The sequence below is a fragment of the Ruditapes philippinarum genome, unplaced genomic scaffold (assembly GCF_026571515.1).
Source record: "Ruditapes philippinarum isolate M1 unplaced genomic scaffold, ASM2657151v2 ctg5005_1_1_1_1, whole genome shotgun sequence".
In the NCBI taxonomy this organism is placed as follows: domain Eukaryota; kingdom Metazoa; phylum Mollusca; class Bivalvia; order Venerida; family Veneridae; genus Ruditapes; species Ruditapes philippinarum.
The window spans coordinates 1-123032 of NW_026853183.1; the positions used below are offsets into that span (position 1 = coordinate 1).

General features: G+C 32.8%; 6 protein-coding genes and 1 non-coding gene across 9 annotated transcripts; 2 read left to right on the forward strand and 5 right to left on the reverse strand.

Annotated features, from left to right (window-relative positions):
- Positions 1–13596: 13596 nt before the first annotated feature.
- LOC132736015 (uncharacterized) lies at positions 13597–39405 on the forward strand. The gene is made up of 9 exons (XM_060723058.1): positions 13597–13914; positions 17164–17478; positions 30177–30264; positions 32670–32833; positions 33153–33462; positions 34057–34143; positions 34621–34748; positions 35657–36642; positions 38752–39405. Exons 2-9 carry the CDS (start codon positions 17349–17351, stop codon positions 38968–38970), a joined length of 2112 nt encoding a protein of 703 aa, XP_060579041.1. The 5' UTR covers positions 13597–13914; positions 17164–17348; the 3' UTR covers positions 38971–39405.
- Positions 25858–25950, reverse strand: Trnam-cau (transfer RNA methionine (anticodon CAU)). The gene is made up of 2 exons: positions 25914–25950; positions 25858–25893 (listed from the first exon to the last, which is right to left on the reverse strand). It is a non-coding gene; the product is annotated as a tRNA-Met (tRNA).
- Positions 39406–46328: 6923 nt separating the features above from the next.
- Positions 46329–55450, reverse strand: LOC132736016 (nucleoside hydrolase-like). Of its 3 annotated transcripts, XM_060723060.1 has the most exons (6): positions 55313–55450; positions 51967–52157; positions 50287–50461; positions 49297–49413; positions 48675–48811; positions 47130–47689 (listed from the first exon to the last, which is right to left on the reverse strand). In XM_060723060.1, exons 2-6 carry the CDS (start codon positions 52153–52155, stop codon positions 47348–47350), a joined length of 960 nt encoding a protein of 319 aa, XP_060579043.1. In that variant the 5' UTR covers positions 52156–52157; positions 55313–55450; the 3' UTR covers positions 47130–47347. The 3 variants fall into 3 exon arrangements, with proteins under 3 accessions (XP_060579044.1, XP_060579043.1, XP_060579042.1); XM_060723061.1 differs by lacking the exon at positions 55313–55450 and having other exon boundaries at positions 46329–47271; positions 51967–52211; XM_060723059.1 differs by lacking the exon at positions 55313–55450 and having other exon boundaries at positions 51967–52212.
- A 7188-nt stretch (positions 55451–62638) lies between these two features.
- On the reverse strand, positions 62639–65289 carry LOC132736012 (uncharacterized). Its single transcript, XM_060723054.1, has 2 exons — positions 64865–65289; positions 62639–64025 (listed from the first exon to the last, which is right to left on the reverse strand). The coding sequence occupies exons 1-2, from the start codon at positions 65287–65289 to the stop codon at positions 62639–62641; spliced, it is 1812 nt and encodes a 603-aa protein (XP_060579037.1).
- Positions 65290–85593: 20304 nt separating this feature from the next.
- Positions 85594–93995, reverse strand: LOC132736017 (L-proline trans-4-hydroxylase-like). The gene is made up of 8 exons (XM_060723062.1): positions 93921–93995; positions 90535–90616; positions 89742–89820; positions 88989–89191; positions 88549–88639; positions 87567–87696; positions 87123–87274; positions 85594–86012 (listed from the first exon to the last, which is right to left on the reverse strand). Exons 1-8 carry the CDS (start codon positions 93928–93930, stop codon positions 85902–85904), a joined length of 858 nt encoding a protein of 285 aa, XP_060579045.1. The 5' UTR covers positions 93931–93995; the 3' UTR covers positions 85594–85901.
- Positions 93996–114781: 20786 nt separating this feature from the next.
- On the reverse strand, positions 114782–117866 carry LOC132736013 (complement C1q subcomponent subunit A-like). The gene is made up of 4 exons (XM_060723056.1): positions 117863–117866; positions 116434–116538; positions 115228–115430; positions 114782–114991 (listed from the first exon to the last, which is right to left on the reverse strand). Exons 1-4 carry the CDS (start codon positions 117864–117866, stop codon positions 114782–114784), a joined length of 522 nt encoding a protein of 173 aa, XP_060579039.1.
- Positions 117867–122372: 4506 nt separating this feature from the next.
- On the forward strand, positions 122373–123032 carry LOC132736014 (putative nuclease HARBI1; the record flags this gene model as incomplete). Its single annotated transcript, XM_060723057.1, is given in 1 exon segment — positions 122373–123032. A coding segment is annotated over 1 exon segment (476 nt), but the record flags the coding sequence as incomplete, so codon positions are not given.

Genomic DNA, 123032 nt, shown 5'->3' on the forward strand with positions numbered 1-123032 from the left:
ACTATAAGGGTCGATCGCATATCCAACAAAATAATAAATTAAGAAAACAACAAACAAACAAACAAACAATGACTACCCGGAATTAGTCCGTTCTCTCATTTTACATAATTAAATACATCATTTCAAAAAAAATATACATGTAACACTGCAACTTAACCTTGCAAAACGAAAAAAAATACAGTCCTTTGCAAAAAACAAAAACAAAAGGATAACCCGTGTCTTATTGTTTATTTACTCTCACATGTTATAGCGTATTTATAATGTTAGAGTATTGGTATCGTTAAATTGTTTAGTGGATTTTAAGCCGGGTTTTTAAGGACATAATTAAGCTATAAGTTTAAAGACAGTTAAAAATGTTAATGTTCCCTAAGTCACGAACTAACTAAAAAATTTTACGCTAGATAATTTTATCTTGGAAGATCTAAATTACGTCGGCTAATCAATGTATAAATATATGATATTATGATATAAAAAACACGAACCAACTACATACCTTGTATTTTAGTTCCTATTATGAAAAAATTACAGATAGCAACGTGCGTCTAAACGCATGCGCGATGTAATCGATAGAGTAACGATTTTAAAAATACTTTTAATCGTCAGGTATAATGTAAGCAGGTTGTTTTATATATGTAATCACTACCGTTCATTCGCGTGGACGGACATGTTTGGACAAATTATTATAGTTAATAGTGCGTGAATATATTTACACAATAAATCGCTTTTAAGCTTTTAAAAAGGGCTTTTATAAATATTTGACGGATAAATCGGTCAGACTTATATATTAATTAGACTTTATTGTACATTTATACATATCATACAATAGCAGTGATAAATAAACACAGCTTTTAATTAAAAATTCGATAAAAAAAAAATCCGATTTCTCTGTTAAAGATAAAAGGCAGACATGTTATTGTTGTTGTTGTTTTTGTTATAGTTTAAATGGACTATATACCCATCTTTCACAAAAAAACCGATTTCATCATGTATATCTCATAAATTTTGTTTAAAACACTAAAATAATTTTATAATCTGCACGTTGGGTAACGTCGTTTATCATTGGATATCGTGACGTATTATATTTTTTAGTTAAGGTTTTTGACAGATTATATTAACCATATTTAAACGTTTTTGTATGGGGAATATAACCCGAGTTGTTATAAGATTCCCTCTGAAAAGGGTAATATGAACTACATAAACGATAATTCACAAATAACCGTTTATATATGGGCTATATTAACCTGCCCATAATAAATAAAACCACCAATGGTAACAAACTGTGGGGGTAACAATCTTTTTAAACAAAAGTGCAAAAAAGTTTCAATCATATTTTTGTCTCTTTCGTAACTATAAAGTAGTTAATATAAAATACAAACTTGTAAAGATAAAAATAAATGAGCCGCGTCATGAACAAAAAAACATAGTGGGTTTGCGACATCATTGGATCCAGACAGCCGCGCATCCGCCCCAGTCTGATCAGGATCCATGCTGTTCGCTATCAGTTTTCTCTTACTTGTAATCGGGGTTGTAAGCGAACAAGCATGGATCTTGATCAGACTGCGGCGGATGCGCAGGCTGGTCTGGATTCATGCTGGTCGCAAAACGCATAAAACGTGGGTTTTGTCGTGACGCGGGTCAAATGTTTAATGACATAAAGAAAACGTTTCTATTAACAACTCCGTGAATATAAACGGCACGTGTATACAATATATATGATACCTAGGCACGTGCTATAATATAATTAAATTAATAAAATTAATATATATTTTGATAAAAGCTAAACCCCGGTACTATCATGACAACGTTTCTTAGAGGGGTGTGGACCTAACTTTTTTTTTCTTAAATTCTGATATGAAATTGATATTGTAGTGTGGCCCCACTTTTAATAAACAAACACCATTATGTACAAAACAATGTCTAAGTCACTTCTGATTTATTTATAGAAATTTGTTTCATTTAACGTCACCAACATGGGGTCACTAAACATACCTGATCCCTATAAATTTAAATATTACAGCATTAAACTTCAGAAAGTGCCGTTTTAAAGCTGCACGCCTCCAGATGAGTATCAAATATTTCAAGAAAATCAAACATTGAGAAAAATGTACGAAGCATTTTTAAGAAAAGTAAAAGTATTTTATAATACCATGTTTGTATGCAATTTTTTATTACTTGGAATTTAATGGTAGTGTTTATCACGTTTTATTTTTTATTGCGGTGACTTTACTCAAAGAAGAACTATTTTTTCCATATTCTGATCTATTTTGGGGTAGTTTTTTTAATAGATTAAAAAAAAAAAAAAATCATGAATCTGGAGGCGTATGCTGTAAGTACTGTTTTCAAAAAGGAAAAGATGCAGTATAACACATCAATAGACTTTCTTTATAGCTGTATCTAGCAACTGATATTGCAATTTTACGTGTAAGATAGCGACTTTCTACCTAAAAGTTGTGGAGGAAGACCACAGTTGCCGCTCTCCGTGCAATATTTCTGGCACCGAGAAGGCACCTTTAGCTAGGTGGATAGCTTTCTTACATGAAATAATAAGGAGTTTCTGTCGGGGATTTGAACCCCCAGCGGCGAAAATGGATTTTTATTAAAAGATCTTCTCCAAATCCTCCGAGGCATGCTGGCACGTGGAAAAGGCGCTCGGGCAGGTCATAGTCATATGATCTGAAAGACCAGGGGATGATTGGTTGACATGTCGGTAGGGTATATTAACAAGGGTCTTATAAAATGGAACAATCACTTAACAGACAGTCATCTCTGTCATTTCAAACATGAAAGATGCCCTCAGAATAATGCACAGGCACCGTACCAGCAAGTGCCCATATGGGTTCATCCCGCCGTCCCGATTAGTTAAACTGTACGAAAAAACTGTATCAAAATGACACATGTATTCTACGTGTCCTCAGTGATGAGGGAAACATCACATTGAGCAAAAAATGGGTCAACTGAAATTATTTTCAGTTCATATATAACTTTTAAAGCACAATTTTGAGTAAGACGTATCGAAGTTACAAAAGACATTGGGATATACAATGTAACTGTTGTTTTTCATAACATAAAAACATAATATAAACGACACTTTATCAATCACATACAATTTATAGCTAATAGTTGCAAGGATAACCAGTTCTACAGTTAGATCGAAGATTTTATTTGTTATGTATAGCATACTTGTACGAAATCCAACAAACAGAATATTTACTTAGTAACTCGTGGGCCACGAAATAGTAAACTCGTCCACGAGTTTTGCTAAACCAAAGGCCACGACTAAGCTATCTCGTGGCCCCCCTTAAATAACTCCCCCTGGCCCCCCCGGGGCAAAAAGGGACCTCGTGACCAAGAAATTTGCTATATCTAGGCCCTGATTTTTTAAAAACTCGGGGGTCCCCGGGCAAAAGTATTCCCTGGCCCGGGGATAAATATAAACACACGCGTGCACCTTTACCCCCGGGAAAATTTTAACCCCATTTTTTTTTTACGAAACCCTTTCCCTTTTTTACTATTATAGGGTTATATATAGCTTATAGGGGATTTTCCCCTTAAACACAATTTGAATTGTTTTTTTTTGGGGGCGGGGCTGTTCGTAAATGGGAATGTCCGGACTGTCTCTCAGTTTCTAAAACGGGGGATTTTCAACACGCACCATGTTTTAAAAGGAACTCCTTTAATACATAAAATCGGAATGTCTTAAATAAATCAATTTTTTGAACCTAAACAGACAAATAAAATACTTAAAATGGAATTCTAAAAGTGCAATGTATTTTATGGTATTCTTGGTCAGATTTGAGCCATTTTTCATGAATAAAAATAACCAGGTACGTATATTAAATATATATATACATGGTGTACATTTTTGTTGATACATGCTTATTAATTTTGTACCACGTAACGAAGTCTTTTAGTTTGCATTCAACTTGTCTCTAAAGATGCTATAAGAAATGAAATTAGCAACTGCGAAAACGAATGACTCTCTCTGCGAAAAACGTGGAAATGAAATGTCCTTCAGTACGATAGATTGATCTCCACGTGAGAGCCAATGTTAGTATTTTTTACGATTGATTATTTTAATAGTAGAAATAGATTTCAAATCGTTTTTGACAAAAAATATTCATTTTTACAAAAAGAGTTGCAACTGTTATCGTCAGCATGTGCCCGTTCAGTTATAAACAGTGGACTTCTGGTCCCTATTTACGCATAACCACTGGTGGCTCAAACAAATGGGCCCATGCTCGTCCAGTCTTGGGCTTACCCTACCTATCCCTTTAAAAGTGAAAACCTTTTTTTTTTCGAGAAAAAACTTTTATAAACCCTTTATGATATACAAATACCGTAATTAGATTTTTTTTTCTTAAAAACGTGTATGTATTTTTCAACATTGTCATATGTACAGTATCAGGCAATGATTTCAATAATCTTGTCTGAAATAAATATATTGGATTAAGTTATGCTAATTAACTGGTTTAATTTTTATCTTTTGTTTAAATGAATTACTTATCGTTAATCAAGAATTTTAGCTTATGTTTTCACCAATAAATGTTTATCACCATTAATGCTACATCTGTGATCTCAGGCGTGTTGTTTAGCTCTGAAATAAAACTGCTGGGCAATAATTCAATGACTATATAACTAAATCAAAGTGCTGCAGCACTGAATGCGACGGACATGCAACCGGAGAGACATTTAGGCTTTTTTTTTAGAAAAAAAAAAAAAAAAAAAAAAAAAAAAACACACACAAAATATATAACAGAGAAAATTTGTTCCATACAAGTTCGAGATTTGTAGAGCAATATATTTTGTGTCCCAATCTGATATAATTCAGATTTTCTACTTTCAAGCATTTAAATACAGAATGAAATTTATGCCTAAAAACTCTGGTCAAACTTGTAAATCAGTGTCCTTATCGATTTTATTCCAAGAAATGATATGTAAATAGGAAAAAAACTGTCAACGAAATATTTCTAAAATAAAACCATGCAAATAAACTTCAAGCATAATACGTTATACATGTGAGAATGTTATTTAGAATTGCTTCGTGTTATATCATAGTGTGCATATAGACAATAAAATATAAGTCATTTGTATTTTCTATTTCACTTGGATATGTCTCATTAAAAATATTTTTGGTTAAAATAATCAGCAATTAATAGTGTATTTTTTAGATTTTTTTTTTATTTAACAAGGGCCAGAGCACATCGTTTTTTTATTTTAATTTAAATGTCACTTAAGCACTACAGTGTTTAAGCACTATCAGCACGGTGAAGCAGAATCTTATTTTTAGAATAGCGAAGGGTTAACTCATATCGTGACCTAGAAAAATATGTAAACAAACCACAAGAATCGGAAGTAGAACTGATATTATAACTTCCTTCAATAAAGATTACCATGAAAGACTACATGGTGGTAAAGTGTTCAAAAACTCTCTTGTTACGTGCATTTTCAAAAATAGATTATTTATACTAACCATGGTATATACTGTATCTAATTTATTAATAACTGCTGAAATATTCTGCTAAACCCGCGGTATGAGTTACGAAAATAGTTCTTCTTTTATTAATGCGCGATTTATTCTAGAGTAACGAAAAACTTTTGATTTGTTAATAATAATGTTTTGTATAATTTAAAATATTTAGCTAGCTACTCGAGCTTACACCTTTATTATAGTATAATTTGCTGTCCTACTTTTTCGACAGCGGTAAATTGTTTCGGCAGTAATTTGCATATTGCGCAATAATATTACGGGACTACAACGTTTTTATCAATCGTATACGTTCATATTTTAACTTGGATAACTTAATTTGAAATTGAAAAGGCTAAATATGGAAGATTTTAAGATATCCCGACAAAGTATGGGAGTTTTCAAGGATCAAATTAATGTACTATTTTCTTGGGTTGTTAATTCGGTTGAGGACACTTGCGCGATTGTAAGCAGACGAATCCCATGTGTAGAATGACTTAGCTCTGAAACGCGCCTGAGGGGCGTCCATCGCAATAAAGCCGCTAATTAACATTTTTGCTTTTTCATCTAATTGTCATGTCATAGTATATAAACGGGTACGCTGAAGACCTGAAGCTAAATGCTATGGTACTTTTTTGCCCTCGAAGGTAAATGTTGAAGGGTTTGGGTAATATTACACCGGATTCGGTCTTAATCAATGCGTGTAGCATCAAATTTGATTATCAACAAGTTGCCCATGTTCAGCGATGTTTCATTGTTTATCCAGCAGAACCAATACAAGTATACAATTTAAAAAAGACAGCCATTTAAAGCAGCATACCTCCAGACAAGCCAAAGTAATTTTTTTAAATATCAAACTTGAGAAAGATGACTAAGATTTTTGAAAAAGTAAAAGGGAATTCAATATATAATTAACATGTTAAGTGGAATTAATATTTGATATTCAATGTCCGAGCAATCGTTCTGTTTTATGTCTCAATATCACATTTCGGCGATAATTTTCACTTCATTAATTTAATTTAAAGTCTTGTGTAATATAAAACATTTACAGTCTAAATACGGCAACGGTTATTATGCCTTTCCTTAAAAAAAGGCTGCACTATTTCTGGCAGAAACGGGCATCGGAGTAGAACCACCGACGTTCCGTAAGCTAGGTGATGGATAGCCTCCTGAATGAATCCATAGTCCCAGTCGGGATTCGAACACGCAACTGTGAGGAGCTAGCAAGTAAGAACCCAAGAAGTCAACGAACTAGTCACTCGGCCACGGACGCCACTCTAAAAATAGAGGGAAATTAACAACTGTTACATTTCATTAAAAAAAAGTATGATCGGAGACAAATTGAATTTTTTATATATTTTCATTCAAATAAGCAAGGAAATAGAGAGACTTCGTGAGGCATTTTTATAGAACTTAAGAAGCATAAAAAAATGAAACGCAAACATAGAAAAAAAACCTTTAATAAGGTAATACAAATGTTTATATCACAAACACTTAATACGTGATATAATAATTAAACAACGTCAGTTATAAAATTGTAATACATGTGAAATTCAAGTTATAATTCAAGTAAAAGTCAATCAATACATTGTATATAATATATAAATACAATTTTCAAATAGGAATAAATGAAATGTATGCCAGAAATATAAAAAAAAATCTTATTAACAATGCATTGCATATAGAAATGACATACATTCATTGAACATGAGCATATTTTCCGCTTTTACATGTATTTTTAACTGCCGGGCATCAAATGAATTAAATACTGACAAAGACATACACCTTAACACAACTGTTTACTTGTACATTACAGTCACGTAAATTGAAACCGCATTCTACAAGTAGCAGCAAACTCCAAATAATGTTTATCAAATACCTCATTATGTGCCACTGTTAAACAATTTTTCCAATCGCCAACTTTTCCTGTAATATTAAAACTATTAAAGTGATATTATGCTCATTTGTTCTTTGTAAAGATGAGCTGAACTGACTACATATTTATTAGAAAATGATGAAAAATAAAATATAAATAATTTGAACGTAACATGTAATAATCCTGATGAATATTTGTAGAAATTTCCTTGGGTCATGCGAGTTATTTTCGTCCATGCAAATTACATTATAGAATTAAAAGGAATTATGTCGAAATGTAAACTTTGTTTGATACTTACCTTTTCACTCACAATACATGTAATATTTCTCTTGGATGGGCATAATGTCACATTAAGCAAATCATTGCGAATATAACGAAAAGAAATAAATAGTATCCAAAGATATAAATGTATTTGAAGGAAATCTCTATAAACTTCCTTGTTACATATTCTTGTTTTTCGAACAGAAAGCTATACTTATTTCAAATCTTCAAATATATTCCAATAAAAAAAATGCAAATTCATGCAAATGAATGCCATTAGGCATTAGTAAATATATTTTATTCTTTAATAACAATAAATACCTTTTCGGTACAATGTGTAATCCACGTTGTATATCTCTCTACGAACGCTGTCCGGGTGCATTTTATCTTTATACATATTATGAAACTGACATTTGTCAGAATAAGCCTGCACGTTCTTCACTTGGGTCAAGTCCTTAAAATTTCGCTTTATTTCTTCTACGTTGTTCTGCAAAATAGTTAATAAATGATATCTGTCTGTCCGGGATATCAAAATGAAAATTACAGAGAGTGTAGGCTTGCGTGGTCTATACTGGTGGAAAAATGCTACTCAATTGGCTCATACTGCTGGCAAATGCTACTCACTTAGCTTATACTGCTGGCAAATGCTACTCACCTGGCTTATACTGCTGGCAGATGCTACTCACTTAGCTTATACTGTTTGTAAATGCTACTCACTTGGCTTATACTGCTGGCAAATGCTACTCACTTGGCTTATACTGTTGGCAAATGCTACTCACTTGGCTTATACTGCTGGCAAATGCTACTCACTTGGCTTATACTGCTGGCAAATGCTACTCACTTGGCTTATACTGCTGGCAAATGCTACTCACTTAGCTTATACTGCTGGCAAATGCTACTCACTTGGCTTATACTGCTGGCAAATGCTACTCACTTGGCTTATACTGTTGGCAAATGCTACTCACTTTGCTTATAATCATAGAATAATCCACGTTTAACTTGTTACAAAGGTGATCATGATAACTTTAGGGTATCTTCAGAGTTATCACAAAAACTCCAGGACATTTGAAAAATTGGGCGTAGATTAATTGACAAATTTGCATTATAATTAGGTAATTACGTATGGCAAGGATGAAGACATGAAATAAACAGGTCAATACGTGCGAATAGGCAAATAAGCACATGATTTGGAAATTTTACTCAAAACTACTAGATTTTTAACAAGAGGCGATGAAAAATGGACTATATTCTACTTACAGACGTGGTGATATGGTTGTTGACAACAGTCAAGTAACTGTATGCCATGGCATCGAAAGTGATTGGCCTTTGCCACCAGTATAAGCCAAGTCATTGGCATTTGCCACTAGTATAAGCCAAGTGATAAGCCTTTTGATAACATTATAAGCCAAGTGATTAGCTTTTGCCACCAGTATAAGCCACGTGATAAGCATTTTGCCACCAGTATAAGCAAGGTGGTTAGTCTTCGCCACCAGTATAAGCCAAGTAATGAGTATTTTGCTATTAATCGACAGTACAGTCATGGACATATTGAAAAAAGTGAATCTGCGAAGCGGTCCGGTGGTTAAGGCCAAGGTCGCTAACATGCCCCAATCATTCTTTGCTATGGAGAACAAGAGACATTTATTTCATTTAACGATCGACCAGCATTTTTACGTGAACTTCCTGTATGGATGGAGTACTTGGAAATTAATCTTCTTTCATCAACAAAGTTGGAAATGCCCCCAAATGTCATAGTCTTGGTTTCTGGATAAAAAAACCCTTATGACTCAAATTTGATTGATTGTAATATTTGCACAAAAACAACCATATTTTGGTAATTTAATTGCCTGTGTTAATGAAATAAATGAAAAAAAATATTATAACGCAGACGGCAATGCATGCGATTGCAACGCAGTGCGGTGGGCCCGATACCATTTATGTATATTTTTAGGTTTTAACTTGATGTAACGCAACAACCCTTTTCTTACTTTGACATCTGAAACGTGTTTATTTGATGTTTTAAACAATATTATTATATATACGCTCGTACAAATAGATGTCCGAGTTCCGCTTCCATTTCCCTCCTTTGAAAATTCCTTTGGCGTTATAATCATAGAATAATCCACGTTCAACTTGTTACAAAGGTGATCATGATAACTTTAGGACATCTTCAGAGTTATCACAAGAACTCCAGGACATTTGAAAAAATTGGGCTTAGATTTGTTGACAAATTTGCATGAATATTTACCTTGCATTCCGGACAGGTGCAGTTCTCTACGTGCTTACCACGTTAACATATTTATATCTTTTCTTCAATATTCTACCTACAGACGTGGTGATATGGTTGTTGACAACAATCTAGTAACTGTATGCCACAACTGTTGACAATATGCCATGTCACGATGTGTAATTTGTTGTTGTATGTATGCAATTCAACAAGGATGGTAGTCATGTCCAAGTCTTTTAATCCTCACCTCTTCCTCATTTTCACACTGTTCTATAACAAAAAAGCTATTATATTCCCTGGCACGATTGTTTAGCCAGTTTAATTAATATTTCATAAGGGACGCAACTCGCACGATCATATTGTATTTTTCTTCTGTATGATTTACAAGGAGTTATCATTATGGTTCTGTCTAATTTAACTGATATTCATTTATTATTTAATGCACATTATTTAGGAAAGGGCAAACATGAGTTTAATTATTAACATTTGAATAATGGTTTTAGCATAATGCTAGGTGATTATCACCTGAAGAAATTAGCCCTGATTGTGAAATAAGCATTAAAGTTAAAAAAAAATGTAAATAAAGTATTATTTTTACTTAAATACAAAATGTTAAATCACTAAAATAGTAATAATTGTCAAAGCAACAGAAGAAAAATATGGTTCAGGTAATGAGCCATTGGCTCACTTTTTGGAAATTTATAATATTACACCAAAAACAAAAAGCTGATGAAAAAAATGAAAATGGAACCATTTTAGGGTATAATGGGCCTTTAAGAAACAAAGTATGTTTACCAGTCGTGCACCATTTGCAGGTACTTTCAGTATTCATTTAAATACCATGAATTTGTGTAATATACAAGCAAAACAATAAAGTAAAACAAGTCTCACAGAACTGGTGTTTGTTAATAAAAAAAATCCAATATCCGACCAAAATGTTGGTATGTGGTAATTGAGGCTTCCTTTAGTGCTAATTATAGTTCTTTAGATGTAAATTGTACCTTTCCAGAACATATCTCATGGTCGTGTATGTTCAGAGCGAATGGTGCTTTACCGGGGCATATCTCATGGTCGTGTATGTTCAGAGCAAATGGTGCTTTACCGGGGCATATCTCATGATCGTGTATGTTCAGAGCAAATTGTGCTTTACAAGAGCATATCTCATGATCGTGTATGTTCAGAGCAAATTGTGCTTTCCCAGGCATATCTCACGGTCGTGTATGTTCAGAGCAAATTGTGCTTTCCCGGGCATATCTCACGGTCGTGTATGTTCAAAACAAATTGTACTTTACCGGGGCATATCTCACGGTCCTGTATGTTCAAAACAAATTGTACTTTACCGGGGCATATCTCACGGTCTTGTATGTCCAAAACAAATTGTACTTTACCGGGGAATATCGCACGGTCTTGTATGTCCAAAACAAACTGTACTTTACCGGGGCATATCTCACGGTCTTGTATGTTCAAAACAAATTGTACTTTACCGGGGCATATCTTATGGTCGTGTATGTTCAGAGCAAATTGTACTTTACCAGAGCACATATCTCACGGTCGTGTATGTTCAGAGCAAATTGTGCTTTACCAGAGCACATATCACGGTCGTGTTTGTTCAAAGCGAATTGTGCTTTACCAACGCACATATCACAGTCGTGTGTATTCAAAGCGAATAGTGCTTTACCAGAGCATATCTCATGGTCGTGTATGTTCAGAGCAAATTGTGCTTTACCAGAGCACATATCACAGTCGTGTATGTTCAAAGCGAATAGTGCCGTACCAACGCACATATCTCACAGTCGTGTATGTTCAAAGCAAATCGTGCTTTACCAGAGCATATCTCATGGTCGTGTATGTTTAGAGCAAATTGTGCTTTACCAGAGCACATATCACAGTCGTGTATGTTCAGAAAGAATTGTGCTTTACCGGGGCATATCTCACGGTATTGTATGTTCAAAACAAATTGTACTTTACCGGGGCATATCTCAAGGTCGTATATGTTCAAAACAAATTGTGCTTTACCGGGGCATATCTCACGGTCTTGTATGTTCAAAACAAATTGTGCTTTACCAGAGCATATCTCACGGTATTGTATGTTCAAAACAAATTGTACTCTACCGGGCATATCTCACGGTCGTGTATGTTCAAAACAAATTGCACTTTACCGGGACATATCTCACGGTCTTGTATGTTCAAAACAAATTGTGCTTTACCAGGGCATATCTCACGGTCCTGTATGTTCAAAACAAATTGTACTTTACCGGGGCATATCTCACGGTCGTGTATGTAAAAAACAAATTGTACTTTACCGGGGAATATCTCACGGTCTTGTATGTCCAAAACAAATTGTACTTTACCGGGGCATATCTCACGTTCTTGTATGTTCAAAACAAATTGTACTTTACCGGGGCATATCTTATGGTCGTGTATGTTCAGAGCAAATTGTACTTTACCAGAGCACATATCACGGTCTTGTATGTTCAGAGCAAGCTGTGCTTTACCAACGCACATATCTCATGGTCGTGTATGTTCAGAGAAAATTGTGCTTTACCAGAGCACATATCACAGTCGTGTATGTTCAAAGCGAATAGTGCTTTACCAGAGCATATCTCATGATCTTGTATGTTCAGAGCAAATTGTGTTTACCAGAGCACATATCACAGTGTTGTGTATTCAAAGCGAAATGTGCTTTACCAGAGCATATCTCATGATCTTGTATGTTCAGAGCAAATTGTGCTTTACCAGAGCACATATCACAGTCGTGTATGTTCAAAGCGAATTGTGCTTTACCAGAGCATATCTCACGGTCGTGTATGTTCAGAGCAAATTGTGCTTTACCGGAGCATATCTCACAGTCGTGTATGTTCAAAGCGAATAGTGCTTTACCAGAGCATATCTCATGATCTTGTATGTTCAGAGCAAATTGTGCTTTACCAGAGCACATATCACAGTCGTGTATGTTTAAAGCGAATTGTGCTTTACCAGAGCATATCTCACAGTCGTGTATGTTCAAAGCGAATAGTGCTTTACCAGATCATATCTCATGGTCGTGTATGTTCAGAGCAAATTGTGCTTTACCAACGCACATCTCACGGTCGTGTATATTCAAAGCGAATAGTGCTTTACCAGGCCATATCTCATGGTCGTGTATGTTCAGAGCAAATTGTGCTTTACCGGGGCACATCTCATAGTCATGTGTGTTCAAAGAGAATACTTAACCACGGCACATCTCACAGGAGTGTGTTTACGCAAATTGCACCTTTCAAGAGCACAAAGCATAAGACGTGTTATTCAAAGATCATACCTCATTATTATGTCTGTTCAAAGCAAGCTGTTATAATTCACCATTCGTTTCTACTTTATTAAACAATATCGTAGACACTGTAGTTTTACCCTTCCATTTAAATAAAGCGCCTCATAACTTTAATCTTGTTACCGTTGCTGTTAAATATGTAGTCGAGGCAAATTATTTAAGTTCTAGAATATGTCCTCTTGTTAGCAACGATCTTGTCCACAGTGCTTTTGTACCAAATTTCACATGTTGGTTTCTTATTCGGAACCTTAAAAGTCAGTTGTTTGCAAATTAATTCGCGCAAAGGAACTATCATAATTGTATTCTGTGTTAATCTGACTTTACAAGTTTCGTTCAGATAGCCATTTCATGAATCATTTCTACAATAACAACAAGTGTGTACTGTTTCACTTGAATCTTTGACAAGGACCGTAGCGATAGCTGATACGATATTTTATGACCACTCAAGTCTTGTCGCGGGCATAAAATGAGGGTTGGAACAAATAAACAAGATTTAACAGGCAAACAGTCATACGTCAGAGCTGTGCTTGTGAATAAGTGATGCAACAATACAGTTTTATCTTCGATTGAACTTATTCGTGACATTGGTTATATATAAATCAAGCGGATCACTGTTCACAGCAGATATATTAATAGGCGGACTTGATTCTTTTTATCAGTTTTTAAAAAACTTTAATTGAATGGATTTTAAATAGATCGCTTAGAGCACGTGCAAGTGAATTTAAAGACATCACATTTATTATTAAAAGATATTGAAGAATTCGTTACACTGAAAGAATGTAAGTATACTTATGTAAATTTAATATTATGCACCTGTGAGTGATAAGGAGAATGTATCGTTATCAAAATTTTGAAGAAATTTGTGACATAGCAAGTATTGAAAACGAGAACTCAAATTCATGTATTATGTTGTTTTTTGTTGTCTTATAAAGGTTCATTATGCCGCAGAAATGCTTTTGTGTTTTCATTTCTCAAAACCTTTTTATTAGTTCATTTGGCCAATTAGCTGAACCATCTTTTGTTTCTGTTGTCTTTAAGTTTTAATGGACGTCAGAATAATACTAAGTTTACATTTTGCTACTTTTATGACTACGCGCTACTTTCTTCATGTAATAAACATCCTGAGTGTACTCTCTAAAACCTTTATGTTAACGTGATAGAATTCATGTTTCCCCTTTCTTAAGAAGTATAAATTTATTCATTTTCTGAGGCATAATGTGCCTTAAAATTTTGTTATGTTCCATTGCAAAACTATCATTATACAGTCATTTCTAACAGGAAGCATAAAATATTCAAAACGGATGTTTTACAATAGACTACCATGACATAATGTTCAGTACATAGTCTAGATTTTACTTGTTTGAACTCGGATATCGATTATGAAATAATGTTGTAACATATTTGAACAATTCTGTGGTTCGTTTCCTGGAATTAATCAGTCCTGGTATAATCTGATAAATCATCCTCGTGACCCCAGTAGAGATCGGACCCACGAGATCCCTAGGTTTAGAGGCAAACACCTTAACCTCCACAACACATCTTCTCTTATATTACATTACATGGTTGCATACCATTAGACTTAGGCAAGGTTCGGGCAATAACTATTGTTTGCCTGAAATCAATACACTGCGCATGTCCAGTTTAGGAGATGGCCAAAACTTTGGAACCAGACAAACTGTGAATATGGTGAGGGTTCGACAAATATAGGTCGTTGTAAGTGTCCGCTGAAGTAATTCAGTACATTAAAATGAAGCGCATGTCAGTCAACTGATTCAGATTTAAATACAATGTTTTAAGTTATCAAAACCGAATTATCTTTTTCTGTCATATTCCAATTAATCAAGATGGACTCTGTGCGGATCACCGACAGTTCTATTACTGAAAAAAAGTGAAACGTGATATTTTTCAATCATAGAAATCACTCTAATTAACAAAACCCATTAATCACGAAAATTTATACCATCGGTGAATTTATTGTCATCCAGTACCACGTTGCCGCTGTCAACCGCGTACAGAAATAAGCGAACAAAGCATATCGTAATCGACAGATAACGGAACGTTTGTTTGTTATAAAATATTTGTCAAAGAATGATTCTATTTGGAGCCAAAATATTTGAACAACTCCATTAAAATAACGAGTTGCGTACTGGGACAGCGTATTTAATATGAAACCGAGCTGATTGCATTTGTAAGAGGGATACAACAACTTGTTATTCGTTTTATTGTTAAACTTTATGATGCGATTAGATGACGTATTGATTTTGTTGACAAATAGATGCCACAAATACGATAATGTAAAGTTTTAATAAAACTGGAGTAATGGCCTGTGAATAAAATGAATTCGGTTTGTTCAAACCGTAAATAAAATGCAAGAATTAATATCAATTTTATTTTCACTTTTTGTATTATTTTAAAGTGGCTGTTTTCAATTAAGAAACTTTAGATACGGAAATCGTATAAAATACTTTTCGGCTGAGTCGGTTCATTTTAATAATGTTCCTGCATTTTTACATATTTATTAAAATGCAATCATGGTTTGAATGTATTTGAATGTTAGGTTATTTCCACTATTTTGATAAATGAATAACATTTATTGTCTAATAATATTATAGTTAAGTTCATTTCCTATCTGCCCATGAATTTTTGTAATACTCTTTAATCCTTATATATAAGAAAATAACAAATGTACACATTAATAACCTAGTAGGCAATTTTCATTAAACATTTTTTAAAAGTTTTTTGTTAATCAAATGCTTTACGTGCAAATTAATCTCAGAATGAAAGTTGTTAGATAAAAGTATTAATAATTGCAATGCGTGTTCTTTTTCCCTTTTTTTGCTATATTTTTTTATTATCTTCTTGTTCTATAGAACACAAACTACACTTGAATAATATTGACACCTTTTATTCCTTGAAAAACTATATTAAAAATGCTACATTGCTAAAGGTTTGAGTTGTCAAACTTTAAACTGCTAAATCTAAAGAAAAAATGATAATAAAATTGTGTACTTTATCACTATCCTTTTATAGATGAAAACACAAGGTTTTGCATATCATTTTTAATGATCTAAAATGTAAATCACTCTAATAGAGTAAAATTGATTTTTATGACGACCCCAGGTAGTCCGTCCGTCCGGATGTCATGTTCTTTAATTAAGATTCCACTTAGACCTTTCCATTCTGTATATTTACAGACAATGTAACTAACCAACATTTCTCCTGAAATAAAATAACAACCCAACTAATTCTAATATATTATTCATGAAGGATAGTTCAGCTTTTCAAAATTGATTTCATTGTCTGCGGTCTTGTGTAATTTAAACGAGCGGTCGTTTTTGCAATTTTAATGCTTTCCTTTTGTGGGCATCGTTTCAATACAAATTTGGCTTTTATCGCCTCGTCATTTTATATTAGAGTTAAACATCGAAAACCAAATAGCGACAATATAAATTTCCATTGTAATTGGTCTGTACAAAGGCTGGGATAGAGCAGGGTCTTAAATTGTTTAGTATTCCGTCAAATCAAAATATTGACAAATCAGGGACGATCAAATAGCCTGCTTCAAATCATGTCCACCGATGTAATACATCCAAATACATGATATGTCAACAACAAAGTAAATTAGGACTGACATATTTGTACTTTATATTAAACTTTCTAATGGGGATACTTGTATAAATAAGAAAATCATAAAATTCTGGTACATTCTTTAGACTGCAGTTTTAACGCGAAATTCCTTTACAATATAGCTAAATATACATGCACTTTTTTGATGTGGTTACTTAGTTGTTGTTTTTTCGCGAGAATGTTATTATTTATTTGTGTTCAATGATTATTAGATTAAATGGAAAAAAAATCTTGAAAACTTGGTTACGTTCATCTATGCATAAATATTGCCAAGCAACATATAAGTGATTAAATGCGTTAACTCGGCCATCTTTTTGTGTATTATTGAAGTGTAATCAGCGTACTGTTTGATGTCAAAGTCGGTGAAATACAATTTTGATTTATTTTGATTTCCTTTTCAGAGGAAACGATGGATATTGGATAAAATATGGTTTGTAGCATCGGTATAAAATGATGTTATACGGACACTAAAGAGTTGCGCAATATACATGCACGCCTATGGAAAATTAATTCGCTATAGTGATTTGAAAACATTGTGGACAAGTTTCGTGTTGTGTACGAATTCTTCAAAGAAATTCCGTAAAAGATGGCAAATACTTTTGAAAAGGTGCTTAACGTTATATCAAAGAAACCGGATCAAAGACAGGATTTTGAGATACAGGGTCTTCTTCCATGGTTGAGGAAAAAGTCTAAGATATTTTCAACTTTAAAGACAGGTATGTTTGGCAGTGTATCATATATAATATTCACATATACTTAATCTAGATTTACTACAATATATAAAGTTAAATACTACACACAATAGTTGTACTATTACTGAAAGTTTTGTTTGCTAAGGGTGTACGGCCAAATTTGATTTATTTTTAGTCAATGGAGATAGATCGGAAATCAAACATAGTAAAAGTAAAGTTACATTAAAAATAACGTTTTCATAAAATTGCAGGAAACTGTCAAATTATATTATTATTATGGAAATGTATGCTTGGTGGATCACATTCAAAACTGAATCTTATTGTAATGACTTGTGACTCTGTTTGTTGGACAACAACAAAAATATGAAATACAAATGTACAGTATAATGATGATGATAATAATGATGATGATAAACAGTAAAGTCATTTTAGAAAGAAAAACGTTTTCATGGCATCAAAAAGCTAGTACTACTGTCATAACCTAACATGGAAGTGCATGTCTTGGAAAAAAGAAAAAACAACGAAAAACACAACCCACATTTTTTTCTTTAAGAACATTTAAGGCTCAGTATAAGAACTGTAATCATTGCATTTTATACGGGTAAACAAATGTAAAGTGACATAATATAATAGCATGTAATACGGGTAAACAAATGTAAAGTGACATAATATAATAGCATGTAATACGGGTAAACAAATGTAAAGTGACATAATATAATAGCATGTAATACGGGTAAACAAATGTAAAGTGACATAATATAATAGCATGTAATACGGGTAAATAAATGTAAAGTGACATAATATAATAGCATGTAATACGGGTAAACAAATGTAAAGTGACATAATATAATAGCATGTAATACGGGTAAACAAATGTAAAGTGACATAATATAATAGCATGTAATACGGGTAAATAAATGTAAAGTGACATAATATAATAGCATGTAATACGGGTAAACAAATGTAAAGTGACATAATATAATAGCATGTAATACGGGTAAACAAATGTAAAGTGACATAATATAATAGCATGTAATACGGGTAAACAAATGTAAAGTGACATAATATAATAGCATGTAATATGGTTAAATAAATGTAAAGTGACATAATATAATAACATGTAACATGGGTAAATAAATGTAAGGTGACATAATGTATAGCATGTTATATGGGTAAATAAATGTTAGGTGACACAATGTAATAGCATGTTATTTGGGTATATTATTAGTTATAAAGATTGTTGACATGTTATATGGCCCTATATAAACGGCTGTTTGTAAATATAACCCGAGCCGCTAGGCGATGGTTATATTGCAAACAGCCGTTTATATACGGCCATATAACCTATCAACAATCTTTATAACGAATTTATAATACAGCAAACATCATTTTTTAGAGAAAAAAGTAAGATTTCTTCATGAATCGACAACAGCCGTGTATATAAAACTATACAAACGTCACGATTATGCAATGAAAAGCGACGTTACAAACGTGCAGTATTATAAATGTTAAGTGACACAACGTAATAGCATGTTATATGGGTAAATAAATGTAAGGTGACATAATGTAATAGCATGTTATATGGGTAAATAAATGTAAGGTGATATAATGTAAAAGCATGTAATATCGCTAAATAAATGTAAGGTGACATAATGTAATAGCATGTTATATGGGTAAATAAATGTAAGGTGATATAATATAAAAGCATGTAATATCGCTAAATAAATGTAAAGTGACATAATATAATAGCATGTAATATTGCTAAATAATGTCATAAGGTGACATAATATGATAGCATGTTATATGGGTAAATAAATGTAAGGTGACACAATGTAATAGCATGTTATATGGATAAATAAATGTAAGCTGACATAATATTATAGCATGTTATATGGGTAAATAATGTAAGGTGACATAATGTAATAGCATGTTAGTAGTACTCATGTTATATGGGTAATACTAGTAAACGTAATGTGAAATAATGTAATACTAGTAGCATGTAATATGGGTAAATAAATGTAAGGTGACATAATATATTAGCATGTAATACTGGTAAATAAATGAAAGGTGACATAATGTAAAAGCAAGTAAGTAGTACTCATGTAATATGAGTATTAACACATATATTAATTCACAAAGTTATTATCTACTACCAAAAATGGAATAAAATAAAACTTATTTGTCATTAAGAATACGTGTTTCATTTGAAATGTCTTTTAATATGTTACACACAAACAAAAAACTACAACAAAACGTAAGATGGCAGCCCGGAAGCCGTAAAATAGACACTTATAACCTACTATCAGTTGTTAAAGTTCACTTGTTCCGTTCCCCCCTCCCCCTCACCCCTTTCCCTTTACCGTCTGGTTAGTTTTCCTTTTTTAGTAACATTTAACTATTGTTTAGCCATATGTATAAGATCGAAAACAAAACGTCCATTTCATTAAATCAGCAAGACTAAGGTCAACGAATGGTAAAATAACTTTGTTTCATTATTATATCTATTCGACGATCAAAATATACATTCCAAAGTTTAAAGAGATGAAAAGTATTGAAAGAATTGTAAAATTACAATTTAATAGCATGTTATTAAAGTTTAAATGTCAATTTTCAAACATGTTTAATAGAGAAAAATCGGATGTATTTACTTTGAGCTTTCGTGTATAATGCACAGAATCTGTGTGGATTATTTGTTAAAGATATACCAGTTAATTTATGACTTTTACATAGATCAGACGTAACATTGCGTTTGTTTTATGATTACAGAAAAATGTTTGTGAAAACAAAACTTTGGGTTCCTTAACCGAAAAAGTCATCGAACCTATTTGTAGAGATCAGCGTCAAATTATTGTGTTGTAAACATATACATGTAGCAATATTTGGTGACGTGTTTGTAAGTTTTATCTGACAACTGTACAAAGTACTGTCAAATAACTTCTGCTGCAGGGTTAAAATAATCATAAAATTATCATAGAATTATCATAAAATGATCTTAAATTTATCATAGAATTATCATAAAATTATCATAGCATTATCATAGAATTATCAATCATAATACTTTACAGAAGCACAAAGCCGTACGATCTTAGAAAACAAGAAAAACTGCCTCATTATTCTGGTCAGTTTTAATTGTCTATCTTAAACGAAAAAAAGGTCATTTAAGTGACAGGGGCAGGGTCTTTCAAATAGTTTAAAAGATCTTGAGGAAGGGTAATTTCATTTTTCATGTCTTTATCCCCAGCCCGACGACCATATCCTCATTTAATAATATCCCAGGATATTCTCTTACAAAAACCCAACACATGGAGAGAAAAAGTAAAAGAAAATACATATTTGTAATAAATATTCTGGCGGTTTGAGTTAGTTGTCGGGTTTCCAAATTTTTCAAATGATGATAAGTTAATATTTAATGTAAATAAGGTGATACGTGCACCTACATTCCAATTAGGTAAAACTAACATTTGATTTTATACCCACTCACATAAAACGCACAAAGACAAAGCCTTTCTTTTAACTTTTTTTTAAAAAAGAAAGGATAAGCTTAAAACAAAATTCATGTTATACTTAAGGACACATTGATTTTCTTCTCGCAATGAATAAACAAGAATGGGAAGTGAAAAATGGAGAACCAGCAAAAATTTATCATATTGTCAACAGCTAATAAACTACTTTTATTTCTGTTTATTTACATAATAAATTAACTTTATCAAATAAGAGGCTTTTGAGGGTATTAGAATACAGGACTGGATGTACTTCATGTAATTGGTTTGAGGGCCCTCAATGGACGGTCATAAATAATGGAAGTTCTTTTTATTCTTAAAATGTCTGCGCTACCACGTTCAAGTTCACATCAAATACTTTTCTCATAAAACATGTAAAAAAAATAGGCCGGAGCATAAAACGGACGTGACAAGGGATATAAACATGGTCGCAACATAAATGACGTGCTAGGGGAGATAAACATGATAATTTTATAATGTATATTCCTTCCTTCCTTCCTTTCCATTCTGTTTGTTCGATTATTTGTTTTTTCTTCTTCTATCATTTTGTGTCTTTGTTTCTTGCTTATCGTCAAGTTGTGTTGAATAAAGTTTTCTTAAAAAGAAAAGTTACGATTTTAAAAACAACAACGTTAAAATGTAACATTTCGTTCTCCTATACCAACAAACAGTTCAATTTGCAGAATATTGATCATTATAAATTGGTTCATGCAGTTGTCCCTATCAACACAACAGCACACTGGACACAATTCATAAAACTCTGACATAAATCTTTCATTTGATTAATTCTTTAAGTGAAGATAATTCTGTTAAATTAAGTTATAGTGTAACACAAACAAATAAAATGCTTGCGTTTAAGTGTTATATTTGTAATGAATTGAAGACACGTCATCAGCACGAAAATAATAAAGGACTGGAGTAGAATAATATTTAACGGACTTTTTTTCTCATAGAAATTCATCATTGACCACCATTGACTGCTTTTGCGAATTACATTTTGAATTCATTTGCCCGCTTCGCAAAATCAGCGGTCATAACTATTCTTTTTTCCCTAATCCCCCACCTCTTTCCCCAACTTCAAACTATTCTTGGTTTAAATCTCTGAAAATTGCTATTTCAAAATTAGCGACCCCAACTACTTCTTAAGTTTAAAGAACTTTTTAAAGTTAGTTTATAGAACTTTTGAAGTTTCAAATTCATTTCGTTAATTTTAATTCATTTAACACTGTGAGTTGGAGGGTGCAAGGGTATGTTTAATGCATGTCTATCTTTCCCTTACATTTTTAATACGTTTTTTTTTCTATCAAATTAAAGTGAAGTATTTTCTTTAATATCATATTGCTTTTATCTATTTGATAAAAGCTTGTTAAATGTGGGTGTTTTTATTTAATTTAAGACAAAATTATAGAAACTTATATCTATCGGTACAAAACACTCTAAATTGGTGGTTTAAAAATCAAATTAATTTGTAAGTACGCTGTAAAACATCCGACCATGTTAAGCAAATATTTATTTTACAAAAAAGAGGTACCACTTGAAAAAGTATAAATCATTTCATTAAACGAAGAAAGAATTTCATTATGAGATAATTGATTGCTGATAAAATGACATTTTTTTAAATTTATTATTAAATAGGTTAAAGGGTGAAATTTAACAATTATTTGTTTAAGCCCTTTACATGTAAAAAAGGCAATAATGACTACCATAGTCATTCCACAGTATAGAGTAAGACCAGTACGATCGCCTCGAGGGGTTAGAGTCGATGCCTTCTAATCCAGTTACCTCTCTGGCGTGGGTTCGATCCCCGGGAGATGCTTTGGTAGTTTAGCACGGAGGAAGGTAGTCTAGTACTGGTGTAACTCTCCAGGAACGATGGTTAGGAAACTTCCCGCCTATATGACTGAAATACTGTTGGAAAAAGGCGTAAAATGAAAAACAAACGAACTATATAGTCAGGCCAAACTGAGCATAAAAGTAACACTAGGCCAGTTTAAACAATATAGAGCCATGTAACAGGCAAGGCTGAACAGTATATGCCAGGGTAGTATTAAGTTATTATAGTTAAGCCATATGGAATATAATAAGAGGCCAGCCTGAGTCGTAAAGTATAGAGAAGGACTAGTCTGAAAAGTATATAGTTTGACAAATTAGAGTAGTATATTAAGGCTGTGTAATTCATACTTAAGTCAGCCTAAGCTGTATAAAGTTAGGCCAGTTTAATGCCAGTTTAAGCGGTATAGTATTAGTCTAGTGTTAAAATCTATTAAGTTTAACAAGGCTCTATTCTGTTGACTATTCATTTTTATAATAGTAATATTGACATCCCAACACCGTAGAACAGCTTAACATTCAATGCTTCACAATTAAAGCAAGAAAGGGTAACATGAAATGCATTTTCCTACTTCTAAGAAAGAAAGAAAGAAAGAAAGAAAGGGCCTCATATTTTATAAGATATAATAAAGAATAATTATGAACTTCAAGATAACTTCAGATAAATTATAAGTACACCATTAAAAACTTAAAGCACACGTATTAAGAGCGCTAATAAAAAGTTAATAACAAAGTTAAACAATGAACGCGTCAAGTAGTATAAACATAATTGAGCCGTGTCATGACAAAACCAACATAATGGGTTTGCGACCAGCATGGATCCAGACCAGCCTGCGCATCCGCGCAGTCTGATCAGGATCCATGCTGTTCGCCTTCCAACTCTATTACAAGTGGAGAAACTGATAGCGAACAGCACGGATGCGCAGGCTGGTCTGGATCCATGTTGGTCGCAAACGCACTATGTTGGTTTTGTCGTGACACGGCTCAATTTAATGTGAAAATTAACGCGGCATTGGTGTTGTTCTGTTCTTAAAAAAGAAAAAAAAGTATATGTGTCGGGGCTAAAAGACAAAAATGGGAGTTTATCAGAATGTCAACAGCTAATAAACATATTTTTATATTTTTGTTTATTTACATAAGGAATTAACGTCATTTACTAAAGCGTATTTGTGGGAATTAAAGTGCTGTGTACAGTATTTTTGTAGGACTTTTTAATGTATGGTCATAATTCACATTTTTTTTTTTATTTTAGCAATAAAACTATGGCCTCAATTAATGGAAATCATGAGATTATAAGGACACTTCAGTCCGCGGTAAAAATTGGGCTGTGTCGTAAAACATAATCAAATGTCAGTAACATAAAAACTTTATGGACAAGTTAGCCAGTTCAAGGGTCATTTATTTCAGGATACAGAACAGGACGCTCGCTTTGTTGTTCTGCAATTAAAGGCACATAATACCTCAGAAATGAAAAAAATCTGGCCTTAAACAGAAAGAGAAAACCTAGGTTTTATAAAGTTTAAACAATTCTTTTAGAGCATGCAAGATTCCACAACATGTAGATTATTTGCCCTAAAAAGAGGTAAAATGTAAACAAAGTACATAGGATTGTTAATCATATTTACTTGACTCTCACACACAGTACTGGTATATAAACTGAAGTAACCGCCTCCTTGGTCGATGGGTTAGAGTCGATGACTTCTAATCCAGTTACCTTTCTGGCGTAGGTTCGATCCCCGGGAGATACATTGGTAGTTTAGCGCGGAGGAAGGTAGTCTAGTACTGGTGTAACTCTCCAGGAACGATGGTTAGGAAACTACCCGCCTATATGACTGAAATGCTGTTGGGAAAAGGCGTAAAATGAAACAAACAAACAAACAAAGTATATAAACTGATTGAACTGTGTACAGAAAACACTAACTATACTAGTATAAAATTATAGTGTATTGCTTATCAGTATCGCCTTTTTAAAAACGATAATATTTAAATTCTGATATAATTTTCATTACTTTAATTCTTTACTTTCACACGAATACCCAATTATTAAATGTGGAATTCTGAAGAATGAATATATAAATGTACATGTATATGATTTTTATGGCTATATTCTGACCAATCTCAGAGTACACATTACGTCTATATTAAATTATTAACCATTTATTATATAATTATTCCAAACTCATTCACACACCTTAACTAGCAAATGTTTAGGATGTTAATAAATCAATTAACTGAAGCCTGTTTGTAACCGTAATTTCCAATATATTACGTAAATATTAGTTAACGTCAAAAGCACTTCAAATTGACAGAAGACCTTGTATTCTCGCGGATAAGTTTTTAATAACGTGTGGTCAAGTGGTCAACAGGCACTTCAAAGACTGTACTATTGACCACTGTACTTGAAGATCATTGAAAATAAAAGCCGGAAACCAGATTTGTCGTACTGCCTTGGTGATCTTTGATAAAATGGGAGCAATTAATACTCCACGGTTTCTAGATTATGTAAACTACATCGCCCGCAATATTTGATCAAGCAAGGCAAAATAGCGTCCGTACAGCGTTATAATAACGAACTCATATAATGCTATTAAAAGAATATTTCCTGCATATATAACAAAATACCAGAAATAGAATATATTAGCATTAGTAATATAGAAAATTGTTCAGTTATAATGTATGGTACAATGCAATAAGAAATTGCAATAAGAAATTATTTTATCTTGATCTTTGTAGAAAGCAGAATTTCTAGAATAAATTGTGAATGCATTTCGTCTAATCTTTAAAATGTTCGTGGTAAATAAAAAAGATAGAATGAACAGGTTAACCCATTTATATCATTAATTGGCATTTGTTTTATCTTCGGTAAGTATTGATATCATCTTATTTGAGGTTTGTATTCAGTTCCCGCTACACGCCAGTGTGAAAAGATAACATGTTTCAATTAAGTTATTAATAAAATAATTATTATATAATATAATTATGATATACATGTATATGAAAATATATTTAAAAAAAATATTGCAATCATAGCCAGTAAGTGTAAAATTCAGTTTAAAAAGAAAAAAAGTGTATGTGCCCCGGGTGAGGATCGAACTCACGACCTTCAGATAACTCTGTGGTTTTTATGATTATGAGACTGACGCGCTGCCTACTGCGCTACCGAGGCACTTGTACGTCACCGTGTTTGTAATTAAAGTGGTAGACGGCCGCTTTAATAAGACCGAAACCACGCCTACTATGTTATTTAACGTATATTCTATTTACAGTCCGAATTATAAAGAGCAAAGTCAGCTGATTCGGGCATGTTTTTCGTTTTTCAAATTGTAGTACATGTAAATATTTGCACTTTATAATCTAACCTTCGTCAATATACTATAGGTTTTTTTTATAATACTTTTCTAAATTTTGTTAATTTAGATCAATATTGAAATTTAAAACACGCACTGATCATTTAAAGTGAAATGATAAAGACGAAACTCCATCATGGAAAGTAATTAATATAAATGTTATGCTTTTTTCCCAATCCATATATATTGTGATGTAAAATGATACATGCTAAGTAAAATATGTTTAACGATATATGGCGATTTACCGATACTGAATCGTCGTACCGCGATTATTTTGTCTCTGTTTGATCAAAATATACATTTACATGCGCTCGTATTTCGACATTTTCCAGCCTTTTAAGTGTGTTAAAACTTTCATGAATTGCGGTCCATGTCATTTAATCAAGAACAGACTGTACCAACGAAGTTCTTTTTTTTTTTAAACTTATGATTGCATTTGTTTTTTATTCAGCTTACGCGCGTGGTCCACGAGATATCAGCAGTTGCTATTTTAATTTTGAGCATAAAATATTAAAAATGTATTTATACAACTATTGACAGTGTCCTTTAAAATAGCAAAATATAGAAACATCGACCTATTAAAGGGACTCCACTGATGTATTTTGACATGATGGGACTGAAAATATTTTTTCCAGATAAATGTACCATTTGATGTAGGTTTAGACCACTTATCTTTGTGCTAAATTTTAGATCATTCGCGCACTTCGTTTTCCAGAATAATTATTCAAATTGTGAAAAATGACCCAAAATGAAAAGCGTTTAACGCTTTTCTGAGTCGGGTTAAGAAAATCATTAAAATACGATTTTCAATTTATTTCATAGTATATTTCTTAACTATCTTTGCATATATTTCTGTTTAAAGTGCCCCAGCTCATTTATGTAAGAAATTCAAATGTTATGTTTTTAGGCTTTTAAACCTCAGTGGAGTCCCTTTAAAATTATTGCAATTTATTGACCTACTATTGGCCTAACGACTAATTTAAAAGTTTTACTAGCAGACATTCCTCGTTAATAATTGAAAATGTGGCCTTATTAAGTGTAAGTGCCCTGTATAAACATGTGTAGAAAGAGGACTTAGTACAAACAGGTCGATGTTATTGAGTGACATTAGATGATCATTTGATGCAAACTAATCAATGGTTTCTATTGTCTCAAACGTAACAGTTAAAATGTTGATCCCCAGTAATGATCAGTTTAAAATTGATCGTAATGCTTGCTAGATTTATAATGAGCAGTTTTATGATCGATATGAAAACTGAGCCCGAGTTAACAAAAATAATAAATAAATAATATGGTTATTATAAATTGTTGTTTTTACGATCTCTATACGTGATGAACCCGCTGGATTCTTCCAGTGCATGGAACTGTCAATCACCAATATTTTGGGGGATTGTCAATCAGCATTTTTTTTTTGGGGGGGGGGGGTTTAGTTGGTCAGTAAAAGGTATTGAATTTGGTCAGATTGCACAGATGTGTCATAGGCTTATCAGCAAACAGCTCGTTACAAGATTCATGATAAATAAATATAAAAAATTGTAAGCATATTGTTAATGGAGCAAGCGACGTGACTCGGCCTTAGCCTACTTAGGTTGAGGCACTTATCAACCATTGGAACTACATAAACATTAGCCATGCGGCCAGTGCAGACTATTATCAACTGGAACTTATCTGTCATCTGCTCATGGTCTGCACTATTTAATGTTTAATCTTTCGCGGGAGCTATGGAATAGAAATGCATTTAAAAAAATGTTGGCAACACAGTACGAAACTGTGAAGAAACAAGTTAGATGCCACGATTCGTTTGATCTATATGGCAAACAAGATTTTTTTTCCAGCTAACTAAATGGTTATTTATTGTAATTATTGTAATCCCACTGATATATCACGATTTTGTTAAAAGTAATTTAAAATATCAAGCACGACAAACTTCATTTATTGGTGTTATTTGTGTTTAAAGATAACTTTCACATTTAAAACAAATAAAATGCAAATGTATCACTGGATTTAATCATCATTTTCATGCCGGCTATCTCATCATGTGAATAATTTCTCCATTTACGTACACGTGTCGCAAATTTGAAATGTTATAACATTAATAAGCGTTCTTTGATCTTTCGTATGAATTATTCATAAATGACGTCACGCATTTAATTTGAATTAAGCGCTTGTATTCATCGCTAGGTGTTGGTATGCCAGTGGTAAAGAATCTGTTATTTATTTGTTATAAAAAACATGCTGAAGCATATTTAGTGTAAATGAGCCGCTTTGCTGCATTAAGCAATTTTATTGTCAAGTTAAAAAAAAAATATTTCACGGGAATTTAACAAACTTGAAAACATCTTATACCACCTGAAATCGTGAAGTAAAAACAAAATGTTCACGTTTATTACGTAATCGGACATAAACATTCTTCTTGCGCGGTTTCAAAGGCAGAATGCATGTACAAGAATAAAAGAAGCTCTATCCCTTACTGTTATACTGATTCATCAAAGCTGAATGGATTAAAAAAAATTGTCTTTAATTATTTATTTTTATTATTTCTGAAATTATGAATTTATCATGACCTTTAAACTCCCCCACCCCCTGGGGTCACTATCTTGTATCGTGTTTACCACATTTTCATGTTTTATAATATTTTATCATGTTTTGGTTAAATCAACATATAAAAGTACAATGCCTCATATATATATGTATATATATACTGACCTACTACAAAGTTTAGACCGATAAATTATTCACTTTTCAAATCCTAACACTTTCGCCAGTGCCTTTTCAGGCATATATTTAATCATGTATTTAGCTAGACTATAGATCAGTGTTTAACCATATTTGTTTAACAAATCCTTTAAGACATGGCAAATTGATGTCACAAAGAAACATAGGAAAAATAGAGTACATAAATAAACACTACAAAAACCCTTAACCCTTTTCTAAAGTACTTTCAATTTATGTAAATACATGGTATGAAAAAAAAGACAGGCGGACTTTTGTAAACATCATTGTGCGTAATGAATTTATTGAAGATATCTATTTCAATTTCTTGATATATAATGTCTATAGACACACGAGTTTATAAATGTTATAAGTTATAAGACTAAACTTATAAAATCAACGACATTTTGCTAGGCAGATATTAAAAGTACGGTTTATTTTGTCCAACGTTAAATAGAATAAAAATATGACTTTCTTTAAATTACTTCTAAGACTATGATGAATAAATATAGAAGATCTGTTGATTGAATTATTGTGTTTTTCACTTGAACAATATTCATATTTTTTAACTTGTCAGGTTTAATTTACACTGTTTTCAGTTGTTCTTTTTAGATCACGAACATAAAACCTTGATCAGCGCGGTGCATTGATTCATAAAACTATATTACTTTTTAGAAAACACCTAGAGTTACCTTTTTTTTTTACATACTTAAAAGAAGTTTTTTTCTCTCAAAAATTAGCTTACATGAGTTTACAATGTGAAAAAAATCATTTTCTTAATCATTTCAAAGATGTAGGCACAATGATGTCGAACTAATTTACATATATTATATTGAACATATATTTATATACGAATATACATGTATAGTACCATTACTGCATGCATTGCTTGAAAGGGTAACATATTGATCTCAGACGTGTCGAAGGGTGGCTGTAGAGGGGTGGGGGAGTGTGGGGTTAGTTTTCTTTCTTTCGGCGAACTTCACCTTTTATCCATCATAGCCAAAGCTCCACAAGACAGACATGCAAGAATTAAGTCTTATTCTTGCTAGCGTCTGACCAGACTTGCGATCGGGAATATATTCCATTCTCCTGAGGATTAAAGTTAAACAAGCGACAAATTACCAACGCAAAATACCGCTAGTGCTTCCTCGAGAGAATATCAATCTCGCTAAATCTCGCGTCTTTAATTAAAAAAAAAACAACAAACAAACAAACCGGACGACTGAAGTGATTTAGTCAAATGTATGCATTGCATGAAAACAGGTGGCACAAATTATCTTCCTAACTAAGTCTTGAAGGAATGTAAATATTTGACTCTTTATATTTTCAGATTACCTGAAGGATATTGTACGGAACTGCAGTGTAGGAAAGTACTGTAAAGATGATATCATCATAAAACAAGGTGAAATTGGCGACTGGTAAGTGAGGACTTTCTTTCTCAGAATATCATTAAGTACACGTTATGCTCCATAAACGAATTAAATATTGACTTTTTTTAGAATAGAGTAACATGAATTTAAAAAGGGCATGTTAGATGACTGTTACCTGAAAAAGTAGCGGCAAATGGGAAATCATAATTATGCTGTAAAAGAAGCAAAATGTAAATTAGTATTTTGACTTCCATACAAAATACTACAAACTGTAAATCACTAAAACTGTACTAATAACCAACTAGGGCGAAAATAGTTTGTATTCATACGCATGCAATGTTTTTCTTACATTTACACTTATGAAGCATTATAAGCTTTAAAGTTACCTAATCTGAAAACTGTATAACATTACTTTCTAAATTTTTGAGTTCTTTGACACTTAATTAACTTATGACTACATGTAATTTGTACTATATTTACTTTGGCCGCTGATGTAGTTATTTTCAAATCGCGTAAAGCAATAATATGCATACAATTTTAAAAGACGATTGCAAAATTTAGTAATTAATTGGCCAGTCAATTTTAAAATAGATAGGGAACTATGATTTTGGGAGTAACTGCGAATATCTATTTCACGCGTTTCGTTAGTAAAGCGTGAAATATTTGTCTATTCGTAACGTGTATAGTTTATAATGTAAAGTATTGGTCAGTACTTGTGCACGAGTTTTACGTGCTTGATAGTGTAGTATTTAAAGGTTTATGTGTATGAAATATTCATTCTACCAGACGATTCAGTACAAGCAACATTTTCTAGTAAAGATAATAGGGTGGAAATATATGCAATATGCACATAATGTTTTTTAATTGTCGTAAAACATTAGCTGAAAATGTAAAAGTAAAAATCAGACTTTATACATACATGTACATCAATCGTTATTGTATAAGTTAAAATCAGATTTTATGCATGTATCAATTGTAATTATATAATCATTAAGAAACATCTTTTTTCTTTTTTGAAAATTTGTAGTAGGGTTTTTAATGATATGTTATTTAAAGACAAAAATAAAAATACTTTTTTCTTTTATATGTAATATAAATTACAAGCACTTGTGTGATGGTATAAGGTTGTTTAAATCAACTGTTTTATATTATTCATACGTAAAGATGTTAACAATAATAATTAGATACATCTATTTATGGTTTTCAATGGCAAGATTTGTCATAATGAATTAAATTTGCGATGTTCATAACTTTATATCCACAAGGAATGAGGCCGACATTCAAGCAAACTGACATTTGACAAACGGGCACAGGTTTTTCAGAGAAATTTCATTTATTTTAAATGTTTTTGATCTCTGTTGTTTTCCTGGGCGAGTCGGTTCGCATACTTAATATTTTTGTCTTTCCTTTCCGGCGTAATTAATTTTCAAAACAGTTATACACAGGCTAGTCTTTGTGTTTTTCTCTTTTATTTTTAAGAAAAGGAACGTATACATTTACTTGAGATCTCGTGGATATTTGGTTATATCATTTTTTGCAATATCAAAGCTGCTTAGCTTCATTAACTGCTGTTGAATTTGTTCCTCTCTGCAAAATAAATCGCACGTCTGGTATTGCATTCATGTTTTTGTTATTTCTTTAAACGAATGATAGTGAAGAAAAGACGTCTTGGAACTATTTTGCTTAGCGTAGATAGCTTACAAATGTGTTCAAACTATAGTAAAGCTGACTGGGGGCGCATTGCGCATGCCCCCAAAAAGAAATAGAATGAAAAGATGATTCAGGTATTTGGTCAATGAGCATCTTTTTGGAAACTATAAAAATACAGAAGAAATAAAAAAGCTTTTGAGAAACAAAAATAAAGCATTTCTGGGACATACTAGTAATGGACCTTTAAGTACAACCGCATGAATGTACAATGTTTTAGAAAATACAAACAAACGTAGTACATTCGATTCGAGTGTCAGGTCGGCGTCGTAGTCTAATAAACAGTTGGAGATTATTTTTTTTTTCAAAATTGACTTATTTCATTATTGTTTTTCTGACAGAAATTCGCGGATAAAAGTAGATTTTAGCGATCATTGTGATAATAAAAAGAATTGCATAACTTTTTAAAAAAAAACAGACAGAACTGAATTTTTTAATTAAAACTGTTATGTACATGGCTCCAACGACACATTATTACTCCTGGTACCCATTTCAAAGATACGTTCAGTTAGTTATTAAGTTGGCGGGCGTCTTTACCGCTTCTTTGAGTTTATGCATTGCGAACAATAAGATATTTTCGAAATATCTGAAAGGATAACTGTCTTGACACTTGATTATTAAATCTTGTATAAGGGATGTAACCATTTACAAACTCCGATTATAAGAGTTCACCCCCTTGGCAAAACATGTCTACTTTAAGAGGATATCTTATACCCTATTAATTTTTATCGTTTTCTCCTTTTTAGTTTTTACATTATTTTGGCGGGCAAAATTTCTATATTCATCATAAACAAGGATAAAGATGCGGGTTCAAATGACTCCGACGAGATGTCGGCATTTTCCGCCATTGGTTCGACAAAAGACGGCGTTCTTGATCGATCAAAGTTGGGAAACTTTGTGACAAGTTTAGGTATGAATTTATTTGTTATAGGGAGCTTGCATTTTTTTATTTAAAAAAAATGAAATAAAAATAGATGCTTATGAATAAGCCTGTTTTTTTCAATATCAATTCACTAAAATATATATCTTATCTTGCAAATAAAGTTTAACTATCTTTTAAACAATAATAAATCAAAACCTTAAAACAATACGATATTTCGTATTGTAAAATAAAGTAGATGACTTGCCATGTACGTATTGCCGTTTTTACAAATGTTAATTGTTTTTGTACCATGTATGATGCACTGAGAGAAATAAAGAATTTGAATTTGCAATTTAATTTCTTTCAGGTTCCGGTTTTCCGTTTGGCGAAGTGGCTCTTGTTTCTGACGATGCAGTCCGGACAGCTACGATTATTGCCGAAGAAGAAACGGACCTTCTCGTGGTAGACCGGGCCTTGTATAATCGAGCAGTAAGAGATGTTTTGGCGGAGGAATTTGAAGAAAAGCAACACTTTATTAAAACAAATGACCTGTTCAAGTCTTGGATACCAAAATATAAAAAGCAGCTGACCATGGCTATGTATAAAGAAACTTTCCCTTATGATTCAGTGCTTGTGAAACAAGGGGATGCTGTTGGGAATATATATTTTATAGTTAGGTTTGTAAATTTACAAAATACGTAAAATCTTCCTTATTGTATATTCTAGATAGTGATCATTGTTTTTCATTCTTTCGTCATTAAACATTAACTACATAAATTATGGTGACTAGTGTACGCCATGTCACGTGATAGGACAAACTCAAAATTTATCCTGCTAAGGTTTTCGCATACGACATAATCGGGCAAAGCTACGACACATAAAAGTTGTCGTGTTTTGCTTTATATCTGCTTTTCGCGGAGAAATGCAACAATGCGATCCGCGAAATGCAACAATGCGAAAAACACAAAGAAAGGAGTTGACCTTTGTCGAAATGCACCCCCCCCCCCACACACACAAAGGTATGCCACTTTCTTCGTCTTTTCGCATTTTTTGGCAAAGTAGCGATAGGACATGGCGTAAATCAATCACCATTAATAATGGATCAAACCTTCAAACGCCGTCAATATTAAATGAAGTCGTACAAAACCTATGCTATTCCATGATTTGATATTCTAAAAGAGAACCTATGGAAATAAAATAATGCCAACAATGTTTCTACGGAAATAATCACATAAACAAGTATTCGTATAATTTGTGTTTATAATTTTTAGCGGACAAGTGGAGATTCGATGTGACACCTCACAGCACGTGCAACAATATCCGAAACTTTATAAATTACTGGAGGATGAGCGGGAAAAGTAAGATTTAATTCTCCAATTATATTTTATCGTCCTTCGGGATTTATTCATACATATATCTAATTTTGTTGAAGTGTGAATACTGCTTTAACTAGTGCTATAGGGCGTCAGTGATGTTGCGTTTTCCATTATCTTTCATGAACAGCCTCGAACAAAGCGAGTCTGCTATGTTCACTTTTCAACTTTGATTTCCTTTTCCATTTTCTGGATTTACCAATCTTATGTAGAGTAAAAGTATGCAAACACATATAATATAATGATATGTAAATTAATTTGCCTTGCCTATATAAGCATTGTCCAAAATACATAAGTGACGGTTGAATTGAATAAATTAAACGACCTTTCTTTCTAAAAGGCTGATTATATAACAAGACAACATTTTGAGAATTGAAAATAAAAGAGTACCATCTAGTAAATAGCCTTTGAACTTTATTAATTACCATATCATTATATATAAGCTGTGCCGTATCGTTCCAGACTTATAAAAGAAAAGAAACAAAAACGCCAACAAGATGTCGTGGAAAATCTCCCTCCTTCACTGAAGAAAAAGGATTCTCTTCCGAAATTTCTAAAAATGTGCTACCTCGGTAAAAATGAATCACTTGGTAAGTGGGCTGTCTTCCTTTACTCTCTGATTAAATGTCGAATAAATCGTAAAGTTTTGAAAGAAACTTGTGCAGTACAAATGCCTCGTTGGTTGATCATTTTTGTGGTTTTAACGCTAATTTTAACACGTGTTTATCATATCCCGGCGGTTGATAACCTAACCAGTTTTCCTGGATATTCTATCAGTAACCATCATTTTCTCCGCAAGTACAGGGTGATCCAAAATCAGAAATTTTGGAGATCAGTTATCACGAAGAAATTACTCAAATTATGCCCCGCCCGAAGATCCACCCTCTAGCTTACAAATCCCATGTTCTCCATAATAAGGACAATGTTCGGACTAGATGCTTTATGAACAATTTCAAGGTTAACCTATGTAAAAATTAAACTGTTACATAACTGTATAAAATAATGTTTCACACTATACAGTCATATAGCGGACTGAAACAGTTATTACACTTTGAAAGCACTGTAAGGCTCAAAATGAATATTATGTCTTTTGTGTATTGTGTATATACATGTAAATGTATGTAGAAATTATAATGTTGTTAAATTGGATTTAGAACATTTTAGATGTTCATAACATGAAGAAGTGAAATAATTTGTCACTAATGTAACACATTGTAAGCAAGTGGTATTTTGACTTCTATTCACTATTGCATTGTACCTAATGCCAAAGTGCAAAACAAAAAAAGGAATGGCTTAATTATTTGGCTAGTGAGTAACATTTTGTAATCTGTAATAGGACACAAAAAAACATAAAAAGCTTTTGATTTTTTTTAGTTAAATGTGACACAAATTGTGACGTAAGAAAATATATAATAAACTGTGATAATTTTAAGTTCTGGACGTGTGACTTTCAAAATTTTAATGAACACTGTCTACCATATTTTTATTTGACTTTAAGGTGAGATTGAGGTGTTGATGGACATGGATACGTACATGACCACAGCTATCTGCACGGAGAAAACGGAAGTACTCGTTCTAGAAATGAAACATTATGAAAGACTTTTCGTGAAAAAACACCAGCGAACAATTGATACCATGAGGCGGAATTTAGAGAAGAAACTTGCAACAAGAACGTCGGTGCTAAAAGAATATGACGCGGTGCCATTGTTAAAATTGTTACAAACCAAATTGAACTTGCTTCATAACCCGCCCGCTTCACAGGAAGACGATATGAAAAAGAAACCCGAAACGTCTGTTCAAATCGCGGAAAAGTTATTCTTTAATCACCAGGGTCCATTGTTAGATATAGAAGGACCCGGTAGTGTGTTTTACATGATTAGAGCACGAGAGAGGTCAAAGTTGAGACGCCAGGCGCACCAACAAGAGAGAAATAATGCTCGAAAAGGTCAGACGAACGGACATATTCATTCAATAAGGCTTCCACAGACGCTTGTAATGGCTGCCAACATGGCGGGTGCCTCGGATACTGGCACGTTTTCCCCACGTGATGAGGAATATAACCCAGTTGTTTCCTTTTCTTCTCCGAGGGACGATCATTTTGAAATTGAAAAAGTGGCACAGCAAAATGTTCCAAACGGTGTTCAGGAAAGACTAGACGCTGTAAAAATTGCAAACGGTGAACCGGAAAATACTGAACAAGACGCTAATGATTACTCAGTGTCACTTCCGGATTCTTTGCCAAGAACCTTCCGGAGAATTCAAAGTGCAGTTAAAGAAAATGTCAGTCGGTCATTTGACGGTGATCGATCAGAAAGTCTCGATGCAATAAATATAAAAACGTTATCTCGTCCTGTAACGAGATTTGAAAAATACAGGACCGAAGTAAATCTGAGACAGCTCGAGACAAAGGTTGCCGAATGGCTTCGTAAGGACAACCCTAAAACAACTCCGAATGTCTCTAAATTGAGACGATTGCAAATCGAGGTAAATAGTTTTCTGAAGAAAAAAAATCCAGCAAACTTCTTGACAATTTAGCTGTTTTTTAAATGCAACATTACGATTTCAAGAAGTCATTTAAATAAAATCAAACCGCTTTTTATTAATTAAGATTGGAATATCATTAAAACTTTTTTTTATAATGCATGCACCGTATTATTCTTTCTTCTGCTTTTTAAATGTGTTTATTTGTAAAAAAAATACTTAAAATTATAAGGAAGTGTCTGAAGAAGCTAAAATTATACAAATGTAAAACATTATTCCTGTTCAGTAAGACAATCTCCAAATGCAAATGTAAGTATGTATGGTGTGAAACAAGAAGACAGCAAATAATTGTGTAGCTAATTATTTGAATTGATTAGAATAGATGTTGTTTATGTTAGCGTGTGTACAGGAAAAACATCATAGGGGTAGATATGAAATGATCGTTAAGGATCACAATACATGTACATTTTGTATGCCATAATATAACACATCATGATGTAACATAATGTTGTTTTTCACTGAACGCTGGTTATCGGCAATAACGGCGTACCTAAATCACAAGAATATATAGGGCTAGAGTCCAGTCAAAACTATACCGCCTCGAAAATGTTGTTTATTCTATTTTAATCATGAACTTTTGTAAAGAACTTCCGTTTCGTTTTTTCAAAAACAAAAATAAACACCAATAACATTGTTAATATTACAACGAGTGATTGATTAATAAGTAAATACACTAAAATGACGCGTATTTTATAAATTACAAAAGGACACATCTTTTTTTAGATGCAATGTTATCATTGTTCATTATTTCTATGCCGTTTTTTTGCTATGTTTAACTATTTGCAATGATTTCTGTCAATTCACTTTAATGGTCTAGAAAACTACAATTGTTTACAGCAATGATCATCAAGTTAAAACATAACCTTGATATAAACATATATCAATAACAAATACTTCTTGATCACTCACGTTTTCTTAAATGCATGTTTATTGTTTGTTACTATAGTCTGCCCCATTTCAAAATGGAAATGAACTTTTGACTTGTATGAATTAACAAAACGAGGTTGAATAAGCAGAAAACATTTTTGTAAACTAAAAAGTCATCCTCGAGATTGTCAGGATTTTTCTCTAGAGTCTACTTTTCTTGTTAAAGGCTGCGTATTGCTAGTGTGTGTACGTTCGTGTGTGTGTTTGTGTTTTATACCAGATATTTACTGACCTTGTCTTTGATGTCACAGCATTTTGAAGGCCCCGTTTTTTTTTGCTAATGCTTCATTATACTAGTAAATCAGTATGAATAACGTGTTGGCCAGTGAGTCACAGAAACCCTTTTTACAATGTAAAGATAGTTCAAAATTGTTTTATCAATAAGTTTTGAAATCTTGCCAAATACCTCACAATGTGAAAAAAGGCGAAAACTATATTCGGTCAAACTATTATTTTTCCCGTTAGATAAAAATATTTTCATTTCCTTTTAGTCGTAAGAAGAATATAGTTGTGTTACGTCTGTAACTGTGATCATTGCATTTAAAAACAATTTTCAAAGTCATGCAATTAAAGTGTATGTTTCGCCGCATGAAACGTTGAATATAGACATAGCATGGTATCTAGTACATAATTCTAAACTTGTAATGCTGTATTTCCTTTTATTTTTCATTAAAGAATTTCGAAAATACTAAGTTAATGAATACTGTTACACTATCTTAACTAAGTAAACGTTTCATACGTTGCCGTGTCATTAATTAACACAAATGATCACAAACTTTATATGATATTTTCTAAGAACTATTGCAAACATATCTAGGTACCCGTACCTTAAACTGTGTTATTTTCTTAGTGATATTTATGATTCTATAGCCCAAGTTATATTACCTGGGACCAACCCACGTAGTTGGTCTTACCGATCATCTTGATCGTGAACAGGACCAAAGGAGGATTTATTTTTTCATTTTGAATGTCTCAAACAAACTTTGTTGACAGATCTGGCCGACTATATTCAAGTTTATGATTTACATTCATTCACTGTTTATCAATTCATGTTAATTAAGTTGATATAAAATGTTCCAATTAGACCGTTTCCTTAGATATGAATCTTCTATTCTTTATCTGCAGCAAATGGAGCCCCCTCCAAAGCCGGGCAACAAAATCATTATACGAAGAAGACCGAGGGGTGTCCGATGCGATTCGTCCACCGGTACCGGAAGTTTTCTACATGCTGGGGACTCTGTTACAACAATAAAAAGGCCGGAACATAAAGCAACAGTTGTTAAAGTATCAAAGAGCGAGAACATTACAGAAAGATATAAAATACTACTGGCAAACCAGACCTGAGATTGTTTCTTCTTCTTCACAGATTTACATAATGTTCTCTAGTGTAGTGAAACAAACCTGTGTTAGATAATATATAAGTTGAAATGTATACAAATTCAATCCTATATTTTTTGTACCTATTCCATCTACGTATAGCGAGTATATCAACATGGATTTTAACCTGACTTCCGACCATTTCATTATAGTCATACGTATTTTTATTTGAAATACCATTATTTTAATACATACATAATTCTGCTTTCTTTTCCCTAGCGAAGTTTTATTCGCAAAGTGTCATATTGTTGCATTAAAATTTATCACTTCCGATCCGTTTCATAAATCATTTTGCAAATTGACTACAATTGCTTTTAATGTACATATGTATCTTATTTATTTGCTATACCAACATTAATCTGCATGTATATCATAAAATATTAAATAAAACATAAAAATGTATCTTTCTCGCATTATATGTTTGCTAATTTTGAAATACATTATGATAATTAGCGATTGAATATTCAAAGTTATTATGCCAATGTCGGTTAATGAGTGACTCAACCAGTGACTCAGTCAGAACTAAGTTATAAAATATGGTAAACAAGATCAACAAGGAAAATCCGCAATCAATGAAGCAACCTCCACACGACCCGGCAACAAGAACCAGTGGCCAGGAGCACCCAAAACAAAAACAGGATAGGTCGCAAGGCAAAGCACGGACAGGCTAATCACTTTAATGATACTTAAAAAGAAATTATGTTTACAATTCCAATGTTGTCTGAACAGTTTCTTTTTAGCAGCACCTTAACATACTTTTTGTATTTTCTGATCATAGATCAGGAAATACAATGCTGACATTCAATCTCAGGAACAGCGCTTCCCGACAAACCTAACAACAAGTAGTTCTCATAACAGCTTAAAACTAGCGATGTAAAAGAAAGAAATATTTTTATTTTGTTACAAGTATCCAACGCATTCAAAGTTTAATTCTGGGAAGGGTTTTTATCTAGAACTTGTTGCCCAATCCATTTGCTTTTTGTGATATGCTCCTCATTTGTATAATGTTTGACATGTATTTAATGCAATAAAGTATGTTTAAACTAAACCTTTGCATATTTCAACAGCAGCAACAACAACAACAACAACATCATTTATTAATTAAGCATTGTCTTTTCAGCAAATGACTGTGCTTTTGTCCCTCAAAAATGACATTCCAAATTAAAGATATTTTTTTTCTTTTCCAAATGAATGATATTTTGTTTGTTCCAGTAATTACATAATTAAAAAAATACAAATATATTTTGTCTTTTCCAAATACCTTATGTTTTTGTCATGACTCCAAATTACTAATTTATTTTGTCTTTACGTTACAATAACTAACGCTTTTGTCTCTCCAAAATGATATTATAATTTTTCCTTTCCAAATGACTGATATTTTGTCATAATTCCAAATATATTATATATTTTCCAAATGATTCACATTTAATCTCTTTCAATAACATTAGTCCTAATTACTCATATGTTTAAGTGTTTCCAAAAGACAAATAATTTGTCAGCTCCAAATGACATTGTGAAAATTATAAACGTATTTTCTTTTCCTAAATGACCACAACTCGTGTTTTATTATACATTACAGACTTACATGTTAACAAATACAAAATGTTCAGCATTTACCAGGTGACGAACAGACATTATATTTCTACAACATTGCTGACGTGTCATTAGACGCCGCTTGCTAGACGCCGCTTGCAATGCAATTTTCCATACAGCAATGGGGAAAATTTTAGCAAAATTTTAACAAAATCACGCTGATTTTAAATTTTCTAATAAAAATAGCTTTTATGATGTACAATATGTCACAGAGCTTTAAAGGATTAGAATAAACGTTTAACTGAAGTGATAGTGCCATGTTTGAATATCATATTCTTTTTATCATTATCTAATTTTATCTACATAATAAATAACGTGCCAATGAGCCAGTCTATAATCTCGATCGTTCTAAAACTTAACCGTTGAGAGAGGTGACAACTGAGGCAGTGTCAAGTACTTCATTTGCTTCGCCTCTGTTGAAGTTCGGCTCCTCCTAAAAGTGTCATATTAAATTTGATATTATGCTCTATATGCTTATGGAGGGCGATCGTTGCCAAAATTCCAGACATGTAATGTGTTCCTTTTGAAAACTACTTTTGAAAATGCGTACATGTATGTCTAGCATTTTTGATTGCATTCGTGCACAGCAAATGATATGCCTCTTAATCCAATCTTTTAATTGAAGGCACCGCTTTTAAATAACAAGTTTACATGTAAATCTTAACAACTGACCTAACACACATTTACAAGTTCGTATCTACCATTGCATATAATACATAAGCATGTTTACACACTTGTAGATATATATATGAAATGTAAAACTCGAATGCAGAAAATATAATTTAATAAAACGTGTTTCCAGTCGTAGAACTACAACAGTACATTTACACAGTTACATGTTTAAAATGACAAAAGTAGATTCACAAAGTTAAACGATTTTAAGTCATGCATGACGCCCCGCCCCTCTCTGAGTACTTACGATCTTCTATCACGGAAATGAACGGACAGGTATAATACCCGTCGCCTCTCTCCTATTTCTCAATAAAGTGAAGGAAAACACGGCGTCCATTCTAACTTTTTTTATTTCTATAAAAAGTCCAATATAATTTGTATCAAATGAAAGATTACTCCATAAGCTTTCTATGAGTGCCTCGGAAATAAAAATGAATTAAATAGATGTATTGATTTTTTTGTTGTTTTTTTTTAGTCTGAAAATAACACTCTCGAATTGGTAAGAAAAACACGGCGTTCCCTCCAAACTTTTTTTTTATTTCGTGATATATTTTGATAATTTTGGATTGAAATAAAAGTTTGATTAATACGATTTATGATATATAATTATAAAATGCCTCAAAATAAAAAGGAATTAAATCAAAATGAATTAACTTTTCGTTAAAAAGTTTATCATGTTATTTTCTGTAAAATAGAGAAAAATAAGAATCCCTAAAGAACGCTCAAAACGACAAAATTGAGAATGTTGCAGGCCGGTTTGATTGAGCCTGCTCATGGACGGTAATGGAAAGAGCAAGTTATCGTCCACGCCCCCTAGCACCGGCTTAAGCAAAATTCAACATGAACTGGTACAATTTTGAAACATCCGCAGATGTGTTAATATGGTGATTATCATGGAACCTTCAATGTGACACGTAAGTGCCATACCATGAAAAACGGCATATGATCCCCAAGTAAAAAAAAACAAAACACACTCTGAAATTCAGTAAGAGAAACATGGCGCCCCCTACTTACTTTTTTTATTTCTTGGTCAATTTTGATAATTTTAGAATATGATAAACAAGATCATCAAGGAAAGGCGGCGTTGATAATTTTAGACTCAAGTAAAAAATTCTGGAAACAAAGTGATCCCTCGGAAGCATTAATCACAACAAAATTACATAAGAATTGCAGACTCGGTTTGATTGAGTCTGTACATTAGAGATAATGAATAAGTGCAACATCCCTCACGCCCCCTAGCACCGGATTGAGCGGTACTCAATTCTCAACACTTAATAGTGCTTAAGAATCCTTAATGAACTTTCTAGTGATGCCTTAAAAATGAAAATTAATTACGTAAAAGTATTAAAAATTTTGTTTCTAACTTATCGTTGTTTTTTTTTCCTCTTAAAGACCATAAGTTTTGAACAAGTATATTAAAAATCTGGAAACAAGGTGATCCCTCGGAAGCATTAATCACAACAAAATTACATAAGAATTGCAGATTCGGTTTGATTGAGTCTGCACATGAGGGATAATGAACAAGTGCAAAAAGTTTTTATTCATACTGAAAATACCCCCCCCCCTAGCACCGGCTTGAACGGTACTCAATTCTTAACACTTAATAGCGCTGGCATCAATGATCCCGAAAGACCAGAAAAATATAACAACACTGAAGTGAAGTACGGGGCAACTTTTTACAGCTGCCTCACGGCACTTGAAACCTGCTGTTGTGAAGTATAAAAATCTGGAAACAAAGTGATCCCTCGGAAGCATTAATCACTACAAAATTACATAAGAATTGCAGACTCGGTTTGATTGAGTCTGTACATGAGGGATAATGAACAAGTGCAAACAGTTTTTATTCATACTGAAAATACCTTATTAAAGATTGTACATATGTGCTACGGATAAGTATTTTCTTGATTTCGGAAAGGAAATCTCGGTGGCCGCTTTAAAATATACTTGCATAGTTTTTGTTGAAAATGAAATTTGTGCTAATACATTTTTCAATGATACCAATAAGAATATTGGGTGGTTTTTTACATTATTAATAAAATTAATCCCTTGAAGTTGGTCATTGTTTCCCATCGCCGATGTTTCTCAGGAATATATGATAAACAAGATCAACAAGGAAAGGCGGCGCTCAATGAACGCAACCCCACATGACCCAGCAACAAGAACAAGTGGCAAGAAGCCAAAGCGGACCCAAAACAAAACACAGGACAGGGCACTAGGCAGAGCACGGACAGGCTACTCACTAAAATGATAAATAATTTGTAACTGATAAAAACACGATGTTAAAAATAAGGTAATGCATAAGTTATCTTCATCATAAATGGTAAAATCAGCAATTTTCAAGTGATGTTGCTACTGACAAAACTTTTGTAACAAATGTAACATATATATTTTATGAAAAATGCCGTATGTTGTCCTTCAGTTTTATTTAAAAATATGGGAGAGGCGCCGTTTTATACCTGTCCGCAATAGAAGTTCGTAAATACTCCGAGAGGGGCGGGGCGTTATGCTTGACTTAAAATCGTTTAACTTTGTGAATCTACTTTTGTCATTTTAAACATGTTACTGTGTTAACGTACTCTTGTAGTTCTGCAACTGGTAACACGTTTTCTTAAACTCTATTTTCCGTATTCGAGTTTTACGTTTCATTTTTATATTTCAGATCTATAAGTGTGCAAACATGCATATGTATTGCATGCAATGGAAGATACGAACTTGTAAATTTGTTGTCGTTTTAGATGTTAGGTCAGTTGTTAAGATATATATGTAAACTTGTTATATAAAGGCGGTAACCTTCAAATAAAAGATTGAATTAAGAGGTTTACAATAAAAGTGGTAGGCATACAAGTTCGCATTTTCAAAAATCATTTTAAAAAGGAACACTTTACATGTCTGGAATTTTGGCAACGAACGCCCTCCATATATGCTAGCATTTAGTCTTCGTTGATGGGGTAGAAAGGAACCAGGACAACTTTGATCAATATCACTTGTCAAATCATTAAATTACAAGTTACAAAGCCTAAACCACGCCCACTATAACAACGAGCACATACCAAGAACATGGAGAAAAAAAATTGATTTGTGCTTCGGATATTCAACTGTTTCAATGTTGATTGACTGTTCACATCATTTGGCGGCGTCTTTGATGTGCAGCATCAACATATAACTTGTACACATTTGTATTCAAAGTTAATGATTTACATAGAATCAATGTTTTTTCACGTTTAAACAACACAGACATACATTATCTCATGTCATCTAATAAAATCTTAGCATTGTTCTCCCTCTTGAGGGTATATGTACTTAACTTAACCCGAACCTTTTTCAGCATATTATCCTTAAAACATATTATTTTTAACCATTTTCCAGTCAGAACATTTATTAATCATAGTGTATTTGAAGGGGAATTTTTCAGAAGTGTGTCATATAAGTTGAAGGAAAAATCAGTCAGTCAGTAACTAGTATGGTTTGTAAAATATTACAGACCCAGTGTAAGGTTAAAAGCCTTAACAAAACAGCAGATTTTAGGACATTAATTCCAATGTATGGATAAAATATTGCAATAAATATTACTTTTCAGTTTCAATGAATAATCAAAGCACAGAAGGCGCTGAATTTGTTTGGGTCTCAGAATGTAAGAAAGGTGCAGGTTGTGAGATTATATGTATAGTGCCACCAATGCTTTCCAGCGTTTTAATTGTAGTAAATTGGCTATAAGACTAATTGCAACACTGATATTCAATCCAATGTTTATTTGACTTTAACAATTTGAAAAAAAATGAGTTACCTTTACTGGGATTTGAACTCCAGACCTCTCGCTTCCTAAGCGAGCCCGAAAACCCTTCAGCCACGGTGAATTTATATGTGAACGGCCTGAAGAAAACCATATTATTCTAAATTAGGGCTTGTAACGACTTTAACTGTTGTTTAACACAGATGTAAATAATCCTGGAGCTTACTATAAGCATGTATATTTATAAAGAATCAAAGGGCTGCAAGTTCTGTGGTATTTTCTGATCTTTGCAATCTAAATCGTACTGTATATCTGTATGCATTTTCCTGTATAAGTTTATTTTTATGTATTATAATTCATTTTGCAAGGCACCAGAGTTTGATACATACGGAATTCTGCATAACTAGAGTTGCATCAAAAAATCATTTATGTTCATTTTTTACGACAGCCACACTTTATCCTTGCATATCATGGCTACTTTCTTAACAAAGACACTTAAAAAAGAATTTAACAACAAAAAAAGTTTCCTCGACTGGGATTTGAACTCGAGACCTCTCACTCACTAAGCGAGCGCGTTACCACTGTACCACGGAGAAGTTATAAAAGTCTGATTAACATCAAGTCATTCTAAATTTAGAACTTCCATTGCATTTCGGGTTTGTAATCCTTATTAATTTCGAGGTATTTTGTTCAGGATAAACCTGTTGTTTAAAATTGAAGTAAATATTTTAGCGAAAATCTTCTCGCCCAAACAGTCCGACATGTAGAATCTATATATTCCACTACTCGGTTTGTGTAGTATTCGGTAATCGACATCGCTAAAAATAGTATTTTCATTGATAAAATCATATTCATCCGCGTAATTTGTGATTGTGCATTTATTGACAATTCTATAAGCCAACGCTATTGTTTAACTTTGAATGCGTTGTAATTTGTTGGATACTTGTAACAAAATAAAATATTTGTTTCTTTTAAGTCGCTCGTTTTAAGCTGTTTTGAGAACTACTTGTTGTTAGGTTTGTCGTAAACTTCTGTGTCAGAGATTGAATGTCCGCTTGGTATATACTTATTTTCGATCAGAAAATACAATAAAACAATATTAGAAATCTTCGACCATTCGGGAATTACTTTGCTTAAAAATTAATGCGCCTGTCTTTGACCATCTTTACGCAGTGATCTCCCCTGAATTTTTCGGCGTTACTGTACATACGAAAGGGAAGTAACCGCTTCAAAAAAGTGGACTACTTTCGGCATTTGCAATTAACAACATTAGACTCTGAAATTTCGCTACCATTATTTGTTTGGTCTGACGACCCAAACAAATAAAAATGACACAAACTAATTTTTTTTAATATTTCAGTTTACAGAGAGTTTATTTGAATGACTTAATGTAATTACATGCAATCATGTTTCAAGTGATACACACACATAATTTAAGCGTAAATATGACTTCCCAGAATAATAAGTGGGTATAGCTATATGTACAATTTTGTCCGCATATACGTGAAACTATGGTGGCTGATTTGTTCTCCTTTACGTGTTGCGTTGTCGCTAGAGACACAACACCAAATATCGTTATCGCTTTTTAGTCTTGTCGCTGTGAAGCGCGCCAAATTGCATGTTATAGTGCGGCGCGTTGTCGCCCTGTTGCTTGGCTTATATCGAAGGCTTGGCTTCTTATCGTGCTGTCGCATGGCTCATTGTCGCGAGCATCAAAGCGCCAATAAGCCAGTTTTTCCATTTCAGCCAAGCATCAATGTGTCATCGCGTCAACATACCGCGAGACAACGCACCATTTGGCGTGTTTCACGACGACAAGGCGATAAAAAAGGAGCCACCATATGAAATTGTTTAAATTTTACCAACCTATTGAATGTAACATGGATAGTTTCTCTGTGCCAATCGTGCGTGGTCCCAGTATGTCAATGTGTATTTATTTAATTTTTGTTTGACACTAGTTTTATCAGAATATTTTCATAAACAGTTTGGTCAATATTTGTGACAATTTTCACATTTTTATTCTTTTTAAGAACAGAATTCCAATCAACAACCATTTGACCCCAAGTGTATTGACCTTTAACTTCCACTGTTGCGTAAACGTCAGCACTTGATTTGATTACGTCATGATTAAGAAAGCAAGCAACAAGAACCTCGTCACATGGTATGAACGTGTCCCACTTGTGTTCAATAGCATATTTCTCTGAAAGTTTTTCTATCTTTCGTAGGAAGTTCGTAATCGCATTGTCATTCCTCCGTATCTTGTGATAAAATTCCTGCGAAATAAAACGAGAAAAATACCTCTCTAAAATGGATTGAACAAAACAAGATTAACTATATTACATCATATGATTAAGAAACAATCTTCTTCAAAATTTCTAGAATGAGATCCATGTTTATGACCTTGACAATACGCACATTACACGCATTTCCGGTTACATTTGACCAATCAACAACCATCTGACCACGTGTTAAGTCTGATCTGAGTTCGACAGACGCATATACTGCAGCTTCGTCGAGAATGACATCATCAAATATTGCGCAAGCTACAGCATATTGATCAACGACCTCATATTGTTTATCTATTCCTTGATTAAAAAATGGCTGGTAAAAATTAGAGACGACGTTTTTCTCAATTTTTGACAGGAAAATACCACAAGGAGTTTGTGAACTTTGAAACTCTTTGAACCAGTCCTGTAAAAAGAATATTTGCGATGTACTAAAACATCTATATAGTTCATTAAAGATGTACTTTAAAATGTTATTAAAATGATATTCTCAAATTGCATGCAAATTGACTGCAGGTACATTTAAACTTAAGAACCAGTGTATCAAATATACTGGTTCAATGTACTTTTAGAATGAAAGTCTTCAGAAATTACTTCGTATTTCTAACTGGGAAGGGCCAACTCTCTAATGTTGTTAAAACTTGTGGTCCGACCCTTTCGTTTTTTATAAACAACTACAGCATCAAAATTTATTCGTTAATGTATTGTCTTATGCTTGCATGTGACACTGTATCTATTTTATACACGTTTAGAAAGAAAAAAAGAGTTACTTATTATATTATTGGATTCCGAAAAAGTACAGAGCTCATTTTCATTGGTATTTACTTACAATGCTGCATGAAATAGCATTGAAAGTACAGAGAAAAATGACATATTACACTATCTTCACCTAATTGCCTGGATAGAATGTTTCTAGCCAAGGATTTGAACACGCAAGTTCCCCTCAGATTGGCAACATTACGTAACAGGCCAAATATTAAAAAAACGAAGAAACTACCGTCGAATTTTGTTCGCTCGAACTCGGGGGCCTGTGCAAATTTGTTCGAGAGATCGGTAGTTCGAGCCAACCGAGGTTGAACTATTATTACGTTGAACACAGGCCTAAAGGACAAGAGATCAGGTTCGAGAGTTCGAGCCATCGGTGTCCGAGAGATCCAAGGTAGAACAACATATATTATATAGGAATTTTGCTGGGACTGGGCGATGAGTTTGAGCGAAGGGAGGTATTCGAGCAATGCGAGTTCGAGCGAACGAAGTTTAACTGTAACTACTCGGGTAAAATTTCATTATGGACAAAACTAAACTTCCTTGAAGGCAATCGTCCGAGACGGCAGAACAGAAAATATTGCAGATTCTACTCATGAACAAAACGATAACAGAGCAATATTTACCCAAGGCAGTGAATGTTTTTCACATGTTTCCCATGTGACAATGGTAATAGGAGTTTTTAATTGGTTGAGAACTACATAAGCGGCCTCTGGATCACTGTAAAAATTAAACTCTGCCGAAGTTGTCATGTTGCCTTTTCCTGAAAGTTGAAGATTATCGTTTTTTTTTTGTAAATGGAAACACAAACCTTTCACACTAAATATAGCGATTTGATAAACGTTAGGATCAGTGGTTTGAAACGTTTCATGTTAATTAAAAGATAATAATTAAAGGAAAGAGCAAAAATTGTTAGTTTATCAAATTTGATAATAAAGCTGGAAAAATGAAATAAAATGTAAACGATATATTGGTATAGTTAACGCTTCTAACATCAAATAATGACTGTACAATTGCAGGACGGTACTAAATACAGTTTGTCTAAAAGAACTAAATACTTTATACAAATGAATAAGGCACCAGAGGCCTTCCTCCAGTAAAGCTCTGACTTAAAAACACACCAAAAGAATAAAAGTCATGCGAATCATTTATAATGCATCAGGGTACTATACGTTCCTGTTTGAATGCTATATTTGTATTGCACTATTTGGTTGAGAAATTCAATTTTATTGCAATTTTGAAACCTACCTTCATGGTTTCCGCCCATTATATAACAGCCTTTAAACCGAGAACCAAATTTGCTGTCCATACGTATTGCCATGGCAACGTTTGTTAATGGTCCGATACAGGCAAGAGTAACTTCCCCTGGTAAAATGTAAAAGCAACATAATACGTACATGTTGGTGTTGAAAAAAGAATGGTATTACTTTGTCACATTAAGTATAACTTGTAAATTATAGTAGATCTTTACATGCTACTATAAAGGTAAACCTATCATATTGAAACCTTTTTCTTTTCACTGCGATAGTGATATTTGACAGAACCTTCTCAAATCACATTGTATCAATTCAATCAAAATATGTAACAGACAAATTTAGCTGAAATGGTGACATATACATGTAACAAACCGAGATAATGCTTGTCAATTTTCGTTAAATTTAAATTTAAAGTTCGTAATAATCAAAAGCATTGTGACATGTCCGCCAAAAGAGGACTACCATGAGCTATTGCAGCTCTCGGTCCAATTCCTTTCTTCTTAACGGTCCAATTCCTTTCTGCTTAAATATGTATATTATCAACATATGTATATATCTTGAATAAAAATATGTTTAAACCATGTCCGCCATTTTCCCTACTGTAAACCCATTGTCCTAATCTTTCTCAGGTTTTCTTTTGAAGTTTTTCTTTTACAACGTTTCTGTTGACCTGCATGCAAGTCTTACATACACTTATTTTCGTTTTGTTTTGTGATTTACTTCCTTATTAATAGGATGGTATCTGTCCTTAGTATTAATTTACCAGTATATGAATTGAGACATGTTGATAGTATATTCTATTTATAGTTAACGTTTCCTGATTGCTAAAAATACTGTGAAACTTAATGATATATGTTTTATTAAGTTGTGACATTGACCATTTGATTGTATTGTATGCTTTGTTATATGTACCGTGTATGCATGGGCATATTGCCCAAATGTACTGTGAAATAAACTCTTAAAACTCTCTTGTAAAGTTTACCTTCATGTTCCTTTGCAATCCGGACTAAAGCCATGACGGCATGTTCCGACTGAAGATGACTTTTATCCGGAGCATCTTCATCCGGAGCATCACCAAAACCATCCAAGCCATGATAGTCACTAGTTGGCTTCTTGTCGCCTAGCAACGGTTCATTACAGCCGATAAATACTGGAATCTTTTTACAAAAATTACTCGTTAACACTTAGAAATCTATTGTTTATCTCAAAGTTTGGAACTTTTCATTTGTTCTTACTAACCCATATACTCAGTATACTTCAATAAGCATTTGAAAACTGTATTGATATATAGCAGTGCAGTTTTTTCATTGTTTCATATAGGAAAAAAAACTCGACTGCTATATAGCGGTTGAGTTTTTTTCGCACCTTGTATATATCAATGTAGTTTTTTTCATAGAGGCTCCGATGGGGCAGTGGTAACGAACATTCCCAGTAGCAAAAAAAGAAAAAAAATGGAATCAATAAAATTAAAAAAAAATAAATAAATACAATGAAAAATATAAACAAAATTAAGGTAATTAATGAAATAAAATTTACTCTCATTTAATCAAAAGGTACATTCGCTGAATGAATTATTTCCACTTAAAAAGCCCTTTAGTCTTAAATCAATATTGGTAACAGTTTACAATCCGCCTCTAACATTGAATGTCTTTAATTTTGTAATTTTTTAGCGGCAGCGAAAACAACTTGAAAAAAAAAACTGCCTTATCATAAATAACTGTAATGTAGCTAACGATTTATTTATTTATTTCTATTACAAAAAAGAAAACATTATGCCATTGCGATAAAACAGTTAAAGTATATGAAACTCGTAAGTTACGAGGAAATAACACTGCTGGGCGACATCTCGAGATGTTTCTGCAAAAAATTGTCTCGGCCTAACGGCATCGTGATTTTTTAGCAGAAACATCCCTATATGTCGCCCCAGTCAGTGTTATATCATCGTAATTAATTCGTTTCATGTACTATTACTATTACATATTTCAGAGTAAAATGATACTAAAACTGGATTAATTACAACGTTGTCGTATAAATATCATGAAATGGAACACCACGTGCTTTCATGCTCGGGATGACAATAACAGTTTAAGTACAATAAATGCTACGGTGGCACAGGGGAGACATGCGTAATTCTTTATTTTTTGAAATTCTATTGAAATAATTATCTTGTTCCCTCGAGATAATTACCTTGTTCATATAACATAATTATCTTGTTAAACAAGGAAATGTATATGTAAATATACAGGATATTCAAGTGTTTTTTTTTCTATAAATACAGGACTTATTTTCATCGATTGGTATGAATATAATATGATAATTTTCATACCACAAGATGAAAATAAATCCTGTATTTATAGAAGAAAAATATATAAAAAATCTATTTATTATATACATTTTTCTCTTTTTTTGAAAGACTGTCCTTTAAAGTTTGTTTATTTGCTGATGAAAGTAGTCCGGCAAGATATCAGTGAAAATACAGAAAATATGTTTCACTGTTAATCTTTACATAACAGTGAAAATACGGATAATGAAAAAGTAAGTGGAGACATTCCATTAAATTTAGTGGTGTGTATGCTGAAAGTAAAATAAGCAAACCCTTTTATTATTTCTAAAGGACTATTGTCATACAAGTTAATGTAAATCATTAAAATATTGAACTTACATCTAGTCTATCTACGACTTTTAGGATTCGAAGAACATTCAAACCAACTTGTTCCACGTCCGCATTTCCCATAACACATGTAATTCCAATGACGTCAACATCCGGGGCTTGGAGAGCCATCAAGATCGCCTGAGCGTCGTCAACTCCGGCATCTGTATCAATCAACAGCTTTCTCCTCGTAGCAGACATACCTATACAGTGGACGGAACATATAAATATATCTGAATGATTTAGTCAACTAATTAATTTTGATTAATCTAGCATATTTCTCCGTGTATGTGAATATTTTAGATTAGCCTAATATTGGAAGTATCGCCATTAAAAATTCAAAAGCATGTAAAAGATTATAAAAAAGTCAAACTTCATTATTATTCGCTCACACATTTCTTTTAATTATAATAAAAAACTCTGTCAAGCAATTCCAAGGTCAAGGTCACACTTAGAGGTCAAATGTCTGCAATTAGAAAATCTTGTCCGGTCTTTTTCTCTGTCATGCTCCTAAGGATTTTTAAATTAATCGACACAAATGTGCAGCATGGTTAGGCGGTGCGTCATGTACAAGACCTAGAGCATTAGCTCTAATGTCAAGGTCATACTCAAAGGTCAAATGTCTGTAGTTATAAATTCTTGTCCGGCACTTAACTCCACCATGCACCAAGGGATTTCAAAACAATTTGACACGGATATTGAGCGTGATAAGACGATTTGTCCTGCGCAATACATAGACCCCTAACTTCAAGATCAATCTCACACTTAGAGGTCAAAGGTTAGCAGTTAGCAATTAGAAAATCTTGTCTTGCCAAAAACTCTGTCATGCATCTCTGTTATAAGCATAATGAGTCATTGTTATCCTGGCAATTGTGATAATCGATACTTTACTTATTGTTACTTTTTACTTATTGTTACTTAAGTAAAAACCTTTTTATCTTATTCTCCAGTTTACTGCTCTAGTACAAACTTAACTTGGAAATTTGTGACTCTAAAATTAAAGCCTTATGGATATTAAAATAAGTCGTCTTACTTAAAAAGGTCTTTTATCGTAAAAGAAGCTTTCATAATATCTTTATTCAAACATATAGCGTGGGTATTTGTATTCAGACACATTTTTAGTTTTATCTAACTTTTTACTCTGTACCTAGGACCTTAGCCACAGAAAACCTTAATCTTGTGGTGTGTGATTTCGGTTCACGGTGGTGATCATTTTTGCCATATACTTGTATACATCGTATTTTTAAAACGTCTCATTTTGAAATTTTGCTTTGGACAAGAATTTTTTTGTTAGCTATTCCCATTATACGACCTGTAATGAAAATATATATGAGCCGCGTCATGACAAAACCAACGTAATGGGTTTGCGACCAGCATGGATCCAGACCAGCCTGCGCCTCCGCGCAGTCTGATCAGGATCCATGCTGTTCGCTTACAAACCCTATTACAAGTAGAGAAACTGAAAGCGAACAGCATGGATCCTGATCAGACTGCGCGGAGGCGCAGGCTGGTCTGGATTCATGCTGGTCGCAAACCCACTATGTTGGTTTTGTCATGACGCGGCTCATATATATAAAATACCCACTAACCCCCGTTCACACAGAGCTGCGACTTGACGATCATGCCGATCAAGCCACGATCTGAAAAGGTATTGGATCGGGGCCAATAGGGGTCGATCGGCGTCGAAATCGAACAATTTGGCAAATTTTGATCTTCATTACGACTGTACTACGATGTTCCCACGCAAACGCGCTGCTGACACGCTTCTACTACGATGTTACGCTGACCGATGCAGACCAGCGGCGGCGTTTACTGCGTTTATACTATGCTGCCGCTACGACATTCAAACTCGCCCTACGACGCTACGCCGACATAGAAGGCTGTACAACGATATCGCTACGACGGTGCCAATCATATAATACTTGTAGTACGCTTCTGGTACGATTTTGGTGATGATATATATATCTTGGGTTTCAAAAAATACTTTTCATTTACTTCCAAACTTCAAACATGAACGGACGTATTAATGCTGATCTGATTCATCAGGCTTTACTTCAGCAAGAGAAATTGTAATTGCACAGATTGTTAACAGGCGGTGGCGCAGAAGGAGGCCAAGAAGATACTGGGTACGGACATGGCTATCTGCAGAAATAGACAATATGATACACTGACGAGAGAACTCCGAATGGAAGACACCACTTCTTCAGATTATGATTGGTCAAATAGCAGCGCTATTAAAACAAACTGCTACCTGACATGTCGTGGTATGATCGTTGTAAGGTCATGGTAGGTTTTCGTATGATCGTCATGAACGTAGAGAGATCGTAGTGGGAACGTGGTAAGAACATAGTGGGAACGATGTAGAAGCGTACTCGATATGTTCCCGACTGTACTACGCTTTTACTGCGCCTTTAATACGCTCTTGAAGAACTATCCACGATGCTTCCGCGCTGCTTGTACGATTACGGCGCTTCTACCACGCTCTTTTTACGACTTTACCCCGATTCTTGTTGGCCACGATCCCGCTACGCTTGTTTTGAGCACGTTCAAAATAAACGTGGCGAGAGCGTAGAGCTTTCCGATCATGAAGACGCTACCGCGATCATACTGCGCTTATGTAGACTCCACTACGTTTCTCCTGCGATTTGCCACGATCGGCCACGTTTTCGGCCACGCTTAGATCGTAGTAGAAGCGGTGACTATGTGTGAACTGGGGTAACATACAACCATAACCCAGTCCGAAATATCGATTAGACGTGTACACTAGAGTTCATTTTGTTGGTGTTGGTTTAAACCGAAATACCGTGTAATTACTGAGTTCCAAACAATCGGAACACCTCGTGCATAATCATAATATAAACTCGGTTTAATAGGGACTATAATTGTGTGTGTAATCTGTGTATGATAAATAAAGAAAGTTTTTTTTATTTTACATACAACGGAAAATGTAGTCAATTTCGAATAAAAAATGTGTCCTACGAAAATAATGTCGAAAACAATATGCAAACTATCGTCCAAATGATAAGTTTTGTACTTTTGGTTTCTAGAAACATGATAGTATAGTATTTATTTGCTTATTATCATTCATAACCATGTTTTGATGAGACCCGAGACATAATTTATCTCTGTTATCTACATCTCTGGTGATCACGTAAAAGTACACACGTATTGTTATGAAAATGCTAATATACTAGTAGATATAAATAGAATTTTATCTTATACAACCCCTGTCACTTTATCATAACTGATCTTCATTTCTCAAATATACCCGGGACATTTGATGGTATATATTACATACATTCATGTTAAAACAATTACAACAAACAATGTTAATAAAAGATAAAAACAAAAAACTTACCTAAAAATGGTTGTAGATAGTACAGTATATCTCAAGAACGTATGAAAATAAACAATAAAATAAACAAATATAACGGAAGTAAAACTGAAATATCGCCGTATCCACCACGTGTATAGCAAATAACACACAGATAACAGCTACATACATGTATACATACGGTAAAGTGAAATAAATATTGTCTTAACATTGACATGAAAACCGTCATATTGTATTTTGATCCCCGGTTTAAATGTCCTAAGGTCGCAGCTTTAATACAGTATAACCTTAGCAGAGTGGCCATCTACAGACCAATAGCATTCTTACAACAACAGTCGAAGCAAGACTCAACAGTGAAACTAACCTGTCTCGGCATTGTAGACAATGGGGTATGACAAAATCATGAAGACAATAAGGCAGAATAAAAAGCATGTGGACAATATACGTACCTGGTTTCAGTAACAATTTATATCCCTTTTTTTTACTTGAAATGCTTCAAAATACTTAATCTTTTTATATGTTATATATAAGTAGCCTAACAAATACATCTTTCCGACATTTCTTTTTTTTTAGGGATACTATTTATTTCGATTTTACAATATTCCCTAGTCTGGTCTGACTTGTCATCCATCGGCCATGTGTGTACGGGAAAAAAATTAAACAAAGTTAAATCATGGATGAACATGAAATTAGGACAAGCCACAATCATGATATCTATCCCTGTTTAGATGAATAACCATCTTCGTCATTACATGATCTAAACAGAAAATAAGCTTGTATCCTTTACTAACTGACTGTAATTTGCGACACGGTATGGTTGTGCCTTTAATTTGCGACACGGTATGGCTGTGCCATTAAAAACCCAAACAACCTAAAGCGGAAAGCAGTATTTGTCTCCACGAAAATCACGAAATATTCGTTTCAGTGTAGTAGGGAAGTTTTAAGTTGTGATCACTGTACTGGAATCATTGGACAAAATAAACAAAGTCTCATGTTTTATATCTAAGCATGTTAATTAACTTGATGTGAAATCATTTGACGTAAAAGAAGCAAAATGCTTGATCACTATATACTGTTTCAAATGCCAAAAATAACAGAAACGAAAGATGGCTAAGTAAATGGGCAATCTGTAATTTTTAGAACAGGACACCAAAATAAAGAAAAACATTTTTTGGATAAGACCTTAGCGTATGTCAAGCTCAAATTGATCTTGGCTTATTGATGACCTTGACCTTGAAGGTTAAATTATTGAATTTTCACTGACTTTTGCTATAATTGAGAAATTTGGTATTTAATCAATGAATTATCTTCAACCTTTTCGACAAGACCTTCTATAAGGTTGAACTGACCTTGGCCTTGAGTGTTTAATGACCTCGACGATCAAGGTCAAATTATTGAATTTTGTTTAAATTGTCTTAATTTTGTTATTTTTTTTACACACTTGATTTATACTTGGACAAAACAAGACATGCCACCAAACAATATTGATATGTAAAGTTTTAGATGAAATATTAAACTTTTATATCAGCTGACCTAGATTTTGACCTAGTGACTTACTTTGTTTTGATGTACAGCTATGAAATTTGAACATAGATTTTGACCTAGTGACCTTCTTGTCCTTCGATAAACAGCTATGAAATTTGGACCATGTTTACAGTTTCCAATGTAACATTGGACTTTGTTATCAGCTGATTTTGACCTAATGACATACTTTGGCATTTTTACTTTTTTACAATGATTTTCTTTTAAACATTTTATTTGTTTGCTTTTTGGAAAAATGAAATAAATTGTTAGCTGATAATAATCAATTTGCACTGATTAATGTTCAATGCAAATGCTACAGAGCTGTAGAGAAATAACCTTTGCATAACAATGTCATTTCTTCACAATTCACTTAAATTCTATAGAGCAGCACCTCTCTTCAACAATTTCTGAAGGGTGTTGATGTGAAGGGGTACGTTGAACAAGCAAATTGCTGTGTAATTGTGTATATGCAATATTCTTAACAATGTAATATGTCAATATAATGAATTTCTACAAATGAATTGCAACAATTTCCACACACATGTATTGTGAAAAAAATGTGAAAATTTATTATTCAGCTTTATATAATTATAAAATTGAAACATTTAAGGATGTCCGTGGCAGTGTGATTGAGGACGTTGACTTCAAACCACTTGCCCCTCAACGCTGTTGTTCGAATCTCAGCAGAAAGGACATTTGTATTCTTTCATGTTAGGAAACTATCCAGCTAGCTATCTGAATGTTGGTGGTTCTACACAAGTGCCCGTTCATACATGAGTTAATGCACGGAAGTGCACCGGATGTCTTCCAACACTAGTAAAGCTGGAATGTTGCTATATATGACATATATACTGTGTCGGTGTGATATAAAACCCAACCAAATAAAAAAGATGTTGAAAAATTTAAATGAAGTCAATTACAGAATGAAATGTGAATGTTTGAAAATATTCTTTGGCCAAATAATACATGAAATGCAATCAACTATGATTTGTATAGAGTCATATATTTAAGAAATAAATGTTTAATTCATTTTCAGGACAGTAAAGTTTTGGGACTTAGAAACATTCCAACTTATATGTTCGACAGATATAGATGCAAATCCTGTCAGGTATTTATGAATAATTTCATTTAAAATAAGCAAATTAATGCATTCAATAGTTGTATGTTTTGTTTATTTTTCAAGTTGCAAAAGTAAATTGAACTAGAGAAGTTGTTGAACAGATTATGTAAAATTCATCCTATCTAGAAAGAAAATCATCCTATCTAGAAAACTTAGCTGTTCACAATTATGTCTACATATGTCACACACCAGTAATGGTTTTTCGAGAACTTGAACTTGACGGAAATGATTTAAATAAAATAAACTAACAGCGATGTTATTTATTTTAAACCAAATTGTGTAAGAAGTTATTAGCTTAAAGACATCTCTCAAATCAGTTCCTAAGAAATTAACCTGAGTACTGAGCAATAGGTGATTACTTTTCATGCTCAAGGAAACAATGGCTTACCCTTAAAAGGATTCAAACCCACACAGTTAGCAATCCTTTGATTAAAGTCTGGTGCATGCTGCCATAGTTTTTTATGCCCCACCATATTTAAAATGTCTGGGGCATATAGCGTTACCCTGTTCTGTCATTCCGTCCTTCCATCCTTCCATCCTACCGTCATTCCGTCATCATCAGTTTCCATTCATTATATTGGTAACAGATGAACACATTCAACTCAAATTTGACAAATGGATATATCATAGGAAAATGCAGGTCAAATTCAAATTTTCATGGTCCGATGAAATCAACTTCTAGTTTCCAAATCTAACTTGAATAATTAATGAATAAGTAAATCTAGATTCATCTAACATGAGGTACATAAAATTATGTTATGTGAGGAAACTAACCAGCTAACCTTTTGGAGGTTGGTGGTTCTGCTCTGGTGCCTGTCCATGCTGTCAGAAATAAAACTTGGAGGAGCACACAAGATTTTCCTTTACATATAAAGCTGAAAAGTTGCCATTTTACCTGTACAGTGGTGATGTGGTTTAATATGCAACCAAAATAATATCAAAATAATCTTTACAGTTAAAGTAACATGCCTTCATATTTATGCTTATTTTCATGAACATTTTGAAATATGTTTTAAAGTTAAATACTGTGAAGTGAACAAAGGAAGTAATTTACAAATTGCAAATGGCACATCTAATTCACGTAAATTACCAAAAAGAGGTCAAAATATGCTAAAATAGCCCTTACTGTATTAGTCAAGCAATAGTAATATGGTGATGATTTCTGCAAAAATAGTCATTAAATACAAAGAACATGTAAATTTTTACTTTACTAAAAATCTTTATTCATGTTTCTCAAGTTTGATTTATTTGAATGTTTTGGCTTATCTGGAGGCATGCTGCCTTGACAAACATCTTCTAAGACAATCTACACAACAATTTTCTTTGTGATATTTCAGATTTATATGTTTCCATCCGAATGGTACCTGTCTCTACTCTGGTATAAATGATTTCCTTAAAGTTTATGGCTGGGAACCGACACAGTGTTTTGACTGTTCCAATTTCTCGGGGCGTCACCCGGCAGGTGGCTGATATGAGCCCAGCTAAAAATTAACTTGTAAATATATTTTTATTACTTATACTAACATGATATGATTTGAAATTTGATGGTTTATAAGCAGTAATATGGAGTGATTAGAGTATCTATGTAGTGAAATTGTTAGTTATATTGAGTCTAGTTGGATTGGATATTTTTTATGAAGTTAGCTTTGCTGTATTTTACCAGTATAAGCAAGTCAGTATTTACTTAAGCCACAGACATTATGTGTAGTCAGCTTTTAGCTTTTTATTTGAAGAAAAGAGGTAGCTATTTAACATCTAGGTGTCGGCGTGAACATCACACTTTGGTGTAATTTTGCGTCCAGGTTGTATCAATTGGCATCAGTCTTCTGATTTGATTTTCTTGCTTATTTCGTGTATTTATGCCCCATTTTTAACATTTTTTGGCGGGCGGGCGGGGAAAAACTTTTCGTAACAGTTTTCTCAGCAACTACTTATCACAGCCTCTTGATATTTGGTATATTTGGCATACAGCATTGATACGTAGTCCCATACTGTGGGATTTGATTTCAGGTCTGTTGCTTATCCACTTCCTGCTAACCGACTAAGTTAAATTTTTGACATTTATGGTCAATGGTAGGAAACTTTTGTAACAGTTTTCTCAGCAACTACTTATCATAGCCTCTTGATATTTGGCATACAGCATTGACACATGGTCCAAACTGTGGGATTCAATTTTAGGTATGTTGCTCATCTACTTCCTGTTTACCAACTTAGTTAAATTTTGTACATTTAAATGGTCAATGGTAGGAAATTTTCTTAATAGTTTTCTCAGCAACTACTTATCACAGTCTCTTGATATTTGGCATACAGCATTGACACGTGGTCCCATATCGTGAGATTCGATTTCATGTCTATTGCTCATCCACATCCTGTTTACCGACTTAGTTAAATTTTCGACATTGATGGCCAATAGTTAAATTTTCGACATTGATGATCAGTGGCAAAATTTTTTCGTAACATCACATCATAATGATTATGATATTTGGTATACAAATGCAACCCGGCCTTTTCTGTTTTTGACCCTTCTTTTAATTCTTTGTTTAGTTTGAGGGGAAATGGGTTGAAACGTCACTGATTTTTGAGTCATTTTCCAAGGCCCACACTCTAATATGGATTTTGACTGAATTATTGATGGCCGTTTTGAACAGAAATTACTTTTTTGAAATTTAGACTGAATTAATACTATATACGTGTCAGTCATTTGACATGTCTAATAATTATGATCCTGACCCATATTTAGTTTTTATGCAATGGCCTGTATAATTGAAACATTATTTTCTACTTTGTTTCACTCAACAATAGATAAAATATTTACTGTAGGGCTAATCATATCTTGGAAAAGATAACAATTCAGTAATTGTTTTGTGCATTGTGTAATATTATATTGAATACATAACATATATTTTACATCAATCTTACTAAATACTATCATTATAAATTAATTTTAACAAATAAATGTACATTAAAGAGTAAATAGCTATATCTGATTAAATATTTTATGAAAATTTAAAAAAAGTAAAAATAGGTTGTCTTCATAATGTTATGAATGCTTCTTGAAAGAGTTGTCTCTTAACTTGCATAAATATGGTACATTAATTTCTTCTTGTCCATAGGATTACAGCATTTAAAATGAATATTGTAACACATTTACTTCAGTACATCGGCTATTAATCAGTCTAATAAATCAACTGTTTATAAAAAATAATTTCAAACAGTAAATTGGTTACTTATAGTGTTTACTAGGAAACATTTACTGAATTAAAATGGTCAAATGGCTGCGCTGGTTATGACCAATTTAATTTTGTAAGTGGTTACTAATAAACATAAACCTATACAAAATGTACAAGAATAAAATATTCTACTCCTGTTTACAGTAGGTTTAGGGTTAATTTCATGCATGCACTGACTTTCAATAAAATATATTGACATAAATGTTTTTCATTCTATGTCTTAATTTATGTAAACACTTAAATCATAATATAAATAAATATAACATATAATAATTCACAGACATCAAAAATATAGCTTGTATCACTTATGCAACAACCGTCTAATTTAATCAATCATATGGATTATGTGGAATCAATATCACAAACATTAAATTAAATAATAAATAATACAAAATACACAAAATGTACATACAAATGATGATAAAGTCACATATTACATACATTTCACACAAATTTAAGAGTAATTTAAAACCACAGGGTAGTCCCTTTATCAAATCCTTTTATTCGTTTAATAAACAAAAATATTTCTTTATCAACATATAAACAAATAAAAAAAGCATCATTATAGCTTAATAAACAAAACAGGAGGATTAGCTGGGAAACGTTATGTATGTTACTTCTATGCAATAGAAAAGCGCAGACTTTAAATGAAGAATAAAATCATATAAATGATTATACATAGTATAAAATACTATACGTGTATGGATGATCTGGAAAAATTATCAACAAATTATTTATAACACGTAAATTGATTAATGAATAAGAAATGTTTCTTTATCTTTTGACAATTCAAAATGAACATCAAACAAACTTAAAAAATAAACAAAACAGACGGTTTGACTAATGGAAATGTAATGTTTGTCATTCCTCCGCAAAGCATATACTTTGAATGAAATCTTTCAACATATTGACAAATCAAATAAACATCATTTAAGCTAAATAAACAAAACAGGCAGATGAGTTGGGAAACATAATGTATGTAACTTCTATGCAATAGAAAAGCGAAGACTTTAAATGGAGAAAAAATAATGATTATTAATAATATAAAATACTATTCATGTATGGATGATCTGTGCATTAACTGAATACAACGAATAATTCAACATTAAAGGCTGATAGTTGATACTTAAACTAGATGGTTTAAACTTTAACTTATGATAAATATATATTGATACATGTATATATGATAATTGTGTTTTGTTTGACATTGGCGAAATATTAACCTACAGTTTCATTGGACATTGATTCAATATTGTAAGATAAATTATTCATTCATAACATTAACATGTACAGCAAATGGTAAACAGCTTTTAGTCCTGCTATTGATAGTGCTATACAATATGGCGGCATAATATTACATTTCACAAAATTATGCAGTCTTGTTCTTTTCACATTTCATGTTTGTAGATTCTGAATTAAAACGTCCTTTCAGTTAGTTTTTTACTAAAAGTGGTTTGCAGTCATTTATTGACCTGATCAGATATCATACACTTCAATGTTGCTTTTTCCAGATCTGCATACATACATTTTAGACATTTGTTGGTTACAACATACAGAAGAAATATTCCATTTTCCTCTGTCAGATTTTATAACCTCTCCCAGCAGCTCACCATCAGATGTAAACTGTATAACATTATTGGAGTAAGATCCAGATACAAGCACACTTCCTGCTTCAGTGACATAACAGCAACTGGCCCATTGTATTTCTCCGCCATTGAATCTTGTAATAACCTTACCTTTTTTGTCCAGTACTATCAGCCCACGATCCCTATCAGTAACATAAATCCTTTTAGCATCTTTACTGACAGCTAGACTGTTTATGCATCGTAGCTGATCAGTACGAGTAAGTTGATTCTTGAGATGAGAGATAAATGAATGCTTAATTCTTAGCTGCTTAATCTTTCGTCCAGACAATGTATAGACATATACTTTTTTGGTATCATCTGATACATATAAATTATTGTTGGTGTATGCAAGACCACTACAAGAAAAATCAGTATTGATCTTGTTTGTTGTGCTCATTTGGCCTTCAACAGAAATGAAATGAACTTCTTTCTGTAATGGTAAAGTTACTGCTACTTGTGTTGTGTTGATTGAACACACTTGCCATGGTGCTGCTGGTAGATCACAGTAGTCTATGATAGTGTTGTTGTTACTGTGGAACCGTTTTAGCTTCTTGTTTTTTCTATCAGCTAATATTACTGTACCATCCTTCAAACAGCATGCACTTCTGGAATAATTGTCTTCTTCATAAGACGTTGCTGTAACACAATATGATTGTTTCCCTTTTATCTTAAATAAAGTACTAGGAGTCTTTGCAGGGTTTCCTTTTTTACCAAGTTTTCCAAGGGCTTTATATTGTTGTAGCAATGTAAGAATTCGTTTTTCAGGTTGTAACTTTATGACATCTCTAGTACGCTTGGTTTTGTTATCTTCTATACATTTGTTGGCAGCATTTGCAGTATCTTCCCCAATCTTCACAAAAATAAATACTTCAGCTTGACTTGTGTTCTGGGATGCTAATTTATCATTAGCTGAAGTAACCCTGGCCATATGAGCTTGTAGGTTTTTGAGATTGTTTTCAATCTTGTCTTCAAGGTGTTTAACCATATCTTCTATGTTACCTATAGAATTGTTCTCCAACTTGTCAAGTTGGTTGTTAATTTCTTGTCGAAATTTTCTGATATCTGCCAGTAACTCTTCCTTTCTTTTCAGAAGTCTTTGTTTATCTTGTTTGAATCTGGTAACTTGTTCTGCCAGGCTTTTGGATATTTCCTTTAATTTTGTTTGAATATCTGTTGTGGCTGCTTGGTAAGTGTTATTTTGAATATATTCTGGAATGTAGCAAATTTCCTGGCATGACCTAAAAGATATTCAAAATGTTCATCATTTTATTTTTTCTCCCACAAAGAACGATAAGGAGGTTATATATAAGTAAGGTCATCAGTTAGTTTGTTGGTGAGTGTCATGGTTTCATGGCACTTACTAGAGTTACAAATAAGATATTGATACAAACTTCACAGATAACAAACGTATATGGACAACTTGTTTCAGATTGCCTTTGGACCCCCTATTATCCAGGTCACTTTTACAAAAAAAGAAGAAAAAATGATTTCTAGACCTAAGAATAAGATACTGTGATCAAACTTGGCAAGAAGCAAGGCTCTGTAGAGATGTCACTTTGGGTTGCTTTTGACTCCCCATCCCCCCTTAGGTCAAGGTCAAGATCACTGTTACTAGAAATAGAAAAATGGTTTTCTGATGATAATTTGATAAGGAGTTAGATAATGTTATCAAACTAAATGTCTGGCAAGCTTTGTGGTGACTTTGCTTACGTTAAGATTGCTTTTGGAACCCTAGGGTCAATGCCACTGTTATTAAAAAATAAAAAATGGTTTCTTGTCAATTTCTAGAGTAAGGAAGGAGATATTGTAATGAAACTTAGTATACAGCAAGTTTATGTTGAGAATTCACTTTGAATAGCTTTTTGTATTCAGGTGAATCTCTTTTACATGGCAGTAAATTATAGTTACGGTATTTTTGTTACACTTATGAAACATCATAAAATACAGCTCGAATTTAAATTTGGCTTCAGACCACTAAATCTCCCTTAGTGATAGATCTTGTTTTCTTTAACATATTTGTTATGTTTAGAATTTTTAAAACTAACCATAAAGTTACTGATAAATTGTTAAAATTCACCTATGATTATCAGCCATACATGTAGAACAGCCAACACTATCGTGATTCTGGCAGTACATATCAATGAGTTTATGACTGTGTCTGTCACACATCTCTGTTGGTGCCTTTGGCAGACTTTTGCTTATTCCTGACTCAACCTGAGATTTATCCAACACCTTGTTACCAGCACATACAGGCTCTTCCGGTGCCTTTGGGAGACCTTTAATGATTCCTGATGTAACTAAAGATTTATCCAACATCTTGTGACCAGCACACACTGGCACTTGACTGTGAACTTGGACACATATTATACAGAAATAATCTTGGCAATCCAAACAGAATTTTACACCTTCGGTGTTTTTGCTTTTACTTTTGCAGATTGTACATAGTTCATCAAAAAATTCATCAGAAAGAATATCCGTATTTATTTGTCCATCTGTAGCCATCTTATAGATATACTTGTTCAAGCTATTTAGTTAGTTGATCTGTTCACATACATGACAGGCCTTGTCTTGTATCATAATCAATTTTCAACACGATAATTTACTGTCACATATTCTGTCCAAGTCTTTACTTTTCAAATGTTTCCTAAACTGCTCATGTAATAATAACCTTATTTTTTATGAATATTGATCATATAAACTTGCTATGTACATCTCATATTACAATTGATTTCTTGATCAGATAAAATATTGATACAAAGGCCACATCATCTTACAGTTTGATAAAGTTTAAGGTACAAAGTTTAGCACAAAATGTACATCATTTCCAAACAATAGCTTAAACTATGATGATGTCATGAAGGTTAAAATATATTTACGTCTGACATTGATAGTTAAGATCAAGTTGAGTTGAAGGTCAAATATCAGCATGTCAAATGATGAACACTGTTCAAGTGTATCATGCATCAACATATTTGCGTTATGACTTAAATATCAACAAAGTTTGTAAACAGTTTAACTTATTGCCCCCAAGGGCTTGGCCATTGCGACCCTGATATAATGGGTATGCCTTAACCAAATTTGTTAAAGGTTATCTAGAGAATGTGTCATGCAAGATACCAAACAGCTAATGGCACATTGTTCCGCAGAAGTTTTCATTACAAGACCTGTACATGAAACTGTGCATTAGGGATGGGGCCAATTGGTTAAACATTCTTGGCACAGGTTCACTCTGTAACCCTTCATGCCAAGTATCAAAGATGTAGGCCTTGCAGTTCTGAAGTATATAGATTTTAATTTTAATTTACTGATTATATTGATAACTGTCAATCCTAATATGATGTATTTGTGTATATGAAATACATATTGTATCAGTGGATATATTTATTCGTCACAAAAATTGGGAATGTCAAAAAGTGCATAAATATTTGCAAAAATATGATTTTTTGAATATTATATTGTTTTTGTGATATCATTAATTAAGCAGGTACATGTTAAGAATATGATATTATTGTAATTGTTCTATTCAGTTGTTCAATGGCTTTATCATTTATATAATGGTTTGAAATATACATTGTTAAAGTTTGATAAAGAACCTGATTACACATTTCTTTGTCATATTTTGTAACATTCTTTTGTTATATGAATAACCTATTGTGTTAATAACAAGTATATTGTTTCATTAAAACATTTTTGATTTGGTAAGACCAAACTTTTAAACAAACAAGCAATTAGAAAAATTAATCTCAGTACCTGAACAGTACTTATTCATGCAAGATGCTTTATGAAAACTTACTTTCAAATATTAGAACAAAGTTTGCCTGAAGAGAAGTAATTGCTGTGACACAGCGCTCTAACATTTCTGGGACAAAACAGGGAATGAATAATGACCCCCCTCAACCATAGCCCACTAGATTACCAACTTTCTCAGATTGGGAAACCTGGACCTGATCTTTGATCCACCGATTTGATTGAGTTTTAAAGACCTTATATACCAGTGTTGTGTTATTATATTTACAGTAGTCATTGTAGAACAAGTTTTCTAACTGAAAGACCTCCAACGCAGTCAAGTGGACAAGCCAGGTAATAAAGTTAAACCTGAATCTGCTGGAACAAAAGTAATAAGCCTTTGCCACTGGTATATGTCCAGGACAGCTTCACATAGGTGCATCTGACAAGGTTTTAAATTGTTGGATGACCTACTTCAAATTATCATCGTGGTATCCATAAAGTTGGTAATGGGCAGCTCCAACTACTGAAGTTGGACATGTCCATTTAAGAATTTCAGCAGGTTAAGGGTTAATTTTTTGAGTGTTAGTTGATGTTATAACGTTTTCTCAAACTCCTCATAGTCATTACATCCCTTGGCAGATTGTAATCACTGCCTTCGCTTGATGACGTAATGACAAAACTCAAATGTAAATGATTCGACCGTTACATAGAAAAGCTAACGTCATTTTTCTCTTTCTGTTTTATTTTTAACTTTTCTTACATACATTCGTTATATTCATCAAAAAATTATCAAAAGTATACAAAATAATGAAAAATAAATTCAAAAGCTAAAAAATATATAATATCAAAATATTGATCAAAATGTGTGTGATGTCAGAGATCTCTGTACTGATAAGGGGAGATCACTGCATAGGAGATTGAATTTGTCTATACCAACAGTATAGAGTGTAGCTAGCCTATACATCCATGCAGACTGACCAGGCTCTATATAGTTGAGTGGGAGCCTCTTAGGCTGTGTAGTTACAGTTGCTGACTTTTTACTGCTGTGGGTTCAAATCCTGCCAGAGGCTTTAGAGTATTACATGTGAGCTAGCTTGCTTATGATAGATCTGTGGTTCCACTGGGTGTGCTAGTGCCTTAAATAATATTGCATGGAAGTCTTCCCTTAACAGTTAATCCTACAAATTTTAATGTGACCTTACACTTCCAATTGACAGCCAAAGTTCAAATTTAGCAGAGCATAATGAAATATTTACAAAATAAGATTATGCTGATGTTTAGACAAGACAACCTTTCATCACCCTGCTTTCTGTAGAGGCAATTAAACTTGCTTTTACTGTTCAAATTTAATCTTACATCATAATAAACTACTTAGTAATAACAATAAACTTAAAGAATAAACAATAAAGATGTATAGTGCCAATAAACAACATAATACTTTTTAGGACAAACTATAAGAAAAAATCATTTTGTGTTTCAGTGTACCTAAAGAGGATGAGATGAACCGACCAGCACCAGTCCAGACCAGGAGGTCAAAGAATGTGTAGCAGTCATTCATGATTCTGAGGACTTAAAAGAATATTTAAACCTAAACATAGAATAGGTATGCGAGGAACGTGTCTTGAGTTATGCCTTTGAGCACACTTATATGGGAGAAAAGGGAAGCTATCGTATTAAACCTGCTGTTGTTAGTGGTGTAAAACTTTGTATTAACGTTATCACATTTAATGCAGTACGCATTCAGATTCATTCTAATTTCATGAAAATTTTAAAAATGTATGTTTTAAGTAAAATATTGTGAAGTGAACAAGGAAAGTAATTGACACATTGCAAAACAGCTCTTATAATCCGCGTAAAATACCAAAAAGAGGTCAAAATATGCAAAAATAGCCCCTTAACTGTGTTAGTAACACAGTAGAAATATGGTGATAAATACTGTAAAAATCAGTCATAAATTGCACATAAGATATAAATTATCGCTTGAATCTTAAATCTTTTTACTTTTCTTAAAATCTTACTATGTTTTTTCCATTTTTTTCAAATTTAGTGGCGGGCATTTAGATTTACCCTTGTCCATCCGTCCTTCCGTCCGTTCTATTTTGTGTCGCACGTAACTCAAAAAGTATTTGACCTAGAGTAATGAAACTTTACAGGAATGTTGATCAGCATGTGTCGTTGTGCACCTGGGTATTTTCGTCTTGATATTTTTTGCATTTTTAGAGTTATTGCCGTTGACTAAGTAAATTTTTGCAATTTTCAACTTGTGTCGTAACTCAAAAAGTATTTGACCTAGAGTCATGAAACTTTACAGGAATGTTGATCAGCATGTGTAGTTGTGCACCTGGGTATTTTCGTCTGGATTTATTTAGTATTTTTAGAGTTAATTTCATTGACTTAGTAAAATTTGCAATTCTTAACTTGTGTCGCATGTAACTCAAACAGTATTTGACCTAGAGTCATGAAACATTACAGGAATGTTGATCAGCATGTGTAGTTGTGCACCTGGGTATTTTCGTCGGGATTTTCTTTATACTTTTAGTTATTGCCCTTGACTTAGTCAAAGTTTAACAATTTTCAGTTTGTGTCGCATGTAACTCAAAAATGCTTTGACATAGAGTCATGAAACTTTACAGGAATATTGCTCAGCATGTGTAGTTGTGCACCTGGGTATTTTCGATTGGATTAATTTAGTATTTTTAGAGTTATTGCCCTTGACTTAGAAAACTTTTGCAATTTTCAACTTGTGTTGCATGTTACTCAAAAAGGATTTGATAAAGTCATGAAACCTTACGGGAAGGTTGCTCAGCATATTTAGTTTTGCACCTGGGGTTTCGCTTGTGGATTAATCCAGTATTTGTAGAGTTATTTCCCTTGACTAAGTAAAAATCGTTTCATTATGTTGTTATTTGTTCCTTGAGTGCTTGAGTTAGAATCAACCAACTTTACAGGAATAATGATCAACATCACTAAATTACAGGAATAATGATTCACATCAATGTGAAGCTATGCACCTGGGACTTTGCATGTGGATTTTTTTTCAGTTTTGTTAGAGTTATTGCCCTTGACTTACAGTAGTATAAATTTGCAATTTTCAACTTGTTCATGCAAAGCTCAAAAAGTATTTCACTTGTAGGCCTGAAAGATTACAAGAATGTTGGTCAGCATGTGCACTTATGCACCTTGGGGTTTGCTTGTGGTTGTAAAGTTCTTGATTTTAGTTTTCAAAAAATATTTGACCTAGAGTCATAAGATTGACAGAACAGTGGCGGGGTGGGGGCACCCGTGTCCTATGGACACTTTTCTAGTTTTTTGAATATTTTGGCTCATCCAGAGGCACGCAGCTTTAATCTCTTAAATGGACATGTCCAAATTTTAATCTGGACAAACATGTCCATTATTTTCATGGAGAATTTTAACTCAAGCGATTATCTGTTCACAAAGTTATTCCCCTTTTTGGAAATGTATTTGGTGATGAATTGGTGATATAAGCTGTACATTGCACTACACTGATAAATGCAATGTAATGTTTTTACCCCTAGGGGGATATATAATAGGAGTCAGCTTGTCGATCGCTCCTTCGGTTGGTCCGAATCATGTTTTCCAGACAAAAACTAGAGTTTGGAATGAGGGATTGGAGTCAACCTTATGTGGAGACCCCAGTTGGTATTACATTTGGACCCCTGTGGTCAAAGTCACCATTTCTAAAAATAGAAAAAATGGTTCCCCGTCAAAAGCTAGAGTTAAGATTGAGATATTTTAATCAAACTTGGTGTATAGCAAGCTAATATGAAGACCCAAGCTGGTATTGCATTAATTTTGTGCCTCCTGGGATCAAGGTCAAGGTCACTGTTACTAAAAATAGAAAATTGGTTTCCGAACAGTAACTTGTAAGGAATAAGATTTTGTAATCAAACTTGGTGTATAGCAAGTTGCCCCCCCCCCTTGGGACAAAGTCAAGGTTACCATTGCTGAAAATAGAAAAATGGTTTCCGGACAATAAGTAAAGTTAGGAAAGAGATTTTGTAATCAAATTTGATGTATAGCAAGCTTATATGAAGACCCTTGTTGTTATTGCATTTGGACCCCCTGGAGTCAATGTCATGGTCACTGTAACTAACAATTGAAAATGGTTTTTGGACAATAACTAGTGTTAGGAATGAGATATTGTAATTAAACTTGGTGTATAGCAAACTTATATGACGACCACGGTTGGGATTGTAATTTATTGAAATAATTCTTTGTACAGAGATGATACTTCATTTACCATAGGTAATGAGTTCAAATTTTTCTTCAGACCACTTATGTTTTGGCTGGTGGGGGTATTAATCACCTTCAGTGATAGGTCTAGTTTCAATTACTAAAGACAAGTGAAATAAAAACATATATTTTAAAGTTGTGAAATAAACTATAAAATAAATTACAAATTGGATTGTTATATAGCCGTCCGGTTATCTCAATAGGTAGAGCGTTGAACTGTGAATCGGGCAACCTGGATTTGATTCCCAGACAGCGCAGGTCTTTTAATTTGTGATTGATCACAAAATTCTTTCTGTGGTAATTCACACTGTACCTTTGCTCTTGCATGTATAGAAGTAATCAGTTCCTTGCAAAAATGAAGCAACGAGTACTGGTAAACTGCTTGACCCCATGCCCAGGAATGATGATGCGGTGACTGATTTGGGCTCTGGTAAATCCAACGTGGCTTACTGTCGTGATCCTGAGTGAAAATTACAAACACCACCATCATAATTGGATTTATGATTTATGTTCACAGATAGATCACCTACTAGAAAGATGGAGCCATTCCAACCACCAAATGATGACGGTACAAGTTATTTTGTTATTAACTTACTAAAATAAAAGCATTCTAAAACTCTCATCTTTATAAATTTGTAATATAAGAAGTGTGAGTTTGTTTGAAATGGTAGAAATAGTGTACCATTAATATTTGTCACATTTAGTTCTCTAACAGAAAAAAATGATTTTTTTAAAAACTTATTCTAAAATGCTCATATTCTAAAACGTATTTATGAAAAAAGTGAAAAGAAGTTTTTCCCATTTTTTTGGAAATAAAATTAAAATTAGCCTATCACTAAATACAGATTCTAGTTTGCTATATTTATGGAAAAAAATGTTTAAATCTCAACTGTCATTGTTTTGTCTATTAGGCGCATTCCCGGAACTGGAACCTGTGAAACAACCAGCACTAGTATATAAACCAGCTTGAACCACTAGGTGCGAGCTTCCTCAGACCCGGCAACCGGATCCACCACCACCACAACGACAGTCAGAACCTGACCCAGCACCGAGAGTACCGGAACAGGATATGTGCGGAAGACCAAGTTTACAAACAGTTCATGCACCTCCAACAAGACGGCAGTCTTCGCCGACGACTTTTTGCCAGTGAATTTAATGCTAATCTTGCAATTTTATCATTTACTATTTTATTATTCAATAGTATTGCAATAGTTTGCTATTGTGGTTTAGACATTCTTTGGCTAATCCTTTCTTGAGTGAGTCCTCCTTGAAAGCTCATTCCACTGTGCGTTGATATCCTGCAAGGGACTCTTGATTCTTTCAGCTAGCTTATTGATGGTATGTGGCTTTACTTTGGTGTCAGTGGATGGGGCTAGATGTTTTTATTTACTGCCAATTCAGGAGTTTGATTTTAAGATGTATGCAGTTGGATTTGATAAAAACTATTTACCATTTACCTTGATATAAAAGTGTCTTGACGGCTTTTTGCCCCCCCTTTTTTTGAGGCCTCAAGCAGTGAAAAAATGCCCTATTTAGGCCCCAAACACTGTTTTTCGTTTGAGAAATGTTGTTTATAAAAGTGACCACTTTTTCGGCGCCCCCCATCAAAATGATACATCAGGGGGTTGCCAGAAGGGGTGTGTATTTATGCGAATGTCCTTCATACAGAGTATAGGTAATGATACGCTATGTTTAACTTGATTGATTTACATACCTGTTTAATCAACTACTAGTATTTGAAAACGTGCAAAAAATACTATGCCCCTAGATTAGGAAATATGTTAGATAAGATTCTTTTTAATTCATCATTAATACAAAAAATATAGATCATCTAACATAATCGTCAGATGACAGGTGCACGCGTGACCCAATTTACCTTTGGCCTTAATTAATAATTCAAACGGATGGCAATATGTTGCCTGAAAACTAAAATGTGAACAAACATAAAATAGCTTCCTAGAATCCTGCATTTACAATAATGAATACTTACGATCATACTATTATTCACAAATCACGCTGTTCATAGCGCGCATATTGCGTGACCTAGAAAATTATGTAAACAAAACGGTATGCCTAAAATACGAAAGTGAACTTTTTTGACGAAAGCGAGCGAAAATGACTTTTAAAATATGAATCATAGCGTTTTAATAGACAATTACAATAACATTGCAATTTGTAGACTTTAAATTAATAAGGAATCAGTCAGGTGTCTGACAATGAATACGGTAACTGACATACAAATCTAGGATTCAATATTTATATCAATTCAAAAAGTAAATGTGTAATTGTGGTAACTGTCACACAAATCTAGGGGTCGTCCGTGACGGAGTGGTTAAGGCTGTTGACTTCAAGCCACTTGGCTCTCACCGCTGTGGGTTCAAATCCGGACAGGGACTTTGGATTCTTTCATGTGAGGAAGCTTTCCAGCTAGCTTACGGAACGTCGGTGGTTCTTCTCAGGTGCCCGTTCATGCCTGAAATAATGCACGGAAGGGCACCTGAGGTTTACCTTCACCAATAAAGCTGGAATGTCGCCATATGACCTATAATGTGTCTGTGTGACGTAAAACCCAATTAATAAACAAACAAATAAACACAAATCTAGGATTCACAATCTTACTACGGTATTTCCTGATGACCACATGACATGCACATTCTGCAAACTTTTGCTCCTATTTGATAACACAGATAACATTGTATTATGACCTTTCGTTATCATAATTATCTACACACCCCTCTTTTGACAAGTTCTGGAGTGATGGCATGGTGACATGGTGAGCTTTTGTGATCGCTTTTCGTCCGGCGTCCGTCCGTCGTCCGTCAGTCCGTCCGTAAACTTTTACTTTTAACGACATCTCCTCATAAACCTCGTAGCCAGTTTCATCCAAACTTCACAGAAATGTTCCTTTGGTAGTCAACTTTAAAAATTGTTCAAAGAATTTAATTCCAAGCAGAACTCTGGTTGTCATGGCAACCGAAAGAAAAAACTTAAAATATCTTCTTTTAGAAAACCGCAAGAGCTAGAGCTAAAACATTTGGCATGAAACATCACCTTATCTGTGTCTACTAAGTTTGTTCAAATAAATGCCCTGGGTCAAAATTGGTAAAAACTTAAAATCTTTTAGAAAACCGCAAGAGCTAGAGCTTAAATATTTGGCATGAAACATCAACTAGTCAGTGTCTACCAAGTTTGTTTAAATAAATGCCCTTGGGTCAAAATTGGCCCCTCCCTGGGGGGTTATTGATTTTCCTTATTTGTATATATTAAAAACTTAAAAAATCTTGTTTTAAAAACCCCAAATAGCTAGAGCTTAAATAGTAGGCTTGAAACATCTTTCAGTGGATGTCTACCAAGTTTGTTCAAATAAATGCCCTGGGGTTAAAATTGGCCCGGCCCTGGGGGTCATTGTTTTTCCTTTTTTGTATATAGTAAAAACTTAAACTATTTTCTTTTAGAAAACCGCAAGAGCTAGAGCTTAAATATTTGGCATCAAACATTACCTAGTCAATGTCTACCAAGTTTGTTCAAATAAATACACTGGGGTCAAAATTGGCCCCGGTCCGAGGCGTCATTGATTTTCCTTATTTGTATATTTTAAAAACTTAAAAAATGTTATTTTAAAAACCCCAAATGGCTAGAGCTTAGATATAAGGCATGAAACATCTTCTAGTGAATGTCTACCAAGTTTGTTCAAATAAAAGCCCTGGTGTCAAAATAAAAAAGTTAGGCTATAACTTAGATAAAGTGAATATATGCATCATGTTATCATTATTCTTGACATTGATTGTTAATATTGATGTAAAGGAATTTCTTAATTTAAATGATACATTTTTAAAAAAAGATTGAATACTATACCTACATGTAGTTGGTGCTAGTGGGCCAATGTGGTTCCAATTCTTATTTATACTTGTAATAATGATAAGATTATCCAAGTAACAGATTGAATATAGAAAAGCCTCAAACACCTACAACACATTATATAAACATTTGCTTTACTCAAGCTTGAATATTAAAAAAATTGTATGTTACCTGTAGCAGACTGTTCCCTCTGGAAGTCCTGATACTTTAACCTGTGTGTTTGTACCAGGTTGTCCCATTTTTTAACAATGTCCTCTGTCTTCCTTGGAACTTCTGCCACAGTATTAAAGTTCTCAGTTATTTTGGTCCAGTTTATTTTCTTTGTTGATGATGTTATGCCTGAGCAAAAAAGGAAATGCATATTGATGAGCGATAAAATATAATGCTTGGGTTTCCATACACTTTAAAGATATACTATGCTCATCTGTAGGTAAAATATTTTAACCTTAGAAATGTATTGAAATTCATGAAATTCTTACTGAATATGTTTAAAATTGATAAAATAATGAATATACTACAATGTAATACTATGTATGGGAAGCTGCATTCCCTATTACATGTCAAGTGAAGTTGAACTTTTCTTAAAAAACTGCCAGTTTTTTTAATGACACTACTATATATATATATATATATTCATATTGTGACCGCCTATAGTGTGACGAGTTCAAAACATAACATATCTACTTTAAATGAAGTCAAAACATTTTTATTTTATACATTCAAAGAGACTGTGTAGCAATTATTAATATTTTTAAAATTCAAATTTGAGCATGCTAACATGCTAACTTTTATAACAACATTTATTTTCCAATGAATGCATAATAAAGAGAGTTCTGGAATAAGGTTGCTGGTTCGAACCCGAGAGGCCATTGTACATTGAAATCAGTCTTATACAAGAAGAAAATACAACAATTTATGTTATAACTTTTTTATTTCTTTTGGCGAACAATTTCCATCATGACTGGGTATAAAAACAAATTTTAGAACTTTATATATACACATCATATTTGCTCCGACAACGGTCGCAAATAGAAATACGTTATGTTAAATTTCAGCTGAGAGGAGTAGTCAAATATGAAATATTGCAGAATTATTAACACAATTGATATGCACCGACAACGGTTACACGCGTTATGTATGTCCGATATTTCACACTAAACTTTTCAGTGTCCTTTGGATCATATAGTGTTGCAAGAGCACCGACAACGGTTGCATCAAGCAATTGACTAATGTCTATTCAATTAGCAATTGGCTGTAATTTAAGTACTCCGTCGCCCAGCATATAACATTTGTCCCAGTCATGACGAAGCGTTGGGTGATATAGTGATTCCTGAAATGTAAAACAAAGCACAGCAGAAAAAGGGGTTGCGGGGGGTGGGAAATTAAAACCTAATTTAAGATTTTTACAAAATATTAAAATATGATCAGCAGCTACCTTTCTCATAGAGTTCCAGAACGAAAAGGAAGCAGCGGGCTCGCGCAGCTCCTTATATATAGTGTTCTAAATATAGCTCCAAGACTGGGCATGCGTATTGATACGCAGTTCTACTGATCGATAAATTAAGAAATGTGTCATTCATGTAAAATAAAAGAGTTTAATCTTGAATGATTAAACTTTGATATTATTTTCCAATGAATGCATAATAAAGAGAGTTCTGGAATAAGGTTGCTGGTTCGAACCCGAGAGGCCATTGTACATTGAAATCAGTCTTATACAAGAAGAAAATACAACAATTTATGTTATAACTTTTTTATTTCTTTTGGCGAACAATTTCCATCATGACTGGGTATAAAAACAAATTTTAGAACTTTATATATACACATCATATTTGCTCCGACAACGGTCGCAAATAGAAATACGTTATGTTAAATTTCAGCCAAAAAGGGGCTCGAAGAATGAGAGTACCTTCCGCCAAAGCGGTTTAACATAACGACTTAACCCAGCCACGTTGCAAAACTAAAAAAAAAATAATATTAGAAACATGATTTATATACACACATATATATACATATACTTTAAGGAATTACTAACAACCAATACAGTCACTTAATCACATCGGGAAGATAGGACTGTTGAGTTTCCTGAATGAATAAATTGCTCCGGAAATACTATTCAGCATAAGGTCGTAACCAGTGGGCGACAAGTGTGTATCGTCGTACCTAAAGAACATTGGGGCGAGAGTTATATCCGGGTATTTTAGGTAGTGACCCCCGCCATTTATGACATAGGTGGCTATTGAGCTGTTTATACGTTTTCTTGCTCGGTCAGCGTGATATACATCCGGCATATAACGCCATGATCGCCTTGGTAAAATCTGTGACCAAATTATTTTTGTATATGGAAACTTACTTCTGATATTATCTATAATTATTTTGAGATCCGCAATAATAGCAGCAGATGTTTTAAGGCCTATATCATTGCCTCCACAATGAATAAGAATATAAGTCGGGGGATCATTCTGCTTAAAGGAAGTTAAGTAGGCTATACTTTGTTCGAGATCCTCGATTTTCATACCACCCATATGTTCCCATACAAGATTACCACCAATAGTTTTCCGTAACCCTAGATTCACGCCGTCTGGTCTTGAACACAGTCTCTGATATGCACCGCTTATAATGGAGGAACCAATTATCCAGACATTAAAGGAACCTGAAAATTTGGAGCTTAATCGTCAATATTTATGTATAGGAATCCGACAACGGTCTACCTATACAGTGATAGCAAATGTTACTTAAGTTGCCAAAAGCGGATCGCCGACCAATAACAACCTTATATATGGCGTTTGAGTTAAGAATTTATACCATCAATCGATCTGGTATTATTATCATAATTATATTTGTCACATTATCATTATCATTCTGCAATCATATTATCATTTCGTCATTATATTTATCAACCTATCATTATACTATTGCAACGACTATTATAATATTGTCGTTATCATCACGTAATCATTATCTTTATCAAATTATCATTAGTCTGAAATTATTATCATAACAACACAGACATTATGATATTATTGTCAAACAGTCATCATTATCTTTATCAAATTATCATTCATTTTCTGAAATTATTATCATAGCAACACAGACATTATGATGTTATTATCATCATGTCCTCATTATCTTTATCAAATTATCATTATTCTGAAGTCATTATCATAACAACACAAACATTATGGTGTTATCACAGTCATTTCATCTTTATCTTTATCACATTATCATTTCTATTGAGAAACCATTATTATAACAACACAAACATTATGATGTTATTATCATCATATCATCTTTATCTTTATCTTTATTATTTCATCTTTATCTTTATTATTTCATCATACAACTTTATCTTTATTATTTCATCATACAACTTTATCTTTATTATTTGGCATTTGGCAGATCCTTCACAATATCTTTATAATTTTGAAAAATTTGTAACTGCTATCACTTAACTAGTTTAACCTTCGGGACTCATATTATAAGACGTATTGTACGCATAATATATATATATATATATATTTTTTTTTTTTTTTTAATGCAAAACAAACATGAACTGGCGTGAAGAATTAAATAGTATGAACTACTTATTTATGTGATTAGCAAAATGAACCGACAACGGCTTCAGGAAAAACCCACAGTATTGTCTGAAATTAACGAATATAAGACTTATAGGCATCAGACCTCCACCTGCCATTTGTTTTGATAGTTTCTATAAGACACCCATCTCTATACATCCCTGAAGCCCGCCCTATCCTAAAAGAATGAGACCTTATCTTGCTGTTATCCAGACCAATGAATTTAACAGCCTTTTTGAGAACAGCATTGAACTGGTAAGAAGTCAGAGGAGACCCATCAAAATGGCAAAAAAGGTGGTCAGTATTATTTTGGCACTGACGATAGTTAAGATAAGAGTGAATATTATCATAACAAAACTTGTTTTTTCCCTCAATTTCGATATCGAGAAATGTGCCACGACCTCTTTGATCAGTTTTCGAATGTTTCATGTATAAACGTATTTTTTCTGAACCCATAGTAATGTCATGTATTGACAGGAAATGATTTGAAGTCCTCTTGTTGCGTGAAGTGAATTCACTCACTCTAAGGAGTGCAATATATGCGAGTGAAAATGCAGCTGAAAATAGCATGTACTCGTACTGAGAGCGACAGACACTTTGTAACGCTGAAATTAACTTTTTTAATATGTCATCTGTTACAGGCTGACGTGTATCATTAGACCCTCTTGTTCGTCTTAAACCTTCAAGCATACGTTTCACCTTAAACTTTTTTGTGTTATCAACCATATCGTGAAGCTTAGTGACATAACTTATAGCAGATATGTAGCTATTTATTGTCTTATAGGCGTACTGTTGCAAGGACATGAAAGCTATATATTCTGTTATCTGATGCACTGTTGGAGGCCATTGCAGTGATACGCCTATCATACTACAAAAGTTTGAGAATGAAGATATTGCAGTGTTATATTGTTTATGAGTATTTTCCGCCAATGATACATAAATAAGTCTATCTATTTCTGGCTGAAGAGACGTAGAAAGGCCTTTGGTATACTGCATGGCTGTTTTGCTGCATTTTCTGGTAATTCCTGATACAGCCTTGCCCACTGAAAGCGACTTATAGAATCAGCGATTGTGTTTAACTTTGTGCTAACATGTTTACCTTTGAACTGAATATTATTTTGTAGTATGGAAAGCATTAAAGGTCTAATCAGATTCATAACTCGCTTGTTTTTTGACGATTTTTTATTCAAAATATGAACTAAAGACTCATTATCAGACCGAAACATAACCTTTTTGTTTTTCATTTCATTGCCCCATAACTCGAGAGCTAGAACAATAGGCACGAGTTCAAGATATGTAATGTCCTTAAAAATAAACTCCTCCCAGTGGGCTGGCCACTTAAAGGCACACCACTGTCCTTTAAAGTAGCAGCCACAACCCAATTTTTTGTTGCCGGAGGCGTCAGTGTAGAGTTCAATAAATGTATTCTCTGACCAATTCTTCTCATTAAACATGGCGAGTCCGTTAAATTCAGAAAGGAATGTGAGCCAGGTTATGGCGTCATCGCGCATGTCCCTGTTTACACGTATAAAATGAAAAGATTTTTTAACCTTAGACATAGAATCATAAAATCTTCGCAAGAAAGCTCTACCAGTAGGAATAGCCTTTGTGATAAAGTTAAGTAAACCTACTATAGACTGAAGTTCCTTCAAAGTTATTTTTTTTGAAGATATAAGCCGCAAAAGTTCGTCTTTAGCTTTATTTATTTTTTCTGAGGGTACGTGAATAGTTTGATTCTCCGCATTTATTTCAAGCCCCAAGTAAGTAATAGTTTTTAAAGGACCTATCAACTTATCTGGACACAGAGGTACGCCAAGATCTGAACAAACGTGTTTTTTTTTTTTTTTTTTTTTTTTTTTTTTTTTTTTTTTTTTTTGGCGAACAATTTAAAACCTAATTTAAGATTTTTACAAAATATTAAAATATGATCAGCAGCTACCTTTCTCATAGAGTTCCAGAACGAAAAGGAAGCAGCGGGCTCGCGCAGCTCCTTATATATAGTGTTCTAAATATAGCTCCAAGACTGGGCATGCGTATTGATACGCAGTTCTACTGATCGATAAATTAAGAAATGTGTCATTCATGTAAAATAAAAGAGTTTAATCTTGAATGATTAAACTTTGATAATATACAGAGTCTCTCTTAAATGTGAAAACACTGTGGATATAGTTTCTATCAGCCAGGTAGACAATCAAATACAAAGTGAATCAAATTTAAATTTCAATAGTATATGTTGGTTAACAGGAACTTGAAAGTTCATATCAACAATTACAGTAAACTTTAAGTTTCTAGAAAAAAACATCCTCCATACATGTATCTTTATATAAAGGGATATATTAGTCTAGCACTGTGGAATTTTAAAATATACAAGGATTCAATATTAAAGCATACAAATGAATAAATGCACCTTTTTTAAGTTATCATATTTTTATCCAATTTTATTACCCTGCCTCCTTATTTTAATAGTATCTCTTACAGCTAGATCTAGGTCTAATATCCCACACATTGTAGTTTTTGCGTTTTTGAAACAAAATGTCATAAAAAGAGAAAAATTCACCACAGACGATTGCATTTAGATTGTACTAAATGGTTAATATAAGTATAAGTTTTTGCTGTGTTTATAATTCTGTACTGGTTGGGGACCACCAAATGCAGACAACCACCAAACCCTGACAGCCAAGATAATGCCTGATATATATTTTTGTTTTGTTCAGTGGTTGTCGATCAATCACTGTCACTTTATATCAACAATAAAAGCATGTTTCTTCTATTATTAAGTGTTAAAGTTTATTTCAACATAACAATAATCGGGGACAGTGAGTTTAAAATACATCGTTAGTCCAAGATCGAAGAATGAATTGTAAAACACAAGCTGGTTATCTCCCTTCAACTCCCGCCATCTGTCAAATGTAACATTTCATGGTAATATTGGCAAAATACTTACTGCTGGTGAACTTATGGCGAACGTACTGGTAATTCGTCAGTGTTTTATTTAAGTTTGATGACTGCCCCATAATGTTTGCCAGCAATAAGCAGTCATTCGCCGAAAAATTGGCGTTTCGGCGTTTCTTTACGTCTGCTGCCTCCGCCATGTTGAATGAGACGCTGCGCGCGCATAATTCTCATTTCCGTTACTATTTTAAGCGATGGAAAAACCAGAATAGCCTGGCAACGTACTTAAGAATTTTCTCAAACGAAATAAGAAAATTCTTAACCTTAAGAAAAATTTTAGCTAAGAAATTACTTAAGTAGCTTTTTAAGTACTATTTAAGGATAAGAAATATCTTATCTTTAGTTAAGGAAAATATCACGTAAGGATAAGAAAAATCTTAAGATGTATATTGAATACGGGCCCAGGGGGTCATTGATTTTCATTATTTTGTATAGATTTAAAACTTAAAACAAACTTCTTTTAAAAAAAACAAAAGAGCTAGAGTTTAAATACTAAGCATGAAATATTTTCTAGTTAGTGTCTACCAATGTTTTAAAAATAAAAGCCCTGGGGTCAAAATTGGCCCCTCGGGGGGGGGGGGGTCATTGTTTTTTCTATATGTATATAGTAAAAACTTTTAAAAAATCTTCTTTTAAGAACCCCAAAGAGTTAGAGCTTACATATTTATCATCTTCTAATGGCTGTCTACCAAGTTTGTTCAAATAAAAGTCCCTGGTTTTAAATTGGCGGTGAGCGATTTCAGGGCCACCATGGCCCTCTTGTAAACTTCTGGCTGTAAAATGGAAAATAAAATCAAAGCACTGAAAGCATTGGTTGCTCGGGACCATTTGTGGTCAATCCTTAAGTTTCAGAAATCCATGTATCTTTGAATTGTGTTAAGGTTATATAAAACATATAGTAAAATAAACTATTATAGAATTTAATTTAATTTTACATGATCTTAAAAAAGATAATATTTATATGTTTCTAAGTATTGCTCGATTTTAGAACAAAGGTCAAAGTAAGAGTTAGAGGTCATTTGAAAACGCTTTTCCGGAGCAAAACTTTACATGCATTAAGGGATTTCAATATAATTAGGCACAGATGTTTACCATGATGAGTCGGAGTGTCGCGTGTAAAATGTAGGATCCTGTGGTCAAGGTCAAGGTCACAAAGTTCTAATGAAATTGTGTATTCGGACCATGTAGTCATCATTTATCAAGGGACCGAAACACATTTATAGTCATTATCATGACTACCATTGTTAAGCTAAATATTGCGAACATAATCCCGGTCCTTTCTACAAAAGTCAAGGTCACATAGAGAGGAAAGTTTTTGTACAGGGACCATTTAGTCGTCATTTATTGATGGATTGTAACACAAATGAAAACTATCATGACTACAAGTGTGACACATGTAATTAAGGTTAATATTTGCAAGGTCAAGGTCACTAGAGATGATAAAATATCCAGATATTGTCCGGATATTTCCCAGAGCATATCGTCTATATGTATATCTATAATGCCAATATCCTTGACAAAAGCTTTTGTGACGGGCGTATTATGCGACAATGTTACCCTTGTTTGTTTAAAAGACATATGTAAGAATTTCTTTATATGAAGGGTTATGGGCAGATAATATTTAATGCTACAATGACTGTATACATCATTTATAAATGCCAGTTAGTGTATGTATATAAACAGTGCTTTGTATGGGATATATAAAGCTATACTTTATTGTGGAGATAGATATCAAATTTCGAGTGAATTTTTGTAGAATATGCAAAGTTTAAGTAAAGATGTGCAGTAAAGATATAATCAGAAAGGCTTACAAACCTGATTGATTACCCCCTTACAAGGCTAAATATCTTAACTGAATAGTGGACCGTGCAGACCATGATCAGATGGCATGGTCTGTACTGTTCACATGGCTAAAATATGTTAGCTTGCAAAGAGTTTATTACAATTCATTTGTACAGTAACCCATGCATTATATAGAGGATATGTGTTTGTTTTGCATGTAAGATTGAAATATAATTTCACTGAGTGAACACCAGATGCAATATTTTCACGAGTGGCGTAGCTACGAGTGAAAATATAATAGCTGGTGTTCACGAATGAAATATATTTCAATCTCATATGTAAAACAAATAAATTTTCTTTTTATTTCATGCCTTTTAAGTGATTTTAAGTACTTTTTTACTGATTTTGCCGCGTAACGTCACGCATTCTCCTTTGTGACGTCATCACATCATGACGTCACATCAAATTTTTTTAAAATATAGGTCTGTTGAATTTCTCTAATTTTGTTACATTTTTAACATGATGTATGATGGCATCGACTTTCTTTTCCTAAAGAAGCAAAATTTACGCATGACGGCATTTATTTCTACCTGTTATTCCATTTAGTTATGATTTTCTTTTCATCCGCATTCAGATATAGTCCGGCTACAGTGAAAATTATATTTTATAAATTTCACTTGTGGTTTATCAGAATATAATCATCTGATATATTACAATAAAACACTGGAAAGCATGAAATAATGTATGACAATTCAGGAACAAAATGATATCTCTTTCTCATTTTTTACATGCTGATATAAAATATATGTAGCACTACACGGGAAAACGGACATTTTCCTCCATAGACAATACCCGCCCAACCCCGACATTGGTTCCCTTTTTATGCTCCCCTATTGGTGAGCATAAGGTCGTCGCTTTGTCCATGGCCCTCTATTAAACAAAAGAAAATAACAATAGAAATGGTCCTTTATCCCTATTCGGTCGCACATCTGTCAGTCCGTCTGTATACAAAACTGGAATCTCGTGATTATGCAAAAAGTACTGAAAATATTTCTATGAAACTTTATATATGACTGTCTGGAGATTATATGCACGTCTTTTTTCTTCTTCCTATGTTGAAAACGTTGGTTGCTATGGCAACAAATAGGCTTAACATATGGCAAATGTAACAATATTTGTGAGTACTCAAAAAGTACTGAAAACATTTTTAGGAAACTTAAAATATGGATAGATGGCAGTATGGAGATTATATACATCTATAAGGAATATATTGAGAGCTGTCTCACCAAGCGTGGGCGACCTCATCAAGATTTCTCATTCAAGTTTTTACCTTTTTTCCCCTATAAGTTCTTTATTTCTTAAGGTATTGAGACATCAGACTTGAAATATATGTTTCTGATCATCAAATTAAATTTAAATGTGACAAGGTTTACAACTCTGAAAAAAATGATCAGAATAACCCCCTTGATCTTAGAATTTTCATGAAAAATGGGTCAAAGACAGGCCGGGTTGCATTTGTCTACCAAATATGATGAGGGTGTGATGTTACAAAAATGTTTACCATTGACCATAATAATTCATGTCGAAAATTTAAAGTCGGTAAACAGGAAATGGATGAGCGACAGACCTGAAATCAAATCACACTATATGGGACCACTTGTTTAAGCTGCATGCCAAATATCTCGAGGCTGTGATAAGTAGTAGCTGAGAAAACTGCTGAGAAAACTGTCGGTAAATAGGAAGTGGATGAGTGTCAGATCTGAAATCGAATCCCACAGTATGGGACCACGTATTAATGATGTTTGCCAAATATCAAAAGACTGTGATAAGAAGTTGCAGAGAAAACTTTACGAAAATTTCCTACCATCGCATTCACCATTAATGTTGAAAATTTAAATTTTAAGTCGGTAAATAGGAAGTGGATGAGCGACAGACCTGAAATCTAATCCCACAGTATGGGACCATGTGTCAATGCTGTATGCTAAATATCAAGAGGCTGTGATAAGTAGTTGCTGAGAAAACTGTTACGAAAATTTTTCATTATCAATACCCACATCATATGTGAGTCATTGGTTTACATTTTATAGAATAATTTAAAAATAGATACATGCTTTTTGTTTGTGTTAAACGGGCCTTTAATTGAGCTTAATAAAATACGAAATGTTTTATGAAGATATCAAAGGCCTGTGAAAATGAGTAACATGAATATTTGCATACTTGTATTGTTTGGTTATTTATTATATTATGTGATATGATAAAACAACTTCAAATAGGTATAGGCGTTCTGAAATTACACGTTTTAATAAACATTTCAGAAATGTATACTTAAAGATAAAAAGCCTAACTATTCTAGAGGGAATATTCCATAAGGTACGATGCATTCATACGAAAAAAAGTTTTAAATTATATATATGCATTTATAACTTTTTAATAAAAAAGAGCAATTTAAGGAATCTTTTTAAGGCTAGTAGGGCATTCGAAACACCTCCAAAAACTAGAAATCATCTCGGAAATGATACTTAAAGTGAACGTAGATCTGGACCACGTTTGATAGACCAAATTAAATGAAGAGTAACATATGCCACCATGAATATACATTCTTCATGTAAAATAAAATAGTGTGTTTAAAGTGATACATGAATAAAAATAACGAAAATTTTATTTGATTTTTTTTCTATTGAGAACTCGACTAGCAGCATCAATCTGATTAGCATAGTGACTTATAAGACTCAATCAAATTTATGTAAATTGTTCGGCTATAGGAAATGATATTGATAGTCTTTTAGACTCAGTTTATACTAAATTTAGCATAATTTTCTTCATTTTTTAAAAATTTATTCGTGATTCAAATGAAGAACTTTTCAGTGAAGAAATTTTAGATGAATATGGCACAATCATTTAAATGTTATTGAAGATGCTTTGTTTCCTGTTATATTGACGAGGTCACAAGTATGATTAAACAGTTTAAGTTTCAACTTTCTGTAGAAGAGATGTTTTGTCTACGCCGAGAGGCATGAACGACTTGCCTTCTACATCGATCAACTTCTTACAGGAAAGTATTTCGCTGTCATTGACCTGAAAAATAGCAACCGTTTTCTTTGCATCATATAATAACAACATTCTCGTATGTAATGATGAATATAAGTTTACAGATACAAGACCAATTCTTAAAAGGATCCAAATAACTTTTAAACTTTTTACAATTTTTTTTTATGTATTAGAGACTTATTGTCACAACAGCAAAAATTATATTAAAGATTAGTAGAATAAACAAAAATAATATATTTTTAGCATTGTGCTTTAAAATAATTGTGTGTGATAATATATATTTGTCTAGTTACATACTCAAATAAAAGATACGGAAATTTAAACAACACTAGAAAGTAAAAAAAAATGATCCAGGCTCAGTTTCAGTCCCAATGGTAAGTTTATGCCTCCGTTGATGCCCTTTTAGCATCGGCTTAATTTTAAAGAGACTCCACTGAGGTTTTTTGACATGACGGGACTGGAAATAAGTTTTCGAGATTAATGCTCAGTTTGATGTAGGTCTAGACCAATAACTTGTTTGCAAAATTTTAGATCATTCGCTCTCGCGGTTTATCCAGAATAATTATTCAAATTGTGAAAAAAGACCCAAAATTGAAAAGCGTTACTCAAATCGTATTGAAAAAAGCACAAAAATACGCTTTTCAATTCATTCTTGGTATATTTCTTAATTATTTTTTGCATGTCTTCCTGTTTTACGTGCCCCAGCTGATCTGTGTCAAAAATTAAATTTTATGCTTTTAGGCTTTTGAACCTCAGTGGAGTTCCTTAAACTCAACGTTTCGAAATGAAATGTTTAGTTAAGCAATTAAATATCTGCAGATATGTCAATAGTTCATATATGTTAGAGAGGATACGTGATTGGAAGCAGAAAGTCCACAGCAATAGAACAGATACTGATGTTGTAGGTAGACCATTATTCTGTTTGTGCTTAGTCTTAAGGTAAATCAATCATATATGTTGTTGACTATAAAAAACTTTTTCAATGCTATAAAAATAGAGACGCTGCTTCATTTCAACATTAACGCAGGGAAATGCTCACCGAACCTTTGTCGCTTGTCTTGTAAGGTCTAGAAAATATACGCATTGTTTATATAGATGTTGATATTGATTCATTAGATAGGAAATTTGTTTATTTACCTTTTTCAGCGGGGTATATTGCGGATGGTGATGTTCTTTAACCGGATTATTATCTGCTCTGTTATAACAACAAAGTAAAGCCCAACGCCTTTTGTCACTCAGATTAGCGCTACTGCAGTGCAGGACATTACAGTGCATAAACAAAGCATCACCTATGATTTGAAGAAACACACAAAATAAACATTATTCAAATTTTACAATGTAACACTGATTAATTTCATGACTGAAGACATACTACAAAGTCTCAACTCATATTTAACTGAAACTCCAGTAATCCGTTTGAAAAAAACAATTGTAGGGATCAGAATTTTGCATTACACTGTGGCGAAATTAAATTACCCTCTCGAACAAGCATCAAGTTTAATAATAATTTTATTAGAATAGTGCGCTTTATTAGACTAACAAATATAGGCATAGTCAACACAAAATACATCAAAATCAAACCTTCTTCAAGTTCTGCATACTGTAAAGGAATATGTTTCTGAATTTCTTTAATTCTTTCTCCGTCAGCTTCGAACTGACCGCCCAATCTATGGTGCTCAATTCTACCACATTTTTGTGTCCCCGGTAAATACTGATAAGAAAGATATGAATAGTGTAGATAGTGGTGTTCCAACTGTTCCTAGTAGTTAGATGTTGCAAAACTTTCGTACAGTATCATACTACTACACACATAGTTGTATTAAGTAATTAAAAAAGTGGAAAATTCTTATATCTGTTGCAAGACACGGAACATTGATTATAGAAAAGAAACATATGAGAAAATAAAATAGAACAATAAAATCAAACTAATAAAAAAAAGAAGAAAAGACAGAATCCCTAAAGAACGCCAAAAACACTAAAATTGAAAATGTTGCTGGTTCAAATATCAATACTTAAGTGAATGTCAATAATTTGGTTTTACTGAGTCTTTATATTGATTATGTTTTTATGTGAGCGTTTCTGCGCATTTCTCGGCCTAAACTTTTATTTTTACAAGCTCATCGACTAAATATGTAAAATTTGAGTCTTTATATGGACATAATGGCAATCTGACCTCCCCTTCTCTTCTTTTTGTACCGATATCAAGTTTTGTCATACAAAGAGTCGTAAGAGAGGTAACTGTGGGAGTGTAATTTCCTAATACATTTTACTAGATCTTATATCCGCCGTTTAGTCATACCGCGAATACAACATTAACAAATGCAAAATGTTTCATCTCCTTGCAAACATATCTTTTATCTATTTACCTTTCTGTAAACATTGAAATTAAGTTAATGGCAAAGAAGAAAAAGGTATATATTATATAAGCCAAAACCTCAAATAATTTTATCCTTTGTTTCTTAATACAAGTAAAACATTCTAGTACGCTAAAAAACAAACAAAAAAAAAGAACAACAAAAAAAAACAACAAAAAAAACAAAACAAAAAAACAAACGAGAATTACCTGTAAGCATCCGTTTGCTTTTTCGCATTTGTCCATAGCCATGAACACAGTTATCATGTTTGGATATAAGCATCCGTTTTCATACCAATACCTAATAAAACACATGTTAAAATACACGCCAAAACTGCACATATGACATATATTGAAACAAGGAGGTTCCGCGAAACTTGTTGAAAGTAAAAATGTTCATATTTCATCATTTGATTATGTGCATGATATAATGAAAGTTTTTTTTCCTGATGTAACATAATTATGAACAGTGCAACACATTATACTAATGTACAGTCAGTAACCACACTTTAAAGCAATACATAATAATTTATTGATATTTCTTTTTTAATAATATAAATCGTATGGTCAATGTCTGTATGGAACGTCTAAGCACAAAGTGGACTCACAAGAAATAAGATGCAAACGGGATACAAAGTTTTGAATTATACCCATAATCCTGGTGCCACAGATGACGGCCACCTTCTTTTGGTGGTTTTCCCATAAGTTTCGAGTGATAATGATAAACTTCTCCTCCCAAGAGCTTTTCACATGTAGTGACAACTTTGTCACACCTGCCCAACATCCCAGTGATATCGTCCCCAGGCTGATTCCAGATGTTCATATGAGCTTTTCTTCCCTCGCCATCGTCGACCTTAAATTTATTTATATACGTAGTTCATTAACTGAATATCCAAAGATGCAAACAAAACAACAGTAACATACTAGTATTTTATTATTCTATTGCCTTATTACAATACATTATCATCACTCTTCCCAGACTTTCTGTTTCGATAACAAACATTATATATTTTAGGGTTTTCTTTCAATGTTTCATCAATCCACTATGTATTGTTATTACTATTTTTCAGTTTTTTTCCCTGTAATTTCTTTTATGAGGTCAATAGAGAAAAAATGAAGTACAACTTCAAATCAAAATCAATTAAATCATTTAATCTTGGTACATATCAACAGACTGACTTGCCACAATGATATTTAACAATGAAAGATTACCAATATTATGATATGTAAAAAAGTAAAAAAAAAATAATTACAACTATTTTAGTTCTGATCTTGTTATGGTGTAATCAGCATTACTACTTATTTTTTCTCGCCCTTGTTTCAAACGCTCTATTACTAGCAACCAATATGCTGAAATTGTTAAAAGTCTAAAGAAACTATTGATATACAATGCTATAACATACCCCGTACATATATGCCTTAAATTCGTCTGACTCAAGACTGGTTTTAATGTGTGTCACTTCCTCCTTCGAAAGGAAATTCCTGTAAATTATATGTTTATTTTGTAGAGTGTTAAGACACACCGACACTGTAAAGTCATTTCTGTTTGAGAAAGACATCAGGTGATTCTTCTTGCATTATTTCAGTCACAAGCGGGCACCTGCATGAACCACTTATCTTCCGTAAGCTAGCCCGGTGATTTATATTTTAAATATCGAGAGACAATCCAATCAAACAAAAAGCATTTGTGAAATGTCACTACATTGTATTGATTGGATTAAGTCATCTACTACACTGTATCAAAAATATACATGTATGTAAAAAGAAAAGAAAACTACAGACACCATATGTTACAAACGATGAATTAATACTAAAATAGAGAAAATAAGAATCCCTAAAGAAAGTCCAAAACGACAAAATTGAAAATGTTGCAGGCTCAGTTTGATTGAGCCTGATCATGGACGGTACTGTCAAATGCAAACTATCGTCCACGCCCCCTAGCACCGGCTTAAGCAGAACCTTCTTGAAATATTTTAACTTATCACAAGTTTCCAAAGTATAAATGTGATAACTCTATTTATTCTGATACAAGATAATTCATTTGTCTTTATAATCGTAATAACTGGAAATTCTTCTTTTGACAATTCACCTATTATTCTGAATTCTGGGCAAAATGTAAGTTACAATACACCAATTTGATAGAATGCATCCGTTTTAAAGACAAATTCAAAAGTCTATGGGACAAAACTGGTTTACCTTACTAAAATACATCCGTAGTTGTCGAATTTCGCTTTCATGTCATCTGTGACAGTGAACGCATCTTTCGTAAATGTGTACTCTGAAAACAGTATATTACTTTATCTAAAGCCAGAATAGTTTGAATAATATATTCATTTGTGCGTACTTTTATAACTTGATATTTAAATTTTATATGTATATAATTATGCTTTTTAAAAAAAATTTTTTAAACATGGAAAAATAAAGAAAAAATGTTTCTGCAAAAAATTTGTCAACATTATAGTTTAAATTTTTAAAATATATGCCAAATTTATTTTTTACTGAAATTTAAATTTACTTATTTTTTATAGAAAAAATTTTCTAAATTTCCCCCCCTTTAAAAACATGAAATGTAAAAATTTGGGAATATCTTTTTACAAAAATCCTTTTTGGAAAAAATAAATTGATAAATCCCTTATTTGAGCATTAATAAATTTAAAGAAAATAAAACCAAAAACTATTTAAAATACAGGATCTTTTACCAAAATAAGAGGGTGTAACTTTTTTCTAAATAATCCCAAATTCATGTTTTAATTCTACAAAATTGTGTTAAAGGGGGTGCCAAAAAAGCTTTCCTTTTAAAATATTTTACAGTCTTTCCGTTGCAGTTTTCAGCTAAATTTAGCCTGCCCACATTTTTATTTGTTTGGGTATTTTTAAAGTTTTTTTTCCTTTTTTTTTTTTGCATGTTGAAACATTAATATGAGGACAGGTTTTAAATATAACCCATGGGATATTAAAATATGCGTGTATTTTCGTTGAGCGCAACAAAAAATCTTTCCCTTTATCTAGTTAAAGGGCTACCTTTAAAATTTTTCTAAAATTTTATCATAAAAAGAAAAATGAGCCGGCGTCATGAAAAAAACCAAACCATTTTTGGGTTTTGGGAAACCAAAGCAGGATCCAGCCCGGGCCTGCGCTTTCCCCCGCATTGATAAAGGATCCATGCTTTTTCGCTTTAAAAAACCCCTTTAAAAAAGAAAGAGACCTGATAGCGAAAAGAAATGGATCCTGCCCCAAAACCTGCGCGGATGCGCGGCTGGTCTGGATCCTTTGCGGGTCGCAAACCCTTTATTTTGGGTTTTTGTCATGACGCGGCTCAAATAATTATTTATGTATTCAAACAATAAACTACAATAAAATGAAGTTCAAGCAAATGTTAATCATTAAAAAAACGTACTAGTTTCGAAACTTCTGTAAGCAAATATTTAAAGCCTTTATTCCTAAAGGTCATATTTTAATAAATTTTACTCTCTTCATACTTAGAAATAAAACCAAACTACCTGTTTAGTAATTAGGCAAACAATCTTTTTAAAAGTTCACTATGGCTAGCTATCATTTTTCATCAAAAAACAGTCATTGTTTGAATGGTGTTTAAAAATACGAGAGCTAGTCTTACTGAGTAATAGGTCAAAAAGGGCGTATGGGAAATTTTTACCGTATTTATAACATATGAATGAAGTTCTATTTTTTATGAAGCAGATTGCGAAACGTTTTTGTTGGTTTTTGTTACACTACATTTCTTTCAATTCGATTTTTTTTCTTGTCGATTGATTCGGTACCTCCACTTGAATACTAAACATTAATCCAGGGTTTTTCAAATAGAATTGGTGTCTATGATATGCAGGCTTCGTAACATCTGATCTACGTTCAGAATTCCGTTTTATTTACATGTAGTTAGTTTTCGCCCATTGTTTTCTCGTTTAAGGCGCACGCATTCTTATCTTGTGGACTATGCGCCAATTTTAATGCAGACACATGCGTCTTACACCGTAGGTTCCAGGATCAACACCTAATGAACACTTTTGTAGATTTGCACCCTTTACATGATTAAATGAGCCGCGCCACGACAAAACCAACATAGTGGGTTTGCGACCAGCATGGATCCAGATCAGCCTGCGCCTCCGCGCAGTCTGATCAGGATACATGCTGTTCGCTATCAGTTTCTCTACTTGTAATAGGGGGTTTGTAAGCGAACAGCATGGTCTGGATCCATGCTGGTCGCAAACCCATTATATTGGTTTTGTCGTGACGCAGCTCAAATGTTAAATACTGCTTAAGTCGTTACTTGCTGTCGTGGTCGGTAGCTTGCACTTTGCACAACTGTCCATGAACAGACTTAATTAAAGCGAGCTTGCACCAGCCTCAAGTGTGCCGTTTGGGGTTTCCATTTCTTCTAGTTTTAAGTTTGAGCAATAATTTATTAAGTCTTATTAACATTGGTCAGCCTTTGAAAAATTGACATAGATTTATAACCTTCGTAGTAATCTTAAGTCAGTGCTACGTAATACACCTTGTATATCCAGTAACGCAGGAATGTGCAAATAACGCAGGAATTGTGCAAAAGTTACACATAATTCTGCAATTTAGTGGCTAAAACGAGCACAACAATAAGGAAATGGACCAATAATTTTTATTGTACACAAAATTGGAAGAACTGAGGCATTATACTTTACACCTCATAAAAAATGTTTCCATGAAAATATTTATTTTTCAAGATCATTAGTGAAAATGACGACCTGACTAGCGTATTGTTGTCGATTTTTTAGTTTCGTTGATATCTTTAATTACAATAACGTACATATTAATTTATGATTTATAATATTTGGTGTACCTGAGACATTTCTCAATCTGCTCGTGTCATATTACACTTTATTTGGCAGATAAAACGTAATTGAGACCATTTTTACGAGGTCACGCCAAATTCGTGAATGAAGCACTGAAGCAACGACGGTTATCTCATTAAAAGTTACGTAGCTAAATCCTATTTTACAAGCTTCCTTCTATTGTTATACGACACTTATAGTTTGACATATGTCTTAGGTATACAGAACATGAAAAAATATGTTTTAATTGTGAAAAATATACATATTTATTTGACGAAACACAAAAGCCACCTTCAAAACGGTAATCAGGTTGTCTTTCTCACGAATGATCTAAGAGAGTAAACAAATTCCTGAAAAAAATTGTACTGCTGGTTAACGTATAATGTCGTAGCAGCCGTATCCGCTTATACATTTATTTAAATTTGATTTAGAATAAGATCGTTTGGTTCGTTTGCTTATTGTGTTATTCGTTTTGGCAATAGCGATGCACAGATTCGTTGCACAGATTCGGTGTTACTTTTACGATAATTGCACATTCCTGCGTCATTGGATATGCACGGTGTTATATGTAAATATGATAACAAACATTTGAAAAAATAATGTTGGGAAAATATATTATTCATCAATTCAATTTGTTATAGTTTAAAAAGTGCACTTAATTGTTGAACAACATTTTAAGCATGTTGACTTCATTACTATGAATTTAAATTATGTTTAAAAGATTATTTAAAAGTCTTTATCAATAAAAATAATGCCTACCGTACTCCATTTCAACCTTGTAACAACTACGTTATCTACATATCAAGGCCAGACAGTGTCAGATAACGAGTACAGACGATTTTACTACATCCATCAAATCGTGTTTAAATTCCGTCAAGTTCGTATTTTACCGTATAAAAATATTGTACTGGACATCTGTTTTGTCTTTTAGTGTTAAACGGGCACTAAACTGATATAGATATAATGCAAAAAGTGACGAAATATGCCGAATTGTCTCGAGATTATGATAAGAGACATATTAAGTTGATCATTAACAGTTAATTATGCAGTCAATAACTGTACTAATTGTATGTATGCAACGTTTAAAAGAAAGTCCAACAAGAGAATGTCTTACTTTAATAACTCTCAGAGCAAATTGTATATAAAAACAAGCAGATGAATCCGTCACTTACATTATTCATTGTGTACGCTATGATTTCATATTCATATTATCTATTATTATACGCCTAAAAAACGAAGTTGGGGGGGGGGGGGTATATAGGAGTCACCCGGTGGTCGGACGGTTGGTCGGTCGGTCGGTCCAGACGTCCGTTGCATTTTCCTTGTCCGGAGCATAACTTGATGACTAATGGTTGGAATTCAATATAACTACATACAATGGTCAAGCACATTGAGAGGAAGGGCAGTGCACAAGAACCATAACTCTATCTTGACTAATTACAGAGTTATTGCCCTTTGTTACTTTTCCTTGTCCGGGGCATAACCCGGAAAATACTGGTTGGAATTAAAACAACTTCATACAATTGTCAAACACAATAAGGGGAAGTGCAGTGCACAAGAACCATAACTCTAGCTAAAGTAATTACAGAGTTATTGCTCTTTGTTTCTTTTCCATAGCTTTCTTTTGTCCGGACCATAACTTGAAGACTAATTGTTGGAATTCATTATGACTTCATACAATGGTCAAGCACATTGAGAGGAAGTGATGTGCACAAGAACCATAACTCCATCTTGACTTATTACAGAGTTACTGCCCTTTGTTACTTTTCCTTGTCCAGAGCATAAATGGAAAACTACTGGTTGGAATTCAAAACAACTTCATACAAAGGTCAAACACAATAAGGAGAAATGCAGTGCACAAGAACCATAACTCCATCTTGACTAATTACAGAGTTATTGCCCTTTGTTACTTTTCCATTGCTTTTTTTGTTCGGAGCATAACTTGAAATCTGATGGCTGGAATTCAATATAACTTCATACAATGGTAAAACACAATGACAGGAAGTGCAGTGCACAAGAACCATAACTCCATCTTGACTAATTACAGAGTTATTGCCCTTTGTTACTTTTCCTTGTCCAGAGCATAACTTGAAAACTACTGTTTGAAATTCAATACAACTTCATACAGTTGTCAAGGACTTTAAAAGGAAGTTCAGTGCACAAGAGCCATAACTCCATTTTGACAAAATACAGAGTAACTGCCCTTTGATACTTTTCCTTGTTCGGAGCATAACTTAAAACGTACTGGTTGGAATTCAAAAAAACTTCATACAATGGTCAAGCACAATAAGAGGAAGTGCACTGTACAAGAACAATTACTCCATCTTCAGTATTTATAGAGTTATTGCCCTTTGTGCCTTTTCTTTGTCTTTCTGGACATATTACAGAGTAATTCAATAAAACTTCATCAATGGCCAACCACATTGAAAGGAAATGCAACATACAAGAACCACAACTATCTTTAATTTCCCACAACCATAACTCTATATTTCAATTCTTTTACAAGGTATTTTGTTACTAGTAACATCCTCATTTCCGAAGCAGTCTTGTGGGGGTATTAATCACATTTAGTGATAGTTCTAGTTATAGAATGTTGACCCCATAATGACTGCCACTTATGGCAAGGGAGATACATTTTGTAAAATTTGGGAACTATATCTATTCAATAATTCATAGATAGTTTTAAAGTTTATTGAAGAGAAATACTCAGGACTGGATAGAATAGTACTGTTCTTCACTACTGTTTCTGTGTTACAATTGTAACTTGAGAAAAACACAAAACACATTTAGCAATTCATTAAAAGTCAAAGTTACTAGTATTGTGGAAATGTATTGTTCTTATTCCGATTTCATATACATGTTTATTTGAGTAGCTTTAACGAGATCTTCATGATTCTTGCCGTCACCATTTTAACAGTTGAAAAATGTATTCAAGACTTCATGAAGCTTAACGTTAGTAGACATTTAAAATTAGCTTATTGAAACACAAAGACATTACAAGTTTTTTCAAATATATGTGACCAGGTGTTGGTGTACAGTAATATGAACAAACTGAAGATACATGTAAAATCAAGAGGACACCGTCGATTTGTGACATGTATTTTCTTAAAGTCTTTACTCCCCTCCCATATAAGATGTTTTGTTGTTGTTGAAGAAATCAAGTCATATAACAAACACTAAATCTTTTAAATTACTTTCCTTTCTTATTTCCTATAGACTGAAATTTTGGTTACTCTGAAGAACATGTAGGCCGTTTATTCAAGAGAATTTACGTCTTTCGTTTACCTTTTTAAAATTATCTTAATAATATTCTTTTAGTTTGACTCTTTTCATGCATTGTTAAGCAACATTGATTTCAGTTCTCAAACGTGTTGATTTTAGTATTTCAAGAATACAATACTGTACAAGTTGCTCCAAATGGAAAAAGTTGAATTTATACTGTTAGACCTTTTTACACTGCGACTTTTTATAGAAACGGAAGTAGCATTTCGCGCATGTGCCTTCTGCGTATGTCAAAAAAGCAATAACGAAAAAATAAATTTTATCAGTTTTCAACAATTTCTTAGCTTGAGGATATGGTGTTTCATACGAAAGTTCTATCAATTTATATACAGAAAGAACAAAAACGCTGTAGAAAAAAAGACCGTGTCATTCGAAAATCTCACTGCTATATTGCTTGTGTTAGGGCTTGGTCCTCATATTGTAAAAGAATACTTAGAAATGAATATAGTGTTGTTCGTAAACATACATTTGGAAAGAACGCTGTTCGTTTTAAAAGAAAATAATATATGCTCAATCAGTAAATACAGTAAAATAGATTAAGTAATATCTGCTCGTAAAATTTGACCAACAGCTTCTACTTTGGAACTGTCCGGAAAGCAGGCTGGCTTGGCTCTTTATTAGTGATACAAATCAGTAAATAGCGGTTCCTGCAGCATATGAAAGTTCTTATTGTACGGTGAAGCGGTGTATATCAAAGTATATGGACATGGCTTTATCACATGGCCGAGATGAAATTTTACATATTAAGTCAGTTCCATCTGAAATCTTCATAAATAAATATTATATGACCAGACTAAGTTGTCTGATAAATCTACATGTATTTCATTATAGACCCTAAATAAGCGAACGGTAAACACATATTTATTTTCTCTATCGGCATTTGAAGTACCTTACTAAAGAGTGTAAACATTTTTGTTGGATGTGAAACGAAATATTTCTTTAGTTAATCTTAATATATCAACAGAAAAAAAACACTGCCAGAACCCGTGATCTTTAAGGGAAATTCATTTTATGTTACGATGTTTGTGATTGGACGGTAGGTATTTTAATTTTCGTAAAAGGTTTAACGGTTGATTTTGAAATATAGATGGTTAAAATAAGTGTCACTTTACTGACTTAAAAAAAACTTGAATCGAATTAAATGTCATATTTTATGAATTTCCACGTGAGTCGTCTTAACACATTGCTAGACAGATGTCACACAGTTTCATTAACTTATCAATAGCTAAATCATTAGTGAATGTGAATATCATTTGAAATGTTTATACTGCTCGTTTTATATCTCGATAAAATCTGTCACTTTTGTAAATGAAAAAAAAATATCATATATTTCATCTTTACCAGCTTTTTAATTGTAAACAATCAATATAGTTAGGGATATTTATATAGATACAATGTATTATTTACTGATATTAACAGTATTTATTTATTTATGTGTTTGATGCCTGAAAAAAGGAATATAAAAAGATTTTGCAAATAATGCAGACTTAAACAAATTGATAAATATCTGGCCGGAATTATTCTCAATAGTCCAAAATCCCAATAAAAGCTATAACGGATGGTTAAAAACCAAATGAAGATCTAAATAAATGGGTGAACCTCGTCACTATGAATGATGACTTTTGTAATCATTTTGAAAGTTAGTGGGCAATTTTTGCTAGCAGAACATATTAATTAATGTTACAATAATAGCCGAAGGTGATATTGAGTTCAAAAGGTACACATCCAGACTATTAACAACATGCATGGTATACATGTACATTCTGTTACAACTGCAACGAGCTTGATTGTATAAAACATTTAACTGCAATCGATTATCACGTTATGACTACAGAGGAATGCTGTTTGCAAGGCCAATATATGAGCCGCGTCACGACAAAACCAACATAATGGGTTTGCGGCCAGCATGGATCCAGACCAGCCTGCACATCCGCGCAGTCTGATCAGGATCCATGCTGTTCGCTTACAAACCCTATGACAAGTAGAGACATTGATAGCGATCAGCATGGATCGCAAACGCACAATGTTGGTTTTGTCGTGACGCGGCTCATATATTCTTAAAGTTAAAATGTTGTACGTAGATGCTGATATTTAACCAATCCATAGCATTTAAAAGTAGTTTTAACAAGTGGAAGCAAACTGGACACATTAAGTTTTCAGCTTTGTATAGGAATTATACACTAATTATAGGGCGTGAGGGATGTTGCACATTTTCATTATCCCTCATGTACACACCCAATCAAACATAGTTCGCAATTTCATATAATTTTGTTGTGATTAAAGTTTCCGAGGGATTGCCTTTCTCCAGGTCTTTATGGGCATTATGAGCAGTTCAATATTTGTGAACGTTATGGTGGATTTAGCAAACCTACCTTTAATAAGGTAATTGAAAATCAAATATAAATGTACCTCGCTTGAGTGAAAGGATAATTGTTGGTGGAAAAACTTGTTAAAATGTCAGAAGGAGGGTACTAGTATATTAAATGCTATAGTTTGCTATTGTTATTAATGAATAATGCTTTGTTTAAAAACTGGAAGTTAGAGGACGTTCGGTCGGAGAAGTTAATCACAATGCGATGGCATATAAATGTAGACTTATTATGAAATTAAAACTTATCCATGAGAAGCTTGGTTTACATAAATTAAAATTTAAGAACGTTGGACCTCTGTAAATAATATTAGGAAAACGGATTTTGAATCATCTAACTCTTACTTCTTTAGGTTCAAGGGAATGTGTGCGTGCTGTTTTTTTAACGGGGGAATTTTGCTGTTTTTTTAACGGGGGAATTTTTAAAGTAATTCTCAAGTACCCAAAATATTTGAATGTTAATATTTTAAATAACAGCATATACACGCTAATTATCGATGTATTATTGCTGTTTATTCAAAATATTAAAACCCCCCCCATAGTTTTTGATATTTCATCTGATAAATTATCGGCAAATTACAAATATGAAACAGATGTTCATGAAGATGATAAAAAATATAAACAAATTATAGACATTATATCAATTGAACAAATCAATTATCATACAAAATATAAGACACGTATTGACCATTATAAACTAAGTGTACCTGATAAGTTCTGATATTATTCTTGCTATTTATTTTAAATTAAAAACTCAGATCTTGTGTCAAATAAATTCAGTAATCACGTGAAATAAACTCTTCATTAGAAACTATAATGGGATCTGAATGCAAGAAGAACTTAAATATCTGAGCAATTTTACTAGAAAGCTTAAAGAACTATCCTGTAAATTTAATTTTAGAGCTATCCTTTACATTCTATTTCATAATGTCAAGATCTATCCTTTACATTTTATTTTAGAATCGCCAATACGATTCCCAGATTTCATTACCGGAGAAAACTTTTCATATATTTATTTCTTCCCTGTAAATTTTACAGGAAGCCGAAAAACAGAGTCTTTAAAGAATACTGAAAATAATCACATTACACCTTATCTTAAAATATGGTATATAGTTGTAAGATAACTGTTGTAAAAGTTTATTATTGTAGGATATTAAACATGTATGACAGTTTCTAAATAGAACAGGACGCTACATTTTTTTTCAATATATGTATAGTCTATTTTTATAAATGATGAAACTGTCTATGTTATCTAAGTTTTAATCAATCAGCCTTTTTAATGGAGACAATTTGATATATTTTAAATGCACGGCTTATAAAATATCATTCTGAATTCATGTAGTTCTGATATTTATCGATATATTGTTTTTTTTCCAATACGTGAATAAGTGTTTTTAAAAATGAAACTAAACATTTTTCCAAGCCTTTATCATATCATATCATAACATATCAATATATCATATCATATATTATATCATATATCATATCATATCATATCATATCATACATCTACTTATGAATATTTATTTAAAAAATGTTAAGTTTTTTTCTTTTGTTAATTTATAAAGCAACATCATTTACTTTCATCTTCTTTTCTAGTTGTTTCTTTCATGTAAGATTCGGATTGGCATTTATTCTTAAAATAAATAACAAAAATATTAAAATGATTTAATGTACTCAAATCAAGCTAAATGACCATTTCTAAAGTCCCAGCATGAATTTCTTTATAAATTCTATATATTTTGAGTTTGAAGCGTCAATATATTTATATATATTGAACGAAATTTAGACGCCGACAGAATCACCGAGTAGTTTTAAAACAAGCCATGTGACTTGAAAAATAACCCTGGAAGTTACAATAATAGATATTGTGGATGTCATATGATTGAAACAAGTCTAAGTCACTCATTTGACACGTTCTTTAACGTGTTTGGAGCTCACTATTGCAACTATTGTGAAATCTTAACGCTCTAACCTGACTCACATGGGTCAAGTTAGGAAATACCATTTTATTCTCTATAAGGAGCAAAGATTTGTTCCTATGACTGTCTAGTGTATCTATTTTGAGGACATTTACAGAATAATGAATGTACAAATCAAAACGAAAAAATGAAAATTTTGCCAGTGTCTCTCTTTAAGTAATATCAAATTCAATTTATAAAATTGTCTTATTTCAAAATAATTAAATCAAATAAACCTGTAATAGCTCCTAATTTATTATAATCGTAACATGAAAAAAAATCTGAAAATATAAAGTTTGATAAAAAAAAAACGTTATAAGGTAACAGATTTTGAAAAAAATAAAGGGCGGTAAAATATTGGCGAGAAACATATTAATAAATACAGAAATTGTGATCTCCAGTTGTAATATGTACATTTATATTAGGATTTTGAACAAGTCACTTGACCTTGAGGTAGTCCAAAACTGCGCTCTGCACATCATCTCAGAATTTTAAATATTTCTGCAAAATAGATTTAAGTTCATACTGTCGGAAACAGCGTGGGCACAAAATATTGAAATGATGAAAAATGACTAAGTGTGACCTTGACCTACGGAAGGTCAAACCTGTGCTCTGCACATCGTCTAGTTATGGTTAACATTTCTGCAAAGTAGTTTCATTTTTTCCACCGGTTCAAAAGATATAAACCGGACACGGTAATTTCTATGTGGCGGGGCTAATTTTAATCTAAGGATGTTCGACTTTGTGTTCTGCACAACGTCGTAATATAAGTAATATTCCTGCCAAAAAGTTTTAATTTCTTTCCATCGATTCTAAAGATACAAAGCGGCACAAGATTGTGAAATTGAACAAAATGACTAAGTGTGACCTTGACCTGAGAAAGGTCAAACCTGCGCTCTGCACATCGCCAAACCACTTGCCCCTCACCGCTGTGGCTTTGAATCCCAACAGGGACTTTGGATTCTTTCATGTGAGGAAGCTATCCAGCTAGCTTACGGAACGTCGGTGGTTCTACTCAGGTGCCCGTTCGTGCCTTAAATAATGCACGGAAGGGCACCTGAGGTCTTTCTCCACCAGTAAAGCTGGAACGTCGCCAAATGATCTATACTGTGTAGGTGTGACGTAAACCCCCCCAAAAAACAAAAAAACAAAACAAAAAAAACAACAAAAAAACAAAAACATTTTTGCCAAGTTGTTTCAATTTCCTTTCACCGGTTATAAATACAGACCGGGCAAGAAAACCTGCTTACAGACGGACGAACTGACAATCATGTGCATAATAATATACTCCCGTATAAGAAGGTGCAACAACGGTGTCTGGTTGTCTGGTTGCGTGTTTTTATCCAATGATGCATGTTTCAGTCTGCCTTGGCTTTACATTTTCTTGGGATGTTCCTAGCATAAAGCTCTACTTAAATTGTTTAAAAAAAACCGCTCAATTGAACATCTAAGTCAGTTTAGGATTAAATTGATTTTTAAAATGAAATCCTAAAAAAACTCTCATCTGAAACTGCATGGCTTAGATCTTAGATATGTTGTGTGTAGCATTGTTTCGTGACACTGATGACCAAAATTGTTCAAATTATAGCCCTTGTGTCAAAATTGGTCACGCCCCGGGGTCTTTGGTTTTCATTTCATGATATGTATATAGTGAAAACTTTACAAAAATCTTCTTCTCTAAAAATGCAAGGCCTACAGCTTACATATTTTGTGTATAGCATTATCTAATAGCCTTTGGATCATTATTGGCCTCGCCCCATAGGGGTCATTGAATTTCATTATACATGTATGTATATAGTTACAACTTAAGAAAATCTCCTATGCAAGTGCAAGGCTTAGATCTTAGAAATTAGCCTTGCTCCAGGGGTTATTGATTTTCCTTATATGTATATAGTAAAAACTTAAAAATCATCTCCAAATTCATAAAGGTTAGAGGTTAGATATTTGGCATGAAACATTGTGTAGTATATCTCTACCAAGAGTGTTTAAACTTTAGCCCTTAGGCCAAAATTTGTCAAAAAGTAGGTCATATAGTCCAAATATTAAAAAAAAACCTGGTTAACACTTTAGAGGCTTCTGTTTTGGTCCAAATATCCTGGAAATTGGTCAGAAGGTTGTTTGTATTATTTCTAACTCAATTTTAAGTATAGTTCATCTGTGGTCGAAAACTAGGTTACACAGCACAAATATGGAAGAACATTGCTAACACTGTAGTGGATTACTGCTAAGGTCCAAATATTCTGGAAATTAGTCAGAAAGGGTAAGATTGTTCAGATGGTTTCAATGTCATGCTTGAACATGGGTCATCTGGGGTACAAACTAGGTCTCAAAACCCAATTGTTATTTTCATTTCAAATATCCTACACAATTTCAGAAAGTTTGTTTTGATGATTTCTAGATCAGCTTTGAACATGGGTCATCCATGGTCAAAATCTGGTCCACACAAACAAAAAATGGAAAAACTTTGTTATAACTCTAGGTGTTACATGTTTAGCCTAAATGTCCGGGACATAGGTCAGAAATGTTGTTTGAATGATTTTTCCAGTCCAGGTTTGAATACGGGTCATCTGAGGTCAAAAAAGGTTATAGCACATACAAAGGCGTGTACGGAAGAGCCTTATTAGCATTTGCACTATTTCAGGTGCAGATATGAATGCTATTTTATCAGTTCCAGTTTATGGCATTATATCTGCCTTACATTTATTGCTAACAATATTAATTCAGAGCCTCAATAATCAGGTCAGCGATATAAGGATCATATTGACTTACTTGTTATTACTTTCCAGATATCTAATATAGTTTGACACGTGATAGTTTATTTTCCTTTCTTATAAAAAAATCTTCTTTTAAAAAATCTAATGAGCTACAGCTTAGATATTTAGCATGAAACATGTTTACTAAATTTGTTCAAATAAAAGCCCTTGGGTCAAAATTGGCCCCAACGCAGGGTATATATATCCTTATATGTACACATCTATTGGGACTGTTGTTTTCCTAAGCAGTAGCAATCAGCAATATTTTACATGTGCACTTTTTCAGATACAAATATGAATTTTGTGATATCAGTTTAACATTTAGATTTTATATCTGCTGTTGTTATTATAAGCTAACAATATTACTTGGAGACCCCTTTGTTTAAATCTGAGCTTTTGTGAGTGATGGTTGTCCGTCATTCGTCTGTCGTTAAATGTGTCTGGCAGATTTACACCCAACTTTACATGAATGATCCTTAGGTAGCCTTTTTCAAAAGTTATTCAAAGAAATGCATGTATTGTTTAACTCTGGTCGCCATGGCACCCACAATTTTTTTTAAAAGATCTGGTCCAAAAGCACAAGGCTTTAATATTGGCAAATAGTTTGAATTACATTTTTTATTGGTGTTCACATCACTAAAGCATAAAGGGAGGCTTCTTGATCAACAAGGGCATTGGTTTGAGTCACCCATGCGTGTGGTCATTAGGCGACACCAATAATTATATAGATGATAATAAAATGAAAATAATTATAATCAAAATTATCACCATTGTTTGGTTGACATACTAGAATATATGTTTTAGCTTTATCATGAATGGTCAAAGTTAATTCTGTACATACGACAAAAAGGCAAAAAGTGTTCAAAGTAATCATTATATGGTTAATGCGTAGAACGTTGTTGCATTATCGTGGTGGCCCTATTTATGCGTTGAGAACCACCGCATAAGCAAAATTGGTAACGGTGCGGAAGCGCTGTTATGTTGGGTTAAATGGCACAATGAAATATATTTTCGGAAATTAATTCATTTATACTTTGGTATCGAAATAGTGTAACTTTACCTAAGAAGTATTTATATAATAATCATGCCTGTAGCCTCCTTTTTTGAGAAAGGAAATATTTATATTTTTACTCGTGAGAATACTGTTTTTAAAGCCCACTCGATGAAATAAAATTTCATCTTACACACAAACAAACAAATATCCTCTATTTATTATTAATTTTAGTGGATCAATATGTGAATATTCGTGTGAAGATAACATGCTTTTATAATTATAACTTAAGTGATCTCCAATTTTACCGCGATATTTTACCTGAAAGTTCATCTAGGTTTATGGCGTTACCATCTTAACTGAAAAAATGATCTCTCCAATTTGACTTAACCTTATAAAGAAAGGTTTAATATATTTGTGTGGTGATCTTTACTTCTACTGCTTATGTCATACCGATTTAATTTAAATGTTTCGTGTTGACAATTGTCTTTTTGGAGAGTTAATTGCAGTAGAATAAAGCATATGTCCGATCTATAGAAGCATTATTGTTACAATTGAACCAAATACACACACGAACTCACGCACATGCTCACGCACCAACGCATGTACCAACACGCGCACACACACACACGCACGCACGCACGCACACACACGCACGCACGCACACGCACACACACACACACACAGAAAAACTTATATATATGATAAATAAATATGAAATACCAAGTTATTGAGAGCGATTCTGATTAAGTTAAAAATACTGTGGAGTTTAATCAACAGCTGTGAAATTAATTGGTAAAGACAATCTGGTTAGAAATACAAATAAAGAAAATTATGCACATAATTTATGTGAAATGACTGCTACAAGTAAGTGTGTATTAAGTGTGTGTTGTTGTTTTGTTTTAAACATGAAAAAGAAATCGACGTGGATTATTGTATTTTTGGCTTGTATAGGAACTTATGTCATTTTCAACTCTAAATTATCAACTGGTGATATCTTTAATAAAAGGCTAGAAAATGAATCATTTTCTAAATTAGATTCTTTGTGTAAGTTTCTATGTCCGATACAAAATATGCTTCAAGTTACACAACAGCGTTATAACGCGACAGAGCTGTCTGAAAGTGATAATTTTACAAACCCAAAAAAATGGACAATTCTTCTTACTGTTAATAAAGCTTTCTTTGACTTTTTTGAAAACTGGTGGTTGTATTTTCGAAAACTGGATCTAACAGTTAATGTGATTGTGATAGCTGAGGATGAAATTGTTTTCGCAAAATTAAAGGAAAAATATTCAAGACCTTTAGCAGAAATTATCCGGAGCTGGATTATAAACATTTCATCTCCACTTGTTTGGAACAGTATTGGTTACAGACAAATGGCCTCGGCAAGACCAGTCTATATTCTCAAGTATTTAAAAGAGTCAATAAATATTCTATACACAGATGTTGACACGGTATTTCTGCAAAATCCATTCAAGTATTTCACAGGTAATTTTGACATGTGGTCGCAGTCAGAAGACAAAGGCATTTGTGCAGGATTCACAGCTTACAGAAGCAGTTCAAGAACAGTAAAGTTAGTAGAGAATTGGTTAAAACGACTAAGTAAACGCTTACAAATAAATCAACCAGCTCTAAACGAAGAGATCCGTACGTCAAATGTTAGTATCTCGCACTTGAATAAAAGCTTATTTGTTGGAGGTCCAACATTTACAAAAATGTCAAAAGAGCAACGATCCAAGGTGGTTATGGTCCATTCTACATATTGTGTTACCCATAAAGGAAAATATGATTGTTTTAAAAAATGGAAATTATGGAACGTTAACAATTAACACTCTTAGTATTTTTACTTATATAGAAAAAGAAATAATTATATTTTAGTTCTAATATGCTTTACACTTTTCCCTGATCAAACAATTAGGACAGTCAAGTGCATTATTATGCAATAGATGAACAGTACAAAGAAAGAATCCATTAAACGTAATAGCGTAATATATCATGCCGTCAATAATTCAAATAACGTCAAGAAGATTACTTCCGCGCTCAGGCCTTTCGGTTTTCCTGATGATATTCCTGAGCCGAGCATCATTCTACAACAATGCACTCAAAATTGATATAAATTTCCTTATTATATGTACGATATATTTTTGACTTTTGAAATATGCCCCCTGTTTCGACACATAATATAAAGTTGTGCACCATTACGTTTGTAGGTTTGTTTGTTAATTAATCGTCTCTTTTGATTCCTTGTCAGTTTCCATTATTTCTTATTTGTTGCATTGTCGGATTCTATTATTTCCTATAACATATTATTAAAGTAACCGCCCCCGTTCTAACTTTGCCTTGTGCCTTGTTTATTTGGGTCCTGCTGGGCTCCTTGTCGGTGGTCTTGTGTTGCTGGGTTGTGTGGGGATTGTATTCATCCTTGTTGATCTTGTTTTTCATATTTTATGTTAATAGTCTAACGACAACATAATTTGTAGAAGCGGAAATAGTGAAAAACAGAATCCCTAAAGAAAGCCCAACACGGCAAAATTGTAAAATGTTGCAGGCTCGGTTTGATTGAGCCTGTTCATGGACGGTACTGGAAAATGCAAGTTACTGTCCACGCCCCCTAGCATCGGCTTAAGCAGAATTCAACATTTAATCACAAAAAATGGTGAATTTCGAATTTAAAAACATCCGCAGATGTGTTCATACGGCGGTTATCATGGAACCTTCAATGTGACACAGTAGTGTCATTCCATGAAAAGCGGCGTATGGTCCCCAAGGAAAAGAATGCATGTGCCTAACGAGAAAACAATGGACGGAACTAAATAAAATGGGATTTTGAAAGGGGATCAGAGGTTATGAAGCCTGCATATCACTGATAATACGTCAAAAGACAAATTTAAAAAGCAGACCACATATCATAAGGGTGATTATACAGTATTCTTGTAGGAATACTGGAACCACCTAAATTGAAAAAGACCAAATACAAGAAACTAAAATACCATCTAATATGTATACACAACATGAAAATTACAAAATTTCAAAACTGCTGCTTTTTTAACAATGGTAATTGTCAGCTATTGAAGGTTCGTTTTACAATTCCATTTGATAAAAAATATAGGTAAATAGTCACTGTGGTTTTAATACAGAAAACAAAACAAATGATACATAGTCTTATGCCCCTTAGTTCACACTATATGGCATTCTGTCTGTGTGTACGTATCGTCGGCTTACTCTTAAAATGTCCTAACTGCCAAAATGCTATTTTGAGAAAAACGACTTTAAACATTTTGCATCTTAATATTTTTTTCCACGTGACCCCACTGAATTGAAATTTTTCGCACATCTATACTTAGGATTTTAATGCGCAAAAAAAAAATGTTTATTTTTCTTTCTGGAGAAAGACTGAGAGTAAATATGAAAAAAAAACAAATTTGAGATAGAGCAAAAGGTCAAAATATTTCTTAAAAAGTCACTCTAAAAGTGCGTCATTGGAGATAGAGCAAAGTAATGCCAAAATTAAACGAAGGAACCAGAGATACGATACTTTAATGGTAGAAATTATTACATACACAGGCTGTTTTAACATTTAAAATGCACTTATTATGCTTGTCCGTATGTGCAATTAGATTTTATTGTAAATCATTACAAGCCGTCGCAATAATTTTTCAACGCAAATGAGCGACTGGATGTTTCTTTGTATAATAGTATAAAACTTGCTGTATAAGTTATGGGAAAATAAATTCAGAAAACCGACCTAAACGTAACGTAATGCATCAAACTTAAAGTGTTACGACTTTATGATATTGGTCCCCAGATATTTAGTCACAACAAGATAAACAATTTATAACTGTTTATCATAACTTTTGTATCATTAATAAATATGACTTCTTGTCATGACAAAAAGAAATTGATATCTTAAACATAAATACGTACTGATCGTAAGTTGCGTAACAAAGAAACATATCTTAATTATAGACAAATATAGATATACATCATATAAAAGGTATAAAATTGTCTTTATATTTGCATATACAGCATGTTACTTTGCAAAATCTCAATCTGTATGTATTAACATAATTATACAACTGACATGAATGCAAAATGTCTGCATTAAACAAAAACATAAAACAGCGTCTCGTCATACCGTGAACAAAAAATCATGAAAAATTTGAATTTTCTGTTATCTAACATTTTTTCAATGGACTAAGGTTAACATTATTAAAATGTTATTTACTTTCTTTAACAATGTAAGAAAACTTGTTGCCAAGGTACTTCATTAAATCTGCCGTGTAGTAGTCATTAATATTAAACGTAAGTCAGCTATTCCTGTGGCTTGCAGGTTTAAACATAAATGCATCAATAACATGATTCCAAAGTCCAACATTAAAAAAGAAAATATATTCCAATGTCTCTTCATAACATTGAGTTTAGTAAATTTCTCAAACATAATATTAATCACCTGTAGATGTAGATGAGTATTTGATAAATTGTGTTATAGAATAATACCATGATCAAATTCCTATGATGTCTGTTTACGTAATACTATAGCACTTGCACTTATAAAGGTTTATATTTTGCACAGACTATTCATGAACATGCGATCCTCTGTCGGTATAAATCGTAGCATGGTTTCTGTATCTTTTTTCTTGTCATCAGACAAACCCTTTCCACATTTTAGAATTTTAGGCAAAGGAAGTAGGTCTGCTTTAAAAGATAACCTTGTTGTCCTTAGCATTGTCGCCTCTGTGCACTGGACATCAAATGACTCTTTAAACATGTGTTAAAAACACTTGAAACGGCAATCCGTTCACATATTTCAATGCTTTAACTCTTGTTAATGGGACAGAGTTTAATGTGAATTTCTCTGCAACCGTTCGATAGTCAAAAATCACGTCATTTTTAGTTGTATGATTACGGTTTTATCCGGACGGACTTGATTATGTTTTCTAATTAGACTTCGAATAGTGTAAATTTCAGAAACTTTTAGCTTTTTCTCTGTATGTGAGTGAATGTTATTAATTTCCTGAATACTGGAATGTCCACGAGTACAAAATTTCTGAACAATTTCAACCACTTCAGGATAATTTTGTTGAAATAGTTATAAAGCAGTGGTCATCATGCTGTTCCGGTTTTGTGGTACACAACTATCAGACCACAACGTTATTTTCTTAACATGAGCATGAGCCTTCAAAGCGTTTTCTAAAATAACAGTTACAGCACTAGCAGGTTCATTAGATCCTCGTCCAGCGACTTGTTCATTCCATTTAACATTATATCCAACTTTGTCCAGAGAGCAGTGACACAATAGGATAATCAATCTCAAAATCACACCAAAGTCTTGACAATTGCTTATCAAATCGTTAAATTTTCTACAAACTTTGTTCACTTTTGTCAACAGATCTTGAATGCCGATATAGCCCAAAATGTGTATAAGGACGCCGTCGGGCAACACCACGAGGTTAACCTATAATGATATTTAAATTTAAGTAGATTATAATATCAATGATTTTAGCATAGCTCACGATAAAAATGAAAAGGTAAAGTTTAACTTTAATTTACTAATTTATGTATCCGAAATATTGTTTATCCGAATTATATTTACTAGGTTTTGCAAAACTTCTTAAAATTCTGAGATTACAGTGCATTCGACATTAAAAAAGCAAATTGCAGTTACACGTTCAGAGATTTTAGTTTAATATACTCACATATTATTACTTTAACTTGCTTGGAAACACAATCAATGGCATTACAAAAAACATTGACAAGAAAATTCTCTACCGGAAGTTTTGACTTAGCGCACTATCATTGCGAAAACGACCAAGGTCACCTGACCATCAGTTTGTGTTTTGATTGGCTTATTTCAGGTTTCACTATAAAATTGTCCTAAGTAACGTACATACCCTACTATAAGGATAAAACAATCATGCGAAATGTGGACATAGAGCAAAGTTCATACTCGATAACTCCGTTTCTAGGTCATCATAACCTTGAACCCAAAGCTTAAAAGATAGAGCAATGTAAGGTAAAAAGAATGGTACATTTATCTCAAATTTTGCAAAAATGGACATAGGACACTTTAAGAGTTAGGCGACGGTATGTGCGGACCTTCTTTGAGATAATAGGAAGAGAAATCTCTTCAGTTTTGTTTAATCTATTTTGCTTAAAAAAGGGGAATACACGATCCTCCCTTTATACATAAATAAAGGCCAACATCAGCAATTTGATGTCATCCATTGCTTAAAAACATGGAAATGAGAGATTATATTCATTTGTAGTGTTAATTTCAGTTCATTTCATTTATTGGCATGTAAATAACATGCCTTGTAGTAGCCAACTGCCAACAAATGGGAAATATATGAAAAAACAAGACGAAGTAATACGCTACGGTTTATCATCAGCCTTTTTTGTAGAAAATCGTGCTATGCCTTGTGCCCTGGTGTCTGCTGTGCTCCTTTCCGGTGTCCTGTCTTGCTGGGTCCTGTGGGTTGTGTAGAGGTTGCATTCATTTAACGCCGCCTTTCCTTGATGATCTTGTTAAAATTACATACTGGCTTCGTTTTTTTTTAATTCAGTGACATACATAAAATATCTTTTAATAATCAAGAATGTCTTCGATAATACAATATGATCAAGGTCAGATCAACTTCCCTTATAACTGTTTAAAATCGCCGTTACGTTTCAAGTCCGGAAATTTTCCCTAAAATGTTAACTTACTTAAAAACCCTTAATTCTGTGCGTTGGTCGATAGTTTCAGTATAGCTCACTTTAGCGTTTTCAGTGAGCTGCTAAGAACACTATGCTAGACAATGTTTTAAAAACGATTGTTTGATAATGATAATTAAGTATTACACCAGCAAAGTATAAATTGATACATTCCTGAATAAAAATATTTTGAACAATATGGTCATTAAAATTAAGCAGTTTCTATGTGCTGTAAGTGTTTGAAATCATTTTAGTCTAATAAAAAGTTTTTTTTAAAATGAATCAAAAAACTATAAATCAGTCATGTAAATCAACTGTTTATATTCTTGTGATTTTGTCAATACACAAAGAAGAAAGAAAACACCGGTAAGGGGCTACATGTATATGAAACTGTTACTTTTTCACCCTCAGATAAGATAATTTACAAAACCCCTTTAAAGCAGCAAATATAACACATTTTATTGATAGTTTTCGTTTTTATCATGTTTATTTTCATATGATGCTAAAATAACATCTTGCCACAGGTTTTATTTGATTCAGTAGATAACATTTAAGCGAAGATTACTTCCGCTGCCGATTTCCGTATAACGCTGTTCTATTTAGCACACTACTTTGCTAAAAATATACATATTAAACAAAAGAAATAGAAAGACAAAATGTTTCACTCTATCATTCAAATTTTTTTTTTATCAAGTTTGGATCAATTTATACTTAACTGTCAAACTGGATTGTGTTGTGTTTACAATTCGGTCAATGTCACAGTTTAAAATAACGTAATTCTGGTGCCTTTATTTAAGGACGACGGCATTACTTTCCTCTTCAATTGCAGTTGATTTACTGACTTGATTGTATTAACTATGATTCTGTACAATTGAATCGGCTTATGATGTTGGTTAAACAAATTTAACAATACGTTTTGAGACTCGGCCTTTTAAAAGACCTCCAGGTTTGTACTGGATGAAGACACAGAATATCACACAACACAGAATTCGGACAACGTTAACGCTTGTTTTATGTGCAACATTCATTGCAACAATTTCAAATCGATTTCAAGTAAAACTTAAATATATTAATAATATCTTGTTAATGATCCCGCCAGGGAAAAGTTCCACGTGCTTTTAGTGTGCTAGCATACACATATTTTAACGTCCCATCATTATAAATAGGGTCCATTTTTTACAATGTTCTAAATGTTCTTGAGACATCTGCATGTCATAAAATTATTTAAAAGTAACACCCATTTTTAACAAAGTAAGACCCATTTTACTTAACTATACAAACAAATTCACGTTATGTGAAAACAAAAAACTGAATTTGAACAAGTTAAATCCGTAGCAAAAGCCAATTTATGAGCAACAAAAGACTTATGTAGCATAATATAATATTCTAGTCTTTATTTTGGCTGTTCATTATGATACAATATTTCAAAAGCTTTTTGAATTTACTGTTAAATACATGTTGAACTTGATTAAGATTTTTCAATTTTTCAATTTTTGTGAAGGGCCACTCATCAATGTAGGCTCGAGCCTCACTCTAAGCTAAACATTGTTTATGTGAGGAAGTCCACTAAGAAAGAAACTCTTGCTTGCAAATTCAAAATAATTGAATTTTATGAAAGAGTTATTCCAACATGCCGGTATGAAAAAGCACTTTATTCTGTTTACGCGCAGTTTAAAAGTGTTTTTTTATTATTTTAGGCACTATTGACGATTGGGCTCGATTTGACAAAGAAAATGAATGAATCACCAAATATGCTCGTATAATGAAATGTTATGCTGCACTCTATTCATGTGATAAAGAACCTATTCTTGAAGAATATTCGCCGGAAAAATGTCCTTCAGTTACAAAGATTGGATCCGAAGATGTCAACAGGTCTAACCTTATACTTTTAAACGTTGTAATATTATTTTAAGCTGTGTATGCCTTACAATGGTATATGCGTTTATAAAATGTTATTTATATTCAAACTACGTGTTATAAAAAACTTTACAAATGCAATAGATGTTACGTACATCTCAATGTTCATGTGCATTACTTTATAAACAATTCAATATTCATTAATATAATTATTTATATACACATTTTTATATTTGCATTTATATGTACTGGTGGGGTACCACCAAAACCGGACAAACACTAAACCCGGACGGCCCCGTAAATGCTTAATTTAGTATTTTCTTTGTTCAGTGGTTGTCAGTCAATTTTTTAACAACAATAAGTGCATGTTTCTTTTAAAATTAAGTAAATGAATTTATTTCAACCTCCGTAAATGGTTATATTTTAATGTCTATTTCAAGAATGTTAACGTTGAAATTCGGGGGTCAAGAGAGCAATGCCTGACCTCATATACCAGCTATAATCATTTGCAGAGTGAATAATAGAATATCCAAACCTTCAGCATTTGTTGCTGACATATTGTATATCATGTTACAAATCAAAAATCAAAACACCCAGGCTTTTATCTGAATTAAATCACATCATGTACATATCTGTCCGGACACATGGTACTGTAGTGTAGACAATTTAGGTAATTTTGATACCCTCCTTGTCGAGCCTCAGATATAAGTGTCAATACAATCAGAAATAAACAAACTAGTTTATCAGTTAGGAAGAGAACTTTTTGGTCTCTAGGTTAAAAATTATGAAATCTGTACGGAAATTGTTCCAAAAGTGTCCGGTTGATGGTCTCCGACCAGTATACGGCACGAACATAAATTATGTTTAATACTTTTCCATTTTAAACCCCGCAAAAGATAAATGTGGTAGTTACTGTAATGACAGTGCTGATTTGCATTTATTCCCGTGGCAAAGGCCATTTTATAAGCAACAAAGGACTTTTATTGCACAATATGCTTTTCTTGACTTTATTTTGGCTGTTCATTATAAAATAATATTTTAAAAGCTTTATGAATTTACAGTATATAGTTGTAGATTATATATTTAATGCTTTGTAAAATCTTGAAATAGAAAAATTAATCAGTGGAAATGTACATACATACACATGTATATGCTTTTGTTCTAAAGCGAATATTATCAGTTTAGCTATGTAAATCTGGTTTAAAAGCTTTCTTTTTTAAGCTGAGAATTTATAAATATAGATTCGATGACTCCTGTGTTGTAAAACAAGGGATTTTATGGCGCTTTTAATCATAATGTGCAACAGAAATGTAAACATTGTTAAATTGTGAAAATACTGGTTTATTTTAAATTATTTTCATGAATTTTGTACGTAGTTATAAATTTTATATAGTCATAGATACCTTTTGCTTTATATAATTTTGAAATCAGTTTTAAATCAGTGTGCATGCACGTATATTTGTTTTTTCAAGGGAATATTTCCAATAAGCCAAGACAAATTGATAAATTGATTAAAAAGCAGAGATGTTTGTTAGACTAGTATATCAGCCGGTGATTTTTGTATAAAAAAAATTCGGATTGTTTAGTGGATATGTTATGTTAACATTATGAACTGATGAAAATACAATTTAATTATAGCATTGTAACATTAGAAGGAAATACAAATGAATTTCAATTTGACAATATTTCTAGAATGTTTACTTTGAAAGAAAAAGTCAATTGATCAGAAAACCACTGAAGACTGTATGAAAGTTAGAACCGTAGAGCGTTCCTCTCGGGTTTGGATTTCCAATTTTAACAAACAATGTGTCCCCGGCACGCAGTTGTATGACAATAGACGTGGATCGTATTAACGCACGGCCAGGATTTTGGTCCAAGAAAATGTAACCAACTTTCAGCATGTTGTGCATGATGTACAAGTGAAGCTGGAAGAAGAGAACGTAAAATATTGAACGTAATAGAGATTTTTCGAAACATGGTAACAAAAACAACACAAACCAAACACCAACAAACAAACAGTACTTTATGAGCGTGATTCAAATCTTATACCTTAAATAACATCGGAAGTCAAATTCAGCTAAAAATTATGTTACGAATTATTATACGTTTATGTAAGTAGAATTGTTTGTCACAAGATTTTGATAACATAAATATAACTTACATATTCAGATGATGTCTTTGGTGTTGAACTTGCAACAAGATGTATCGTGTATGTTCCGTTAACAGGTGCAAGGAAAACTCCAGAACTCGATTTGTAAGCGCCCCCAACATTTGTTAAAACCGAATCAAATACAACGACCGTGTGTTGTGGTGGATTCACCATGTGTTTAGTCAGCTGTGCCATAAATGCTACTATTTTACGGTCTGAAATAGGCATTTTTTATTGTTTTTCTTTTCTTACTGTTGACAGTAACAAACTAATTTTAAACTACAATTAAAAAAATAAATGTTCATTGAACATAGGTTTTAAACAATTATAATTATTTAAACAGAAATGTACTATTTAAAAAAAAAACGCTCCTAGCACAAGCTACTAAAATAATTTGACATTTGAACATAAAAAATGTGAAACTTTGAATTTAGAAACACTCAACTTTTATCATGAAACCTTGAATGTGACACGTTCGCTATTTCATGAATTGCGGCGTGTAATCTAAACAAGTTAAGAAAAGAATAACTTTTCTCAATCTCATAAAGATTTATTATCACTTTTTGATAATCATTTTTTAGAGTTTCACCTATAGACATATTTACCAAGTCATTCTATTTATGACCTACGGAATAGCATAAATTTTTAGTATTTGTGAATCTCATGTAACATTATCTTATTAAGAGTCACGGTTGTTTAGGTTTCAACTTAATTGATACAGCCTCTTAGTCTCAGAATTAAACATAATAAAATTAGAAGAAAAAAACACGAATTTTCATTATGACCAATATATTGGATATATCATAACAATTAGGACATTAAATTGCATATATCTTTTCTCAGTTCTGCAAAATACTACAAAAATGTACGGTAATTTTCATTCAACATCAACATTTTCAATTTTGACTTGCAATACATTTTTTAGAAAAGAAAGAAAAAGAAACAAAATTTTAATTAAATGAAACATAATAAAAAGTTTACATGTATTTGTCTTGTTTGTTGACTGTATCATGAATATGATATTGCATGCATTATTGCACTTAAAAAAACACAGTTAAAACAAACAAATCTGCCGCTTACATTTGAAAAATACATATTAAAATGAGATTTAATTTTTTATGTTCGATAATTCATATTTTTACTGTTTGATATGTTTCATTATCTAAAATTATCATGTTTGATAACGTTCCATTTATCATTACTTTGCTGTTTACATACCGCTACGTTTAAGTTCATCAATTTCTTTTGCCTGTGCTGTCATACCATTCTTCAATTCAAGCAAAGTCTTCACAATATTTGTTGTAGAAACGCTGCCGTTTTCATCTAACAAAAATGGAAAATGATATGACATAACAAATTAAAAAAAACTAGAATTCTTATCTCAAACCAAAAATGAAGGACTTTATTTACTAACAGGTGTATAACTACATTTTAAATCAGAATATGATGCACATTATTTTGCAACTACTCTTAAATTATCAATATTGAAAGAAAAATTTAAACCGGATAGTCCCTCTATAGTGCCAGAAAAAGTAAGTTATTAAATTTATTGAATTCATGTGGAAAATATTTTTTTTTAATTTTAATTGATGCATGTTTTAACAAAGGTATCGATATAACAGCGCTTGGTGCAAAACAAATCACAAATAGACCGTTTATTCATTAAATGTCAAAGTATTAGAAATATTTGTCATTTGACGGGAACATATGGTTTGGCAATAGATTGATGTCGTTGTTATAATGCCATAGCCTTCCAAGTAACAACATCGTTTCCTTTGCGACTTTAATGAAAACTTAAATCGCTTTGTGAATGTTTGTAATTTGTAAAGGGGTACATAACAGTAATGTAAATCATCTTTTGTTTTTATTGACTGATAAGTACTTTACTGACAAGTACTCATTTGAAGGGAATTCCCTTGATACATTTTGAAAAATATATTCTGAAAAAGAATCCCTAAAAGGAATCCGAGTCTATTACATGTATTATGGCGGTCAATTATGAGTGTTATTGCCTCATACATTTATTTAAGGAATTCATTAGTGGCGTATAGGTATTATTCTTTAAGTTTAAAGCGTATTTCATTGATTTGTGATGAGAAGTATTGACCTATACAAAACAATCCGTAAACCATTATTAATATTCGGAATTTAAAATCGAGAGGGGACATAGCTCTTCCTTCAACTCTCAGTTTAATTGCAAAGGTGAATTTTATATACATTTTAATTATGAGCAAAATGTTATGGTTTGTTCATGTACATTAAATGGCGCAAAAAGAATAAAAATGTTTGCTGATATAAAAATTGGTGCTTTTGGATTGCTAACACCACAAGTTATGTTAACGTTCGTACTGTTATGGTTATGGTTTACGTAATGTAAAATGGAAATAACTTATTTTACATTCCTAATATGATCTCCTTATTCACTTTCAACAGTACTCTGTTTATCTGTGTGTTAACTTGATAACCTATAATATACATCAACATTTTTAGTGAAAGTGCATGTTGGATGTTACTCAGAAAGTATGATAGTGTTTAAACTTTCTTTTAGTTTTCTGTTTCAAATGTGCTTTTTGAATGGGCATATTCTTGTCTTAACAAAGAACGGGACTAATAAATGGAAAAGCACATGAAATGAGTTGATACTTACCCATTTTTGTCTCCTTAAGTTCCTTTATTTCTTTCGTCAGCAATGACACTTCTGTCTTCACTTCCAACAAAATCTGCACCAAGGTATGTTCATAGTCCAAACTTGAAGCGTTGCCAACAGGCTTGATATCATAAAGAACACCCAATGAATTTTCACTCAGAGAAATTATAAATAAAACCCAAAGATAAAATCCTTGAATTTTTTTTAGTAAAAACATTTTCTTTTGGAATTGAAATCAAAACAAATTATGGTAAACCTTTCCTTGCAAACGCTTGGGTTGTATGATGTTGGGCTTGGTTTTACATGAATATAACATACGTATATATTGTAGTATGGAAGCGCCTTGATGTAATAATTTCTGTTCACACCGTAAAGTATTGTAATTTTAATAAATGCTGTTCAATGAATATAGAAAATATCCGTTGGAATGCAGTGTGCCACAGGGAAGCTGCCTAGGATCATGGCTATATCTTGCATATGCAGGGACACTTTTTGACGTCATACCGCCCTCAATTTCCGTCTATGGGTTCGCATATGACCACATTGCTCACAAAACGTTCAGGCCCGCAACTCAAAACAGTGAAACTTAAGCAATCAAAGACATCGAAAATTGTGCAATCACCATAAACGACTGGATGAACCAGAATAAGCTGAAAATGAACACTTCGAAAACCGAGTTTATCATTTTTGGAAGCAAACAGCAACTTTACAAATGTCCGACAACTGAAATTGACATCACCGGTGACAAAGTCAGTCGCGTAAAATGTATTCGTTACTTAGGAGCCTATCTCGATGAAACATTAAACCTTAAAGAACATGTAAAAAATAAATGTAGAACAGCCATGCTCAACTTTTTTAGAATTAAGAATATACGCAACTATCTTACCAAAGAAGCAACAGAAACTCTTATCTTAAGTCTAGTGATCTCACATCTTGATTACTGCAATGTGATTTTGTATGGTATTCCCGATAAAGACATTTACAAACTCCAAAGTATACAAAACATGTGTGCAAAGTTGGTTTTAAAACGTCGGAAATTTGATAGTTCTAAACAGGCATTGTACGATTTGCATTGGTTACCTATTAAAGCAAGAATAAATCAGAAAATTCTAACATTCATGTACCAATGCTCTATAGGCAGCGCACCGCTTTACCTGGCTGAACTTTTAAGCCGGCAGGCTCCAAAGCGACAAGGGCTCAGATCAGCTGATTTAGTAGACAGAGTTTACGAAGTGCCTTTTAATAAAAGAAAAACATTCAGTGACAGAAGTTTTGGTACGGCGGGACCGAAATTATGGAACCAATTACCAATAGATATTAGACAGTCTCAGTCTCTAGATGTGTTTAAACATAAACTAAAAACCCACTTTTTCAATAACTTCTACTCATTGTTTTAATTTAATTTTTGGCTTTAACAACTACGGTGATTCAGAACAATTTGCTAAGCAATAATCTAGCACAATTGCTATTGTAAAATTCAAGTAACTTCTGCGTTTTAGTCTGATATTTTTACATAACTTATGTGTTTTACCAGAAATACATGTATTGATTTTTTTAATGACTGTGTAAGAAACAACTATATTTTTATATGTTTTAGTTATTTTTATTCGTTTTTATGCTCTTTGTATTATGTGCTGGGTCTCTGATATTCTACGGTATATTTTAGGCAATAATTCTTTTTGTTTAAATCGTCTGTATCATTTTTATTATTTGTATTTTAGCATTTTTTGACGCTGCAATTAATGTTAAAACAGTATCATTATGGGATTTTAGTTTAAATTGTATTTTATTGTAAAACGCCATTGAATACATGTTTAATTGTAAATAATAGGCGTTTAACCAAATAAACCAGTTTCAGTTTCAGAAAATATATTTGGTCTCTTTCAGTAAAGGTGTGGTTTAATTAAGAGGTTGCCACAATTTCGTTACCTTAGTGCACTAGCGGGTTAAGTCTTTTTTAATCTAATAGGAGTTTACATGCTGTTGCACTAAGGCGACGACATACAAAAAGATTGTTAACTTAAACAGGGGATATTTCCTTAGTATAATAAACATTGTATACTCAAACGTGGTGCGTATGTACTTTCATTTTTTTGTATATGAAAATGGTTGATAATCTTATACACATTGACTATTTATATATAAAATTTAAAACTTGAACGTTTTCAATGTGTTCTGAACGCTTTTATAAGTATAATATGTTGTACTCTTGTCTTGAAAATTTAGAAAAGTCCTTGTTATACATTTACTAGTTATATAATTATGTTCAACTAAATATTCGCCAAATTCACGGTACCTATGATTGCACGAAAGCGCGAACTTGTATCCGCAAAAGTTTCCGAAATACAGTATCTAAAAGGTTATTATTATTAAAATTTTATCTAAAGACTTTACTATGATACAGATTTCTTTTTAATATTGAATAACATTTTTACTTCTTACAGATTTAAAAGATGTCAGTAAATTTGCAAAAGGTTTTGTAGAGCGCAAACATATTAATACAAATGATGACGTTCGTCAATTTGCACCTTTATAATTGGTTCGCAATGAATAATTTATGGAAATATAATTTGTCAAAACTCCTTAATATTATAAATCATATAATATTGTACATTCTATCCAGGTTTGCACACTTGTGTCGTCCATGAAAATGCTCTTTCAAACCGAGCCTGCAACATTTACAATTTTGTCGTTTTGGCGTTCCATAGGGAGTCCACTTTTCTCTATTGTATATGGATGGAATATCTTAAGAAGTTTTAATCTGTGTCATTTGTTAAGATATTTGTGAGTAAAGACAATACAGAAGGAAGATATATTACTGTAGAAAAATGTATGTGAATAATGTATACAATAGCTTTAAAGTTAAAAGTCAACTGATAATACTGTTCTTTAGTCTAAATTCTTTTAGTAGTTTTGAGTTTTAATGATCATGATCTAGATAATGCTTAAGAAATGGGTTGTTTACATGAAAACAAAAAGGAAGCTTTAAACATATCTAAGGCGTATATCTTTGTTCAAACGTTGTAAATAAGTTGGTTTTTTTTCCTGTTATGAACCTTTTTTCTTTCAACAGTATTTTTCTACCAAAGTCTTAACATTAAAAAAACTTTTGTAATCAGGATACAGTCTTAAAGTTGAAAAATCAGAATGTTTTTGTTTCATTTTGTTTTCTGCGTATTTCTTCGGCACATTACTTATATTATTTGACTTGGGTACGAATCCATGTCAAACATGGAATGAAACGCCTTACTGTATCAATGATTTATTACTGTTCATTTAGAAAATATTTCAAATTAAAGATTAAGTTTTGAACAAATCAATGAAATAGAAGTATGAAAGACATATCATCAAAACACCAAGTTGAACATATTTTAATGAAATTTCAGCGATACTCATTTTACAACACCTACATTTAACGTCATTTCCTATAGACATTAAACGGACATCATAACGGCCTATTTTAAACTCTTTGTAATTTGCTTAAGTGAAACATGATAAATATGTATTGTGTTTTAAGTATAAGTTTTTATGTTATCGCTGAAGACGGTGCTAAAGTACATCAGGGATGTTTCATATTTCATTATCCCTCATGTACAGACTCTGCAATTTTCATGCAATTTTGTGGTGAGTAATGCTTCTGAGGATCACTCTCTGTCTAGATTTTAAAAATTATTTCCAGGCACAAATCGACCAGAACACCATAATTTCATTTAAAATCATAATGTTTTGACTCCCTTGTTAACAGCCTGCCATACTCATGCTTAACATGTTGGACACACCCTTGAAATGTATTTTAATGTACAATTAAAGATCAACAATGATTATTTTTTTGGGGGTTATATCTTGAAAACAACTAAATTAAGTGGTCATCAGCTTGGCGGAAAATCCAGTAATCGCACATTGAGAGGTAATGTGGACACAACTGTTAGTAATACTACATAACTTGCAGTATGTTACAGTATAACCCACCTTGGAAGAGGTCAATATCTTAGATATTTATCTTTTATTCATAAGATCTTCTCTAAATATCTTGAATTATACATGGTTTCTTTGGGTTAAGGTCAAAGTCATGCAAGTTATTAAACATCCATGCTTGCTAATAACATGTTCAAAACCATAACAATGCATAGAGTTTAAATCTAACAAATTTCAAGACATAAACAGAATCAAGAGGTCAGTATCAACTTATCACGTATCCACTTTTTTTGTATTATCTCTCATTTATAAGTGATTATTCTTCTTAAAAAGTAAATATTGATATTGCTAGTTTTAACAAAATGTGTTTGCAAAATAATAGAGTACCTTAAGATATTTTTATTTATGTAATCCTTTGGAAATATATGTCCTTTAAAAAACAATCAACAAGTGTCAACAACGGTTTTTGAAAGATGCATGTAGACCATTGATACAATTGTTTTAAAGGAAGGTAAGTGCTGATACTGATCTTTGGTCTAAATTCATCTTTCAGATAAACTGTATCATAACCAAGGTAATCATTTATCCTCCTGGACCGGGTTGTTCAAAACATTGGTTAGTGTTAACCAGTGGTTAAATTCATTATCCGCTGGTTAAATTTTGTCCGTTGGATAAATTCTGTTGCTCAAAACTTATCCAACGGATAAAATGCCTTATCCAGTGGTTAACTTTAACCAGTCCTATGACCACCGGATAAAGCGCTTAACCAGTGGTTAAATATGGCTGCCTTTGACCTTCTATACAATGTGAACCAGAGGAAAAAGCGAGTTTTTCGCTTTAAATCGTATGATTATACGGAAGATGAAATTATGCAACGGTTCCGTTTCTCTCCTGAAGGCATTGATTATATATCAAAGATTCTTGATCCTTATTTACGTCGGGATACACAGAGAAATAGAGCATTGAGTGTACAAACACAGGTTCAAATAGCTTTACGCTATTTTGCCAGCGGCAGTCACCTGAGAGTTGTGGGTGATGCTCTAGGATATGATATATCTACAGTTTCAAGGACAGTAAGAGATGTTTCTGATGCATTGTGTAGAATTGGCCCAGCATACATTTGCTGGCCAAGCGATAGTGAGAGGAGAGAGATAAGAGATGGTTTTTTTGGAATTGCTGGGTTTCCTGGTGTGATGGGTGCAATTGATTGCAACCCATGTCGTATACAGGGACCATCAGAGTATGAGAACAATTA

Coding starts and splice junctions, on each gene's coding strand:
- LOC132736015 (XM_060723058.1), top strand. CDS start 17,349: ATGGCAAATACTTTTGAAAAGGTGCTTAACGTTATATCAAAGAAACCG. Junction 33,463..34,056: donor AATATATATTTTATAGTTAG/GTTTGTAAATTT, acceptor TATAATTTTTAG/CGGACAAGTGGAGATTCGAT. Junction 36,643..38,751: donor TGAGACGATTGCAAATCGAG/GTAAATAGTTTT, acceptor CTTTATCTGCAG/CAAATGGAGCCCCCTCCAAA.
- LOC132736016 (XM_060723060.1), bottom strand. CDS start 52,155: ATGTCTGCTACGAGGAGAAAGCTGTTGATTGATACAGATGCCGGAGTT. Junction 50,462..51,966: donor AAGTCGTAGATAGACTAGAT/GTAAGTTCAATA, acceptor TTTTGTAAAAAG/ATTCCAGTATTTATCGGCTG. Junction 49,414..50,286: donor GATTGCAAAGGAACATGAAG/GTAAACTTTACA, acceptor ACATTTTACCAG/GGGAAGTTACTCTTGCCTGT.
- LOC132736012 (XM_060723054.1), bottom strand. CDS start 65,289: ATGGCTACAGATGGACAAATAAATACGGATATTCTTTCTGATGAATTT. Junction 64,026..64,864: donor TGTATGGCTGATAATCATAG/GTGAATTTTAAC, acceptor AATATCTTTTAG/GTCATGCCAGGAAATTTGCT.
- LOC132736017 (XM_060723062.1), bottom strand. Junction 89,821..90,534: donor TACGGATGTATTTTAGTAAG/GTAAACCAGTTT, acceptor TATAATTTACAG/GAATTTCCTTTCGAAGGAGG. Junction 88,640..88,988: donor CTGTGGCACCAGGATTATGG/GTATAATTCAAA, acceptor GTGTTTTATTAG/GTATTGGTATGAAAACGGAT.
- LOC132736013 (XM_060723056.1), bottom strand. Junction 115,431..116,433: donor TGATGAACTTAAACGTAGCG/GTATGTAAACAG, acceptor TGCCTATTTCAG/ACCGTAAAATAGTAGCATTT. Junction 114,992..115,227: donor CAAAGACATCATCTGAATAT/GTAAGTTATATT, acceptor CTCTTCTTCCAG/CTTCACTTGTACATCATGCA.